A 139,544-nucleotide genomic window follows, 5' to 3' on the forward strand; every position below is an offset into this window, starting at 1 on the left:
GGGTGGGAGGGGCAGAGGCCGTGGGACAGGAAACACCGTCCACAGAGGCCCCTGGGGAGGAGTGGTCAGGAAAAAGGCTGAGAAACACAGCGGGTCCTCGAATGGCATGGTTTCCTGCCACCTTTCGCTGCGGCGCTGATGAGGGGCTGTAGGGGCTTAACGCTCATCTCCGGCCAGGAGCCCTGCGGGAAGACTGGTTTCACTGTCCACGGTTCTGCTGCAGACGGAAGGACCCACAGACGGGGAGGGGGAGCCACTGAGCCAGGTTAGGGACACGCAGACATGCTCACCATCTCTCCCAACAAGAGGCCACAGCGTATGGCAGATGCACAGCCCCCAACAGCCTAAGGCGTATTTCAAAATGGCCACGGGAGTTACTTCTGGTGGAGTCACAGGTTTACTCCCCCCCCCTCCCCCCGCCCCCGTCTCTGGGTCACTCACTCCTGCTCCGGTCTCTATTAGCTCCTCCCCCGCTGGGCCAGCCGCCTGACGTCAGCCTCGTGGGAAACCCCGACCCACACACGCATGTTTTATGCCCTAAAACACTCTCCTGAACACTCTCATGTATGCAGTTTAAAGCTTTCCCAACGAGCCCATCAGGTACCACGCTCACACGAACGAGCCCCACTCTGCTTTGTCATTTCGTCTAACACTTTATTGACGAGTCGGCGACACGTGACCCTTATCTTACCAACATCCCAACAGCCCAACAGGACAGACACCGGCCCGAGTGCCTTCGGGCGCAGCACCCGAGTCACAGCAACGTCAGGGACAGCCGGGGCGGCCGCCGGCTTCGGGGCCGCGGGACGGGGGCCTGGACGCGCCAGGAGCACACGCGGCGGGGCCGGGGCAGGGGCTCAGCGCTCTGGGCGGAGGGAGGAGACGGAACGCGCAGCGAGCACCCGGACAACGAACACATTTCAGACGGAAAAAGGTGGAGAGGAAACACCATGTCACGGAAACCAGGACGGTGGGCACAGCTGCTCTGCAGGAGCTGCCGGGGAAAGCCTAAAACGCGCGTCCGAACCGGGTGAGGCGGCACAGAAAGCCCGGTGGTGAAGGCCAATCGTTTTCCCACGAAGCTGTCGCCGATCCCGGCGATGACGGCCGTTTCCAGAAGTCACCCCTGTCCCTGGACGTAATATTCGTAATTTGCTTTCAAAACGAAGGCGAAGTAGGGACTGGCCTTCAGGCCCCCGAGCTGCTCGGCCTGCAGCAGGTCATCCACGTCGGGCAGGTACTCGCTGAGCTGAATGCCTGCGACACAAACAGAGTCCGTTTTTATTGTCGTGAAACTCCCATGAATCAGGTGATGGGTGATGCCAACACCTGCGCTGCTATTGCAATGGTGCTGCCGCGGGCGCTGCTGGGTCACAGGCCTGCAGGTCTCGCCGAAGCGCTTTCCCCGAGTGGGCAAAGAGCCGTCTATCTGGGTCTCAATGAGACCGGACGTCTTTCCTTTTCTCCACAGCGTAAGCCCCTCCTCCCAGGTGGAAGGTGTGTTTCTCTAAAGTAACCATCACCTGGAAAGGATTATATATCCTCCGACTTGGAAATAACGTGGTAGAAATACTTTCCTGAAGGCTAGCTACAGGATCCCCAAATGTATTCCAGTTTAAATCTAAAATCAGGTGTGTGTGGGGGGATCATTTCTTCACCAGCCCCTGGAGAGCCGGAAGCCAGGAGCCGACTGAACGGACTGTGTACAGTGAGGCCTGGGGAGTTACAAGAGAGTACGTACAAATGTTCTCATTTGATGAAGAAAACTGGAGAAAAATACCTAAACTAATGTTTTATAACATGTTAATTACCATAAGCTTCTCAAAGTGCTTAGCACAATTTTTTGTACCTGTTATACAATAAAAATCTAGATTAATAAATGCTATCAGGCTAAATACAAATTATTTACATACATTCATCACCATTAAACTTTCAATAAAACCGTTTTCTCTATAATATAGTATCACACTTGTAAAAGCTATCACAGCACTTTCCAGTTTCCAATCTGAAAAACTCCAGGAAGTGATGTGTTCGATCTTATCGCTTTTCAATGTCACAGCCCACATCTGCTCCCACTCCCCGTCCGGCACGGAGACTGCGGGCAGCGACCAGGACCCACGTGGATGGAGGCCTCACCGGACACAGGCTTCCTTCATTTAAACAAGTCGCTTAGTTCTGAACGTGCTACTGTTTAACCTTAAACCGCCCGGCATCTGACACCCCGGCAAACCCCCATTGTCCTAAAGCTTCTAAAACTGAGGAGCGATGCTTCATGTCCGACATTCACAAGCCACTCACCATCTTTCAAAAGTTTCTGTAGGATTTTCACGAATATGCTGTCTTTCGATACTTCAATTGGATCGTCTTTACCATCTGAGCTGGACCAGCTGGAAAAGAGAATCAGGACGAAAGGGAAATGAAGTCGGCGTCTGGCTGCTACTGGGGTTTGTTCTGATGGTGGGGCGCGGGTGGAGCGAACGGGGAGTTCTGCGATCCTCCTTCAATGACGGAAACGAAGGGCTTTAAATGCTGATGATACGGAGACTCTCTGTATTAGGTATAAGGTGCCACACTCAGGTAGCCGTTCGCCAAACACAGCCATGACGTGTTTGATGTCAATACCAAGCCGTGAGGCCTCGCTCCCGGGAAGCTCTGTGCGGACGTAACAAACCTGGAGAGGACCCCCGAGCATGAGCTCTGGGCGCACAGGCCAGTCACCGTTCACATGGACGTTCAGGTTTCATAAAAGGGCTGCTAGGGAACCGGTGCCCGGTATGGAAGTCTGCTTTATCTGGTGGAGGTTGTCCACCATGAAGGTCCAACACAGGAGCACCGCTAGGTAATGAGCAATCAATGGATTTACCCAACGCAATCAACAAAAAGCCAGGAACTGGGCCAAATGACAGGGTGTTTAGTGACGATCAGGCAGGAGAGTGAAGCAGGCAGAGCGAGATGCTTCAGAGGCCGACCTCCAAGGCCAAATGGGACAACAACTCTCACTCTATGGGAGGGTCAGAGGGAGAAACGCTTCACTAAAAATAGTTCTGCTGCCGTTCTCGCCACCACAGGAAGAAGGGGCGCTGGGGCAGCACCAAGTCCTGCTCCTTTAAAAACTCTCTTCCTGGAAGCATCCATCCCATAGCCGGTTACTCTGAGTCTGTCTCTGCCACCACCTACTCCACCATCCCGGGGTCAAAAGTGCCCTGTGCCAGGCGGAGAGGGATGCGCAACCAGGTCTCCATCACCCAGAGGGCGCTGAGCCTCCAACTGTAATAACCGCTCATTAAAAAAAAAAAAAAAAAAAAAAATAGCCTCAAGCCGTTTTGGAGAACTGGCCATGCTTCTGTGAAAATAAGGAGCATGTATTTTCATGTAAACTGACAGTCTAAATTTTAAAGTAAAATTGTACCAGTGTTTCAAATTCTTAAGCTATGCCTTAATTATTTAATGACAAAGTTAAGATGACTAATTGCAACCATTACAATTTTCATAATAGTGTATATACAATCAGGCTACAACAGTACTTGATGTGATATAATATCCCTAAAGAGACTTTTCCAAAAGCGCATCTCAGATTCTCGCCACGAGAACTTACTTATCTCTCTGAAGAGCTTTGCAAAGGATTTCCAGTTTCAGGTCGTTTATATTTATTTCTTCTTCCTTCACAGCAAAACAACAAAAAACCCTCATTAAGTCCCGATTTGAAAAAACACATGCTTAAGTTTGAGTTGTGTCAACTCCTAATTCTGCGTAAGTATTACTTTACTTTAATTCATCATTTAAAAATATTTCCCTTTCTTTAAAACATTAACACTGCACAGGGGAGTAAGCCAATTAATAATTTGTAAATTGGTTTCTGATTCTCCTCGGATAATCTGATTTTATCAGACACAGTGAGAGGGTTAAGATTTTAAACAAGGTGATGTAAAAACCAAAACATTGTTTTTTATTCTTTTTCAAAAGTTTATTTTTTTCTTTAAATGCATTGAGGTGACTTTGGTTAATACGATCACATAGGTTTCAAGTGCACTTTCTAAGTGGTCTGTGCACTGCACCATGTGCCCCCCATTCCATCACATTTCCCGTCACCATGTATGACCCCTTCACCCTTCACTGCCCCCTTCCCCTCGGGTAACCACCAAACTGTGTTCTGTTTATGACGTTTTGTTGGGTTTTTACATTTGTTGCTTTCGGATGTATGTCCCACACTTGAGGGAAACCCTAAGGTTTTGACTTTTCCTGACTCACTCCGCGTAGCAGGAGAGTCTGTCTCAGACCCGCCACGTTCCTCCCAGCGGCTGTTTTCAGCCCACCAGCTGCTCAAGGGCAAGGCCAATGAACGACCCATCCCACAGCGCTTTCATCATCATCTCTTCTGTGTCCAAGGCTGAGAACAGGGTGACTACTCCCCAGAACAAATGAATAAAGCAACATACACCAGGGAACTAATCACGGCTTAATAAATGAGAGAGGAAAATTCCTTCAGACTCTGAGAAGCAGCACTGTTATCTGTGCACAGAAAAGGCATCTGGGAGTGAGAAGCATCAGGAAAGGACACCACCCTCCCTCTGAAGAGCGGCACGTACGGAGAGCGAGGGGAGCGGAGCCGCCTTGCCACATCCTCATGGCGGGCTGGAGAGGCCGTGTTTAACGTATTCGGTTCTACAGAAAGCCCGGTAGAACCCTGACATGCCTGTGGTCATCTCGCGTGACCTCACCCACCTCGTCGATATATTCCAGCAGGTCCAGGGCCTTCTTGAAATCATACTCGTTAGCTCTTCCGTTCTCCTCGCAGACGTAGAGCTACGGCAGGTAAAGATAAAGGACCAGTTTAAGTAAAGATATAAGGAGACTAGAGACGTTCTTGGGGAAGGCATTGTCTCTCAAGTAAGTTATGTTATTTTTATGGTAAAGAACAGTGTCACTTAGCAAATTATACTCCATCTCTCTCACGGCAAACTGTCTTTTAAAATGTGCGTATGGTCAGTCAGTCATTCACTGGAGTAACCTGGTGTGTATATTTGTAAAATGCCAGGAAATGTACATTCTTAGGTTCAAAGTAGGTTCTGGCGATGCTCAGAGCGGGGCACGCTGCAGAGGGACAGCGAGAGGGTGGCGCTACGGGCTGTTCCATCCAGGCCCGCGGACCACTTTCCTTAGAGAAGAGCCTGGAAGTATCTCATGGCACAGATGTGTCCGGAACGGAAGGGGTCACACACAAGGAACTGCTGGTCACCAGCATCCTCAGGGACAGATGGGCCGCAGGGAGCAGGGGCTGGCCCATGGCTGTCTGCTCCCTGGCTTCCTGCTCCCAGGCAGCTCCCAACAACCGATTCCAGGGGGAAGTCACCAGGAAACAGGAAGTGGAAAGCTGACTACTCTTAGAAACTGCGCTACACGCCGAGAGACTGAGGTTTGGGGACTGCGAAATGGCGCAAGGGTTCGAGAAGCACGTACGCTGATGAGCTGTGGCGCGGTCAGCACCGGCATGGCGCTGAGGCTCAGCTGCTTCTCCGCCAGCAGCGGCTCGGGCAGCGTCTCCTGGTGCAGCAGGAAGCGCTCCTGCTCGGCCATTTCTAGAATCAGAGCGAGATGGTGAGGAGGGGCCAGCTCTTACTTCTGCTCCGTCCTGAAGCAGATCTGAATTTCAAAGGAAAAAGGGCGCTCTCTGAAGATCGCCTCATCCTACTCAGCTCCTCCTCGATTCCTGATTACGTTAAAACGTATTCATGGTTTGATCCAAGTCACACGGATTATCTCAGCAACCAGAACCAGTTAACCGGGGGGGATGCTCCAATTTCCCCGTGTCCCTGAAATGTCCGCCGTAACTGTTTCGATTATCTGGGAGCTGATTCAGGAGCCAGCCAATCTCACGCTGGCCCTGGCCGGGTGGCTCTGTTGGTTGAAGCAAACCATCCACCAAAAGGTTTTGGGCTCAGTCCCCGGGCTGGGCACATACCGGAGGCAGCCGATCAATGTTTCTCTCTCTTTCCCTTCCTCTCTCTCTAAAAATCAAAATCAATGATGATAAAAAGCATCTCACACTGCATTTGGTCTCATGGCTCTGAGGCTCCTGTAAGGCAGCGTCCTGTCTTTGTCGTTGTCATTCATGCTGCTGACCGTACTGTGAAATGCCCCATCGAGACGTATCTAACAGTTCCCTCCTTGTTCAAATTCTCTTTTACCTTCAATTTTCTCTTGCAGTACATCTTCTGAAAAATCTGAAGCTAATGCAGCCAATTTACTCAAGCCAAGAAGGGTTTTTTTCTTTGCAAAGTAACGAGTTTCCATATTTGCCAAACCCAGAAGTGTTGCATGAGCCTACAAAAAACAAAATATGAAACTTGGTCACTAATTTAAATAGACATAAACGTTAAGTACAGCTCAAACTTTCCCCCCTAAGCTACATCAATGAAAAATCAAGTCAATATTAGCAAACCTAAAAACTGATAAGGACCATACATACGAAAAAGTAATTTCACAATAAAACATCAACCACCCACACTAATTATTGGGAAAAGAAACACATAAAATGCATTTGCTCTGTAAGAAGTAATGGCAACACTATCATAGATCAAAAGCATTCAAATTATGTGAGAGAAAGAGAGATACACATTTTAAATGATTTGTAAGTAGGATTTTAATTACAAAAAGACTGCAATAAAACTAAGTAAAGTTCCCTAAATCTGCTCCATATAACTGCGTCCTTCTTACCTTTTCTAATTCTTGGCTATTAATCTCGTGGAGCCAGCTGAGGTGCTCATGTGCTTGCAGGAAATCTGCCAACTGTCCGTGCTGGGCAACGGGCTGAGAGAGCAGCTTGCCCCTTTTCCCTTTCTCCAGGTACCAGCGGAAGAGAAAGTCTGAAAAATTCTACAAACAACAAAGCCAAGAACCCAGTAATGTTTAGTAACCATTTTAAAACATATGTTTCTGATAATAAAATATTAAATTTCTCCCTAAGGTCTGAGACTCCCGAATAGAAATCTTATTTTAACTCGAATTTCCTGTATGATAGGTCCTCAAAAAGAACCTCATTGAATCACCACATCGGACAAATGAGGACATTCAGACTCAGAAAAATCTTCTTCCTCAAACAGAATCATCTACTGGCTGCCTCCTGCACGCCCCCTACTGGGGATCAAGCCCGCAACCTGGGCGTGTGCCCTGACCTGGAATTGAACCGTGACCTCCTGGTCCATAGGTTGATCCTCAATCACTGAGCCACACCGGCCGGGCAATGGGAATTTTTCTGAAAACAGGAAGCATGATTTCCAGCAAGGTGAACAAGGCCTGAGGTGTGTGGGAATGTGGGCTCTCTCAAAGCATCATCCCATGCTTCCCCCAATTTCCATTCAAAGTTTTAAAGCTCCACCAATATTAATACACCTAAGGAAACCTTTCAGGAATACTTCTATGTAAAGAACAGTCTACCCGTTTACAGAGAAACGCAATACATACATTAGTATCCAAGCTAACCACGAAAAGATGGTGTCATGTTCCAAACCCCAGGTGAGACAGGAAATGGTGAAACCTTCACACAGCAGCCACTGCCCAGTCCCAGCGTGTTACCTGGTCAGCAAACTGGGTCATGTAGCGCTGGAGTCTGGTCTGGTTGTCCGTCTGCTCACACATTTGCACTAAGATATCAAAGTCACAGTATTTCTCTGCTAACGAAGCAGCCCACGCGTGCTGGCCTAGAGTGACTGCGGAAGGAAGACCAGATGGAAACAAAGCTTGTTAGTGAAAACTTAAGATGTAACCCTGATCCGTATTACATCCTAAAAACAACGAATGGGACAGAAACCTTTCCAAACTGACATTTGGTTTCGGAATCTATATAAAATCATTAAAGAGCCCAGCCAGAGCGGCTCAGTGGCTGAGTGTTGACCTATGAACCAGGAGGTCATGGTTCAATTCCTGGCAGGGCACATGCCCGGGTTGCGGGCTCTATCCCCAACCTGGGGCGTGCAGGAGGCAGCCAATCAATGATTCTCTCTCATCCCTGCTGTTTCTCTCTCTCTCTCTCCCTTCCTCCCTGAAATCAGTAAAAATATATTTAAAAAATAAATAAGTAAAATAAAATCATTAAAGATGCCAATTCAGTCCCTGGCTACCTCAATGGGTGCCATTCCCTTTCTTCACGTACGAGGAAAACAGCGGCTCCCCCCCCGTCCTCATGAAACAGGGCTGAGTAAAGGACACAGAAGGCTGCCCCTCTTTCCCACCGTCGGATTGATGCTCTTACACTGAGTACACGGCATATGACCGGACGCCTGCATCTGCTCTGCGAATCCCAAGGCCCACAGCCCGAGCTGACGACCAGGCACTTACGCAGCGGAGACAAGAGGTCTGACCTCTTCTGTACGTATTCAGTCTCCAGGTTGTTAAATCTTTCCTGATCCCTGGATCTGTCCAGAGACTTGAGCTGACAAGTATAACCATCGAGGAAGCAGTCGATCAGTGCGATCAGCTGCTCGGTGAGAATGTTCCGGAGGTTGCTGTCTGCCTGCGGATAAACCCTTTTCAGGATGATCTCATGTTGGTGCATTATTGCTGTTCGCACGCCGGCAGGGCCGCTGGTTGCTGTGAAATCACACAAAATAAGATGGTAAGTGAGGGCTGCACAGTGCCTCGGGGAGAGACCACCTGCCTGAGCATCCTAGTGCTTCCCACCGCTGGGCAAGAACGGACAGGAGCTCAGCACCCCTCTCGCTGTCCGGCTCAAACCCATCTTCTCTATGAAGACTTCCTCAGCAAAGCCAGGTCAGCATGGCCCTCCCTCCATCCATCCCTCCCTCCCTTCCTTCTAAATTCGTTTCATGCTACTCCACGTACTTTCTTCTATTGAGTCAACATAGAACAGGTCAGTTCCTCCAGGGCCAGGCCCCGCCTCTATGAGTACTTATGTGCATTAAACCCTAGTAGATGCTACTCTGCATTTCACTGCCAACCCTGCACCGGGGGAATTACTCAGCTTCCGAAGTGACGGCTCATTAGAACACATTTTGAGGAACTGCTAGGAGACCCGTAACCTTGGGCGCAGTGCTCGCAAGCTCACCCGTCCACGGAATATATTCAGGCTCCTTTTCCAGTGGTTCTTCTCTGCTGTACAAGGAGTTTCTGTTTTGCCGATAATGACTAGCAGCTTGCAGCATGTCCTGGAGAAAAATGAAATGCGTTACCATATGCAGAAAGCGACGAGTCCTAGTATTTCTCGAGGGAATTCGAAACATCAAAATCTACTTATATGAAAAAATCCTCAATACAAGCCTGGAGGATAACTTTTTGGTTCTTTTTGCATTTGAAATCAAACTCCATAATCTAACTCCAATTTTTGAAAACTATGGTAACCAAAGTAAAAAAACCATTATAAAGTACATGGACTAAAATTAAATGCAAGTTTTAATCAATAAGTAGTGAGCTTCTGAGTAGCTAAAAAACAGACTTATTTAGACAGTTACATGAATAATACATTTGCAATGATATATATATCCTTTTCCAAAGAGAGGTTTATCCCACTAAATAGAACCCAGGATTACGGAAACTTAACATGCACATGCAAATATCAAAACAGCTGTTAACTGATTGATGAAATGACTGATAATTTTCTAACTTTCCAGAATTAACAAGTGGCAAAGCTCTTATAAATGACTAGTGATACAGAATAGGAAAAAACCATTTTCTCCTCTATCCACATCTGGGCTTTGAGTTGCTGAAAACTTCATCATATTTTGGTACCTTGAGAATATTGTTCACACTGATCACCACCTCAGCCCATTCAACTGATTCCAAAGACATCTCGTTTAAGACTTGCTCCTCGTGTTCCAGCAAACACTCACAGATCGTATCTACCTGCGACACCTGCGGGAGGAGAGAGACGTCAGCCATGGGCCACAATCACAGCCACCTAGAATCCACTCAACGGGCTACGCCTTCAGCTCATTAGTCAGAAAAGAACAAGTAACGGTGAAAATAATTGTGTAAATGAAGAAAAGTTCAAATCCCCTAACTTTGAAAAATTAGAGTGCCCAAATAATTGAGTCTTATAGGTAAGCGAATTCTGGACTGTTATCAGGTAGATTTTAAACTTAAATAGCAAATATAGGCAGCCCTTCATAGCTATCTGCAGGATCCAAAATATCTGGGGGGAAATGGGACATTGTCACTGACTTGCACTATGTATTAGGCATACCAGGGCTGCATCTGCACTGAGCATGTGCAGACGTTGTTTTTTGTCATTTGAAGTGGATTAACCGGTGCGGGGCGTGCAGGAGGCAGCCAATGAATGATTCTCTGTCATCACTGATGGTTCTCTCTCTCTCTCCCTCTCCTCTCTGAAATCAATAAAAATGTATTTTAAAATGTGGATTAAAACATTTAGCAAGGATAGGGAGGGCTTCTTAGTTCAGCGAGCACCGGAAAGCCATCCATCAGTGGTACTTTTTGAATAATTTACCCAGAAAGTAGGAAGTCCAACTTAAAATTTCAACGAGCTCTTTGTCCCCCATCGCCCCCCTGCGTGGGCACCATCCGTGTGCAAGCAGCCCAGCTCGATGCAGCCACGAAGGGAAGCGCTCGCGCGTCTCACCTCCCTGAAGAAGACGTCTGCGGGGGTCAGGCTGGCTGGGACGTCGCAGTCCCGCTTGTGCAGAGCGAGCAGGATGGCCGTGTTCACGAGCTCAGGCAGCCGCGAGTGGTGGTTCTTGAGGACGATGGCGGCCGACAGCTTCTCCGCGTGCTCACAGAGCAGCCGCCGCGTCGCCATGGGCACCCCTCTCACTGGGGAAGTGCGCAGGCGCCCAAACAGGCCCACCTTGCAGAGAGAGAGACACACGTTCTTGGAACGCATTTACAGGAACACAAAGAATGCAGTCACATTCCCACCCAAGCACGGGGGGTGCAGAGCCACCGCCTTAGCGCTCCCCACAAAGTCCCGCCGCTGCCTCTCCTGGCTACTTCCAACACCCATGCACGCGCACGCACACGCACACACACATGCACACACACACACGCACAGCTAGCACCTGGAAGAAATACAGACATTCCAGTTCTAAGCTTAGGGTTACTCCTGAGTTTCTGTCCACTGTTGTCTCTAGATAGCTTATTTCTCAAATGATTGCTTCTGGTTATCAAAATGATAAAGTCGTTCTTTCCTATCTGCATCCATGAACTCCCCTGGATTCCATACTCCGTGGGCTATTTACTTAGCAGTTTCCATCTTCAACAACCGATTTCCAGAACCCCAAAGCCAGTGAGTGTGTGCGTGTGGGGGGCAGTGGGGGTACAAGCGGGAGGGTCTTTAATCCTTTGCGCTCCAACTTCTGGTTTGCCTGGTGCCCATTTCTGGGATGTTACTAGGGTCTAGAGTTTTTCTAACTTCCTATTTGCTAAATCATTACAATAACCTGAACTACCAAAAGCCAAGAGACAGACATAAACACTAAACGTCTTCCGCATTTTAAGCGTAACCCGCATCATGAATAAACGACCTGGTTCTATACATTTTTATATGCTGTGAACAGGGAGCTACCGCACTGAACAGCAGAGAGAATGTTCTGGCCCCCACAGGAAGGCCTAGCAGGCATCAGGGACTAGAATCTTTTTAACACGAAGGCTTCCTGATTTGGGAAAAAACAAGCAAAAATGAGACTAGCTTCACTCATTGGGACATAGGCGTGGGAGCCACTATGATGGCAAAACTGGGTTGTTTTGTGTAACAATTCTAATAGCAAAAATGTTTTTTAATTTTACTTTAGGCTCCATATAAATGGCACTATCCCTTTAAAAAGCACTGTAAATGAGAATCTGACTCTCAGGGCACTTCGAAATTAAAAATCCTCAGCTAAAACTCTTGTTGTTACCGCCTTATTCCTCTCCACTGTCTTTCTAATAATACAACATCAACTCAGGGAAATGTAAGCTTGACGTGAAAGCACAGGGGAAATCTGAATGAAAGGCAGGCTATCCTAGGAAAAGCTGAAACAACACTTCTGCGGGAACACACGATTTTTGTGCTTTTTATCTTATTTTCAATGCAACTTTTATACTTGGAGTAATAGGTCTACACACAGCCCTGGACTGATTTACTTTTAAGTTGGAAAAAAGAGAGAGAAAATGCAAAACCCAAAGGGACACCTCCCCGCTGCCCTGGGGGAGTCGACGGCGGGACGGCAGAGCAGTGTCCGGGCCCTGCTCCCAGCGGCGGACGCTCACCTGGTGAACGAAGTCCATGAGGAAAGCGTGGGCCTTCATCTTGTCCTCCAGCTGGTGCAGGATGATCAGCGATGTGTTGCTAAACCCAGGAGCTTCTGTTGAAACACAGCAACGAAACTTAAAACACAGAACATACCGGCTTTATCGTAATTACTGAGATGAGAATAAAAAGTTAAGAAAAATCCATACAAAAGGAAAAAACCAACTTTTCAATGCCATTATTTATAATACTAGAGGCCCAGTGCATGAATTTGTGCATGGGTGGGGGCCCCGCCCCCATTGGGGGGGGGTGTGTTGGAGGCAGGGCGGGGTGAGGAGAGGGGCCTCCGGCAGTTGGCCGGCCAGCCACACCCCCTGGTTGAACTCCCAGTCAAGGGGCCATTTTGCATTTTCGCTTTTTATTACACAGGATTACCCAAGAGTTTAGAAAACTTAGGGAAAAATTTTGGAGTTTGCTACCACTCACACTGTATTTAAAACATAGAAGATGTTACTACTAGTTTAATCATTTGTTTTGTATCAGTCTAAGCTGGCCAGCTCAGAAGAAACTGTGAAGGAAAGAAGGTGAACACTTAAGTTTTCTTCCTAAGTCTCTGGAGGCTTGGCAAGCTTGCTAAGCAGGAACTTAGGGAGAGAAAGGGGTGTCTGAGACAGTCCCTAGGTACTGGGAACCCTAAGTGCCCAGGCTGTGGTGGAGGTGTCAGAGGGACAGCCCCGCGGCAGGCAGACACGTGGTGTGCACACTCCACATGCTGGGATATGCTCACTGCAGCGCTTAGGGAAATGTACAGCTTCTACAGCCACGCACAGCGATTACGCCCAAATCATCACTTACTCTGGATGCTAGCAAGTGCCATCTGCTGCCTATGACACCAGTTTCCTTTCAGAAATAAAATGTCGAGCAGATAAGTAGGGCTCAACAGTCTGTGGCTAAACAAGCAGATCTGCCCCATCGTCCCCTGTTTCTATTCTATCATGTGGATCTGTTTGGAGCCCTTCTCACAATCGACTACAAGGAAAGTCACGACCTTTCATTAAACTGTTTCATTAACTACACTTAAACAACAGAGCCAGATGTTCCTCCCAGAACAGACCATCCCACATGCTAACTCCAGGAAGTGCTCACCCTCAGGGACGGACTCGGCCCAGCGCGGGTCCGAGGCGGGGTAGTCGTCCACCAGGTCCATGCTGATCTGGGCCACAGCTCTGTCCAGTTCACTGTCGGAGTCCAGATCCGCGTGGGAGGAAAACAGCTCATCGACCATCATCTGAGCGTGACCCAAATCTTTTCTAAAATGGAATCGGGAAACCAAAGCATGAAAGGAGGCAGAGCATGTTCAATAGCCACCGCGAGAAAGTTAATTGTGAAGTTAAAGTCCCATATTCTAGCCCAAAGGTAATGACTCAGAATGACATTCAGTTAAATGCATTCAGGAATTCAGCGAGTATACGCTGAATGCTTAGAATATGCCAGGCGCTGGAGACAGAATGACAGGACGTTGAAGAACAGCCCACGACTTGTCATGAGGAATCAGCCGATTAGACAGAAAGCTACGCATACACGATGACTGGGGAAGAGCAGTGGGGACCAGCACCACCGGAGGGGCGGGGCAGACCTGCTTTTCAGGAAGTGGAGAGGGTGTTACATCCCCCCCCCCACCCCCCGCGTAGCTGGGACCCTCCCGTGACGACCACATTCAGAGTAACAGTTGTGAAAGTGTCAAGTTCAAAAAGCATTTTCTCCCAACCCGCTCGGTCATCAAATAAGGAGCATGTCAGTAAACTGTGTCCTCAGACTTAAAATGAGCCATAATTTAAAACCCGGTTATACCTGCAGTACTGCAGAAAAGCGGCTTTTAGCAATCTGGTTTTATCCTCCTGGGCTATGGTCTCATTCTTTGCAGAGGTCTCAAAAACCATACTCTGTAAAATAACAAACGATAGTTTAGAAGTGAAGGTATCAGAATATTCTTTTTTTAAAAATATATTTTTGTTGACATCCAAGAGGAAGAGATAGAAACATTAATGATGAGAGAAAATAGCTGATGGGCTGCCTCCTGCACGCCCCACACTGGGGAATCGAGCCTGCAACCCGGGCCTGTGCCCAGACCGGGAATTGAACCGTCACCTCCTGGTTCATAGGTTGATGCTCAACCACCGAGCCATGCCGACCCGGCAGAATATTCCTAATTACTGGACTAAAAACTGGGCCCACCTATGACAGCAATCACAGGTACACCATACTCTCTATACCAGTGGTTGGCAAACCGAAACTCGCGAGCCACATGCGGCTCTTAGGCCCCTTGAGTGTGGCTCTTCCACAAAATACCATGTGCGAGCGCGCACGTACAGTGCGATTGAAACTTCGTGGCGCATGCACAGAAGTCGGTATTTTGTGGAAGAGCCACACTCAAGGCGCCAAAGAGCCGCATGTGGCTCGCGAGCCGCAGTTTGCCAAGCCAAAGTTTGCCTACCACTGCTCTATACCAATGATTTCTATAATAATAAAAGCATAACATGCTAATTAGATTAGACAGCCGAACAACCTTCCAGGCGTCCTTCCAGAAGACTTTCTGGATGAAGCCGTGGCTGCGAGGGCCGAGCCCCTTGCACGAATTTTGTGCTTCGGGCCTCTAGTCCTCATTAATAGGAAGTCAACAGATGTCTAAAATCGGTGAATTAGGAGAGAGCAATATATGGTTATTACTTAGAAACATAGAAAAATACCAGAAGAAACAGCAAAAAGGACTTAAAAGTGGCTGCTCTGGCAGAGAGGACCAAGGGGATGAGAGAGATAAAAGAACGAATGTTTTCATCATAATGCTTTTAAAACTACCTGACTTTTAAAAACATTTGTGGAAACAGCCAGATCAAAATGTAAAAGCAATATAGAACCACATACCTCATTGCTGGGCCCAGCGACTGAAGATGCTAAAGATTCTTCAAGGTCCTCTGCTAATACGGACACGTTTTCCCTGGAAGTAACAGACACCAGGCCACTGTTTCTAGAAAAAAGGATCGGGACACCACCACAGGAACCGGCTCCTAAAATACTGTCCCCTGGAAGACAGCAAACACACCATCAGTCACACGAACAGATGCTTCCTAAAATCGCCCCCCTCGGCAGAAACTCAGCTGACGCACGAGGACTCGCCCTTGGCCTTGACAGTATCGCTCCTGCTGGGAACGCAGTTCTTTAGCCCAGGCCCAAGGTCAAGAACCTGTTGCTGTCTGAAGTAGCAGCCTGTGCCCTCAGCTTCGGGACAATTAACACTAGCCTCGCAAGACAGCAGCAGGCAGAGGGAGCAAAACAATCAAATGACTCGTCCTGCAAAATTCAAAGTATCAGCTTTTGAACTCGGATGGGGTCCTTTTGCTCTCTTCCTCCTGACTCACTGAGGAAGCGAGTTGGGGGAGGTCTAAGCTTGCTCAGGGCCTTCCTTAATGCCATCTTACCCACCCACCCAGTCAAGTCTCGTGCTGGGGCCAGAAAATCGAGGTTTCATCCGTTGCCTCACTGGGATTCCGCCCTCTGCCCAACCCCTTTAGATAAATATCCTGATTTAACCATCTGCTTGGCTTTCTTTCACCCCCCAGATGGCTAATTCCCCCTCCCCCGCACCCCCTCCCCCATGAGTCTTCTCATCCAGGGGTCTGGATACACTTACTTAAAGAACAACTCAGAATGAGTCGCTCTCACTAACTAGGGATAAGCAATTGCCTCTGAGCTTCAGTTCTTTCCTTCTTGGCCTCTTCTGGAGAAAATGTTACTATTTTTTTTGTTCATAAACATGACAGCCTGGGATTTCTACCCCCTTTCGGTTTTTCAGTAGGGCTGTGACTTCAGCTACCATAGGTGTGTGGTACTGAAGGTCTCAGCAACCCTGGAGGTATCGAGCTTGCAGAAACACTTATGGAAGAAGAGTAAAGACACAAGAACGACTAACGGGTTCCCCGATCTCGCTAATTGCTCTGTACCTTGGGTGTTGAAGACGATCTTCTCCTGGGGAGGAGAGAACTTGCCGGTGCCGGTGGAGCACACGAAGACGGCGCTCTCGCTGTACAGGTAGGTGGTCTGGTTGCAGAAGTCAGGGACCATCAACCGACACATGGCCGACTCTTCAGACTGAAAATTAAATTCAAAATCACATTTCCTGAGAACTGACACATGAAAGCTTGTCTGTATGATTTCCTAATTCCCAGTTTGGTACAACAGATTATGGCTTATTGAAATAAAAGAACAAATTAGATTTCCTTACAGTATTCAGTTTAACAAGTCATATTAAGAAAAAGGATTCAGCAGAATTAGTACTATAGGAGGTTAAATGAAATGAACTTACAGTTGTTAAGGCTTTCCCTCATGAACATCATAGTTACTAAACAATATGTCCAATTGCTATTAAGAAGCTTAACACTGGAGATCTCTTCACCCTTTTAATAATTTACGTGAGCTTTGAGTGCATGCCTACAAATATAACCCTACTTGGAGCGAAAGGGAGTTTTTCTGTAATGTACAGGGCTCAAAACCAAACCCAATGTCTACCCAGTTTCTTCCTTATTGTTCACTTGGTGGTTCACCATCAATATTCTTTCTACTCGACAATATAGACATGAGGATCTCTTCACAGAGCTAGGTGAGCAGCAGCAAACTGCTTGCTGTCGGCTGCTTCGACTCCATTTCTCTTTAGCTGAGCCTGAGCACAGGAACAAGTCTGAGATGGCAAGTAAAATGCAATATCTGAAACGGAGCTATTTTAAAATACACCCCCCCCCCCAATAAATAAAATAAAATATACCCAAGCCCTGCAGATGAATCTCTCAAGAATTTGACCCCGAAATGGTTAGGGGAAGAAAACTCAGCATGCGGTCATCACTCTGGGATTTAACTTAGATAAGATCTTACCTGAAAAGGTGGGTTATACTGAGTGACCTCTACTGTGACTGCATCTGACATCTGGTAGCCATTGTCCTCCACTGTCACCAGGGAGTAATAGACGAGACAGGGGCTGTCTGCGGGGTGCCACGCGGCTGCCAGCACCAGGAGCCCGTCACTGGTCAGGGCAAAAGGGAAAGCGACAGACTCTTTGGCAAACAGCCTGGCAGCTCCTCACATGGTTAAACATGCACTTCCCATGCGGCCTCGCAAGCCCACTCCCAGATATGCACCCAGGAGCACACACCGGTGGCTCACATGGAAACCTGTGTGCAAATGTTCACTTGACATCTTCATTTTAAAAATCTTCATGTTTAAAAAAAACATGGGACTATTTTAGGTGATAAATATGATAGAAAAATAATCACAATTTAAAAAAATTTATATATATATTTATTGATTTCAGAGAGGAAGGGAGGGGAGAGAGAGATAGAAACGTCAATGATGAGAGAGAATCATTGATCGGCTGCCTCCTGCACGCCCCCCACCGGGGATCGAGCCCGCAACCCAGGCATGTGCCCTGACTGGAATCGAACCCAGGACCCCTTAGTCAGCAGGCAAGATTAGCATTAGAGACCTAGCAAGACTGCCATTATTTTAATCACACACATCAACCTCCTCCCCAGACAACTACCTAGATTCTTTATGACAGAGTAACTGCTTACCAGTTTTGCTTTAAATCCAAATACCGAACGTTGACCCCCTCTTTAATAACTTCGTAGTTGCTTTCAGATCCCTGGGTGAAGACATCAACAAGGTAAGCTCCGTGCATACGGGATCATCGGTCACTTCTGCATCCCCAGCACCGGCTCACGTGCCTCAGCCACAGTGGCTCAGTGACTGAGTGACGCAGGCGTTTTAAACATTATTAAGTCAATCAGGGAGTTACAGTATTTCTAGGTCAGTGGTTCTCAACCTTCTGGCCCTTTAAATACAGTTCCTCATGTTGTGACCCAACCATAAAATTATTTTCGTTGCTACTTCATCACTGTCATGTTGCTACTGTTGTGAATCGTCATGTAAATATCTGATATGCAGGATGGTCTTAGGCGACCCCTGTGAAAGGGTCGTTCGACCGCCAAAGGGGTCGCGACCCACAGGTTGAGAACCGCTGTTCTAGTGATTCAACACTTGATTTGCTTATCCGATGGCTAAAAACTGTGTTTTTACATTAAAGTATGTTCTGACGAATAAAGCACTAAAGGAACAAGCATACTCATGTCACCACAAATGTGAGTGAGAGGCGCGGACCGCTGCTTACCCAAATGGCATCGGTGATGTTTTCCTTCAGGGCCCTGTTGAGGTCCCAGCTGTGCACCTGCTTTTCTGACGACTCATCTAACTCCCACTTACTGATGTTTGCGCTGGTCAGGCTGTAAAAGCTGGACCTGTTGCTGTCCCAGAGGACACTGGAGAGCTGTATGGCGAAGAGACAAAAGTCAAGTTTCCCGATTCGGTACTAATGTTAATACACTCTTTTTCTGAAATTCAAATGTCGTCTCTTTTATGATACTTGATTCGTATTCCCAGCAGAATTCTTCATTTAGGACCCAAAGGAAGGAGTGATGCTGAAACAGACCCGAGAGCAAGGCAGGTTTCCACAGGCAGAGACATGAAGGCAGAGGCCCACGCGGGGAAACAGACGGGTCCTCAGAGGACCGGCCGTCCTGTGAGCGGCATGTAGGTTATAACCAGAAAAGAGGCGAGATGAGGCCCAACGAGAAGTCAGGGACGCACAGCAGAGTCTGGAATGTAAGTCTGCAAACACACTCAGCAAGGGAGCTCTCATCAATGGCTTTGGACCACAGAGCTGTTAGACAAAACTGAATCAGGAGGCACGTGTGTAGATGGTTACACGTATGTTATTTTGCCTTTTAAGCATCTGCTTGCTTATGAAGTATACATGTGTTTTACAGTTGGATATACATGAGTGTTTTTTTGTTCATTTTTGCTGCAAAAAGCTTGTTCCCAATTGGTCCAATGCGTGGGAGAGGGCTCCAGGGTGGTTAAAAGGATGCCTAGTGGTTTCAGGGAGAGAGAGGCTCAGGCACAAGCCAGACCCCAGGGGATGCAGAGGGGCCCCTCAAAGGCCTCTGGGCTCCACGGGCTCCCAGTCGTGCTTGAGGGGGAGACTTCTGAAGAGGTACTCGCCCAGCCCGGGGGCCGGCAGCCAGTGGGGGGAGGCAGGTGTCACCCATCTTCCTGAGGAGTTTCCTCTCCTCTGGGAAGTCAGAGAGGTCCGTGCGGGTAGGACCCAGGGCCTGAAGATCCAACAGGGACTGGTCTGGCTCCTCTCCAAGGCCATGGCGGCTGCCATGGCGTCCTGAATCTCACCCCCTCCCTGTGGGCAAGGCTCTGGCGCGTCCTGGAGGAGAACGCAGCCACCGTGCTGGGTGTGCGTCTTTAAGAGCCGCTGGGCACCCTCAGGCTTCTCCTTAGCCAGCTCGCGGAAGAAGGGGCCCACGCCCTCCAGAGCCACGTCATCGAGGTGGAGACGGAAGCCCAGAGAGGCAGGTGGAGGCGGCCTGCAGATGCAGGCTGACCAGGCGGCTGAGGGCAGTCTCCACTCGGTGCAGTAATTCTTATGAATCTGGGAGCTCATGTTGTTCCCATAACTCGCAATAAGGAGTCAAGGACAAAAAAACCACGGAGTTCATCCTTGGCTGGTGTGGCTCAGAGGCTGAGCGTCGACCCATGAACCAGACCACGGTTCGATTCCCGGTCAGGGCACATGCCTGGATTGTGGGCTTGATCCCTGCGTGTGACATGCAGGAGGCAGCCAATCAATGATTCTCTCATCATTGATGTTTCTATCTCTCTCTCCCTCTCCCTTCCTCTCCGAAATCGATAAAAATATATTTAAAAAACAAAAACAAGCTTATAAAAACAAGTTATTGATCAACGTACTATGAGATCACTGCTAGGCGATAAAATTCCCAGGAGAGAAGAAACCTTCCGGCCAATCCCGGAGAGCACGCCGTGGCCCTGGGGCAGGGCCCGCTGATGGATCTTCCCCAGGTTCTCAGGCGTCAGGCGGGTCAGCTGGCTCCCCGACGCGGCCAAAATAAAACTTCCTCCCTGGGAACAAATACTGTGCAATTAGTTCCGTGAAGCGCCTGACACCGAGATAAAGAAAATTAACACAGAATGCTTCAATACAAGGAAAATCACCTATCCCTTCACAAGAAATCTCCGAGGATAAAAAGGAACTGCTAGTAAAATAACTCACGTATGAATCCTTTCACTTAACACTATTAATTCTACATGGAAAAACTGTTGTTGCAGTTTTGTTTCTTAAACTGTTCAGATCACAGACCCTTCCATCCTTCTCCTCTCTCTTTTATCGCTCCCTGGCCTGCATGGCCCGCTTAAAACCCAGAATATTTAGTCATTCCAATCCCCCTTCGAAGCCACGTGACAGCTTTCCAATACAGACAGAAGGATATCCATTGTATACGATACCTGCACCGCCGCTAGGAAATTGTAAGTCTTATCACCTCCCGAATCTACGCAAGTCTCTGTGTAGGCGTCTTCGCGAGCAAGACTTGGCCAATAGCGAACGGATCCTTCTCTGGTGGCAGCCATGACAGCAACAGACTGAAAACAAGATCCCCACACTCAGCAGCCGCGGGAAAAGGAGGACACAAGGACTGGGAGTCTGATGAAACGGTTATTAAAACACCAGGGCAATCTACTATCTGATTAGGAAATATCAGAAATAAAAACTCCTTTTTATATTGAAAAAAATCATCATACAGTAAAATTGACTTTCTCCTTCGGTTGCACAATTGCATGAAATTTAACATACCCCTTATTTGAAAAAAATGGTTTCAAGAAGCATTCAAGTCACCTACCTGAGTAGAATGCGCTTCACCCGAGGTAGCTGAGTAAGAGAGAGCCACCAGGTCCGCACTCTGCTGGAAGTCACTGGGTGGCAGCTGAAGTTCTTTGCAAACAGATAACTGCAGAACAAAGCCCAACAGAAGACCTTTCACAGCAAGTCCACCTTTTTGAATATGCATCTGACTTCACCATTTTCTTTCTCTGCATATTTTGCATTTTATTTCATTGCTGGAAACAGCACTCTACAAATATTCTTTCTTCTCAGAATTTTTGATCAGGCTTCCAGTAGTTTTAAAACAAAGTTTCTTAAGAGATATAAAATCAGGAAAACTTAAGAACTAGACCGCACTCTTGCCGAAACCGGTTTGGCTCAGTGGATAGAGCGTCGGCTTGCGGACTGAAAGGTCCCAGGTTCGATTCCGGTCAAGGGCATGTACCTGGGTTGCGGGCACATCCCCAGTGGGAGATGTGCAGAAGGCAGCTGATCGATGTTTCTCTCTCATCGATGTTTCTAACTCTCTATCTCTCTCCCTTCCTCTCTGTAAAAAATCAATAAAATATATTTAAAAAAAAAAAAAAAAAAAAAAAGAACTAGACCGCACTCTGAATATCAACCAATCCAATCTCTTCCCGGACCGGAAAGAGTATTCTGGTTCAGAGAGAAGTACATGCTCAGTGTTTCATATCACTATGCACATGCAAATCCACTCATGCTTGAATAGCTTCAGACTCTCCTCCCAGCAATTCTAAGAATTTAGGTTAAAAATTAAGAGCCAATTGGTTCCCTCTCCTCTATCTCCTTTCAACTCTCCCAAGAGCCATTACCTTGGAAATGGGGGACAGAGTAATCTTCCAGATAATGAGCTTCTCTCTGCAGACCAGACAAGCCCATCCACCTTCATCTATGCGAACAGTCAGCTGATCATCATCTAAACAAAAATATGAGGGGAAAGAAAATGAGGTACATAGTGCATCTTAGTGTCTGAAAAAGAGCAACTGTTAACATTTCCTTACACCAAAATCTTCACCACACTCTTCACCACAAAAGTTACCGCTCATTAAAGAGATTAATTTACAACAAAAAATACTCTTGTATATCATGCAGGAGTTATCAATATCCAAAACAAGAGATCCATTTTACTCTGATAACCACTTTTAGAAATATACCTGAAGACAAAAAGTATATGTTGGGCCTAGGTTTAACATTTCTTAATTTTTGTTTGTTAATAAACAGATATCTTACTTTCTGTAATACTATTGTAGTCAAGATGTGCAAGTTCAAGTTGATGAGAAATATTCCGTCTTCTAGAACGAAGTACTTACTTTAAACTTTTCTGTCCTTCACAGTATGAATACATTTTACATCATGATGCATTCGTAAACAATGTAAATAAAATAAACCAAAACTTACTTAACATTATATGAGATGCAGTCTGATATTCTAGATTCTACTTTATTTCATTTTTTAAAAAATGCTGGTTATGAAACACTAAACTGATCTCAGTCACCACCTATAGTTTGAAAAACAACATTCCAGAAAATCACAAAGATCTAGAATTAAATTCTTTAAAAGAAAAAAAAAAAATATATATATATATATATTTGAGAGGAAGGGAGTGGGAGAGAGAGATAGAAATATCAATGATGAGAATCACTGATCAGTTGCCTCCTGCACGCCCCACACTGGGGATCGAACCCACAACTGGGAACTGAACCATGACCTCCTGGTTCACAGGTCGATGCTCAATCAGTGAGCCACACCGGCCGGGCCTCAATTAACATTTGAAATTCGACTGAGTGTTGCATTTGCAGTACTTACAACCATTAAAGATTTGACTGCTGGAACGAAATTCTGCTTCTAAATTTACTATACTTCTCAGTTACAGTGAAAAAGCAAACAGGCTGCCCCTGTCCGCCCCTTTAGCTGGAGGGCTGGCAGAGAAAGCACCCATTTCAAGCTCCAGGCTAGAGCGAGGCTTCCTGTGAACGGCAACGAGAGGCGAACGGAAGCTGACACCCACCTTCAGCCAACGTCAGGACTTCCATGACTTTCACCGGGAGAGACGATCCGAAGGTCTTCACGTCGTAGTTCATGGTCTCGGTTATGGAGTGATGCGGGAACATGCGTGTGGGTGTTCCCCTACACAAGAGAGACCACATTCCTTCACCATAACTTACACTGCCCGTCACCCTGATGTTTACGTGTCTACTTCCACAATAAAGAGAAGAGCTTTGATGAACAGGAAATACAACTCTGGCTCATGTATTCAGTGTCACTAAATGTATTTTTCATTAAAGACTGACGGGATTTAGGAGACCTGGGCCTTACACTTTTATACTCTAGTTTTTGGATGCATGTGCCATTCACCTAAACTCTTTATAACTCTGCCTCCTTAGCTTTGAATACTCTCCCTGAAAAAGCAATGGAAAAAATATCCACGGAGGACTAACAACAAAAAAGAAGTTAAATGGGTCACACGTAGCTGCTGCTACCTGCCAATCAATACGGCCGATACCGCCGGAGAAATGTTATTTTCTTCTCACCTTCGTTTTAACATTCAGAAAAATAATGGAGAGTCGCCAGCTTAAAAGTTATTCTCTCTCTTATCATATGAAGATTACGCGAGGAGACTCAAATACGGAGTGGCCCAGAGCTCTGTTGCCCAACAGGGTAGTACAACAAAGATGTTTCTTTAAAGGATCATCCAACGGTCCTGGCCGGTGTGGCTCAGTGGATAGAGCGTCGGGCTGCGGCTGAAGGATCCCGGGTTTGATTCCCGGTCAAGGGCACAGGCCCCGGGGTGGGCTCGACCCCCAGTGTAGGTGCGTGCAGGAGGCAGCCGATCAGTGATTCTCTCTCCTCATGGACGCTTCTCTCCCTTCCTCTCTGAAATCAATAAAAATACATCTTTTTTTAAAAAGGATCATCAAACTGTTCAGAAACATGCTGCCTCCTCCTAAAGCCCTAGATTAATCCCGAAAGGGGGCGTGGTGCGGCCCGGTGCGCCAGCTCTCACCTGGGGGCAAAGCTGTTCTCACCTCCCTGCCTATGGGAAGCCTCCCCCATTAATTTAGCTGCAGGGGCACGTGTGTCGCTAAAAGCCCTTGACAATCCCGATGGGCGGTGAGCACGTCAGGTGCCACACAGTGACGGGGGGGGCCTCGCTCCCACCAGCATTGTCCATCCGGATCCGCGTTTCGTACAGACGCCTCCGGGCCGGAGGGGGGGGGGCGCGGGCTCAGCGCAGGTGCCACCGTCCCCGTCTCTTCCCCGAGGCCAGAGCTCCCACCAGGTCACAGGGCTGGGAGGGAGGGCGGTCGCCGGCGGTGCGAACGCACCCTCCCTCCCTCCCGCCACACGGAGCTAACCCCACGGAGAGCGCGACAGCGGGGGCCGGTCCATGACGGCGCCGCTCCGCCACCTGCCCGGGCAGCGGGCGCCCGCCTCCCCGACCCTCCCGACCCCGGAGGCCCTGGGGCCGCGGCCCGACCAGCCCCCCAAGGCCCGGAGGCCCCAGGCGGGGGCGACCGCTTACCGCGAGCTCAGCGAGCTGTGCCGGCCGACCGGGGAGAAGAGCGCGGGGGAGCCGGCCCCGGACCCCAGGGACAGGCCCTTCCTGGCCGCCGCCCGCGGCGTGGAGCCCGCCCCGACCCCGCCCGGCGGGCCCCTCCGGGCGCCCGGCCCCGGGGTCCGCGGAGACGAGACGGCCGAGAACATGACGGAAAGGAAAAGCTACAGAGCGCGCGTGGGTGCCGGCCGAGGGGCGGCTGAGCTGCGCGCGCGGAGCTTGAACAGCGGGGCGGGGAGGGCGCGGGATGATGACGTCAAGCGCCGCGCCGCGGGCTGTGGTCGGGGCTGGGAAGGAGGACGCTGGATGATGACGTCAAACTCCGCGCCCCGCCCGCTGGGGGAGTGCGCGGGATGATGACGTTAAGCGCAGCGGGGAGGGGGACTGGAAAGGTGAAAGGATTAGCCAAAGGGCAGGTATGCATGACCTATAGACACACACAACATAGGCTGATGGTCACAGGGAAGGGAGGGGGCTTGGCAGAGGTAGGCCAAGGGGTGGGGGTGGGGAAATGGGAACATCCGTAAGGGTGACAACAAAATAAAAAAGGTAAACCTATAGGCTATGGGAAATCTTCATATATCAATATTCACTCTAAATATACATGGGCTGCCCTGGCTGGTGTGGCTCAGTGGATAGAGCGTGGGCCTGCAGACTGAAGGGTCCCGGGTTCCATTCCAGTCAAGGGCACGTGCCTGGGTTGCAGGCTCGATCCCCAGTAGGGGGCGTGGAGGAGGCAGCCAATCAATGATTCTCATCATTGATGTTTCTATCTCCTTCCTCCCTATCTAAAATCAATTAAAAACATATATAAACATATATAAATGGATTGAACTCATCAATTAAAAGGCACAGAGGAGTAATGGGATGGATCAGCAAACAAAACACAATGATACACTGCCTTCAGGAGACACATCTTAGCTGCAAAGACAGACTCAAAGGGGTGGAAAATGGCAGAGAAAAACAGGTATAACTATATCAGACGAAATAGATTTCAAGGTATAAAAGGTAACAAGAGACACAGATGGATATTTCATAGTGATAAAGGGGACAATACATCATGAAGACACAACACTTATTAATATATATGCACCCCACCAGAGAGCACCAAAATACATAAAGCAATCACTAACAGAACTAAAGGGAGAAACTGACAAAAATAAATTTATAGTAGGGAACCTGAATACCTCATTGACAGTGATGGACAGATCATCCAAATAGAAAATCAATAAGGAAATATTAGCCTTAAATGATGCATTAGACCAAATGGACATAATCGATATTTACCAAGTGTTTCATCCCAGAACAGAAGGGAAGATATACATTCTTCTCTAGTGCACATGGAACATTCTCAACACACAAAAGTAGGCTCGCATACCTAAGAAGATTGAGATCATACCAAGGATATTTTCCAACCACATTGCTTTGAAATGGAAAAATCAACTACAAAAAGAAAGCGGAAAAGAACGACAAATATGTGGAGATTAAACAACACGGTGCTAAACAAAGACTGGGTGAAAGAAGAAATAGAAGATCGAAAGGTAACAGGAGTAAATGAGAACGAAAACATGACATCAAGATTTGAGAGAGGCAGCAAAAGCGGTACTAAAAAGGAAGTTTACAGCATTACAGACTTACCTCAAGAACAAGAGAAATCTCAACTAAACAACCTAACATTTCACCCTGAGTAACTAGAAAAAGAACAAAGTCGGGTAGAAGGAAGGAAATAATAAAAATCAGAGCAGAATTAAACAAAATAGAGAGAAAATACAATCGAAAAATGAATGCAACCAAGAGCTGGTTCTTTGAAAATAGTAACATCAAGCTCTGGCCAGTGTGCTCAGTGGTTAGAGTGCCGGGCCACACACCAGAGGTGTTGCAGGTTCCATCGCCGATCAAGGGCACATACTTGGTCGCAGGGTATTGTAGACGTCCACACTTGAAACTTACCTGGTATATAATGCTGTTAATCAGTCATCCCAATAAATCGAATAAAAATGGCAAAAACAGAAAAGAAGGGACAGACACAGATAAAGTTCACTATAAATTTTAATCCACGATATAAATGTAATCTAAAGACACACTGAACATCTTGTATTAGAAAATGACACATAATGATCAAGTTTGGTTTTGTAAGTCCTTCTGTGGCACAGACTTCCCTCGCACCCAGCTCTGTAGCTGCTGAACCACACGGTCCGTCACGGCACACTGTGCGGAGACGACAAGTGAAGTCTGTTCAAATGATGGTCACAGGTGTACTGTTTACCAATCCAAAACACACAGTCCACTTATTCGTGAATGAATTCCCTGATGTAGAATGAATTATATGTCTCCCTGCTTATCATGAAATAGTGGATTCTTCTTCCAGTCTAACCAGGGAATTAACAATTACTTGGTACAGGAGGAAACTTCCATTTTACTTATCTCAACATAGTTACTTCTTGGGTCTGGCGTCACCAATGCAGAAAAAAAGCACTTTTTCTGGAGGCAAGAGCAAGTGATCAGCACTGACACGAAATTTGGCAAATCTGGTGGTTGTCAGCACTGCTTTAGGAATTCTGAGGTGTTCAGGTGGATGAAACTATAGTTACAAGTACAAGAAAGGGAGTTATTAATGTCCTCTTTTCAGAAGACTGACAAGTTCTTAAGGTTTCTTGATATTCTGTAGAATAGCAAGAACATCTAAGCTTTCTTCAAATGTTTTCAGGTTGAAAATTAGTTACATTATTCAGATTTTAGCCTCATTAAATGACACTTCAAATGTATTTAAGTAACTGAGAAAAGGCCGTCAAATTTGGGTTAGGGCTTATACATGTTTAAAATACAATTTTCAGAACATGCGTTAGACAACATCATGTAAAATTCATTTTTACATCTTTCTTGATAATGCCTGGCAGCCCACGCCTCACTTTCCAGGGGGCTCACAGAGAGAAATATGTGAGTAGCGAAAATAGAAGTTTTCCTGGGCAAAGATGGGGCTGCCTCTTCCCCTTTTCAAACTCATCAGGCTCTCCTGTGCCCAAAATGTTAAAGGCCACACACACCCACACACAGCCTCGTCCCAGGGGGACGCAGCCTCCTGAGCTCTCACGCCTCTGAAGACGCAGGGGATGGAGAATGTGAACGTTCCCTCCTTGCCAGGAGACAGTCACTACCTCTGTATGTATGACACGCAGGCTCACTTCATGAGCATGAGGATAAAATAAACGGCTAGGTTTTCATCTTCTATGACAGTGGTTGGCAAACTGCGGCCCCTTGAGTGTGGCTCTTCCACAAAATACCACGTGTGGGCGCGCACGTACAGTGCGATTGAAACTTCGTGGCCACACTCAAGGGGCCAAAGGGCCGCACGTGGCTCGCGAGCCGCAGTTTGCCGACCACTGTTCTATGACACAACCCGGTACCATTCGACCCAAAGAGGGCAGAATACTATCAAGAGAATTACACAGTGATTGGCAAACTGGCCTAAAATAATTAGGCCTTTTAATTTATAATTCCCTTTTAAAGTTGTCATTTGACAATAACTTCCATCTCGAACAGCAGGTAAAAAAAATGAGGTGCCATGCTGTATGAAAATATTCCAAGATAAAATAAAGTATAAAACCTGAAAATAACTTCAGTGCTATAGACATTTAGAAAGTTATAATTATTAAAACTCTGACTGTAAAGGTTTTGAGAACAGGTTCATCTCAAAACAATAGTTTATATACTTTGGGAAAAATAGGCCTATTTCAAATAACTCGAAGTATCATTTACAGATTCCATACCCTCTCTAAGGAATTTCCCCCCTAGAGTGCTGTTTTGTTTTAAAGTCTCTTGGATTCACTTTGTCAGCAATTGCTTCTTTATGCTGACACGAAGCTTTGTTTGTTCATTAATTTTCTGTATATCCCGTCTGGTTTGGCAAGCAGCTCATCATGGTTTCCACATTCGATAATTTTTCCTCGGTCGAGAACAGCCACCATATTAGCATTCTTGATGGTGGACAGACGATGGGCAATAATCAGTACCGTCCTTCCTTCCATTAGTCGGTCCAGAGCTTCCTGCACCAGATACTCATTTTCAGCATCCAACGCACTTGAGTGGGAAACCAGCGAGAAAGCAAAGAGTCAGTGCAGGCAGACTGAGGCCCAGCGGTTCTCAACCTGTGGGTCGCGACCCCTTTGGGGGTCAAATGACCCTTTCACAGGGGTCGCCTAAGACCATCGGAAAACACATCTATAATTACATATTGTTTTTGTGATGAATCACTATGCTTTAATGATGTTCCATTTGTAACAATGAAATTGTGGGTCACCACAACATGAGGAACTGTATGAAAGGGTCGCGGCATTAGGAAGGTTGAGAACCACTGAATTCTAGATGGTAACTTCTTGGGTCTACTTTACATGTTTGATAGGATAACAGTGCTGTTAACCAGGAAGCGGGCCCTCTACATTTCCGCAAAACTTGTCACATAAGTAGAAGCTGATGGGAGTGATGGGGGACTCAGCATACTCATGTAGATCCAGGACTCACCTGGAGCTACCACCCTCCCTCCAGGCTCAGCCTGCCCCTGCCTCCCGACTGTCACTCACTCAGACAGACTCGGTCACTTTAAAGTAGGGAAAGGGCCCTGGCAGCGGCAACGCTGCGAAGTACAGGAAGGTGAGTCTTTGGAAAAGGAAGCCTTCGCTTTATATAACCACATGTAGCACTGAGATAGCCTCACCTGGTGGCTTCATCCAGGAGGAGAATTCTGGGATTCTAAAGAAGGAAAAACATGAAAAAGAAAACACTGTTATTAGAAAAACACCAACTCCCAGGAATGCAAATAAATGAAGTGCTGTACATGATACAACATGACGGACATTGAAAACCTTCTGCTCAGTAAGTCAGACGCGAAACGCTACATGTCGTGTGACTCTACAGGGAGTGTCCAGAGTAGGCCCATCCCTAGCGACAGAGCAGGTCCGTGGTCCCTGGGGGCTGGGGTCCCTGGGGCCACAAGGCCGGGGGTGTGGGTGACTGCGACAACGGACGGCATCTCTTTCAGGGGTGATGACAAGGTCCTAACATTGCTTCTGGGATGGATACACAACACTAAATACACTAAAACCCACGGAATTATCACTTCTCATGGGTGAGTTGTATAGTGTGTGAATTATATCACAACAAAACTGCTGCAAAGAGAACCACAGGCTCGCAGGTGACTGTGATGAGCACAGAAGGGGGGTTGGAGGCGACTGGAGACCATATCACAGTGGCCCCGGGACTGGATGCTGCTCTAAGGGCACCTTTTCCTGCTGCCAATCAACCGCAGCGCGAGGCGGCTCTGAAGTGAGCCTCCACGCTCTGCCTGCTGTTCCGCTGGGAGCAGCACGGAAGACGAAAACGTGAGGGGAGCTGATGCACTAACACACTCCATCCAGCGTGGCCCGGGGTTGATCACAAGAAAGGAAAACGTGTCCACGCAAACCTCTGCCCCATCGCTCTCAGCAGCGCTGTCCACAAGGGCCCTAAACCGGAAACAGCCCCGAGGTCTCAGTGGTGAACGGATACACAGCCCATGGGCCAGCCCCACGGAGGGTACCACTCAGCCACAGAGAGGAAGAGAGTTCTGACAGAGGCGACAACATGAGGAAACGCGAAGACGTGAGCTAGTGAGAGAGGCTAACGACCATCTCTTGTCCGATTCCATCGAGCTGAGATGACCAGAGAGGCCAGTCTAGACAGCGAGCAGATGAGCTGCGCCTGAGGCGGAGGCTGGGCATGGGGAAAGGCGACACATGGTACAAGGGTTTATCTGAGGGGGACAGAAATGCTCTAACATAAAAAAGAAATATTTGTTTTGATTGTGTGATGGCTGAGTAACTGTAAATTTACTGTAAGTCACTGCAAGTACGTTGAAAATGGAAGTTCCTGGGGTGTAAGTTATGCTTCAATAAAGCAGTTTTTTAAATCACTTATCCATCGGAGGAGAGTCGTTAAATAGCAGAGGAAAGACTATCCCTTCCTAAAACATCCCATGTCTGACTTCCAGCTAAAATGCGTTCCCTTTCCTCTTGGAAGTCTTGGACAAGTATTTCAAGTCTGTATTACTCAGCTTGACAGCTGATTACGGATTCTACCAGCAAGCAGACTGGTCCTGTTTCAGATTCTGATAGGATCACTGTTTCATTCGTTACACTGCATGCTTCTCCCTCTGTCAATCCCAGCACAGGACTGGCCTCCTCAAATCCCCAAAATACTGTTAAGTCTGGACAGGGAATGCCTCACTCATCTCTCACCAGAACTGTCAATCATGTGTCTTCCCTCCCCTCCAAGGGAAAAGGGAAGAACAGGGAGAAGGAAAACAGTAAATCACAAGGTACAAGGTCTCTAATGAAAAACAAAACGACCGCGCGGGGCCGCAGGCTCACCTTCAGCAGGGCCCGGGCGATGGCGATCCGCTGCTTCTGCCCACCTGGCAACGACAAGGGTGTTTTAATGCAAAGCCTGAACACCAATTCCTGCTAAGAAGCCATGTGGCAACTGGAAGGTAGCTCCCCCCAGGCAGCCCTCGCTAAGACAGACGGCAGGACAGAACCCTGTTTTAAAATATGCTCCTCCTCATTAACCTCAGGATTCACAGTAACAAATATTGTGCTAGCTACCATTCACGGAGGCGTTCCAATGCACCAGGCATTTTTTCTTTTCTTTTCTTTTTTAATCCTCACCCGAGGGTATTTTTTCCATTGATTTCCCCCCCGTTTCCTCTCTGGGCCGGGGAAGAGGAGCATAACGTGAGGAAGGAAGGGTCAGGGGTGACTCTCTGAGGTAGATGCTCTCCGCTCCCGTCCTCTGCATGTTCTGCTCAGGAACCTGGGGCTCCCTGGGCTCCTGGTTTCCCTGTGGCCCTTCCCTGCAGGTGCAGACTCCGCTCTGCCACTTCCCAGCTTGGAGAGCTTCTCTTGTGCCCCAGTGAAAAGGGAACAGTGATAGGATCTGCTTCACAGGGTTTTTTAAGATTAAATGAGATAATATGTGTAATGCGTTTAGAAAATGCCTGGCACAGCCCTAGCCGGTTTGGCTCAGTGGATAGAGCGTCGGCCTGCAGACTGAAGGGTCCCGGGTTTGATTCCAGTCAAGGGCACGTCCCTCGGTTGCAGGCTTCTGGCCCTGGTTGGGGGCATGTGGGAGGCAACCAATCGATGTATCTCTCTCACATCAGTGTTTCTCTTTCTCTCCCTCTCCTTTCCACTCTCTTTTAAAATGTGTGGTTTGTGTGCACATATGAAACTGGAGGTAACAGAATAAACCACTCGAATCCCCCATTTTTAGCCCTGGCTGGTTTGGCTCAGTGGATAGAGCATCGGCCTGTGGACTGAAGGGTCCCAGGTTCGATTCTGGTCAAGGGCACATGCCCAGGTTGCAGGCTCGATCCCCAGGGTGGGGTGTGCAGGAGGCAGTGATCAGTGACTCTCTCTCCTCATTGATGTTTCTCTCTGTCCCTCCCCCTTCCTCTCTGACATCAATAGAAATACATTTAAAAACAGAACAGGCACCTGAGAGAAGAACCCCCTTTTCTCCGACCATAGTGCTGAACCCCTGCGGGAAGCTGCGGATGAAAGCAGTTGCGTTGGCAACTTCCGCCACCTTCTCCACCTGCTCAGGAGTCACCGCAGAAGGGTCCTCTGCCCCGTAAGCAATGTTCTCAGCAATTGAGCAAGAGAACAAAATTGGTTCCTGCAAATTGGAAATAAAACATGTTGACCTCAAAGTTCAAAACAGACTTCACACGCCTAGTGAACACCGTGGGCTCACTCAGCGCAGCACTGACATTGAGAGACTATTAAACTGCCCCCAAAGAGCACATGCTGCTTTCCTGGCCCCACCTCCTCATTGCTCATGAATCGCCCAGCAGGACTGATCTCCTCATCTGTAGCTCCCACCCACTGCAGGGAGCGAGATCCATGGCAGACGCCTGCACGGCGCTCGGCACACAGTAGGCACTTCATAAATGCAAGCTCCCTCTTCTTGGGAGTCGTGAGGCCCTGGGAGACCACAAGCCCATCTGCATTTTCCGGCGGCCTGCCTTCCACCGAGGACATTGCTTTTTGAAATATACACAAACCAGCTCTAGCTGGTTCGGCTCAGTGGATAGAGCATCGTCCTGCGGACTGAAGGGTTCCGGGTTTGATTCCAGTCGAGGGCACGTGCCCGGTTGCAGGATCAGTTCCCAGTGTGAGGCGTGCAGGAGGCAGCTGATCAATGATTCCCTCTCATCATGGATGTTTCTATCTCTCTCTCCCTCTCCCTTCCTCTCTGAAATCAATGAAAATATATTTTAAAAATAAATAAAAAAGAAATGTAAAAAGTCAGTGCTTCAGTGGGTTAAAGTGCGTGAGGTCCTGAGAAGCAGCACTGTTTACAAGCTGACGCAACCTGCCACGTGGGACCAGTTCAGCGCATCTGGAAAACCGCCATCCTCTTCACGGAGACTCAAGACCAAGCAAAAAGCGAGCGACAAATGCAGCTTTAAAAGAAAAACACAATAAAAATACCCCCTTTCTCTTACCTGACTCACTGTCCCGATCTTGGATCTCAGCCAGACGGGGTTCAGCTGGCGGATGTCACGACCGTCCAGACTGATGGTCCCTGCAGAGGGAGGAAAGCCACTGGTCAGGGCCACCCATGTGCGTAAACAAGGTCGGGCGGGGAGGCTCCAGGCCCCGTTTTTGAAAGGTTGAAAGTCTCACAAAAGGGAAGACTGAGGGACGCCACCTCGGGACGATCTTAAATTAAACGGGGACGCCCTTGGGCCTTTTTAAAGTCTCTCGAACATTCTGAAGTCGAAATAAATTCTCCCCCCAGCTCTTTGCACATGGAGCCCTCGTGCAGGGCACAGGCGTGAGACGGGTGAGAACAGCCCCGCCCTCCGAGGTGAGGACCCACCAGCTCACCTGAAAGGGGGTCGTACAGCCTCAGCAGGAGGGAAACCACCGTGGATTTGCCGGACCCACTGGGGCCCACCAGCGCCGTGACGGACCCCGAGGGGATGGAGAGGCTGAAGTCCTGGAAGATGGGCACCTCGGGGCGAGCCGGGTAGGTGAAGTACACGTTCTTGAACTCCAGCGCACCCTGGAAGCTCTTCTCGTTCAAGGTCAGCCCCTCTGAAACGGAAGACGGAGCGTCATCACTCAGTGCGGAGGGAGTCCCAGGTGAACGCAGCTCCCACCTGTGTGACTAACACGCCGCCCTCAGTGGCCCTGGGGGTGCTCCCCGGGCAAGTCAGGAAGAGGCCTCTGTCTACCCTTAGCTGCTCCGCACGCCCCCCAGCCAAGGCAGTGCCCAGGCCCTGTGCCCCGAGAGGTGGAAGGTACCGTCCCAGCTCCCCTGCAGGTCACTGCGCTCACAGCCAACCACCTGCCCGAGCGACCACGGCCTGGAGGGGGCTCGCGCCGCCCTGAGCCAGCCCCTGTCGCTCCCTTGCTCCCGGGTTCGTCTGATCTGCTCTCAGTCCGTGTTCTGAGAGAATGACGACACATCCCAGCCACGGAGCAGAGGGGGCAGGGTCCGTGCTGCCCGGTGCCCCCTGGGCTACCTCCCCGCCCCGGTCCTGGAGGGCACTGGGCAATACTGGGCATTCGCCAGCAAGGCCCCCGGAGGGCTTGGGGATGGTCACAGCTCACGGCCACTTCTCCTGAGCCCTGAGGACTGGCCTCCAGGGAAGCAGCTGGCCAAGACCCTCAGGACCAGCATTCCTCACGCCATCCCCTAAAACCAATACACGCGGGGGCTTTTACACGTATGATGCCTCTTCCTTTCCTCCTGCCCCCCTACATGCATCACAACCACCAAGGAGAACAGATCGGGGGACGGGCAGGGCCCTGGCCCCTGGCACAGGGTCCCTGCGGGGAGGTGAGCGGTGGGCGGCACACCCTGTGGTCAGCCCCGTGCTTCCAGGGATGTCCCGGGGCCCCCCGCCCCGCTGCTGACCTCCCCCCTCATGCCCCTCCTGCAGGCAGGGCAGGGAGCCCACCTGTGACCCCCACAAGAAAGGGCAAAGGCGCTGTAGACCCACCGTCGAAAGGCAGCCCCGGCTTCCTCTCCAGCAGCTCCCAGAGGCGGCCCCCGGCGCCCAGTCCTTTCATCAGCTCCGAGTAGAAGGAGCTCAGACCTGAGGGGAGACGCTACATCCGTCACTGGTGCCGGCCACAGCCGTCGGCTGCTCCCATCCCGCTGGGCAAAGTGACAGGCGCTTTTAACGTAAAACCTGCTGCTTTCAAAGAAGGGAACCCATGGGCAGGAGCCCCTCCGTCTCGTACCCTCGTTCTCCTTCAGCATCTCCTCCTCCGACTTCCCTGATTTCTAATAAGGATTTAGTGGTTGGTCAGGGAATTTACAAACACATACGGCCGCACTAATCAACCACTGAGTTCAAAGCACAGTGCTACAGAGGAAATTCTGCCGAGCCAGAAACACAGCAATATAAATAAAACATAATGCTTAGCCTATACTTGAAGGGAAATAACGTACCCCAATATTCATACCTATAAAAACCAAACCTCCCTTTTCGGCTTTCAAAATTCAACTTTTACTAGGCTACAGGCTGAACAGGAACCTGGCAATGTTAAATACCCCAGCAATCTCTTCTTAAAGTGACCTCTGTCCCACCCAGTAGGTTGTTTTTCGTCTTATTGGTGGTTTCCCTCGCTGTGCAGAAAGTTTTTAATTTTTTTTTTTTTATATTTTATTGATTTTTTACAGAGAGGAAGGGAGAGGGATAGAGTTAGAAACATCGATGAGAGAGAAACATCGATCAGCTGCCTCCTGCACATCTCCCACTGGGGATATGCCCGCAACCCAGGTACATGCCCTTGACCGGAATCGAACCTGGGACCTCTCAGTCCGCAGGCCGACGCTCTATCCACTGAGCCAAACCGGTTTCGGCAGCAGAAAGTTTTTAATTTGAGGTAGTCCCATTTGTTTCTTTTTTCTTTTGTTTCCTTTGCTCAGAAAGACATATCCAAAAAAATATTGCTAAGACTGATGTCAAAGGGAGTTTACTGCCTATGTTTTCTTCTAGGAGTTTCCTGGTTTAGGTCTTCTGTGTACCAGTATTTAGGTCTTTCATATATTTTGAGCTTATTTCTGTACATCATGTAAGAGAGTAGTCCAGTTTCCTATTTTTTCCTGCATATATACATCTATCCAGCTTTCCCAACACCATTTACTGATGAGACTCATTTCCCTCTTACTGTAGATGAGCTGACCATCTGACTGTGGGTTTAGTTCTGGGCTTTCTGACTTGAATAAACATTTTTTCAGGGAAGGCGCACAGATGGCCAACAGACATGAGAAGATGCTCAGCCTCACTCGTTATCAGGGAAATGCAAGTCAAAACCACAGTGATATCCCGTCACACCTGTCAGGATGGCTACTGTCCAAAGTCAACCAGTAGTAAGTACTGGATAGGATGTGAAGAGGTGGGGACTTGCGTGCGCTGGCGGTGGGGTTGTGAAGTGGGGCAGCCACTATGGAAAGCAGTTTGGGGGTCCTCAGAAGATGAAACATGGTCGAGTGGGAATAAGATTCTAGGACAAAGCTTTTTCAGGTGCAGCTACTTGCTGAGAGATGGACCAATGGGAGAGTGAAGTTTTACTTTCAGAAACTAGAACCCGATTTTCCACGCGTAACTCCCCACGCCTGGTTAGATCATATACCTCCGATGCTCAATCCAACCCAGAAAGCGTACATGAGGAAGGAAGAGAGCTCGCCCACGGTCATGTGGGCGCTGCCCATCAGCAGCCCGCCTTTGTACAGCACGGAGAGCACGATCAGGTTCCCAGAGAGCCCGGTCTGTCGAGTGAAGGAAACGCAGACGTCAGGTGGGAGGCAGAGACCCACACGGCAGACAGCAAGACCACGGCCGGTAACCCCTTCCTCATTTAACTGTCACAGCAAGGCTTCTCCAAACTATTATTTTCCTCTGACTTTCAAATGAAGACGTACTTTAAAAACACTGCGATACCCGAAGAAATAATCTCATCTACACGGAAACCTATCAGCTGAGTCATCCCTCAGGTTCCTATTCTACTCTATCTGCTCAGTTTGCAAAAGAAAAAAAATAACATGAAGGATTCCTTCCCTAACTGGAGGCAGTGAGCACATAACTGACATGTGTGTTTACACAGGCTAACATGACGCATGGGCACGGACGGGCCAGGAGACTGGAGTCCGAGATCTCTGATCCACCTTGACTGGTTGGATGTGGGGTCTCGGGTGGGCGCTGCCTCCTCGGGCCTGTTCCTTACCTGCTGAGTCCGGCCATTACGCCTCACCCGTGAAGTTCTGTCCAGACTGGACATGTTACGAATCTGCCTTCATGGTGAGCTTCTAGGTCAGGGTCCTGTCTAGTTCATTATGATCAGTCTGGGGCCCTTCCTTCTCGAAGTGCACTGAGGTTATGCTTTTGGAAACATCGAAAGACGCGGGGAACCTGTTCAAACAGACTGCTGGCCCCACCGCGGCCTTTCCGGTTCAACTGGTCTGGAAGGGGCGGGCAGTCTGCCGTCTCAGCAGCACCCACGTGACGCTGAGAACCAGTGCCTGACCCCATGGTGTCTGGTCTCCCCTGCCCACTGCCTTTTCCTTCCTTACATTTATTGGTTTCCTCCTCTCTCACAAAAACACGCTAAGGAGGACAATTCCTAGTCCTGAGGTAGAACAGACTCACTCTCTATGGCCAGAGTCACAGAATAGCACTCTCTCCCAATGACAACACCCGCCTTCTTCCCTTTCCGCAGCGATGCACTTACTGCTCCAAAGAAGCCTGCCCGAGCGATCGCCTCTTTCCTTGCTAACTGCATCACGAAGTCCACTTTGCTGGTGTATTTCTCGATTTCAGTCATTTCTTTCCCGAAAGCTCGAACAGTTCTGATGTTTCCGATGCGTTCCTCGGCTAGCTGGGAGAACAAAGACATTTTGGGGGGTGGGGGGCAAGGTCACATGCCAAGAGTTCTGGAGGCACAACTGAAAACCGGCTCTCATTTTTAAGACACGAGCAATGGAAGTTCCAGGGATACGTGACTAAGTCAAAAACAGGCTGCAAAGGAGAGAGTCCCGAACAATCTTATTTTTGGAAACATCGATCTATGCAGATGCACAGCTTATACAGAGGTAGATGGAAAGATAAACCGGAGGGTATACAGCCAGATACAGAAATATGTCTTCATGCAGAGAAAAAGACTTACAAAAATGACAGGCTCCAAGATATTAATAATGTTAATTGAGAGGCAGGCTGATGCATATTATTTTTTCCCTTTATATTTTCAAATAGAAACATGGATGGTTTTTGTAATATGAAAATGTAAGAATTATTTTTAATTTTTTAAGAAGACAATACTGGACAGCATTGCAAAGCTACCTTTATTAATTAACGGAGAACAGAGTGGCACCCAGAAAGTGTTTGGAAAATATGGTTAGCTTTTTTGTCCTACAAGAAACAGTGATGGGAAGAAGGGAGAAGTCCAGGTAATGTTCTGTTAAGCTGGATCTATTCTGACATGCGGGTAGTGATCTAGTCTAGAAGGCAGAGTATTTTAGTTCTAATGTTAAGGAAAAGTAAGCAGTTTTTGCCAAGTCTGAGCACATTTCCTAGGGTCCACCCACGGGTGGCTCTGAGCTCACTCAGGGGGACTGTGCCAAGGAAGGCCTGTACCTGCGTGGCTTGTGCCAGGGAGTCCTGAGTGAGTTTGGTCAGTTTCCGTAGGTATCGTCCATAAATCACCGCAAGGATGGATATTGGAGGCACCACACTCAAAACGAAAGTGGCCAGATGAGGCGAGACAAAAAACTGTCAGAAACAAAGCCAGAAGGTATTTGTTACAGGGAGTAGCAGCAACTTCTCACGACCTATTGTAGGTGTGGGTGTGTATGTGTGTGTGTGTTTCAATGAAGAGACAGGCTGTACTGGTGGAACTTTTCATAAAACCCACGAATACTGAGCATGCCACACAGGAGTCACGTGACCAAGAGCCGCTGCAGACAGGGCGGGAGCCTTTGACCCCCGCCGCTCTGGACCATGGGGTTCATCGACAGAGAAGGGGAGCAGGGCGGGGGTGAGGGACCACAGCAGGAATTCTGGGCCCAGGTCTGGACCGCCTCGAGGCCACTGAGCAACCTGAGCCACGGGTCCCACTGAAACGACCAAGACGGCAAAGAGACCGAACACACCCGCGTCCTGCGACGGGCAGACGGAAGGGACTTGGCGGGAGACATAACCGACAAGGGCAGGAAGAGTTACAGCGTTTCCCTGGCTCAGTGGACAGAAGCACGTGGATCTGAACTCAGCATGAGGAGCGATTCCTGACAGCTGGACCTGCTCAAAGAAGAAACAGCCGACTTCCAGAAGTGGCCTGGTGGGGTTTCCTGTCAACCCTGCAATTTGGTGGCCGTATCTTAAACGGTACTAGCACCCCTTCAACAAATAATTAAGATCTGCCAAATCTCATTTGCTCAGAAAATAGCATAATCAGAACAAGGCTCTTCTAAAGTGCTGAGAAAAAGGAGCAGACTGCAGTGTAAAGTAATGGACAGAACCAATCATTCGTTTATTCATTCATTCACTTAGGACAGTGGTCGGCAAACTCATTAGTCAACAGAGCCAAATATCCACAGCACTTCTTCAAAACAGACTCGCCCAGGCCGAAAACCGACTTCTGCGCACGGGCCACGAAGTGTCAATTGCACTGTACGTGCGCCCGCACGTGGTATTTTGTGGAAGAGCCACACTCAAGGGGCCAAAGAGCTGCATGTGGCTCGCGAGCCAGTTTGCCGACCACGGACTTAGGACAACACAAAGGCGTGGGAGTGGTGAGGGGCCCCGGGCAGGGGTGGCACTGCCTGTGGTGGCGGGTGTGCCTCCCTGTCTTCTCTCGGACCCACTGCTCAGCACCGGAAGGTTCCTTCCCCCTGCTGCCTGCGAGCATCCTCAGAAAGCCCAGGCCACAACGCCACCTTTCCTAAAGCAGCGGTCCTGCCTCAATAGGACTGCGTCCTGGGACACGTGGTGCCAGAGGCCATGCGGGAAGCAGCAGCGTCTGTCCCCACGGCCTGCGGGCGGCGCTCTGGCCAGTGGCTACAGAGGGAAGGGAGCAGCTCACCCGAGCTCCTCCCGGACACGAGAAGCCTGGCGCAGGCCCAGCCCTGCCCAGAAGGTGCCGACGCAAGCGGGCGACGTACCATCATGCCGATCCCGACGGAGGCCTGGGCCCCGGCCCGGAGCCCGTCCGAGAGGTTTTCGGTCAGCGAGCGGCCCAGGAGCGCCGTGTCCGAGGAGAGGCGGTTGATCAGCTCGCCCGTGCGGGTCTTGTCGAAGAAAGCCACCTCCTGCCTCAGGACGGAGGAGAACAAGGAAGCTCGCAGCCGGTTCACGATGCGCTGCCCTGGGAAAGCCAACGGGGCGGGTCAGCGCGGGCCGAGGTCATCCCTCTCCGCCTGCGGCCTCGGAGGCGCGGCTGCTGCCCTGTGGGTCCCTGGGACATCCCCGGGGCCCTGGCAGCTGGGCAGGAAGCTGCCAGGAATGAGCATTACTCTCCCTTAGCCCCTGCAGCCTGGAGGCGGAGGAGAGGCTACGGGGATCGCAAACATAACGTGACTGAGATGCTTACGACTTATTTACAAAGACGTTTCACTACAGTGACTGTTCGAGAGCTAATGGCGTCCTTCCTCGGCAACCCTTTCTGTATTGAACTTCCAAATGGCAACAACTGGTTAATTATCTACCGAGTATTTATTTTATTAACTCAATGGCCAGCAACCGACGTGGAGCCGGGCGTCCGGGGCGCTGTCATGGCTGTGGCGGGCACGTGCCCGTGAGCCACCTGGCCTGACACAGACACACTGTCCAGGCATCACCCGGCTCCCCCTGGAGGGAGGCCCCGCTCCAGCTTCCCGCATGACAGCCGTGCTCTCAAACCTCCCGGAACACAGACGGCTGCTCCCTCCCAGCTCAATCCAAGTCCCGTAAGAGGGCTGAGGAGAGGGCACCGAGCTACCACAATCCACAGCTCCAGCGTCGGGCAGTGTCCCTACTGAATGTTTGTTTTTTAAAAAAATATATTTGTATTACCCTGACTGGTTTGGCTCAGTGGATAGAGCGTCGGCCTGCAGACTGAAAGGTCCCGGGTTCGATTCCAGTCAAGGGCATGTACCTTGGTTGCAGGCACATCTCCAGTGGGGGGTGTGCAGGAGGCAGCTGATTGATGTTTCTCTCTCATCGGTGTTTCTAACTCTCTCTCTCCCTCTCCCTTCCTCTCTGTAAAAAATCAATAAAATATATTTTAAAAAATATATTTGTATTGATTTCAGAGAGGGAGAGGGAGAGAGAGAGAACAAAACATCAATGATGAGAGAGAATCACTGATCGGCTGCCTCCTGCAGGCCCCCCACTGGGGATCAAGGCCACAACCCGGGCCTGTGCCCTGACCGGGAATCGAACTGGGACCTCCTGGTTCACAGGTTGACGCTCAACCACTGAGCCACGCGGCCAGGCCCCCTGCTGAATGTGATGCAGAGGAGAGGAAAAGCCGGGGGCCCGCAGCACACGACACCCCCGGGGCTCCCCGCCGTGGTCCCCGGGAGGAGGGCGCTGACCTGAGGTTTGCATGAGGTAGACACGGACGGCGTTGGCCGCAGCTCCGCACAGGAACACGCCGCTGAGCGTCAGGCAGAGGCGGGTCAGGCTGCCGCTGTAGTCCCCGGTGGGGTTGGTGTAAATGATGTCGATGATCCTCCCCAGGAAGAAGGGCGCCGACATGGTAATGACACTGGACACGGCCAGGAACCCGACGGCGGCTGGAAGACACGGGCCGCTCTCAGCTCGTGGGGGCCTTGGGCGAGGGGCCGGCGCTGGGCCGGTCGTCCCTTCCGCTCCCTGACCCGACTACACGGAGAACCGATGGGTCCCAGGGCAGAGCAAGTAGGGCGACCGCAGGGAGGGACTGACCATGCCCTGCACCCGATAAAAACTGTCCGCATCACCCTGACCTGACCACGTCTCCCCCGTCCCCGGCCCCTCCTTCCTGTCTCTTGATCTGGGCGTTCGTCTCAGATGGTATTTTCTCCTACATTCACTACTCATCACTCCTCCTTGGTATCTAACCGTATCTTAGCTTCTAGACCAAATTGTGCAGGTAAAGCCCTGGATGATGTCTAGAATGTCAACAGCACTCGCCATCCGCGTGGGAAGGCAGTAGCAGGCATCCACCGCACATGGGGCATGTCCTTTCTCAACAGCACAGCTTTTGGTGATAAAGCATGCGGCCGGGCGGGGAAGGAAGTGAAGACACGCGGAGCTGGGAGACGAGCAGGAAGCAGGGAGTGTGGGAAACTGGTCAGGTTCAGAGAGGACTCGGCAGAACGAAGACTGAGCCCTGGCAGGTCTGATGCAAGGCCCGACCGTGAGCGTGTGCCAGGGAGCGGGGCGCCTGCGCCATAGTGACAGCAGGGAGGCCTGTCTTGGACCCCAGCGCTCACTGGCCTGCAGGCATGTCCGGGGGGCCTGCCCGTGTCATTTAAAATGTTCCCCTCACATTGAAAAGAGTATGCTCCCTTTATGGCAGGGCCAATGGGGGGAAAGGGGACATCTGGAATACTTTCAACAATAAAGATTTAAAAAAAAAAAAGAGTAAAAGGAACAGGTAAAATTAATTTTAGCAATACATTTTATTTGGCCCAAATTATCCAAAAATAGGAATCAATATGGAATCAAGATAAAAAGTAACGAGATTTTACTTTTCTTCATACTAAGTCCTTTCCAAATCTGGTGTGTATTCTACCCTTAAAGCTATGCACCGAATGTTTGTGTTCTCTTTGAAATATGGCATTTCCCCAGCGGACAGACACGCCTGGCTTCCAGGAGTGGTCCCCGCGCTAGGGTACAGCCTCAGTGTCCTGGCCAGCACCTCTGCCCGGCCTGGGCCCCGGGGAACGGCCGCTGAGCACTGCCCGCCCTCTCCTCGCTCACGGCACCCACAGGCCTAGCCTCTGTTTATTTTGGTCACTTCTTGGTCTGTCTTCGTAAAATCTAACTACAGATTCAGCAAGAGCTCCTGGCGGCATCGGGTTCCAAGAATGGTCCTAATCTAAAGCCACACACACAAGACCTTATCGAGAATTTAAGTGAGAGGCCCTCCCAGGCCTCCCCCCCCACCCCCCCTCACCAGAGGCCCCAAATGCACATGTGGGGGGTGGAGGGTGGGGGGATGTACCTTCCACAGTGAGACTAGGAGCCGGCCTGGGAAGTGTGGGAAGAGCCGCCTCTGCACACAGCGGCCCATCACACCAAGGGCCTCCCGCCTGGCAGCCCCGTTATAATCTCCCAGGAGCCCAAGGGGCCCACGGCTCATCGAAGGCCCAACTCTAGGCCCCCGTTCACTGCCCGGCTCACTGGGACGGCAAGAGGCCTCGCAGGCTCTCCTATCGTCCAGGTGCAGCCGAGCGCTCTGACCAATGACTCCTATCCTGTCAGCCGCGGGCTCCTGGTGAGCCCTGCAGCGAAGGCCAAGTGATAAGATGAAGGGTTATCAGTGGGAAAAGCCTGGAGAGCCACTGTGCGGGCCACAGCTGGAGAGAGATAGCTGCATGTCCCGACACCCGGGGCGATGCGGGGCGGGGGGCAGAGGGCTGGCATGGAAGTCATGCAAACACGTCTCCACGCACATCTGCAACATGTCAGACAGCAGGTCCTGCTTAAGGTCCTGGTACACATGACTTAAGATCGAAGGGTTCTGCTCAGGCAGTTCAGGGGGCATTTTCCGAAATTGCTGCAAAAGGTTGAAAATACTGTTATTCGAGTGGGTAGCTGAATTTTTGAAAAAGGTGTTTTGTTTTTTTTTATATTTATTTTTCTAAAAATTAACACATTAACAGTGGAATTCCTTCTCTTCAACTCAGCTTTCTTTGGTCTCTTGATTGAGAAACAGGCAGGCACACACACACACACACACACACACACACACAACTGCTCTTTATCTCCAGCACTTGACAGCCATGTGGCAACCTCTGGGACTGTCCTTATGAAGATAAGTTACAAACTGATGGTGACCCCTCACTTCCTCTGAACCCCACGAATGCCGACGCCCAGACTGGCTTCAATATATCCTATCGAATGAGTTCTGAGGAAGCCAGATGTCTTAATGAGGGGTTTTCGTCAGATTCCCTCATCAGATACCATATGGATTCATTACCTGTTTAAAAATATTTTTTAAAATTAGTGTGCAACCCAATTTATTTCCTCAAATTCTATGTTCACAGTCGTTCCATGTGGCGTATCCACATAGCTCCCTTCTTTAGATAAAAGGAGGTACAGCTCCTGCCGTGGTTAGGGCTGTCTTAACATACCAGCAGGACACGTGGGAACACGGTAAGAGGGTACAGGGACGATGGGCATGAGAGGGGCAGGGCTGGGCTACCCAGTGGGCTGAGCACGTGTGGGCACCAGAAAACCTTTCTGACATTGAATACCTCAAACAAAACAACACTGGGTTCCCGTACACTTGCTCCAAGTTCATGGAGAAAGGGGGCGGCTCCCTGTAGGGCTCAGGGTCTCTACATTTCAACCTCAACCTGGGCCTGGTCCCACCGCCACTTACACCTTCACCTAAGACGCTCTGCGCCCTGCTCTGGGCCCCACGCTGCGAACTGGAGGGGGACAGAGGAGGGGGACGGCCGCTCGCCCAAGCAGCTCAGTCCACGAGAGCTCCTCGCTTCAAAATTTTCCCTTTTTAAAATATTTTTATTGATTTCAGAGAGGAAGGGAGAGGGAGAGAGAGAAACATCAGTGATGAGAGAGAATCATGGACCGGCTGCCTCCTGCACGCCCCTCACTGGAGATCAAGCCCACAACCCGGGCACGTGCCCTGACCGGGAATTGAACCCTGACCTCCTGTTCCTAGGTCAATGCTCAACCACTGAGCCACACTGGCCGGGCGCAAGGATCTTTATTTCCATCAAAATCTACATACAACCAAGTGATGAACTAGTCCTCTTTGCACCTGGGTGATGCCAAGAATGCCCCTAAGATTTGACAGCCCCCACGGGACTGCCCAGCACCAACACCCCCCCGCCCCCGAAGTCACCAGCCACTGTTCGGAGGGCCCTTGCTAAGGCAATGGTTTTGCAGCAGAGAATGTGGGGTGCTCACCGGTTTCAAGTGTTTCCCCGAGAGCCTCACAGCCTGTTTCCAAGCCCTCGTCACAGATCCACTTGTATCTCTAGTCACGTGATCATGTGCTTATTTCACTCATGGGAAGCCCCAGCAGGAACAGAAACCACGTTTCCTTCTGCTCACCAAGGGGACCCACAACGAAAGAAATGAAGATTTTGCCCAACCAGCGTGGCTCAGTGGTTGAGCATCGGCCTGTGAATCAGGAGGTCACGGTCGATTCCTGGTGTCTGGTTTGCGGGCTCGAATCCCAGTGTGGGGCGTGCAGGAGGCAGCCGGTCAATAATTCTCTCATCATTAATGTTGCGATCTCTCTCTCCCTCTCCCTTCCTCTCTGAAATCAATTTTTTTTTTTTAAAAAAGGAAAGAAAAGAAAGGAAGATTTAGAGAAACCTAAAAAACGAGCATTTAAAGCTTTCTCTAATGGCTAAAAAAATCCGCCTTGTTTATCTGGATTTTGTTTTCTAAAAACGTTCATTCTCTTCATAAAAATTACTTTTGATTAAGTTGGGTTGTGATCTATCGTTTCTCAAAACTTCTGGAGTTTATTGATTTATCTTTGATTTTGTTGCTAATCCTCACCTGAGGATATTGTCCCATTAACTTAGAGAGAGAGAGAGAGAGAGAGAGAGAGAGAGAGAGAGAGAGATCAATTGGCTGCCTTTGCCCAAGTCACAACCAGAGCTGGGGGATGGAGCCTGCAACCCAGGTACCTGCCATTGACCAGAATCGAACCCCGGACCCTTCCGTCCCCAGGCCCATGCTCCTTCCGCTGAGCCACACTGGCCAGGGCAAAACTCCTAGACTTTATACATCAGTAACCGGGCCAGGGCCGACTGCTCTGAAAATAGCAAAGCAACTTCCTACCCATCACCCCAGGGGCAAAGGCAGGGGGACAGATGGGGAAAACGGTCTAGATTGTTCCGCTTCACGTGGCAAAACTGACTGCTCGGTAACCCTGCCTAAATAGAGCAAATCATGTTTTAAAAAATCAGTGCAAGTGCATAATACAAACAGACATGCTTTTGGCTCGAGGTCTAATTTCTAAAAATAAGAGATGGGGGCGGGGGGAGGGAAGAGAGAGAATAAAAACCGGGCTGATTCTGCGAATGCTGGCAGCGCCAAGGAGCAGCCGACCCGACTTTCTAGGGAGACACCACGCCGCGCGCCTCGGAGAACGTGGGTCCAGCGAACCAAACAGACGTAAAGCGAATCGCCCAGCAGGTGCCCAGCCAACCCGACAGCCACTGTGGGCGGAGCGCCCGGTCCAGCGCTTCTGGGTCCAAAACCCCCAGGAGGAGGTCACCCTGCCCTCCTCGCCGCGCTGCAAGCGGCCGGGGGTCCCGATCGGCGGCCGGGACCGCGCGCTGGGCAGGGGGCGGGAAGGGATGGGGTGGGGGGGACCCCTACCTGCCAGCCTCCGGCGCTCGGGGTACGCCAGCCCCAGCAGCTTCTGGGCCTCGGAGCGCCCGGCCGCCACGGGGCGCAGCCGCGAGTCCTCCCTCGGAGCCGCCGCGGCCGCAGGCACCGCCGGTCCGCGCCGCCAGGCCTCGCCCCCCGCGCGGGCGCCGCCAGCTGGGCCGCCGGAGAGCAGGGCGCGCGGGAGGCGGGGGTACCCGGGGGGCCGCGCCCGCAGCCCCAGAAGCCGCGCCAGACCCGCGCCGCCGCCGGGATCCCCGCCCGGGCAGCCGCTCGCCCAGCAGCGCGCGGCCCCCGCACCCCGCAGGGCGCCCGGGCCCGCGCCCCAAAGCCACGGTGGCCCCAGGCCGGTCGGCAGCGGCCGGGACACGGGGGCGCGGGCGGCGGGGGTCCACGCGCAGGCGAGCGGGCCCCGCCTCACCAGCAGGCTCAGCGGCCAGGCGAGCGGCCCGCGCATGGCGCCGCGTCCGAGCCGAGTGTCTGCGCCCGCCCGCCCGGCCCCGCGCGCACGGCGCCGGAGGACCCTCCCGGCCCGGCCGAGCGGAGGGCGTGCACTCGGCCCCGCCCGCTGTCACCCGCCGTCACCCGCGGCATCGGGCCGGCGCCCCAGGCGCCCGCCCCGGGCCGCGCCCCTCGGCCGCACCCCGCCCTCCAGGAAGCCCGCCCTGACCCCGGCGCCCTCCTTGCAGCGCCCCCCATCGGGCAGCCGAGCGCCCGCCCGCCGCCCGCGCGGTCTGGCAGGGACCCGGCCCCGGAAGTGGTGAGCACCGCCACGCCTGCGCACTGGCGCGCAGGGAGCTTTTTCACGCTTTTCCGTTCACTCCCGTCAGAACCCAGAGTGGCGCGAGCCTTTTCTCACGCCGGCGGACTGGGCGGGGCGGGGCGGAGCGCGCAGGCGCGATCGCAGGACGCCCGGCGCGAGGAGGCGGCTGCAGGACCGCGAGCGGGGCTGAGCCTGCGGCGTGTGCGGGTCCTCGGGGGACCCAGCGGGGTCGGGTCCTGCCACCCGCATCCCCGGGCGGAGGCGCAGGAGCACTGCTGGAGGGAACCTCGCTGCGGGGCGGCTCGGTTCCGAAAGGCGGTGTGGATGGAGGAGGTGGTTGGCGGAGAGTGGTATTTGGATGCACTTGGCAAAGGCGCAGAGATCAGTTTATAACGTGCAAACGCACACGTGGTCCAGGCCCTCTGGCCGCTCAGAATGGAGACCTAGCCGGGCGCCATGCGTTTTAACACACGCGCCAGGAAAGCTGGAGGAGAGGGTCTTGGAAAGCCCCGAGGACACACGGAGACCTCGTGGTGGGGGCATCTGTAAGCCGAGGGATGGCCGCGGGGCCAGCTGGTTCTTATGTCAGGGTCGTGGTTGAGGCCTGCGGATAGCGGTCCTAGTAATGCGAATTACTATTCCCACTTGAAAATAAGGATAACATCTCACTACCCTTTTAGAAATTAGGATAAAATGGCCCGGCCGGTGTGGCTCAGTGGGTTGAGCGTCGACCTGTGAACCTGGAGGTCACGGTTCCATTCCCGGTCGGGGCACATGCCCGAGTTGGGGGTCGATCCCCAGTGTGAGGCGTGCAGGAAGCAGCCGATCAATGATTCTCTCGCACCATGGATGTTTCTCTCTCTGCCTCTCCCTTCCTCTCTGAAGTCAATAAAAACATATTAAAAAATATTGCTTGGCCACTGAGAAGGGCACGAAATGCTCGAAGGTGTGTTTGGGGAAGGAAGAAGCAAAGCACGGAGATATGAATGGATTAATAGTAAAAAAAAAAAAAAATAAAAGTACGACAGCAAAGCAAGGGAAGGTTGGGTGTTAATTCTGAGACAACAAGCAGAACCTCAGATCCTGCCCCCGGGAAGGACAGAGAGGGCCCTTGGTGGAGGTGTGGTTGCCCCACGCAGCAAAATCTGGCCCCCAGTGAATAGACGCTTCATGGGTTTAGTGGCCAGCAGGTGTCAAGTTCAAAAGGGACTTCTTTTGATGGGAACTCGAGAGCAGCTGGGATTACCTCCAGGACAGTTCCACCTGTGGGTTCTTGTCCCCTGCAAGGGCGACAAGGGAGGTCGTAAGGACAGCAGCCCCGGGAGCAAACCTGTGGCCTGGCCAATAGAGTGAACGGACACATTTCCCAAACAAGCAACTGAAAGCCAGGTTGAAGTACAGACTAGGTTTTTAATCCATATACTTAAATACCAGTCAGGGCAACAGCAAAATGAGAAGCCTACGTACTCAAAAAAATGCCCCCTTTTTTATTTTTATACAACCAAGACATTTTTTAATACACGCATGAAACCAATGAAAAGCTAGCCGTCGTCTCCTTAGAAGCTAGACCTTGAATTGAAAAACTTTTCACCGTTTCCCGTTTTCTCTGTTCAGGACTTTCCTTTATCGTAATTCTTTCTTTCTTCCGGCCAGTCTACGGCTAAACTTAAAATTTACAATCGGATTTACTGAGCCTGTCAGTGTAAGATTATTTCAGCTGTGCCCCGCCCACACCATATACACATCACAGATTCATCATTGTGGTTCAAAATAACTGAATATTCTAAAGTTTCTTTATTCCAAAAAAATAAATTATATAGCTTTTTTTTTTTTAGGCTTTAGGTTATTTTCAATACAAAATGGTAGCATCACCCGTCCTTGTCCACACCATAGGACTGCTCTGAAGAGGAAATAAGACAGCAGGGAGCCACCTAAAGGGGGTGCCCGCGTCCTCTGTACACTCTTGTGGACACACAGACACACACACCCACCCACCTCATAACAGTTCCAAGATTTGGGGGAAAGTTGTGAGGGGCGTTCTAGAAGGTTTGATGACCCCACATCATTAAAATGAGCACACACAAGAAAAAGGAAAAATAGGCCAAACATGCAAATCATTAAGAGCTTCCATTGAAATCACAAAAGTATATATACATGATCGGCAAGGTGAAGACTGACCAACCTATACATTTCTGCATTTAATCAAAGAAGTTCTGCATTAAAAAACAAACAAACAAACAAAAGCTTCCAGATCAGTGATATTTCCACTTCTGAGAATGATTCGGTCCAATCGGAGAATTTCATTATTTCTAGCAATACGCCGTACAATCCAGCGGAGGGGTTCACTCCGTACAGATGAGCACACGCCTGCATATTCTAGGCTTTTCCCTGCAGGCCCCGTGGAAGGTCATAACTGTCTTAAGTTGCCAAAGGATCCTTCTTGCAATGTCTCAAATATATATTTTTATCTATAAGAAACATGTCCTATTAGCACCTTAGGCTCAAGTAAAAAAAAAAAAGTTTTTTGGCACAGAATTCTAGAGTCTCCCTAGACACCCTCCTGGGAATTCTCGTGTCCTTGCCAGAAAATGACACGTGGGAAGCACACTGTAGAAATTCTGGCGTCATTGACATCTCTGAACGAGTCCTTTACCTGGAAATGGTTCAATAAATAGTTCGAGTTCATTAACACCCCCTAGCGATTTTGTAATGGGGTCTTTTGAGGAGGAGAACTGGAAGTAGAATCTCACCAAATAACTCTGGGTGGCAACGCAGACGTTTTCTCCGGTCAGCATGGCAGTCTGGGATGTCCGAACGGTATGAAATGCGATCGGTGAGCCGCGGGAATGTCGAGGAAGCGTGATTCCAAGCGAGCTGAGCAGCGCGCAGAGGTGCACCTTCGAGGGGCTGGTCCGGCCCGGAGTCCAGGCCACACCCGCCTCTCCTCACAGCTTAAATGAGATGCCCACACTTTGTTTTTGGGAAACTAAATACATTTTAATAGAAAACAAAATACAAAATAACTCTTTTCAGGGGGAAAAAAAACAAAAAACCAGAAAGATTGAATCCTCTGCCCACAAATCAGACCTGGCGCTGTCCTCGGGGTTTTCGGGTGCGTGCATGGTGCTTACAGTGTGTTTCACGAGGCGTGCATCGAGCTGCCGCTGCAATGCAGGAGGCAGGAGCAGTGACCTCAAGGAGCCAAAGGCCGGAAAAGCCACCCCTCTGACCGTACGCTGGCGGGGGAAGCCAACGCTTTCTCATTCTGCCTCCGGACTGATCACCTCACATTATTTTCATTTCTTCCCGACATTTCGGGGGCCCGGGGTGGGGGGAATGGGGGGGGGCGGAGGCTTGTTCACAGAAGTGAGCCACGAGGTCTCGCTTTCCCACCATCACTGCCCGAGCCCCAGGCTTCCTCCACTGGATGCACCCACTTCTAGGAACACGTCGGGGGGAAGGGGGAAGGGGGCGACCCACCCGTCGCCCAGAAATCCTCCCTTTCCCACCAGACACTGCGCTCCCGGAGCCCCCGGGTTCCCTGAACCTCAAAATGCCAAGCATCAGAGCTGGGAGCAGGACCTGAAGGTGGCGAGCAGAGAGACGCCTCTGCCAGTGCTAGGTGCCCCCTTCTCCATCATCATCATCATCATCATTACTATAATTATAATAACAATAAAAATCCTGGATGCTCCTCGCCCCCACCCCTGCATTCCCGCCAGCCAGCGGCTGTGACCTGCGACCCTCCTGGGACCAAAGTGGGTCCCCCAGCGGGTCAGCAGCAGCATTGTGGTTCCACAAAGGGGAGGAGGGGGGAGAATGAGACAGACAGGAGGCGCTCTCGCGAGGACACGGGGGCCTCTTTGGAAGAACGTGCCCCCCCACCTCCAGAGCATCCCAATTCTTGATCTCGCGTCCGCTCATCACCACCATGACCTGTCCGTACCCCCTCCCCGCCCCCGCGTCCTGGACACTGGGGGGGGGGGGCCGAGGAAGGGGTGCCCGCATGGGACACGGGGAGAGACGGGGAGAGGCGGGGAGTCTTTCACAGTCAGTCAGTGATTCGATCGTCAGATGCAGCCCGGAGCCCTCGCTCCACGGCCACCCAGTCCGTCACCACGAGGGTGTAAAAAAAAAAAAAAAAAAAAAAAAAATCAATGTTCCTGATTTTCTTGCGTGATTCCCGTCACCAGGAGGAGGTTGCAGGCCATGAACTGCACGCTCAGGACGTTGCTCATCTGCCCCGTGTACACGCCCACCAGCTCGCCCGAGGAGCCGTCGGCGGCCGCGCTGCAGAAGCTGTTGCGGATGTCCCAGATGCGCACGGAGTTGTCCATGGACGCCGAGGCCACCAGGCTGCTGTCCGGGCTGAAGGCGAGGCTGGTGATGTTGTCCGTGTGGCCGCGCAGCTCCTTGTAGAGGCTCCCGGAGGCCAGGTCCCAGAGCTTCAGCCGCTGGTCCTCGCCCGCCGACGCCAGGTACTTCCCGTTGGGGGAGAAGGCGAGGGACAGCACGGGGCCGCGGTGGCCCGTGAACAGCCTCACCGAGTTCCCCTGCTGGGCGCTCCACAGCCGCACCGTCTTGTCGGTGGAGCCCGTGGCCAGGTAGTTGGAGTTGGGGTGGAACCGGACGCAGTCCACGTCCGCCAGGTGGCCCGCGTAGATCCGCACCGGGTACGTCCGATCGAAGGACCACAGCCGCGCGGTGCGGTCGTGGGACCCGCTGGCGAAGTACAGGCTGTAGGGGCTGATGTCCAGGTCCCACACGGGGTAGGCGTGGCCCTGGTACAGCACCGCGTTGGTGAAGGTCCCCAGGTCCCAGTAGCGGATGGACATGTCCTCGGAGCAGGACAGCAGCCCCGAGCCGTCGGCGAGGAAGCGCGTGCTGTACACGGGCCCGCAGTGGCCCCGCAGCGTCTTCATCTCGGCCTCCTCCTCCTCCTCCTGGGCACGCCGGGCGGGGCCGCAAAGGGGACACAAGAAGAGATGTTTAGTGGTCCGTGTGGGAAACACCATCTCGGGGCAGCAGGTGGGGGTGGGGGGGCAGGCGGAAAGGGGGGGCGCTGCTTGGGAAATAGCACCTACCCGGGACATGACAGGGGTCTCGCTCTTAAGGGCGACCCCAGGAGATCGGCCCATAACCGCGTGACCGAGTAAAAAGTCCCCGACAGCTCACACCCCTCTTTCCTTCCATGCGTTTTGCAGCCAAGGATTTAGCCCAGCCAAAGCTACAGCAGCCCTAACCGGTTTGGCTCAGTGGATAGAGCGTCGGCCTGCGGACTGAAAGGTCCCAGGTTCGATTCCGGTCAAGGGCATGTCCCTGGGTTGCGGGCACATCCCCAGTAGGGAGTGTGCAGGATGCCGGAGTCCATTCATTGTCTTCACTAGCTGAGTTTAGACAGAGACCCCCAAAAGCTAGTAGCCCTTGAAAGTCCTAGCAAAGGTCAGGGCTGTGCACCACCCAGTTAATCTAGGAACCACCCAGTTAATTTAGGTAATAATGGCTGAAGCATCCCCACCTCAGTTCCCTTAATTCCTTAGATACTTATGTAGATCCTTGTTGATTATTGTTAATCAGATACTCCCGGAAATCTATTGATGAGCTAATCAGATACTTTGTCTATTCCTGGAAATTGTTTGCTGATCTGTGTGTCATTGGAACCTCCTTACCCTAAGGGCTACTCCAGATCGATAAAAGCTTGGTGAGGCCTGAGCATCAGGGGAAGTCCTTCGGGACTTGCCGCCTGGTCCCCCAATATTGCAAAATTATCTCCTGTCTTTTTCTCTCATTTGCTGTGCGGCTCCTCTTTCAGATACCGAACGCTACTCCACGCAGAACGTGGAGGGAGTCTTACTCGACAGCAGGAGGCAGCTGAATTGATGTTTCTAATTCTCTATCCCCCTCCCTTCCTCTTTGTAAAAAATCTATAAAGTATATTAAAAAAAAAAAAAAAAGCTACAGCAACGTGAGGCTGTTTATGGAGCGATGTCTGTGGGTCTCACTCTTGGGTCGAGGCTAAGGGATTTCCAAAGCCGACTGACAGGGCAGCCTATGGCGACTTTCCTAGTGGATGCTGAGAGCCGCTGTCCGAAAGGATTTACCTCTCAGTGTATGCTCAGCCTTCAGTGCTTTCACTCCAGGGGCAGGTCAGGTCTGGCTGCTTTAGGAGCCACGCGGCTCCGTGTCTAGCCCACTGAGACCAATCCCGACACGTCCTAGCGCCCACGCCTGCACAGACCTGGTCTCAGTTTCATGATTTAAAACATCTATGATAATAAAAGCGTAATATGCTAATTGGACCGGATGGCCGAACAGCGGAACGACCATCCGGACAAAGCCAGGGCTGCGAGGGCCTAGCCCAGTGATGGCGAACCTTTCGAGCTCGGCGTGTCAGCGTTTTGGAAAACCCTAACTTAACTCTGGTGCCGTGTCACATATAGAAATTTTTTGATCTTTGCAACCATAGTAAAACAAAGACTTATGTTTTTGATATTTATTTTATCTATTTAAATGCCATTTAACAAAGAAAAATCAACCAAAAAAATGAGTTCGCGTGTCACCTCTGACAGGCGTGTCATAGGTTCGCCATCACTGGCCTAGCCCCTTGCAAGAATTTCATGTATCAGACCTCTAGTATATATATATATATATATATATATATATATATATATATATATATATATTATTGATTTCAGAGAAGAAGGGAGAGGGGGAGAAAGACAGAAACATCCATGATGAGAGAGAATCATGGACCGGCCGCCTCCTGCACGCCCCACACTGGGGATCGAGCCCGCAACCCGGGCCTGTGCCCTGACCGGGAATCGAACCCTGACCTCCTGGTTCACAGCTTGACGCTCAACCACTGAGCCACGCCGGCCGGGCTCAGTGCATGATGAATACAGAACCACTGTAGCCGTGTAGCCAAAACTAACCCTGGGCCCATCAGAACAGTAAGCCAGACAGGCACGATCACCAGTAAATGGCACGCACACCCTGTGACCAGGCACGCACTGCTGGTGTCCACGAGGGAAGAGAGATGCGGCTTTAGAACCGTGGCTTTCCGGAGGGTCGCAAACATTTCCCCGAAGGAGGAACCTAAGGCCTGGAGACTCTACAGCCCAGTGACCCTGTGATTCTCGGACAGACTTCCTGTGTGGGGGACAGCCGGGAAGACAGCCGCCCTGGTCCCCGGGGGGAAGCTCCGCCCCACCCCCAGCATCTCCCCCACCAGGACACTGTCTGTGTCCAAAACCTTCACTCGCTCACAGGCAGGCTCCTTAAAGCTACAGCCGCCTCGACCCCGGATTCATCAATCACGGTGGGTTTTCATGAAACCCTACCAGAATGAAGGGCAGCGAGATGAAGATTCTATCACCCATTGCCGTGGTGGGTGTATAAATAAATGTATATGTGAGCTTTAGGTTCTCGCCTAGGAAAAGGGCATCCTTTTAACTTCTACTTGAAAAAACCATTAAACTGAAATGAAGCAAAGGCTCCAATGTGTACAGCGTTGAGGGAAAATACACATGCGTGTCCACCCATGTTCAAAATGGCCGTGGCAGGCACCGGGGACTAAAAACACGTTAGCATTTGGGAGCTTACGGTTCCACTGTGACCACGAATATTAGTGCTTTCCATTCCAAAGAGGTTACAACAACACTTCAACATTTCAAGAATGACTCATTGCTCTACTCCAGAAGTTTATATGAGAACTTAACTATGGGAGTGCCTGGCCGAGCGTTGACCTGTGAACCAGGAGGTCGCGGTTCAATTCCCAACCAGGGCGCATGCCCAGGTTGTGGGCTCGATCCCCAGTGTGGGGCGTGCAGGAGGCAGCTTATCCATGATTCCCTCTCATCATGGATGTTTCTCTCTCCCTCTCCCTTCCTCTCTGCAATCAATAAAAATCTATATTAAAAAACACACAATAATATTCATCTCTTCCGAGGTTAGGCATGTGCAGGACTCAAAGGCTGCAGGTTACACGGCATGAGTTTGCTATCGGATGAGGGTTATAAGTCAAAAAGTCCCTGCTCTGTAAGATCAGTCACGTCTGGAAAGAATATTCTAGGCCAGTGGTCGGCAAACTCATTAGTCCACAGAGCCAAATACCAACAGTACGACGACTGAAATTGCTTTTGAGAGCCAAATTTTTTGAACTTAAACTATATCGGTAGGTACATTGTTATTCACTTAATTAGGGTCCTCCTAAGGCTTAGGAAGAGCCACACTCAAGGGGCCAGAGAGCCGCATGTGGCTGGCGAGCCGCAGTTTGCCGACCCCTGTTCTAAGCAGACAAGCGAGGCAGGTGCGGGGAAGGGAGCAGGACCCCCTACCTGCTCTTCCAGGATGTCACAGGCCAGGCGGATGCGGGACACGTCCACCTGGTGGGGCTCGGCTTTCAACTTCTTGGACCGGAGGCTCCAGAGTTTGATGCAGGAGTTGTCGAAGCCGGCGGCCAGCAGCTTGCCGTCGGGGGAGATCTCGGCGGCGTTCAGCAGCTGCTCCGTGTGGTAGAAGGCATAGACGCAGATGGTGGTGAGGGAGGGCGGGCCCTCCTTGACCCGCCGGATGCTCTCCTGCAGGACGTCCAGGGCGGCCTCGTTCTGCAGGATCGGGCCCCCGGGCACGTCGGCGGGCTCCAGGCCGCCGCCCTCGCCCCGCGAGGAGGAGCCGCCACCGCCGCCGCCGCCGCCGCCACCGCCGGCGTAGAGCTGGTAGTCGGTCCTCTTGGCGGGCTGCACGTCCAGGTGGATGTGCAGGGTGAGGACCCGGCACAGTGCGGCGTTGTTGTCGCTCTGGAGGTAGCGGATCAGGTAGTGGTAGCTGTCCTCCGGCAGGCGGACCACGTACTTGCTGTCCAGGAAGGCGCGGAGCTTGAGGTTGGACAGGATGTCCTGCAGGGTCTGCGTGGCCTGCAGCTGCTCGACCACGTCCCTCTGGCTGGCGTTGTGCAGGAACAGGCCGTGGAAGCGGCTGTAGAAGCTCTCGGCGGTGCTCTTGGGGCTGTTCTGGACCAGGTGGAGGTGGAGGTAGACGAAGAGGGGGTACAGGAGAGGCATCACTTCCTGGCTGTGCTGGGAATCGGAATCTACAACGAGAAGAGGGGCGCGCTGGACAGTCAGCATCATCGCAGAGCGCGGGGGGCCCTCCCGGGGAGCCCCCCGCCCCCCCCCCCGCCCCGCCCCACCACATGGTGTCAGGACCCTGGTTTCTGAGGCTGGTGACTGAAATATGAGCCCAACAAAGCCCGGCCGGTGTGGCTCAGTGGTTGAGCGTCGACCTATGAACCAGGAGGTCAGGGTTCGATTCCCGGTCAAGGGCACAGGCCCGGGTTGCGGGCTCGATCCCCAGTGTGAGGCGTGCAGGAGGCAGCCGATCCATGGTTCTCTCTCACCGTGGATGTTTCTATCTCTCCCTCTCCCTTCCTTTCTGAAATCAATAAAATAAATAAGTAAATATATATATATATAGATATAAACAATACCACAAAAATACACCCAGAGCCCTCGCCCTTGCCAACTTTAACCTTGTCCTTCAACTCTCTCAGAAATTCCAAAGACCATAAGTCTGAGGCAAGTGGTAAACTACCTTTTATTGTTTTAATATTTCTTTTTATTTTAATTTAAATATATTTTATTAATTTATTACAGAGAGTTAGAAACATCGATGAGAGAGAAACATCGATCAGCTGCCTCCTGCACACTCCCTACTGGGGATGTGCCTGCAACCAAGGTACATGCCCTTGACCGGAATCGAACCCGGGACCCTTCAGTCCGCAGGCCGACGCTCTGTCCACTGAGCCAGACCGGTCAGGGCGGTAAACTACGGTTGATTCTCTAGCCCAGCGCCGTGCCTGCAATGTAACAGGCTCCGAGGAAAATCCCCACGCCGCGTTCTTCATCCGACGAGGCTCCGGGCGCCGGGTACTCACCGGTGAGGAAGGTCCGCAGCCGCCCGAACTGCACCTCATACTGCTGGGGCTCCGCCTGGCACGGGGCGGCCGACACGACGTTGGCACAGCCAGACTCTGTTTGGACTAAGGCGGAGAAGACACACAGATGGGGACGGAAAAAGAATTATTCTTCTTCTTTTACAAACATAATCTCTATTGATTTCAGAGAGGGGGGAGGGAGAGGGAGAGAAATAGAAACATCCATGATGAGAGAGAGTCGCTGATGGGCTGCCTCCTGCACACCTCCGACGGGGATCACCAAGCCCGCAGCCCGGGCCTGTGCCCTGACCGGGAATCGAACCCGCGACCTCCTGGTTCTTGGGCCAATACTCAACTGCTGAGGCACGTCGGCCGGGCTGGAATCATTTTGCTGATGCCCCTGGTTTTTCTCTGGCTCTCCTACTGCGTCCAGGGCAGATTCCTGAACTGATCTTTCATCTCCCCTCCGCCCCCCATATCCCACTGGTCTTTCTGCTCTGTTTTCTGGGGGTGTCCTCAACTTCACATTTTTACTACATATTTAAATGTATAATTTTCTGTGGGTCCTGAGAATGTCCCTTCCTTTTAAAACCAGCATTCTCTCCTTGTTTCAAGGCTGTCAATGGTGACATTTTAAAAAAATATATTTTTATTGACTTCAGAGAGGAGGGGGAGGGGAGAGATAGAAACATCAATGAGGAGAGAGAATCATGGATCGGCTGCCCCCTACTGGGGATGGCGTCCGCAATCCGGGCATGTGCCCTGACTGGGAATGGAACTGTGACCTCCTGGTTCGTAGGTCGATGCTCAAACCACTGAGCCATGCCGGCCGGGCAATGGTGGTATTTTAAAAAAACATATATGTTCATGGGCTTCAGAGCGGAAGGGACCTTGCCATGCGTCCCCCTCTCCAGCTCGCCCGCCCGCAGCGGCCCGCACCCACCTGTGAGGTTGGCTGCCATCTCCTCGGGGGTCTGGGACAGGCGCAGGCCTTGCTTCAGGGGACCGTCGGTGTCCACGTACTGCCGGCGTTTGAGGTAGCAGGACACGGCCATCTGAATCTGCTCGGTGCGCACCCGTTTCATGACCTGGGGGGGGGGGGGGGACCAGAACACGGGACGGTCAGGGATCTGGGGGCGCATCCCATCCAGACGGGGCGCCTCCCTCACGGAAAGTCAACGGTAGGAAGGACCGGCCCCGCCAGCAGCTAAGAAGCCACACGCATCCCTCGAGGACCAGCCGGTGCCCACGTCTGTCTCTGTCGTCCCCGGTGGTGATGGTACCACGGCCACTGTCAGTGGTGGAACCCCGCAGATCACCCCGACTCAACTGGACGCCCAGATTTCCACCGCGCCCCACCCTCCCCCCACCCCAAGCTTTTCCTTAGAGACGCATTCAACGCGCACACAAGACCAGCGGGATCCCGGGCCCTTCAGGTCTCCTGCCGGCTCCCCAGGCCGAGAAGCAGGCGGGAGGCGGCACCCAGGCCAAGGCCTGGGAAATTCAGGATCGGGCTGAAGAGGTGCAGGGAAAGGGAGGGGCTCCTCATGGACAGGGAATGCTATGCTCTCTCTCTCTCTTAAATATATTTTTTATTGATTTCAGAGAGGAAGGGAGAGGGAGAGAGAGATAGAAACGTCAATGATGAGAGAGAGTCATAGATCAGCTGCCTCCCGTGCCTTCTCTACTGGGGATCGAGTCTCAGAAAGCTTTGTTTAAATGGAGGGGCACTGGGTCTGATCTGGCTGCGATTCAGCGATGCCACAAAACAATTGCCCCACCGGGTTATTAGAAGTCTTCCGCTGTGTTGACAACTTAGACGATTCTGCTTTTAATCCTCGCCCGAGGATATGTTCTCATTGGTTTTTAGGGAGGGAGAGAGAAACGTCAATGCTCAAGGGAAACACCGATTGGTGGGGCCAGGGATGGGACCTGCAACGCAGGTACCTGTCCTCAACCGGGAACGGAGCGAGTAACCCTGCAGTAGGAGGGCCGTGCCGGCCGGGGCTTCGGTTATTTTTTAAGAAAGGTTCTTTAATTGCGAACGGGAGGATTCCGCTACTTGGAGAGTGGGGATCCCTGCCCCGCGTTCACCTGTCCGTCAGTGAAGACAGATCATCGTTGAGCTGCGGTTACTGGTAAGCGTTACTGTATCAGTTTGACGGTTCCAGTAACCCGGGTCCCTAACCTGGCTACGCTTAGGCATCGTGTGTGTGTGTGTGCGTGTGTGTGTGTGTGTGTGTGTGTGTGCAAATATTTTCAGCCCCGAGACCCTGATTCAATGTTATATTTAGAAAAATAAAATAAAATAAATAAAGGCATAGAGAGACGGCGACAGTACGGTCCCTCCCCAGTTTGGCCCAAAGTCAGGGCTCCCCCAGCCCCACCCTCGCCCCCCGGCTAAAGCTCCTTTTAATCTAACTTCAAGAATCTTCGTCTCTAAACTCTCCCAAAGCAGCCCGATTCCTCGTATTTTAGCCGAGGCTAACTAAAACTTTTCCAGATTTTTCACTGCCAATCTCTTGTTGCCATGGGAGCGTATCTTGTCTCAATGTGTCTCCCTTTTTGTTCCCAGCAAGAGGGGAGGAAGGGATGCTATCTCTACAGAAAAACCCACGAGTGAGCGCGTGAAAGACAGGAAAACGGAGACAAGAGAACAGGCCCTGCAGTGCCACCGTGTCCTCGAGGGGCAACGATCTGTGTGCAGGTCTGAGGAGGAGGAGGAGGAGGAGGAGGAGGAGGAGGAGGAGGAGGAGGGAGAAAGATAGGAAAGTCGCAGGGGCGTCACCAGCAAGGGGTGAAAACGAACAACAGGAAAAACTGGCCGCATTTGGGGTCGCTGGGAACGGCTTTGTAAATTCGCATTTTAACCAATCTGCCGGTTAGCTGCCCCAAACGGCAGCTTCTATGGACCCAAACCATCAGTTACAACATGGCACCTTCCCCGAGGGTGGGAACAGGGATGCCAAGGGCAGGAATGCGGGTTTTAACTCTCTTTTACAGCCACACTCAACTAAAGCACAGAGACATGCCCGGCCGGTGTGGCTCAGTGGTTGAGCGTCGACCTAGGAACCAGGAGGTCACGGTTGGATTCCCGGTCAGGGCACAGGCCCGGGTTGTGGGCTCGATCCCCAGTGGGGGGCGTGCAGGAGGCAGCCGCTCAGTGATTCTCTCTCATCATGTATGTTTCCATCTCTCTCTCCCTCTCCACTCCTCTCTCTAAAAATCAGTAAAAACATGTTAAAAAAATCCTCAAAAATAAAAATCTGCAGAGAAGTCAGTTCCCCTCCCCCAACTGTTTTCCATAGCAATAATATCCATAAATGGACACATTAAAAAAACAACAACAAAACACAAAAAAACAACTCCTTAAAATAGACCTGTCTTTGGAGAGACTCAGACATGAGACGCATATTGCAATTTCAAGTTTTACCTGCTTAGCTTTTGTAAATGATAAAAATCTTTAAAATTTAAATTGAGTTTGGATATAGTATCTTTGTTAAAATTTGAGAATTTCCCATAATTTTCAACTTACATAAAATATCTAAACTTTTCCAGGTAAAAATAGGCGATCACAGACCTTTATTCCGAATGCCACCTTATTAGTATTTCTGGAATTTAAAACGAGGATTCTCACACAACGCCTGTCTCTTTCTCATGTATCAGTAGTGCCCGCTGTTTAACGAATCCTCCAACAAAGTTGCTATATCAAACCAGGACATGATTATTTTCCTGCTTCATAGTAACAACTGTTCAGGAGAAACCACAGCCACGTTCACTACATTTAACCACAGACAGAAGTGGGGGGCTGCAAAGACTCATGGGAACCAGGCACCCTTAGACGATGGTAGCCACTCTGAACCATCAAGTTCCATTTTCCAGAGCACATCGCCTCTGCATCCACCCAACCAGCCATGACAGAGCATTTCTGGGACCCTCAGAGGGTGCCCTCCATGGAACCTCTACCCAGGCCAGGTGGGCATAACGCTTCTCATTCCTCACGCACTGCATCCGCTGATGGTGTAAATACCCCAAACTGGCTTCGACTGAGCTTGTTTTAGCCCAAACAGCGTCTGGTTGTCGGGAATAGGGTAACTGAGGGACTGCCCTGTAACAGGAGAGATTTGAACCACGTGGTACCGCCCTCTCCGGAGGGCCATCTGCCTTATAATCAGGCGGATACCGCATATCCGTGAAGTTAATTTTGCAGAGGGAAGACCTCAGGGTTCCCTCGTGCCTCCTCTAAGCGCTCTTTCAGCTTCCACACGCGGATTAAAATGTCTGTGTCTGGCCCGGCCGGCGTGGCTCAGCGGCTGAGCGTCGACCTGCGAACCAGGAGGTCACGGTTGGGTTCCTGGTCAGGGCACAGGCCCGGGTTGTGGGCTCCATCCCCAGTAGGGGGCGTGCAGGAGGCAGCCCATCCATGATTCTCTCTCACCATGGATGTTTTTCTCTCTCTCTCTCTGTCTCTCTCTCTCTCCCCTCTCTTCCTCTCCAAAGTCAATAAAAATATATTTAAAAAGAAACAAATAAACGTCTATCTCGGTTAAGCCACAGGCACACAGGACGCTGCCAGGACAAGCGGATGGGCCGTCTCTACCTTCAATCCAACCCCACCCGCCCGCAGGCCCTGTTAATCCAAAGAGCTAATCTGACGGCCTCTGTGCTCATCTTAAAAACGTCCCACTGCTTCCGCCCGCGTGGAGGATGAAAAGCCCTCCGTCTCCACCGTGTCATTTCAAGGTTACTCCGACCCGCCTGTGTGTGTGGGGGGGTAACACCCACCTTCTCACTTCAGGGGCTTTCCTCAGGCTCCTCCATTCGCCGGAGCCACCCACACTGGCCCTCCAACCTGGTCAGGCTACGTCCTACCTAAGCGTCCCAGCTCAGCTCAGCTGCTCCATCTTTTCCTTCCAAAAGCTTCCTTGAGCCCGGCTGGCGTGGCTCCGTGGTTGAGCATGGACCTATGAACCAGGAGGTCACGGTTCGATTCCCAGTCAGGGCACATGCCCGGGGTTGCAGGCAGGAGGCAGCCAATCAATGATTCTCTGTCATCATTACTATGACAGAGTAATAGTAATTCTCTCTCTCTCCCTCTCCCTTCTGAAATCAATAAAAAAATTTTTTTAAAAAACCAACCACATACAACCGCCTCCGCCCAAATACACACACAGTCCCTGAGCAGTGAAGTGAGACCTTCACCCACCATCAGAGGCAGGAGCACACGCAGACCTGACGTTCAGAGGCAGGAGCCACAGAGCCGTGCCAACAGACGCCCATCGGACTCGTCGCTGATCACAGAGAAAAACGCTTTGGTTTTTCTAGTTTAACAGTGACTTTCCAGGCGGGAAGGATGGGGGACCTCATAAGACAAAACCAGAGTTAGTTTGCTTCACGGTTCACACAGCGAACTCAGGCCGACAGGGCACCTGGAAGGCCTTTCGACAGAAAGGGAGTGATGACAGCTAACAGTTAATATTCACAGCACGCTGCCCACCCGTGGGGTCCTTTCGCCTACCTCAGCGGTTCTCAACCTGTGGGTCGCGACCCCTTTGGGGTGGCCTAAGACCATCGGAAAAACATATATAATTACATATTGTTTTTGTGATTCATCGCTATGCTTTCATGATGTTCAATTTGTAACCATGAAAACACATCCTGCATATCAGATATTTACATGGCGATTCATAACAGTAGCAACATGACAGTTATGAAATAGCCATGAAAATAATTTTATGGTTGGGGGTCACCACAGCATGAGGAGCTGTATTAAAGGGTCGCGGCATCAGGAAGGTTGAGAACCACTGGCCTACCCTATTCCTTCCTAGGTCCCCGTGCAAGCCCTACCTCAGTGGCTCCATTTTGCAGAAGAGAAAACAAGGCACGCGGAGGTCACACACGGTTCCAGGTTTCAACCTCAGGCCGGTGTAGTTAGTCCCCGAGCCCCCACCCCCCACGCGAAGTTTCTCCGAGTGTAAAGGTGTGGCACACACTCCCCTTCCTACTCTCCTTTGCAAGATTTTTACGCAGAGCCGGACCCAGGCTGGGGAATGCGGCCGCCGTCCTCACCTCCCCAATCCCTCCACCCCCGCCACCCCCCCCCCCAACTCAGGTATAGGACACACTTGTATCACCTCCTCCGGTTCCTCCCAACACAGCACCCAAATGCTGCTCCCGAGCGGGAGCGACCATCCCCAGGTGCCACCCTGCAAGGTCAGAGGTGAGCTCAGGGGCAGGCGAGCCCGCGACCCACCTTTCGGTGCTAGAAGCCCACGCGCCCGCCGCGAGATGCGCACGATGCAGACACTTTGGCACGTGCCGGGCTCCACTTCCGCCAAGTCTAACCGGACAGGACACCCCTGTCCTGACCATCCACTCGCTCCGGACCCCACGCCTTACCTGGCGATCGCGAGTCCCGCCTAAGCGCCCCCGTCTCCCCCCGCTGTCAGGCGCAAAAGCCCCCGCAAAGGCCACCTGGCAGGTCGGTCTCCCTCCCGATCTCCCCTGTCACCGGCGCAAGTCGGTTTCACATCCTCCGCCCACCATCACCATGTGCGAAGTTGACTCTTGAGTTCGCCCCAAAGACATTTCCTTTTTCCTTCCACGAGAAGGAGACCTGGACCCGGTGCCCTCTCCCCCCCCCCAAACCCCCCAACGCCTGGCGGGTCGTCCCAGCCGATCGTCCGGCCCCGGCAGGACCCAGCCCGCGCGGGAAACGCACCGCCCAGCCAGGTGTCGCCGCCGATTGCAGGCCACGCCGCCCGCGGCCGCCCGGGACTCGCAGGCCCAGGGCGGAGGCGCGGCTGCCGCGCCCGCGCAGCGCCGGCCCCGCCCGCCCCGCCCCCACCGCCGCCGCCCGCGCGCCCCCGGCCCCGCCGCCCGCGCGCCCCCCACCCCCGCCGGGCCCCGCCGCCCGCGCGCGCGCCCGGCCCGCGCCCCCCCTCCCCGGCCTCCCCGCCCGCGCGCCCCGCACGCACTGAGCATCCCAGGCGGCTCCGGCTCCCCCCGCCGCCGCCGCCTCCGGGATCGGGCCGCTGCCGCCTCCGTCGTCCCTGCTGCAGGGTCTCGCTCCGCCGGGCGGCTCAGCCGGGCCCCCGCGCCCCGCGCCCCGCCGCCCCCGCCGCGGCTCTGGGCGGCCGCCCCATGACTGACGGACGCGGAGCGCGCCGCGGGCTGGGCCGCTCGGGCCGCCGACGCGCAACCGTCTCCGCCAATGGGCGCGGCGCCTCGGCGCTCCGCTGGCGATGCCTGGCGTGCGCGCCCCGCCCCGCGCCCCGCCCCGCCCCGCGCCGCCGTCGGTCGGAAGCAGCGGGGCCGGGCCCACGTGGTGCAGCAGCCCCGGAGCCCCGACGGCCGCCCCGCGCTCCGCCCCCGCCCGCAGTCCCTGTCCCGGCCGGGCCTGGAGGGGACCCTCACCCGGGGGCCGTCCTCCATCCTCGCCGGCCGCGCGGGGCCCCAGGTGAGCCCTCACCCGGGAACCGTCCTCCATCCTCGCCGGCCTCCCGGGGTCCCAGGTGAGCCCTCACCCGGGGACCGTCCTCCATCCTCGCCGGCCGCCCGGGGCCCCAGGTGAGCCCTCACCCGGGGACCGCGGATCGTGGACCGGTTGGCCCCTACCCAGGACCAGCCCGGGGGTGAGCGCCCGCGTCCGCGGTCCCTACCCAGAGTGGACCCCGAGGCGAGCTGGTTACCTTGGGGGCGACCCTCCGCCCCGGGCCCGGCCCCTCCCGGCGGGATGCCGAGGGCAACCGCGCGTGAGCAGCTTTTGCGTGAGAAATCTCGGGGACCCCTTCCTAGGTCCGCTGCAGGGTCCCCGAGCGGAGCGTGGGTAGATCCCGGAGGGTCCCTGCGCGTCTTTGTAGCCGATTCTGCAAATCCTTGGAAGTTACCTTGTAGCCGCGGCGGTAGCTACAAACACACCGAACTTGGAAGTTAAGTAACTAGTTGTCGGGCTTCGGACATTTTGGCAAAACGGGAAGATGACAGCGCTGGGCCGGGCCTGTCCCGTGTAGCGGAGTGAAGGATCCCGCGCTCCATGTCGGTGCCCCTCACCGGCGTTCGCTCTTTCCGTGTTGAGAGTGAGTTCCCCGAAGACAGGTCTGGAGGATTCCCGGGCCCATAGATTTAAAAAGTGCAAGTGATCCAACCGGAAATTCTTTCGCTTTGACAGTTTTATATTAGAATCATGGACTGCGATTTTTATTTTTTTGGTGTTTCCGTTGCCCTGTTTTGTTTTTTTATTTACCATAATTTCGGTATTAAGGATCGTGAACATTTTTCTCTTTTGAAGTAATGACGTGTGTTTTCATCTAATGAAAATGGCTTAACCAGAGATATTTCTCCCCCCTTTTTTTTTTAACTATGACTCTTAGGAAAAACTCAAAGCTACCCTTCCATTGTATAGAATTCTAGGTGGTTGGTATGTTTTCCCTTCCTTCTTTGTTGATGATTTTTTTGTGTTCTCTGTTTGCACTCTTAATTGGGTAGCTGTATTTTGTAGTCTTTTTGGAAAGCAGCAGGTCTTTGTGAATTTACACATTAACAAAGTTATAGTGGGGAGTTGCTGTTGCAGCCGAAATAACAGTACTCCCTTTGGGTTTATACTAAATTTTTTTTTCACTTGGAGGGATATTGTTTCTCTAAATACTGCTTGTTTAGCTCTTTGAACGACTTAATGGAACGCTTTTCTGATACATAATACATAGTATGTTTTAGGAAATTTGTAGAGAAACTTAAACTTTTTCAACCCCAAACCGTGTGTGAATGGATCTTCTTCCATTGGGTTTTGCCCAGTTGAATTCATGCATACTCACCTTTGAGGATGCGATGTTTGATCACAGTAGGAATAGTCGTGCCTATGTGTGTAACCTATCTTCTGCCTGCTTTTCTCTGTATTCCCCCCCAGAAAATTCTTGTGCTCCAGCAACTTATTGTATAGATTTATGCCCAACAATTCTGTTGATGTGTTGTTTTTTAAAAAATATATTTTATTGATTTTTTTTTTACAGAGAGGAAGGGAGAGGGATAGAGAGTTAGAAACATCGATGAGAGAGAAACATCGATCAGCTGCCTCCTGCACCCTCCCTACCGGGGATGTGCCCGCAACCAAGGTACATGCCCTTGACCGGAATCGAACCTGGGACCCTTCAGTCCGCAGGCCGACGCTCTACCCACTGAGCCAGACCGGCTAGGGCCTGTTGATGTGTTTTAATCCATTAAAGAAATTATATATATATATATATGTATATATACACATATATATATATATATACATACTCACACACACATATGTATTACGTAGACAATAGGATTCGTCATGTTCACTTTCTGGTGCCTGTAGAGTTTGACCTTAATCTAACTTTTCCGATCGCGTTCTGTCGTAGGTGAAGTGCGGCAATGGCTGCTGTTTACTCTGGCATTTCCCTTAAGCTTAAAAGCAAGAGAACATCCTGGGAAGATAAGCTAAAGCTAGCGCACTTTGCTTGGATCTCTCACCAGTGCATTCTTCCAAAAAAAGAGCAAGTAAGTTTAACGCGAGACTTACATTCTTATAACCTACTACAGTCACCGGTTAGGTAGACTGCATGTTGACATTTAGTGAAAAAAAGTTAGAAGATCCGAGAAGCTGGGGAGGGAAACATGGTTGGAAGTTAAAGTGATGTCTGAAGGAAAAGTCATCGGTCGGGCATTTCATGAACAAACGCTTTCTGTGGCAAAACTTCCGTCAGCACCTCTTATGCTTGGAAACATCTCCTATTCCAAATTAAGCACGTGCATCGGTGAACAGATGGGGAGTGAGGTGCCAGACTCATGGTAGCTCCATTTGTTCGTAAATCCAAAGCCACGTTTCACGTGCAACTGCTTGTTGGAGCTTCGTTGAATGTCTTTGGAATTTGATGAGCTGAAGGTTGCCTGAGAAATCGGGGGCGGGGGGAGCTTTAGTATGGCCCGGCCCCTGTGACTCAGTGGTTGAGTGTTGACCTATGAACCAGGAGGTCATGGTTTGATTCCTGGGCGGGGCACATGCCCGGGTTGCAGGCTCCATGCACGCCCACATTGGGGATCGAACCCGCAACCCGCGCATGTTCCCTGACCGGGAATTGAACCATGACCATTGAGCCACGCCGGCCAGGCCAAACCCTTGTCTTTGAACTCTGCATTTTTGCTTCGTTTTGTGGCCTTTCTGAGCAATCATGCTTCTAACTTGAGAAATTTAGCATAACTGTATAGAGAAGTGAGAAGAAACTGCTAGAATTTCACTTGAACTTTTTATTGACCTCAGATGAAGACCAACTTGTTTTTATTCTGTAAGAATAACCATTTTACGATGTGAAAGCATCTATGTAATAGGCCATTACCAAAGGTGGGTCTTAGAGGCGAGGGTTCCCCCTGGCAGTTGGATTTGGTTGTCCCTGGGATGCCTCCGTAAATGCCCAGTGTTTATATTTTCCGGCAAATAACTTCACTCCTTTTCAGAGTCTGTTTCTTCCACGTTTAGGTATTACTTGACTGGGCCAGCCAATCATTAGTCTCATTTTATAAGAAGAAACTTGAACTGAAGGAGGACATTGTTGAAAGGCTCTGGGTCTACGTAGATAACATTCTGCATAGCAAAAAGCTGCAGCACCTCCTCAAGAATGGAAAGACCGTCACCCTCCAGGTCTCCCTGGTCAAGGTAGGAGTGTCTTGTGTTGTGCTGTGTGTGTGTGACGTGCATCTCTCTCGACTTCCTGTCAGCGCGGGAGGCTTCTTCTTGGTGTTAGGGTCAATTATATCAGTTTGCAGGAAATGTCAAGGTAGGGGAGAAAGAAAGAAAATCCTATATAATAAAAAGCTAATAGGCAAATTGTCCACTCCACCTGGAGTTTGACCAGGGAGCAGGGCCGGTCGGCCAACCACCTGTGGCCCATCCTCCCCAGCCGGCCCCAGCCCCAATCAGCCCCCCCTAAAACAATTAGGGGCAGGGACGGCTTGCCAACCTCCGCGGATCGGCCCGATTGGGGCAAGCGGGCCGGACCCCACAGTGCACGAATTCGTGCACCGGGCCTCTAGTTAAAGTTATAATAATGACCGTTGTTCATCGAACAAGTATCGTTTGCTCTACGCTGGGCTGAGTACTTTGTTGTTTAATATTCAGGAAAAGTTTAGAACTATTTCATGAGGTGGCTGTTGATTATCTTTTTAACTGGAAGAGATAGCCAGCCGATAATGTTACTTTGTGACACACACACCCACACACACCCCCCTTCCTGTCGGCCTGAAGGGGAGATCAGAGGCCAAAATCTGGTTTGGAATTTCCTCAGATTCCTGACTCAGAGTGATTTTGAAGTCTCAGATCAGAATTATGAGCTTCATTGTCAAAACGGGAGTATTTGCAAAGACGCTGGGCATAGCTGGTGACCATGGAAAGCACTGATAAGGAGCGCTTTGTGTGTGCCAGGCTCAGAGAGGTTAAGTAACTTGCTGAAAGCCACACAGCGAGGCAGTGGCCCAGGCCTGCCTGACTGCCAGGCTGGTGCTGTTCACCCCACACTGCCTCGCCCACGTGCATGCAGGAAGAGGGAGAAGAGCAGGGGAGGCTGCCAGCGGGAGGATTAACAGGTTGAACTGCCTGAAGCCGCATAGGCTCTAGTGGTTCTTGAAAGTATGTTCTAAATCGTGTGTCACCTTTTTAAAATTTTTTATTTTATTTATTTTTTAAAATATCTTGTATTGATTTCAGAGAGGAAGGGAGAGAGAGAGAGAGAGAGAGAGAGAGAGAGAGAGAGAGAGAGAGAAACATTAATGATGAGAATCATTGATCGGCTGCCTCCTGCCCACCCCACACTGGGGATGGAGCCTGCAACCCGGGCATGTGCCCCAACCGGGAATTGAACTGTGACCTCCTGGTTCATAGGGCAATGCTCAACCATTGAGCCATACAGGCCAAGTTCTGGCATCCCTTTTTTTCTTATTATTTAAATCAAGATGAGGTAAGGAGTCAGTGGCTTGATTCTGTTGCATTTTGGGCGTGTGTATGTGTGGGTTTAGGGGCAGTCCTGAGCTTTCTTCCTTTCTCTCCTAACGCCCAGGTCATCAACGAGAGAATCACCGAGTTCTCCCTGTCGGGATCCCAGAGGCACGTGGGTGCCGTGCTCAGCTGCTGCCAGGGCGTCCTGTCCACGCCGGCCCTCGCGGTCATCTACGCGGCCCGGCAGGAGCTGCTGGTGGCCCTGCTGAGCCAGCTGTGCTGGGCGGCCTGCCGGCAGCCGGACGCCTCCGCGGCGCCGGCCCTGCTGTTCGAGGTCACTCACCTGGCCCTGGGCCATTACCTCTCCGTCCAGCAGCAGCAGGTCAACCCCAGGCGGGCCTTCGGGGAGGTGACCGGCCACCTGCTCCAGCCCTGCCTGGTCCTCAGGCACCTGCTCTCGGGGGGCACGTGGGCGCAGGCCGGCCCGGGCCAGCTGCGGCCGGCCCTGAGCCGGGACCTCCGGAGCCAGCTGGAGGCCGTGCTGCGCGGCGGAGCCTTCCAGCCCGAGCTGCTCCCGTCCTACAAAGAGGAGCTCTTGGACCAGCCGCCGGAGGACGCCAAGATGGGCGCCATGAAGAACCTGCTGGCTCCCACGGCCACGGTGATCGCCCGGCTGGCGGACGCCGGCTACTGCGAGCCGCCCCTCCACGCCGCCGTCGTGGCCAGCTCGGTGGCCCTGCTGTACAAGCTCTTCCTCGACTCGTACCTCAAGGAGGGGACCCAGCTCCTGTGCTTCCAGGCGCTGCCCCGGCTGTTCGGCTGCCTGAGGGTGGCGCGCCTGCAGGAGGGGCCGGGGCCAGCCCTGTCCACGTCCGATTGGACCACGGAGCTCCTGGTCGTGGAGCAGCTGCTGGCCTCCGTGGCCAACAACAACATCTACAACATCGCGGCCGACAAGATCCGCCACGGGGAGGTCCAGTTCCGCTTCTACCGCCGCCTGGCCGAGCTGCTGGTCGGCCACCCGCAGGCCTCCGTGCCGGCCTGGTTCCGCTGCCTGCGGGCGCTGCTGTCGCTGAACCATCTGATCCTGGAGCCCGACCTGGACGACCTGCTGGCCTCGGCGTGGATCGACGCCGACGTGACCGAGCTCCGGACCAGAAAGGCCCAGGAGGCCCTGGTGCACACGCTCTTCCAGACGTACGTCAAGCTCCGGCAGGTGCCGCGGCTGTTGGAGGAGGTGCTGGGGGTGATCTGCCGGCCGGCCGCCGAGGCGCTGAGGCCGCCGGTGCTGGCCGCGGGCCCCTCCTCGGCCCTCCGCGAGGGCCTCCTGGACCTGCCCCCGAGTCAGATCCTGGACACGTGGGCCCTGGTGCTGGACAAGTTCGGGGCCGCCGTCCTGCCCTGCCTGCGGGACGACGTGGACATGGCCCTGAAGGCGCTGTCCCTGAGCGCGCTGCTGCACTGCGTCATGGCCCACACGCGGTGCCCGGACGGCGGCACGCCCCTGCCCGTGGTCCGGCGGACGCGGGCCGCCATGGAGCGGATGCTCCGGGAGCTCGTGCAGCCCCTGCTGGGCCTCCTGCTGGCGCCCCCGGGCCCGGGGCCGGAGCTGTGGCTGCAGAAGGTCGGCGATGCCGCGCTGCTGCTCGCGCACACCTGGGCCCAGGTGGACGCCACGTTCGGCCTGAACTGCAGCCAGTACCGCGCCGCGTCGTCGGGGGCCCTCACGGCCGAGGCCCCGGAGAGCTCAGGCCTCCCTCCGCTGCTCCCGGGCGTGGAAGCACGCAGCTGGAGGAAGATCGAAAAGGCCGCGGCCCGATTCGACTCCATCGGCAGGTACTGCCTGGAGCAGCTCCGCCTGCAGAGGATGAAGAGGACGTTAGTGCAGACGGGTTCGCAGTCCGAGGAGGCCCTCCAGGCCCTGAGGGCCGATGCCGCCTACATCCTGGGTTCCGGCCGGGAGGGCTTGGCCCGGGGGACGGCGGCTCCCTGGGATGGGCAGGTGGGGACGGTGAGCGCGGACACGTACCCCGTCGCACACTGGCACCTGGTGGTGTCCAACCTCACCATCTTGGTACCCTACCTCGGGCCGGGCGACGTGCAGTACCTGGCCGGCGTCCTGCTGAGGACGTTGCCCGTGAACGGGGCCCAGGACGGCCCCGCCGACGAGGAGCCGCGGGTCACGCTGGGCAAGATCTCCGAGGCCGTGGTCCGCAGCCCCCTCTTCCCAGAGCTGCCGTCTCTGTACGCCGCCTTCCTGACCCGCCTCGCCGAGGGCTGCGCCGGCGTCCTGCGCGCGGGTGCCCGGGGCGACCCGGGGCCTCTCCGCCAGCAGCTGCCCTGGCTCTTTGAGGAGGACCCCGTGGACGCGGCTCCTTGGGAAACCAGATTGGCCAAAGTGGGACCCGAAGGGACAGAACCCAGAGGGGAAGTTGCCCAGAACTTGCTCTCCTTGGTCCAGGGCGGCTTCCCCATCCGCCTGGAGGAGGAGCCGCTGGGGCGCCTCCTGGGGCTGCTGGAGGTCGTGTCCGCCCTGCAGCTGGACAGCCTGGCGCCCCCCCACCACGCGCACTACTTCCTCCTGCTGCTGTCCACTGCCCTCGCCGTGCCGGGGGGCTCTTGCTCCCCGTCCCTGGCCCTGACGTTTCTGACCACCTGCTACCGGCTCCTCGGCCGCCTGCAGCGAGGGAAGAGCGGCCGTTCCGTGCTCAAGGTCATGTACGCCAGCGACCTCTGGGAGATCGCCCTGACCTCGCTGTTCGGGGCCTGCCGCGGGCTGCGCGTGGACGGGGACGCCGCGCCCTGGCGGGAGTTCCTCCGGGCGGCGGAGACCTTCCTGGAGCAGCTCCTGCAGGTGCTGGTGCAGGTGAAGCACAGCCTGGTGCTCAACTTCGGGAAGATCCTCGCCTTCCTCTCGGGGTGCAGCGCGTACACGGAGGCGGCCGCGGGCAGACGGCGGGAACAGCCCCGCCCGCTGGGCCGACAGCTCCTGCTGGCGTCGCTGGCCGCCCTGTGCCGCGTCCTGGGGCCCGTGGTCCGCGAGCGGAGGCCGCAGCCGGACGCCCCCGAGGCGCTGCCGGGGCTGCTGCGGCAGGCGGTGCTGCGGACGGGCGCGGTGCTCCAGCCCTGGGCGGCCCGCGGCGCCCCGCCCGCTGCCCTCCTCGCCGCGGTCAGCGCGCTCCTGGAGGCGGACCTGGGCCAGCACCCCAGGCCCGAGATGTCCCCAGCGCCGGACGGAACGCGGCTCTCGCACCCGGACCTCTACCGGGGCGTGTACTCGCAGCTGCTGGCGGAGCTGCCCGCCCTGGCCGCCGATGCCCCGGCCTTCCAGGCGGCCGTGAGCTTCTTGGCGCTCTTCTTCTCGGCCCCAGAGCTCCACCCCGCGGGGGAGTCTGTCTTCACTGCCGTGTTTCAGTCTGTGAGAAGGGTTCTCGCAGGTAAGGGGGCTCCCCTCGGGCTGATTCTGTGGCCTGGGGCGGCCCGGGGGCCAGTGGGATGGCGGGCCAGCCTGGCGTGGGGTCGACACTCCGCAGGGCATTTCCCTGGGGAGGGGATTGAGGGTCAGAGAGGCCCCGAGGCTGGGATCTCACAGCTTGTGGGAAGCTGGGACCAGACCTCCCAGCCTTCAGTCCCTCCGCCCTCAGTGCCGGACGCAGCAAGTCAACACCGGGTTGCGGGAAGGTGCCCCGGCCACGCGCAGCGGCCCCACGGCTGAAACGGGGCCGGGCAGACAAGCTGGGGTCAGAGGGTGAGGGGCCCTGGATGTCCTCGCTTGGGGCTCTGTTAGGAGCCCGTGGGCCAGGGGGCATTGAGTGAGAGACTCCCCCAGGCAGTCCCCGGAGGTGGGGGGGTTCTCTTATCCCTTCCACGTGGCCGTCTGCTTAAAAGTACCCGCCCGCCCCCGTGACCCTGCTGGTCTTAAAAAAGAATTCAAGGGAAATAGGGAAAAACGGGCCTGCCCGGTGTGCTCAGTGGGTAGAATATCAGCCTGCAGACTGAAGGGTCCCGGGTTCGATCCCGGTCCAGGGCACGAACCTCGGTTGCCGGCTCCATCCCCAGCCCCAGTCGGGGCGCCTAGGGGAGACAACCAATCGATGTGCCTCTCTCACGTCGATGTTTCCCTCTCTGTCTCTTCCCCTGCCTTCCACTGTCTGTAAACATCAATGGAAAAATATCCCCAGGTGACGATTAACAAAACAAAACAAAAAAAAAGATGGTAGGAAAAATGGTAAAGTAACAGTCGCCTGTCCGCGTGGTCCAGAGGTCAGCCCTGCTGAGCATCGCGTGCGAGAGGCATCTGGCTGGGAATGCCGGGCCCCCGAGCGTGGCGTGTGCCCACGCCCCCAAGCGTGGCCTTCCCTGGGGGCACACTGTCTGTCAGCTCACGGCCACACTGATGTCTGTCCCCTTCCTCTGTCCATCTCGTCTTCCACGCAGACCCCTCCGTTCCGGCTCCGGCGGTTCAGGCCATCGAGCCTCACCTGGGAGCCCTGCTCGCCCACCTGCTGGCGGCCGGGACGGCCCAGGACTTCCGGGCGATGCTGCAGTGGGTGCTGCGGGGGCTGGACCTCAGGAACGCGTGGAGCGCAGACCAGCCGGTGGGTGCCCCCCCCCTCGCCCGGCAGGCGCGTGAATGTGGGCGGGGAGCTCAGACGGGGAAGCTGAAGGTGCCGGGTCCCCCCTAACACCAAACGCAAACCAGTGGGGACTCTAGGCGGAGAGGGGGTTCATGGAGGCAGCTCTGCTCCGAAGGCCCTGGATTCCAGGCCGGGGTTTCTCGTTCTAAGCCTGACTCCGATGAGGACCGGTACAGGGATGGGGCTCTGACTTGGGTGGGAGGGGAGGAGGAGGGTCACTGAGGGTAGCGTGGGGCAGAGAGAGGACGCGCATCTCCTGAGCCCGAGCCCGAGGCCCGGGCTGGACCAGGGCCGCTTCTCTGTCGCCCGGCACTGCCCACCTCTCGATGTTTTTCCTGTGTGTGTCTGCAGCATTTTCGGTTCCTAGTTTTATTTTATTTATTTTTTTTTACATATATGTATATTTATTGATTTCAAAGAGGAAGGGGGAGAGAGAAAAACACCAATGAGGAGGGAGAACCATGGATCGGCCGCCTCCTGCACGCCCCCTACTAGGGATGGAGCCCGCAACCCGGGAATCGATCCGTGACCTCCTGGTTCATAGGTCGATGCTCAACCGCTGAGCCACGCCGGCCGGGCAGGCCCTGGCTTTGAGAGGGCCTCTGCGTGTAGATGGCTGTGCCCGTGTGCGGCCGTGCAGGTCCCCATCCTGACACTTACACGTGTCGGTTTCGGGAGACGCTGTTGACACGACCTCCGCTGTGCCCCAGGTCCGCTCGCCGTATCCATTCCATCCTCCTTTGGTGACAGGAAGCGCATCGCCCCGGGACTTCTCCCGGCCAGGTCCCGCCCAGGCCCGGCCCGTGGATTGGGCGCCGGGGGCCGCTTGGTCCCAGGGTGGGCCTCTCGGAGTGGGCGGTCTCTGCTACGTTCCTCCTCTTCCTCCGCAGGCCATTTTGTCGGCTGTTACGTTGATCAAGTTGCTGCTGAGCTGCCCAGTCAGCGAGGAGCAGGCGCGTCTGTTCTGGCGGGCGAGCCCCCAGATCATCACGGCTCTGACGGTGAGTGTGGGCCCCCCCACATCCGTCCCCTCCCCCACCGTCACCCCTCTTCCCGCCCAGACCAAGGGCGGAGCGTCCTCATCACTTCCACCTGCCCACTGACCCCATCGACGCTGTTGGGAGTTGGGACACCCTGACTTACGCCACCTCCGTTCTTACCTCTGCCTGCTTCAGGCTTTGTTGTTGCTGCTTGTAGAATCACCTACCTTTTCTTCCCTCTATTCCACTGGTTCTCAACCTTCCTGATGCCGTGACCCTTTAATACAGTTCCTCATGTTGTGGCGACCCCCAACCATGAAATTATTTGCGTTGCTGCTTCATCAGTCATGTTGCTACTGTTATGAATCGTCATGTAAATATCTGATATGCAGGATGGATTTTCATTGTTACAAATTGAACATCATGAAAGCATAGTGGTGAATCACAAAAACAATATGTAATTATAGATGTGTTTTCTGATGGTCTTAGGCGACCCCTGTAAAGGGGTCGCGACCCACAGGTTGAGAACCGCTGCTCTATTCCCTCTCGTCCCCTAGCTGCAAAACCGCGAGGCGTGTCAGGAGCAGCCCGCGGCCTTGGCGGTGGTCGAGCCCATCCTGGACGTCCTGGCCGCCCTGCTGCGCCGCGGGGAGGAGGCCATCCGCAACCCGCACCACGTCAGCCTGGCCTTCAGCATCCTGCTGGCCGTGCCCCTGGACCGCCTGAGGCCGCCGGAGTTCGGGCGCGTCTTCCCGCGGGTGCACAGCGTGCTCTTCACCATCCTGCAGTGTCACCCCAAGGTGAGGGCCCGGGACCAGCAGCCTTGCCTTTTTTCTTTTTCTTTTTTTAATGTGTTTTTATTGATTTCAGCCAGGAAGGGAGAGAGAAAGAGATAGACGCATCCGTGATGAGAGAGAATCACGGATCGGCTGCCTCCCGCACGCCCCGCGCTGGGGACGGAGCCCGCAACCCGGGCCTGTGCCCCGACCGGGAATCGAACCGTGACCTCCCGGTTCACAGGGCGACGATGAGCCCCTTTTATGAGAGAGAAGTGGAAATGAGCGATGACGTTCCTGTCTTTCTTCGGCCCGTGTTTATTCCAGGTGATGCTGAAAGCCGTCCCCTCCTTCCTGAACTGCTTCCACCGGCTGGTGTTTGCGGTGATGCATGAAGGCCGGCAGAAGGATAAAGGTACTTTAGCTACCCCGGGGCTTCCTCTCTCTCTCAAAATCAACAAGCTGTTCTTTAAAAAAAGAAAAAGGAAGAAAGCTGGGAAGACACTAGTCGTGGGGTCGCATGTATCTGTCTGTAAGAGCAAAACCCCGCACGATTTCTGAAACTTTGTAAGGAGGCAATGACGCGACTGAGCCCCTCTTATCTTTAAAAGTCACATGTCAAGCAGCACCTTAAAAAAATTTCCCGTTTTCCCCGTTTTAAGCCTTCCTGGTGGAGATCCGTCTCCTTTTAAAATACAGCAGCCATCCCCGACTTCAGCCTGAAAGTCCTGATTATCCTCGGAGCCTCGGGAAACAGCCACGGGCTCCTGGTATTCTAACGGTCCTTCCCTTCGTTACGGAGCGAAACGTTTGGACATACGTGTCCCCGTCCCCGCCCCCCTACCCCCTGTCCTGTCTGCAGAATGAGCTGATTAGAGAGTGGGAGGGAGGGGCGCTGTGAGATGAGGAGGGGGGAGCGCACACGCGGGGGCTGACGGGTTCGGACGCGCTTTGCCGTGCAGGCGGCGCGGAGGACCTGGCCGGGGTGCTGGCGTGCGCCCGCCTGGTGGAGAGGATGTACAGCCACATCGCCGCCCGGGCCGAGGACTTCACCGTGTTCTCCCCCTTCATGGTGGCCCAGTACGTGACGGAGGTGCAGAAGGTAAGCCGGCTCCCCGCCTTTTATTGATTTCAGGGGGGTGGGGGGGGGACTTCAATGATGAGAGAGAATCATGGATCGGCTGCCTCCTGCCTGCCCCCTAGTGGGGATCGAGCCCACACCCCGGGGGCATGTGCCCTTGACTGGAATTGAACCCGAGACCCCGCGGTCCCCAGGCCGATGCTCTAGCCACCGAGCCACACCAGCTAGGGCCAGAGTCCAAATGTCACTGCCCCTGTAAACACGCAGGCCTCGTGTGTGTGTTAGCTTGAAGGTGCCCCCTGTGACGCTTCATTCCAGGCTTTTGTGCTTTGGGTTGGCCTCTGTTTCCCCAAACAATAAACTTTCGAGATGGGCATGTGCAGCTGTGTCAGCTGTGTGCACAACCGTGTTTTACAAGGAGCGTCTTTCTCAAGTTGGAGGCAGACGGAATTCCTCGCCGGGCCTGCCTTCGCTCACGGGGTGTGTCCTTTCCCAGGTCACCTTGTACCCGGCCGTGAAGGGCCACCTGCAGGAGGGCATCTACCTCATCCTGGACCTCTGCATCGAGCCCGACGTGCAGTTCCTGCGCGCCTCACTGCCGCCGGGAGTGCGGGACGTCTTCAAGGAGCTGCACAACGACTACGTCAAGTACCACCGGGCGAAGCACGAGGGCGAGAGGCGGTACGCCGTCTAAGGACACACGGGGAGAGGCGGTGCGCCGTCTAAGGACACGCGGGGAGAGGCGGTGCGCCGTCTAAGGACACGCGGGGAGAGGCGGTGCGCCGTCTAAGGACACGCGGGGAGAGGCGGTAGCAGGAAGACCTGGCGAATGAAAGGCTTCGCTGTCCAGTGGGAAATACGTGGATTATTTAATATGTGCATTGTATTTGACAGCCATGTTTTTCACACATGTAAGTACTGCAATAGTGTCCCGAAAACACGCCTTAGAACGAGGCGGACTCAGTGAACAATTGTCCAGCCTCTTGTGGCCATTCCAGGTGTGGTTCTTGCCTCCTGCACATCCACCAAGAACTGTGTAGAACTTGTAATTAAAGTCCTATTAAAATATCTCTGCCTCTGCCCTAGCTGGTTTGGCTCAGTGGATAGAGCGTCCGCCTGGGGACTGAAGGGTCCCGGGTTCGATTCCGGTCAAGGGCATGTGCCTTGGTTGCGGGCACATCCCCAGTGGTGGATGTGCAGGAGGCAGCTGATCGATGTTTCTCTCTCGTCAATGTTTCTACCTCTCTACCCCTCTCCCTTCCTTTCTGTGAAAAATCAATTAAATATATTTAACAAAAAATATCTCTGCCTCACCGGCCAGCGTGGCTCAGTGGACGAGCGTCGACCTATGAACCAGGAGGTCAGGGTTTGATGCCGGGTCAGGAAAATGGGCTTCTGGGCTTGATCCCCAGTGAGGGGGCGTGCAGGAGGCAGCCGATCCATGATTCTCTCTCATCATTGATGTTTCTATCTCTCTCCCTCTCCCTTCCTCTCTGAAATCAATAAAAATGTATTTGTGCTTTTTTTCTTCATTTTATTCTTAATCTATTTGTTTTTTAATTTAAATTCTCTGTTGTTCAAAGTACTACATAAAGTCTCCTTTCCCCCCCATCGACCTCTCCCCGGCCGCTCCCACCCCCCAGCATGTGCCCTCACCCCCAGTTGTCTATGTCCGTTGGTTTTGCTGTGGGGATGGTGCATTGGAGCAGCAGGCGACCTTTTCAAGGACACAGGTGTCTGACAGCTAGAATCCAGGTCGTCTCTTTCGTTTTGCCCTCGGGTCCCGTGCTCAGATGGGAGGGCCACTGCTCTCAGACGCCTCCTGAGATCCTGCTGGTGTTTCCTCTGCTGGGAGTTCAGGAAGGCGGGAGTCTGGCCGGGGACCCCTCTCCCCAGCTTTTGGAATGTCCCTGGGGCACAGACAAGCACAGAGCAGTCCCCCAGGTGCCCTGATGGTGGCACTGCAGGGCCGCGCTCAGGGCCCAGGGCTGCTTTGAACAGGGAGCTCAGATCAGATGCCTTTACCTGCACCCCAGGAGGAAGGGAAGGAAGAACGAGGGTGCGCACCCCACGTCCTCCCCGCCGTGTGCCCGCCCGCACCCAAGCAGGGCCGGCCCAGCTTCCTCACTGCCATCGCTGTTGGAACTCCAAGCCTCCTTCCTCAGGAAAGAATAGTTTTCAACTCTTATTTTTCAAAAGTATTTTTTTAATTGATTTCAGAGATGGAGAGAGAGAGATGGAAACATCCATGATGAGAGAGAATCATGGATCGGCTGCCTCCTGCGTGCCCCACATTGGGGATCGAGCCGGCAACCCGGGACCCTTCCGTCCGCAGGCCAACGCCCTATCCACTGAGCCATACCAGCTAGGGCTCAACTCTATTTTGTTCATTCACGGGGGAGAGGAGACATTTACCTTAGCGGTTGTGGTGCTGCAAAGAGAAAAGGCGCGATGAGAAAGCAGCGCGTCCCTTTTGGCCACAGCGCTCGAGCCAGGAGCCTTGTTTGCAAAGAGCTGTTGATACAATGACAAGCCTCTAGCATCCATCAGCGGGATGGAGGGGAGCCGGCCGTCGGCCGAGCTGGGTAGGGGCCTCTCCATTTCCCTACAACGCTTCGGGCCTTCTCATTTCACAACCACTTGGCCTGCCAAGTGCGCGCCACGGTCATCTCCATCGGCTGCAAGGAGTGTCAGCGCCTGCGGGTCCCTCGCTGGCACCTCTCCAGACAGCTGCTCCTCGCGCTCCGGGCTGGGATACGCTTCCCAGCAAAGGGCGCGTCTCCGCAGGAGCAGATGTTGGCATCCCCGGGCACAGGCGCCCTCTCCAATCGGCATGTGCGCTGTCAGTCGGGGAACCGCACAGCATGGCAAGCGAGAGACGTAATCATGGGAGTGAGGGATGGGGGAGAGGCGGGCTCGTGAATGAACGCCTCCAGGAGGGAAACTGAGTCTCTCGGCTCGCAGGAGCTTCTCTGAACGCACGTAGGGCTCGCCGATTTCCACGCCAGCCCCACCGTCGCTCGCATCTGAGAAGACGGCCGTGAACGCGCCTCAGTGAGCCCACCTGGCCGAATCCCAGGGCCAGGTGCACACAGGACAGCACCTGGTTCGTCCAGTCCCTCTGGAATGGATTCGAGTGTGCACGCACACACATGCACACACACAGGCGCACGCACACACACCCCAACTGGACCTAGAAAGTGACCAGTCATCCCTCCGTGGAAAGGTGTGGGAGGAAGTTCCTGTGTCTCGCGAAAGCAGGGTGGGGGACATCAGGCCTGCGGGTCCGGTTGTGTAAGGCCCTGCCAAGGCCTTAGAATTGGTGAGCTAATGAAACGGTTGCCCAGAGGTAGCAGGCTAATTTTTTTAAAATGTATTTTTATTGATTTCAGAGAGGCGGGGAGAAGGAGGGAGGGAGAGAAACATCCATGATGAGAGAGAATCATGGATCGGCTGCCTCCTGCACGCCCCACACTGGGGATCGAGCTCACAACCCGGGCCTGTGCCCTGACTGGGAATCGAACAGTGACCTCCTGGTTCGTAGGTGGACAGTCAACCACTGAGCCACACCGGCCGGGCCACACACACATTGTATAGAAAGGTATCATTGTGGTCAGCAAACACACAAGAAGGGAACCAATAATAATAATAATAATAATAATAATAATAATAATAATAATAATAAAAAACAGGCCCGAGCAGACAGCCAGCAACCTTGGCCACTGGGCGCCTCACTCACCCATCTTCTCTACTAACCTATGGCGCTGGCTTAAGCAAGTCCATTAACTTCTGTGTGTTCCTCTCACTCCCTGAGCTTCTAAGTGGAAAAGAACATCACTGACCCAGCTCAGAAAGGCGTGGGGAGCTCGACCCACATGGTCACAGGACCCTCCCTGGTCCTTAGTGCTGTGTGAGGGCCAGGTGCTAGAGGGGTGGTATTTCCATGAGAAACGGAGGACTGTGTGTGAGTGGAGGGAGGACTGTGCGTGAGGGAGGACTGTGCATGAGGGAGGACTGTGCATGAGCGGAGGGAGGACTATGCGTGAGCGGAGGGAGGACTGTGCGTGAGGGAGGACTGTGCGTGAGTGGAGGGAGGACTGTGCGTGAGGGAGGACTGTGCGTGAGTGGAGGGGGGACTGTGCGTGAGGGAGGACTGTGCGTGAGTGGAGGGGGGACTGTGCGTGAGGGAGGACTGTGCGTGAGTGGAGGGAGGACTGTGCGTGAGGGAGGACTGTGCGTGAGTGGAGGGGGGACTGTGCGTGAGGGAGGACTGTGCGTGAGTGGAGGGGGGACTGTGCGTGAGGGAGGACTGTGCGTGAGTGGAGGGGGGACTGTGCGTGAGGGAGGACTGTGCGTGAGTGGAGGGAGGACTGTGCGTGAGGGAGGACTGTGCGTGAGGGAGGACTGTGCGTGAGTGGAGGGAGGACTGTGCGTGAGCGATCTCCGCACCCTGCCTCCCCCTGGCCTCCCTGGAGTCTGCCCAGTGGGGGGTGAGGCTTCTGCAATGTGTAAAATGCAAATGTCCTGAGCCTCAAATGTTCTCCACAAAGAGCAGTGGTTTGGGGGGACCTGAAGGCACCCAGCAGGGGGTGTTTGCTGGTGAAATGTCACAGAACAGAGATGGCATTTGGGTGTGAAACCGAATGGAACTTCCAAAGCCGTGGGGGTGGCGGTGAGTGGGGAGAAGGGACTAACATTTAGCCAGTGCCGCGTGCCGGGAGCACTTCCCTCCCAGTGGGAGCGAGACAGGCACGTAGGACTGTGAAGGCAGGCGGACGTGCGTGGGAGTCACACAGAGGGACCTACTCAGGCCTGACACAGTTCACTTGACCTTCAACCAAGAAGCTGACTGAAGGCCGAGACCGCTGCTTTGAACACGGTGCCCGACCGACACCCCAAATCATGATTCTTGGAGAAGCCACACCTGTGGCGATGGCCTTACCCCCAGATTCCCAGCTTAGAATCCTTTCAAGTCGCGAGGAGTCTTAAAGGGACATGGAGGCCACAGAACGAAGCGTTTCCAGGTTTTTAACTGTTTCCCTCACTCTACAGGTGCCTCACGTGCATGTAATCTGACGGTCATTTTTATTTATTTACGAAATATTTTTATTGGTTTCAGAGAGGAAGGGAGAGGGAGAGGGAGAGAGGAACAGCCATGATGAGAGAGAATCATTGATCGGCCGCCTCCTACATGCCTCCCCCTGGTGATTGAGCCTGCAACCCCAGCATGTGCCCTTGACGGGAATGGAGCCATGACCTCCTGGTTCATAGGTGGACGCTCAAGCCCTGAGCCACGCCGGCCGGGCCTTCATCCTTTGCATTTTTAACAGGTGCCCTGGGGTGATTCGGATGCAGGTGTCTCGGGACCATTCTCGGAGGAACACCCACGGAGGATCCCAGTGGGGATATCCTCGTGCCGTGGACTGGCGAACAGACTAAGAAGAGGAGACAAGGGCCAGTGAGAAAGCAGCTGGCCTGCAGGCCTGGGAGAAACCAGAGGGGCGAGGAGGGTGTGCGCAGGAGGCGAGAGGTCCTGGGTACAAGGGTTGCTCCCCCTTGGCAGGCAGCCTCAAACCGCGTAGGGAAGGTGCGCCCCAGGATCGGGGGCTGCAGGCCTCTACCAGGGACAGGTGCAGGCATGGGAGCGAGAGGCGCCCGGAAGGGAGGCAGCTAGGGTCACCGCCGAAGGGAACCCCGCTTTGGTGGCCAGCACTACAGCAGCTACAAACGCTGGTGAGATGGACCCTCTGCCTCTGCCGTGATCTGGCCTTTTTATTTTTTTATTTCAAATATATTTGTACTGATTTCAGAGTGGGAGGAGGGGAGAGAGAGAGAGAGAGAGAGAGAGAAACATCAAGGATGAGAGGGAATCATCAATGCACAGCCCACACTGGGGATGGAGCCCACAACCCGGGCATGTGCCCCGACCAGGAATCGAACCGTGACCTCATGGTTCATAGGTCCACGCTCAACCACTGAGCCACACCGGCTGGCCTGACCTGGCCTTTTTCATGGCGCTCTCCTCTCCCTCTCGGGGAGCTCTCTGGGAACACGGTTTTCCCTGTGGAGATCCGTGCCGGGTTGCTCATTGGCCAAAGTGCCTCAGCGCTGACTGAAGAGCTCAGTGGGAGCAGAGAAAGCGGGGTTGATCTCTTCTTTGGGGTTCCTCAAAGCCCCATCTCAGCAAGAATTCAAGAATTCAGGCCCAGAAGCCTCTATGAAGTTCCCCTTTGATGTCAGGAGTCGAATCTTCCTACCTTCTGTCCACACCCACCAACCGCCAGCAGTGCTTGGAGCAACGAGAGAGGTCTTTGAGCTGCAGATAAAGGGACCATATAGGGGGTGTCCTTGGGGACAAAGACACATCAGCTGACAGACAGGCCCATGCCAGGCCCCCGCGGAGCAGGCTGTGCACGGGGACCTGGGAGCCAGGACACTGGACTTTCATGTTAAATAGCGACGCTAAGGGAGATGAGGACAGAGGGAACATGTCTTCCTGGCCTATTTTATGTTCTTCGGCGATCGGAGACATCTCACAGTGTCGCAAGGTGACTCTTTGCAGAGGGGACAGGCATTGAGGAAAGAAAATGTCAGGGAGGAACCCACCTCCTGTGTGAGGAGTTAGAGATTACAGTGTTGCCAGGCCGGCATGGCTCAGGGGTTGAGCGTCGACCTATGAACCAGGAGGTCACGGTTCGATTCCTGGTCAAGCGCACATGCCCGGGTTTCGGGCTTGATCCCCAGTGTGGGGCGTGCAGGAGGCAGCCGATGCATGATTCTCTCTCATCATGGATGCTTCCATCTCTCTCTCTCCCTCTCCCTTCCTCTCTGAAATCAATAACAATATATTAAAAAAAAAAACAATTTAGACCTCTTTGAACATACCTCATTTTGTATATTTAACTTTGCAGTAATGTGAATGTTACGGAGAATTCTATAGCAAAGCTACATGAATTTAACAAGCAATCACCGGACATTGAGAACCAATGAACCTGTCCCTAGGTGGGACATGGTTCTGAAAAGGAGCTTAAAACACGATCATTGGACTGTATGTTTCTCGTGGGAGATGTAACCTGGGGTTATAAACCCACCGGAACCAAAGCATCTATCTGAACAAGAGAACCCCCACACCATGAGCCTGTGACCGGTCATCGTATTGTCGGTGATAGCATTGATGTTGTTGTTTGGAGACTTTTGTGCGTGTTATCCTAGGAAAAGTGGTTATGCCGGTGGTGTTGAGAATGGAGATGGTTGGGTGGCATGGTTGGAAGGAAATACAAGTGTCAAATTGGTGAGGTCATGTAAAAACCCAGTTGTCCTGAATTCGAACGGGAAATACCAATATGAACTCATGATGTATCGTATCCCCCACAAAACATAACCTATGTCTTAGCTCCATCCACCAAAATGCCTAGGAGACAGTGACTCCCCCCAACCCCCCCGCCGGTAGCCAAAGCAACCCCTCAACCTAGATTTTATTCTCCAAGTGCCACTCGCCACTGAAAGGAACCAGGACTCTTTAAAGAAATGGCTGCTCCCAGGCCCGGGGCATCAGTAAGCCTGGAACGCTGGTCCTCCCAGCAAGAAAGGAAGCCATTCAATGCTACCAGAACGGCGTCGGAGGGACCGAAGAGCCAACCTGAAGAAGTCCTCATGGACCCAAATGAGACCATTTCAGCATCAATAAGAAGAGTGACTGCGGCCCTGGCTGGGGTGGCTTGGTGGTTGGGGTTTGATCCCTGCCCTTAGGGCACATGCGGGAGGCAACCAATCGATGTGTCTCTATCACATCTATGTTTCTCTCTCTCTCTCTCTCTCTCTCTCCCCCTTTCCCTTCCACTCTCTATCAAAATCAATGGAAAAACATCCCCGGATGAGGATTAACAACAACAACAAAAAGGTGCTTGTATAGCTAGGCATGACGTTTCTGTTCTGTAAGTTGCTACATGTCATCTGGGCTCATGGGAAGTTCATGAAACTGCCTTTGTACCAACTCCTTGGAGCGCCTGCTTCCTTGGGCCCCTACCACATGCCGTCCACGTCCTCTCCCGGCTTCGGGCAGCGAGGGGAGAGCCCGCGGGCTCCCCTGGAGACCATCCTGCCCAACCGTGACAGACGGCGGCGCACCGATCAAACCGAAAGCTACTGAATAATACAAACTCATGAAAAGAAAATGCGCTCAGAGAAACGGCCCGCCCATAGGAGTCCGCGCCATCATGGCCTCCCGGAGGCCTTTCTGATTGATGGGGGCCGCTCCATGGAGATTCCTCTTCGTTTCCTGTTACGCGTGATTTATTTCTCACCCTTGGGATATGCGGTGGGAAGGCCTTTATTGCGCAAGTGAGGGAAGAGGAGACAGCCCCCTCCGACGCCCTGCCCATGCCAATGCCGCGTCTTGAATTGCCCTTGGATGTGTACGTCCTCGCTCTGAAATGAAAAAGAAAAAAGAAATTAAAAAAAGAAAACTCATTTCCCATTCCACCCATCGCCACTCCCACTCTTACCAGTTTTGTCTGTACTATTTCACACATTTCTCTGCACAGACATATGTAGAATATAACTAAGATTCGTCTTTTTTAAATATATATTTTATTGATTTTTTATAGAGAGGCAGGGAGAGGGACAGAGAGCTAGAAACACCGACGAGTGAGAAACATCGATCAGCCACCTCCTGCACACCCCCCACTGGGGATGTGTCCACAGCCAAGGTACATGCCCTTGACCGGAATCGAACCCGGGACCCTTCAGCCTGCAGGCCGATGCTCTATCCACTGAGCCAAACCAGTTAGGGCTGGGTTTTCTTTTTTTAAATTGGTTTCAGAGAGGAAGGGAGAGGGAGAGAGAGAGAGAGAAACATCAAGGATGAGAGAGAGAACCATGGATCGGCTGCCTCCTGCACGCCCCCCACTGGGGATCAAGCCCGCAACCTGGGTATGTGCCCTAACCAGGTCGACGCTCAACCACTGAACCACACTGGCCGGGCTAAATACATACTCTCTTTACTCTGATGAAATGATGCCATGCTGCTTTACTACTTCCTTTATTCATTTCACAAGACATCATGAAAAGATCTGAGAAGAGAGACGCCCTAACGGTCCGCAGACACGGAGGTCTTGCGGACATGGCCACACCCCACCCAGACAGATCTGTGCTTTGCAGGGGCCGTCCCTGTGGATCCGATGGGGGCTGGGCCTGGGTCATGCGGGCTTGGCCCTGGCTATGGATCTGATTTTGTGTTTGTGGGGGTAGGTAGTGGGTTTCTCTGCAGGGAAAGGAATTCACAAACGCAAATTGTTATGCTTGTCCTTCCTCCTCCACTCCTGACTCTCTGACCTTGGGCAGGTCCTGGCATATCTGTGCTCCCAGTTCTCCATCTGAAAAGTGGAGATAAAGGAGGCTGCTCGCCCAGGCCCGGACGTGAAAATGAGAGGGAACCGATCCGTGTGAGCACAATCTAACTGTTGTTATTAGATTCCATCGGGATTAATATCAGTTACGCACAATTATGAGTTCCCTGGACACAGATCATGCTCATTATACCTTGGATTAGAGGCCCGATGCACAGAATTCATGCAAGGGGCTCGGCCCTCGCAGCCCTGCCTTCATCTGAAGGTCGTCCGGAAGGACGTCCGGAAGGTCGTTCGGCTGTTCAGTCTAATTAGCATATCACGCCTTTATTATTAGAGATGATTCTAGGTGCGCTATTGATACTTGGAAATATTGATACGGCTAAACAGCACAGTTAAGACACGGAATGCAGCCCTGGGCCGCATGGCTCAGTTGGTTGGGTGCGGTCCTGCCCATGGAAGGGTTGCTGGTTCGATTAAGGAGAGAGACTGGCGAGGGCGGGGGAGAAGGGGGTGGTAAGGAAATCTGATCCTCGTAGGGAAGGGACCGCCTCACCGTAAGCAGGCCACCCTTCTGTCCTTGCTGACTCTAGCTCTGGTCACGCGTGGACCTGCAACTTCCTTCCAACCTAAAGGCTCCATCCATTTCCCTGAATATCGCCTCCTGATACTCCCTGGTCAGGCTACAGGCGTTCCACGTGCCCAGGACGGCGCAGTCCGTGCTCGGGTCGGGATGTGTCTGGTGGGACAGGTTGGGAGGGAGGCAGACGGGGAGGCATCTGGATGGACAAGGTGACAGCGAGGACCAACCAGGTGGCTTGGCTTGGAAGGCAGGAGAGGGTGTGGAAGGAGCAAATGGAGACCCTGAGGAGCTCAGCCATCCAAGCCACGGACAGATGTCGCTGCCGGGCCCTGGCTGGTGTGGCTTAGTGGGTTGGGCGTCCTCTAGGCGCAGGTTGCAGCCGCGATCCCTGGTGGGGGGCATGCAGGAGGCAGGCGATGGATGTTTCTCTCTCACATCGATGTTTCTCTCTCTCTCCCTCTCTCTCCCCTGCTCTTAAAATAAAAAAGACATCTGCGGGATGCGGGTTGAGCTCAGATTTTCTGGCCTGGGGTCCTATCTATGTCCTTCCGTCCCCTCTCCCTCTGCTCTTTATGTTTATGAAGAATTCTCCCTGGAACAGGTCAGTGGGGTAAGAAGACAGACGAGGAAGAGAAATGGCCCCAGAGTAGGCGTGTAGGAGGGAGGAGCTGGTCATCGGCAGGAAGGCTCAGTGGGCAGGGCTGCATGGGGCTCACTGCTGAGCGTGCCCAGGGCGCCCATCCAACGTGGACTCCCCAATCTCACAGGGACAGAGTTGTTCCTGGCCCCGGGAAGGGGTGGAGCCTGTTTCCATGGAGACCATGGTGGCATCTCCTCCGGTTCCGATGGAAGGGAAGGGCGTCAACATGTGACCCTTCGTTATCTTTGAGAACGTGTAGTGCTTTGTTGGTTTTTCACCAGCCAGTCACTCAGCCGACCAGCAGCGAGCATGGCCACGAGAAGGCCACGTGCTCGGAAAGATGAGGAGGATTCTGCAGCTTCATTCCCTCCCCGTTTTCCCCGAAAGTTCCTGCGTGATCGGCGTCCTCCCCGGCCGCATTCCTGGGGAGGGGGTTGGAAGGGCTGGCTGCTGGCGATGGCCCCGCTCTGAGATATTTATGCAGGTGAAGTGAGAAGGAGCACCCACAGGGTGGGCCTCTTAGCGGCTGGATGGAGTGGCCGGGAGTGGTTGGAAAGGATGGAAATTCCTGCTCTTGTGGGGTCTCTGGGCTTTAAGTCTCATCTGAGTTCTCCCACCGCAGCCTGCGCGGCGGGGGGGGGGGGGGGGGGGGGGCACAGGTGCCTGAGGCGACCATAGCGCTCTCTGCCTCCCCTTACAGCTACAGGGATACCGGAAGTTTGTGTGCCTGTGATCCTAACTGCCTTTTTTTTTTTCCTTTGCTAATTTTTAACAAATATATTCTTATTGATTTCAGAGAGGAAGAGAGAGGGAGAGAGAGATAGAAACATCAATGAGGAGAGAGAATCATGGGTCGGCTGCCTCCTGCACGCCCCACTGGGGATCGAGCCCGCAACCCGGGACACGTGCCCTTGACCGGGAATCGAAGCGTGACCTCCTGGTTCATAGGTGGACGCTCAAACCACTGCTTTTCAAACGCCCGCTGTCCCTCAGATTCATCAGTCTGTTCCATGCTTCTGTGTCTCTGGATCTATTTTGTGCACCAGCGTGTTTTGTTCACGCGATTCCACGTGGGAGTGAGATCCCGTGGTATTTGTCTTCCTCTGACTTAGAGTGAGGGGCGTCCCCCACACACCTGAGGGCGGCGTGGGAGGCTGTACCCCCGCTGCACAGCCTGCATCATCCAGGCCCCCGCACAGGTGACACGGAAGGACGCGGAGGCAGGCAGGTGGCGGGCTGAGGAGAAAAAGCCAGAGGCGGCCGGTGGGCGGGAGAACATCCTTGGATTCTTCCAGCCGCTGCCTCTTTTGCAAACAGGAGACCCAGTGCCGGCTCCACGGAAAGGCCTGGGGGGCAGAGCAGCCATTGGGGCCCCCCCCCGCCGGGCTGGAGTCTCATTCCATCCCTGGAGCCCAGAGGAGCCCGAGCCCCGGATGGGAGAGAAGGGGCCAGCCTTCCATCAGGTGCCGGAGCCTCGGAGACCACGCCGGGCACCCATCTCTTTGCGGTTCATTTTCAACACACTGTGTTCACCGCCAGGGCTGCTGCCCTCCCAGCCCCAAGCCCTCGTTGCCACGGCAACAGTCTCTCCCTCTGGCACTTGCAGTGGATTTCCTGAAAGGGCCTCTGTTCTGGGCTCGGTCAGTCCATCTGCTGCTTCTCCTGCCCACCCAGCCTCTGCCACCGCCCCTCCCGCTGGCCCCACTTCCAGCGGGGACTCCAGCTCCTCTGTCACCTGTACATGGGCCACCCAGCCTCCCTGCTCTCTCATCACCTGTACATGGGCCACCCAGCCTCCCTGCTCTCTCATCACCTGTACATGGGCCACCCAGCCTCCATGGTCTCTCATCACCTATAGGTGGGCCACCCAGCCTCCCTGCTCTCTCATCACCTATAGGTGGGCCACCCAGCCTCCCTGCTCTCTCATCACCTGTACATGGGCCACCCAGCCTCCCTGCTCTCTCATCACCTGTACATGGGCCACCCAGCCTCCTGCTCTCTCATCACCTGTACATGGATTACCCAGCCTCCTGCTCTCTCATCACCTGTACATGGGCCACCCAGCCTCCCTGCTCTCTCATCACCTGTACATGGGCCACCCAGCCTCCCTGTTCTCTCATCACCTGTACATGGGCCACCCAGCCTCCCTGCTCTCTCATCACCTGTACATGGGCCACCCAGCCTCCCTGCTCTCTCATCACCTGTACATGGGCCACCCAGCCTCCCTGCTCTCTCATCACCTGTACATGGGCCACCCAACCTCCCTGCTCTCTCATCACCTGTACATGGGCCACCCAGCCTCCCTGGCCAAAAGTCTGACTGGATAGAATTAAGACATGAAAAAGTAGCCCGGCCGGTGTGGCTCAGTGGCTGAGGGTCGACCTGTGAACCAGGAGGTCACGGTTCGATTCCCGGTCTGGCCACACGCCCGGGTTGTGGTCTCCATCCCCAGCAGAGGACCTGCAGGAGGCAGCCGATCCATGACTCTCTCTCATCATTGATGTTTCTATCTCCCTCTCCCTCTCCCCTCCCTTCCTCTCTGAAGTCAATAAAAAAATGGAAAAATCGCCTTGGGTGAGGATTAAAAAAAAATGGTGGCTTTGAGCTGTGAGCCGTGACAGCGAACTGGGCAAGAGACACAGTTCTGCTCGTAGGAATTTGTCATCCAGGACCTGGACAGAAGCCATGTCATTTAAATAGTTTCTGTATTCTTATGTTGCGTGTATTTCTGTGGCTGAGGGGACAGGCCGTGGGGAAATGTGTGGCATATGGCCATCCAAGTAGAGACCACAGCACAGAACCAGAAGCAGGTCGCGTCTGAGTGACGGCGCAAGAAGAAAACCGGACCATTTAAATTCTTATCCAGACACATCCGTCGTTTCAGCCGCTCGAGAGCAACTTGCTCTTAGAGTGACAGATTCGCTGCAGGTCTCATCTGAATATAAAGTCCCCTCCATCCCTGACGCTTGGCGTGTGAGTCGCGGAAAGGGCGTTTTGATGCCTACACCGCGTCTCTCCTGTTCCCTGTTCAAATGGCAAAACAAACTTGGTTCTGGGGTCTCAGCCATGCGTTCACATTGGGGCGTCCCTCTGTCCAAAGAATAGGTCCAGGAGGAATTTCTTACAGCTGAGAAACCACAAGCAGATCTCTCTTCCTACGGCTGTGTGCTCTGAAGTCCCAGGCTCCTCCTACTCCGGCCTTGTCTACACCTGGCCCGGCGCCTCTGTCTCTGTGCGGTCCACTCAGCCGTCCACCTTCAAGTCCAAGGCAAACAGGCTACCCCCACTTTCACTTCATTGGCCCCATTTTTCTTGCGGGTCAGATTCAGGCCTCGGGTAGCATTTCTGGTCACTACTACGTCCTCAATTTCCAGAGACGCAAAACCATAAGCCAGACTAGCCAAGGGATTTCAAATTTCCTACTTTGATGAAGCTTATGATGTTTAGAGGTATTACCATTTTGGGACAGAATTTAAAGAGAGAGAGATGAATGGAAAAGAAATAAAAATAAGAAAGGAAACTCCGTTTTGGCTACGAAGACTCTGATATGATGGTAGGAGCTAAAGATGCGAGACTGGAAATGAGGTACAGAGAGAGCAAGAGAGAAGACACGCCTGGGAGTCATGGTGACAGACTTTCAACGCGTGTCTGCACGGGAGCACGGGAATGTGTGGAGTAGCATGCAGGAGTCATGGAGGCGACAAGGAAAGAGACGAGATGGGCTAGGACAGTGGTCGGCAAACTCATGAGTCAACAGAGCCAAATACCAACAGTACAACAATTGAAATTTCTTTTGAGAGCCAAATTTTTTAAACTGAAACTCTATAGGTAGGTACATTGTTATTAACTTAATTAGGGTAATCCTAAGGCTTAGGAAGAGCCACACTCAAGGGGCCAAAGAGCCGCCTGTGGCTCGCGAGCCGCAGTTTGCCGACCACGGGGTTAGGGGGAACGCCAGGCCGAGAGCCCAGCGCGGGGAGGACCAGGCCGAGTCCCATCTGACTCCCCATGTCGCCGGAGGAAGGAGAGGGAGGGAGGACAGTACGCCTCATGGGAAGTCCCCCCCAAGCCAATTCCTTAAACACAAAGCAAGACAACAGATACACGACTAAAGCCGGAGGGAAGCCTGGCCCTTATGTCTAGTCCCCGTGACATCCTGGAAACGTACCTGCACCTCTCACAGCCCAAAATTCCTTCTGAGAGGTGATGTGTGCATGGGCGAGAGTTATATTTTATTCACTTTTGCTGGTGTTCCGAGTAATGTATGTAAAACCCAATCCAGGTCCGTTCCCAGGGGGTGGGGGCGGGGATAAGAAATACCACTGCTGCCCTAGCTGGTGTGGTTCAGTGGATAGAGCTTCAGCCTGCGGACTGAAGGGTCCCGGGTTCGATTCTGGTCAGGGGCACATGGGTTGCAGGCTCGATCCCCAGTAGGGGGCGTGCAGGAGACAGCCAATCAATGATTCTCATCTATGTTTCTCTCTCTCTCTCTCTGAAATCAATAAAAATATATATTTTTAAAAAAGAAAAGAAATACCACCGCCGACAATAGCAACCACTACAGCCAAAGTGACCCCGCGGCTCAGCCGCGACTCGCCGCCCTAAGGAGAATGCAGAAGAGGAAAAGCCGGAGGAGAAAAACGCAATCGATTGGAGTTTAACCTTCGGTTCAATACGTTTTGTCTTGTGGTCGGGCCTGAAAGGGCTGAGGCGGCTCAATTTGGAAAGTCGCGTTGATGACTTATCAAAAGCACTTATATCTGGGAGATGCCTGGGAGGAGAGCGTACTCGAGAGTAGTTCCTGTGCTGCTTAGCATTTATATGACCCCGGCGTCCTTCATCCTCCGTCCTTCCCCCGCCTGCAACCAGGGCGACGCCGGATGAGAGAGAATGTGAATCGTGTAACCGTTAGCCTCTGGACTTCTCGATCCGCAGTCCAGACATAGGAATATACATCTTGGACAGCTTGTGTAGATTCTAATGTGACATGAAGTCTCCTTGGCCAGCTGTTAAGTTTTACTACCTATGAAAGGCATGCATTAAAATGGCCTTATCTGGGGATTTTAAAAAAGTAACTTTATACTGTTTTATATCTCATTGCAAAGCAGTCCACATCTGCCACGGGAAATTTAGGAAGCACAGGTAAGTTTTTTTTAAAAATGTTATTGTGATGAGTCCCTTAACAGATCTGTTTTCCTAAACAGGTAAGTTTTTTTTAAAATATATATTTTTATTGACTTCAGAGAGGAAGGGAGAGGAAGAAACAGAAACATCCATGATGAGAGAGAGTCGTGGATCGGCTGCCTCCCGCACGCCCCACACTGGGGATCGAGCCCGCAACCCGGGCTTGTGCCCTGACGGGAACGGAACCCTGACCTCTAGGTTCATAGGTCAACACCCAACCACTGAGCCACACCGGCCGGGCCAGGTTGCCTTTGATTTCAACCCTGCTGTTCCCACCTGGCTTGACTGATAGCCCAACATTCCCTCCCGAAGCCCCGAGAAGCCGGACCCTTGCCCTGAGAAGCCGGGACCCTTGCCCTCGGAGCAGAGCCACGGCAGCATCTGATGGTTGGGGGGTGGGGTGGGGGCGGCACTAATTCCCCTGTGACTGAGCACACGGAGCTCATCCCCACCCTTGCAATGCCCTCGCCGGCTCCAACACTGATGGATGGACTTCATGAACGGCGCGGCCCTCGCTAGCTGTCGGCCTGGGTAATAATGACCGTGGTAATAAGGGCATCCATTCTCCCGGCGGCTCCCCTCTGGCAGCCAGCGGGGGGGCCGAGAAAACAGACCGGACCAAGGAACGGGTGTGGAAGTAAGTACTCTGCAAGCTGTAAATCAGCACGGACGTCCATGGCGGGCGACTGTCGCGAAGGGTGTTCTCTGTCCTCCCCTGTTTAGCTCTCCGCCTGGCTTGGGGGAAATGCATTTCTATTCCGCACCAGCGCGAACGGCCTGAAAGCTTTTCAGACGTCACAGCCCTCACCCAGCAGCTGGCCGGGTAGCTAATGAGGGCGAGGTGGAGTGCCCGAGGGGCCCTCAGTGTCATTGCTTGTTGAGTGAATAAATGGAGAGCAGAAGGTGCTTCCTGAGAGATGGAGGGCCCGACAGTCCCCGCCCAGGCCAGGCTGGTCCCGTCCAGGCAAACCCTGGCTGAGCGGAGAGGGCCAGGCCTCTCTGTTCAAACCCTGAGCTGGGGGGCGGGGGGGGGGGAGGTATGGGTGTGTGTGGCTCAACTGATTAGGCAAAAAGCACTTGTGCTCCAACAAACTAGCCAATACCGAAGCTGGTGTGGAATTCTAATGTAGATTTTAAAAGAGAACAAGAAGGAAACTTCCCAGCCATTGTTGCTTGTTTGTAGCAGAACCCACATCGGGGGGGCGGGGGGGGGGTTCTGATGGGCTAGCTCAGTGGTTCTCAACCCTGGCTGCCCATGAGAGTCACCTGGGAATCTTTTAAAAGTCCTGATTTCTGGGCCTCCTCCGCCGGAAATTCTGTTTCTTTGTGATGGGGCGGGGCCGCAACATGAGTAACAGAGAAACAGAATTTCCGGAGGACGAGGCCCAGAAATCAGGATTTTAAAAAGATTCCCGGGTGATTCAAAGGTGCAGCCAAGGCTGAGAACCACTGGCCTAGAACGAAGTTTCTCAGAGAACCGATTTCCATTCAGCTTTTCGAAATCTCATCCAGATATTTGGCTTTAATGATATATTGTTACTGATTTCAGAGAGGGAGAGAGAGAAGCATGGGTCGGCTGCCTCCTGCGCGCCCCACATGGGGATGGAGCCCACAACCCAGGGAATATGCCCTGACGGGGAATCGAACCCTGACCTCCTGGTTCATAGGTCGACGCTCTAGCACTGAGCCACACCAGAGTTTGTTTGTTTTTTAATCCAACAAACTTTATTGGGGAATTGGGGTGTCATGAAAAGTCGCCCAGCCTGTGCGGTTCTGCTCTGCCCTTTCTCTGCGTCTCCCCCACATTGAGGGATGCTTACAGCAGCTCCCCCCTTGGCTCTCAGGGCCCGGGGGAAGGGGGAGCCGGGGGGGGGGGGCCCTCCCCCAACCTTCACCTGCTTCAAGGACCTATCCAAGTAGCTGTCCTTGAGAAGCCAGTCACCTTAGGGGCCACTCTGGCGCCTGCTGGTTACTAGTCCTGCACGCGTTTCACATCCGAGGGAAGAGAATTCCCTACCCCACAGCCTTCCTTCGCCTTCCGCGCTACCTCCGGGCGGAGAGCATTACAGATGAGTCCTATTTCTCTCCTCTCGCGTTTCCTCGGTGAACGTCTTTTATCAAATGTGTCCGATGCACGTCTGTTAAATTTTAATAAGGAAAAGACGGCGAAATGGGCTGTGAGCAAGGCTATTGGGGCTGGAGGGAAAGGCTTGCGTTTGGGGGAGGGGGGGCGACGGGGGGGGGGGAGAGGCAGGGAGATTAGGGAGGAGACAAGGGAACAAAGAGAGGGGAGAGAGCCAGGCTCCTCTTAAGGGGGTGTCATTTGGCTCCACCGTGCTCCCGCATTAGGAGGTTGAGTAACAATTATGTGATAATGATAACAATGTTGGTTTCTCCTGCACGCGCTGGCCCTGGCCGTTCCTCCTCCTCCAGCTATTGTGCTGTTCCTCACGTCGGGCTCCTACAAAAGAGGCAACGGCATAGACGCATCCCTAATTTCAGCTCTATTTCACACTTGGCTCCGGGACCAGGCGGCCTTCCAAATTGCCTGCTTGCATTAAAATAAGAATTGTATCTCCGCCGCCCCCCACCCCGCAAACCATTCAATGTTGTAAGTGGTTTTAAAAAAAGGACCAATCTGTTGGGACCAAAAGGAGCAACCTGTGTTCCCAAGGACACCGAGCTCCCGTCCTCCTCTGCCCCTCCTCCCCCCACGGGCTCTTCTTGTCCTTGCAACGCAGCCGCTGGTCCCCGAGACGTGTATGTTTTGGAACCATAGGCAGCAGCTGAGGCAGCCCTGGAGGAAGCTGGAGCCTGGAAGCCAAGAAGAGCTGAAGGCCCAGTCCACACCCAGGAATCAGCAGAGATCTCACACGAGGATGATGGGGCTCATGGTAATTTCACCCAGCACCCACCCACCCATTCACCCACCCATCCACCCACCCATCCATCCACCCATCCATCCACCCATCCATCCACCCATCCACCCACCCATTCACCCACCCATCCACCCACCCATCCATCCACCCATCCATCCACCCATCCACCCACCCATCCACCCACCCATCCATCCTTCCATCCATCCACCCATCCATCCACCCATTCACCCACCCACCCACTCACCCACCCATCCATCCATCCACCCACCCATCCACCCACCCATCCATCCATCCATCCATCCATCCACCCATCCATCCACCCATTCACCCACCCACCCACTCACCCACCCATCCATCCATCCACCCAGCCACCCACCCACCCATCCATCCATCCATCCATCCATCCATCCATCCACCCACCCACCCATCCATCCATCCACCCATCCATCCATCCACCCATCCACCCACCCATCCACCCACCCACCCATCCATCCATCCATCCACCCATCCACCCATCCACCCATCCACCCACCCATCCATCCATCCACCCACCCATCCATCCATCCATCCACCCACCCATCCACCCATTCACCCACCCACCCACCCACTCACCCACCCATTCACCCACCCATCCATCCACCCATCCACCCATCCACCCACCCACCCATCCACCCACCCACCCACCCATCCACCCATCCATCCACCCACCCATCCACCCACCCACCCACCCATCCATCCATCCACCCACCCATCCTCTCTTCCCTGGGTCTCTGCCTGGGCTCCTGGAGCCAGAGACCAGGTCTTTCCTGATCCCAGGGAGCTGCCGGAGAGGGTGTGAACAGGAAGAAAGGAAAGCCACCCAGGGACGCTGTCCCTGGTCCTGATTCATGGGACCATCTGTTCATAAAAAGAGCCATTTATATTCATCTCCATCCAACACGGAGTTTATTTTTTATTTATCTCTTTAATTTTAATTCGCTTTTATGTTTTTTAATCACAGCATGCGTTTGATACCTTTTTGTATTAGTTTCAGGTGTACAGCGTAGAGAAAACCCCCTGATACTTCTAGTACCCGCCTGGCACCACGCACAGTCATTACGATATTATTGACTTCATTTCCTATGCTGTGCTTTACCGCCCCCAAACCACAACGAGGCATCACCTCACACCCGTCCGGATGGCGATCATCAACAAATCACCAAACAACAAGTGCTGGCGAGGATGTGGAGAAAAGGGAGCGCTATCGCACGGCTGGTGGGAATGCGAATTGGTGCAGCCACCGTGGAAAACAGTGTGGAGGGTCCTCGGAAAATTAAAAATGGAACTGCCTTATGACCCAGCGATCCCACTTCTAGGTGTTTATCCTAAGAAAATGAGAACACTTAATTCCAGAGAATATATGCACCCCCTATGCTCACTGCAGCAGTATTTGCAATAGCCAAGATACAGAAGCAACCCAATGCCCACCACGAGAGAGAGAGAAGTGGTGCCCATTTTCAATGGGCGATTACTTGGCCATAAAAAAGAAGGAAAGCTGGCCATGTGTAGCCACGCAACTAGACCTAGAGGGCATTGTGCTAAGTGAAATAAGTCCGACAGAGAAAGGCAAATACCATGTGATCTCACTCACATGGGGAATCCACAGAGCAGCACAGATGAACAAACGAAACAGAAGCCGACTCACGGACACAGAGGACAGGCTGCCGGCTGCCAGAGGGGAGATGGTGGAAGAGGCGGAGGGACTGAGAAGTCCAGGTGGGTGGTCAATTCCTTTCCAACCCAAGCAGCGAAAGGCCGTGGACAGATAGTCACGTCCCGTGTCCCCCTGCCTCCTCAGACCCAGTTCTCAGCGCCTCGCTCTAAAGCATCTGCTTCTGGCTAGTGGCCAGGCGCTCACTCACGTGGATTTCCCGAAACAAAGGCAGCATCAACCCATTTTAATTAAAAATATATTTAAAAAAATATTCACTCTGCAGCTCCCAGCAAAGGGCCGGCGGGTGGCCAGGGCCCAGCAGACATCCCTTCCCTCTCCTGCCCTCCCGGGCTGAGCAGGTCCTGGCTGTGTCCTCCCCAACCAGAGAAGCAGCCGCCCTGTCTCCAGCGAGGCAGGACCGGGGACCGCAGAGTGTGGCCCCAGGGAGGCGTGATGCAGGAGGCTGGCCGCAGCGTCCTGGAGTGCCACGGTGCCATCAGTCAGCTTCAGCTATAAATAGCCGCAGGGGTGACCTTGGAGGGCTCGGCTCTGGGGACTCTGGGCAGCAAAGGACACTGGGCTGCCTGGGCGGTTTATTTATATCCTAGGTCCTAGGCAGACAGAGAATTTACGTTCTTGGAAATAAAGATCGTGCGTATTTGTACGTATCTTTCCAGGTATTTGCCTGTAAATGAAATTTATATCCTCCTTCTGGGGGGTGCAATACCCCCAGCTGAGTCTACATCCGTATATATGTATTTTATTGATCTCAGAAAGGAAGGGAGAGGGAGAGAGAGGTAGAAATATCAATGATGAGAATTATTGACTGGCTGCCTCCTGCACGTCCCCTATCGGGGATCGAGCGCACAACCGGGGCATGTGCCCTGACCAGGAATCGAACCGTGACGAGATTTCCTTAGCGTGGAATTCCGGCATCCGTATCAGCGAGCCTGCCAGGAGACCTTCTCCCAGGGATGCTCACCCCCTCCAGGGTTTGCACGGAAATTAGATTTTGGGAGAACAAAGTGGCAGAGGCTGCAGGAGGCGGGATGGGACCCCTCTTGGTTACTTGTCTGCCCAGGAATTAATTTCTTCCCCAGGGCAAAAGGAAAGAAGGGGTTGTGTTCATTCGTTTATCGCCTGCCTGTTGCCGAGTTTGCTTTTGATGGCTCCCTAGCAGGAGACCGGACCCAGAAGGGAGATTTAATATCATCCCTATAGCTGGCATCCGAGTGCCACGGACCACGCCGCCCTGAGTGATCACCACCCAACAACACGAGTGGGCGGAGGGGCTGTCCCAGCAAGTCCTGGTGGCCAGAGCCCCGCTGGCCGAGTCCCGAGGGACACCCTGCCCGGCCTCACTCCCCACCAGGGACTTGAGGAAAAGATTTTGGCCTCCAGCTAACGCTGGGTGCCCCTCACTCCAGTCTCCCATTTTCCACCCAAGGCACAAGTCATCAGTGCCTAGAAAAACCATGTCAAGCCCTGGCCGGTTTGGCTTAGTGGATAGAGGGTCGGCCTGCGGACGGAAGGGTCCCAGGTTCGATTCCCGGTCAGGGCACGTGCCCTGATTGCGGGCTCCATCCCCAGTGTGGGGCGTGCAGGAGGCAGCCGATCCATGAGTCTCTCTCATCATTGAGGTTTCTATCTCTCCCTCTCCCTGCCTCTCTGAAATCAATAAAAATATATTTTAAAAAAAATACAGGAAAAACAACAACACAGTTCAAGGCCAAGCACAGGAAGCACACACTGCCCTCTGCGGCCAAGCTGATGGATCTGTGACGCCCTCGGGGACTCAGAAATACCAAGCGAAGAAATCTCACCCAGCGCCTCGTTTTGAAAAACCGTTTGTTATTTTTCACTCAGACACAGGCATTACGGCTCGGTGGAATTCAGAAAATTATATTGAGCCCGCATTTAGATTCAATTGGAATCAATTTAATGAAATGTGGATACGTTGCTAGGCTTGCCGAGGGAATTGCACAAGATTTCCAACAGAAGGAAAGGCATTCGATGGGTTTTCTATGCCCCGCGGGTCGTACCCGCCTCCTCTGCAGGTACCAGGGTTACTTTCTCCAGCTCTGGTGGAGGACCAAGCACAGCATCCCGGGAGAGCATGGCTGGGGATGCGGGAGCTTGTCCGCCCGCCAGTCGGTTCTTTCTCCAGCCGGTACCCGGGAAGCCAGGCGCCTGGCCAGCCCGGGGAGACTCAGCGGCAAACAGTCCACATGCTCTCTCCCTGCGCTCAGAGTCCAGTGGGAGAAGCGGATGTGAACTGAGATGACACAGATGAGAAGCTGTAACGCTGTGGTGGGCCGTGCAGGGAGGTTTGGGGGTTGCCAGTCTGGTGGAGCGTTGACCTAGGAACCAGGAGTTCACGGTTCGATTCCCGGTCAGGGCACATGCCCCGGGTTGCGGGCTCGATCCCCAGGGTGGGGCATGCAGCAGGCAGCCAATTCATGATTCTCTCTCATCATGGATGTTTCTCTCTCTCTCCCTCTCCCGTCCTCTCTGAAATCAATACAAAACATATTTAAAAACAACAAAAACAGACAAAAAGCCTCTGATGGACGAAGCGCAGGTCACCTCACCCGTGCCCCTGACTTGCTTGTCTTGTTTAGTTCTTTTCCGTCCCTCTGAAGTCCTTTCATTAAATAACGAATTAAAAAACAGCCACCCCTAACCGCTTTCTTCATTGTCGTAGCTTCTGTCTTCATTCAGAAAAATGCTGAGCACGCCGAAAGCTGGGCACGTGCTTGCTTTTGCAATTCAGTGGCGCTGGCTGTCTTTTCTTTCTTTTTTTTTTTTTACAGGATGGTGCAATCCTTTATTTTATTTATTTTTTTAACAGCTCAAGAAAAACGATTTTAAACATAATAACGTTACATGCAGTGAACACCAATTATTCAAGAAAAGCGATCTTAAACATAATAATATTCCATGCAATAAACATTAATATTTCAAGGAAAAAAGGGACTTTAAGTATAAAAATATCACCAAACACTGTACCAACATAGTATGGTATCGTGTGAGTTGTAGGAAATGTTACAAATCTGCAAATTACAGGGTTACTTCTATTATATTCGAAAATATATTTTTTCCTCTGGCTCTGTTTTTCCTCATCAGTGTTATGTTGTTTATTATACTCCACAAACGAGTGAGATCGTGTGACATGTATGTTTCTCCGACTGGCTTATTTCGCCCCGCATCACGCTCTCCAGGCCCATCCATGCCGTTGCGAATAGTAAGAATTCCTCCCTTTTCCCGGCAGCGTCGTATTCCACGGTGTAGATGTCACGCTGGCTGCCTTTCCCATGACCCTCGAGTGGCCGAGTGCCAACCACAGAGATGTCAGGACCTGGGTTTGATCGCAAACACCGGTCCGCAGCCCGGACCGAAGGGTACAGGGTCTGACCTGCCGGCCCCAGGTGAGGGGCCCTAGAAGGACTGGGATCTCCGGGCCTGGGACGAGGACATCTGGGTCATGTGCTCGAGACCCTTCGATCCTCGGACGCTCGGGGACCCTCTGGGCTTGGGGAAGGGACCCACTCCCCCTCCTAAAGGGCAGCCCCCTCCCCTTGTCCCCGGGACCCAGGCCGTGCAGGGGTCCAGCCGGGCAGGCGCTTTGCAAAATGACCCCTGTCCTTCCCAAGGTTTCCTCCCCCAGCTTCCCGGCCTCGCTTCTTTTTTTTCTTTTTTAATTATATTTTTATTGATTTCAGAGAGGAAGGGAGAGGGATAGAAAGATAGAAACATCGCCCTGACCGGTTTGGTTCACTGGATAGAGCGTCGCCTTGGGGACTGAAGAAAGATAGAAACATCAATGAGGAGAGAGAATCATTGATCGGCTGCCTCCTGCTTGCACCCTACTAGGGATCCATGTGCCCTTGACTGGAATCGAACCTGGGACCCTTCGGTCCACAGGCTGACGCTCTAGCCACTGAGCCAAACCAGCCAGGGCCCGGCCTTGCTTCTTAAAGGAACAGAGTTCCGGAACTGTGTTAGGCTTTGCAGGCCGCGCAGTCTCTGTCCTAAGTACTCCCCTCTTCTGCTGCGTCCCCCATAGCAGCTCAGATGACATATATACATACACGGAGCGCGGCCGGATTCCAGCAAGACTTTTTTTTTGCAAAAAAGAAATACACGGGCAGCGTGGTTTACCGATGGCCCCGTGGTTGGCCGCCTCCTGTTCCAGGGCCACGGAACCTCGCTCACGTGCGCCAGCATCACCCGGGAGGCACATCTGGAAATGAGTCCTGAGCTACTGGCCTGGGAGTGAAACAGAAGGCTGATGAAGGGGAGGGGGGGATTTATGGAGACATGGCATTCTCCCAGGCCTCGGTGTTAGCGTCCTGGCAAGGACCCTGGAGCCAGTCCTACTCTGCCTGCAGCTGGGGAGCCCTGCTGGTCTCGCGTAAATGAGATGTCCGCGCCAGAACGCCTTGGCAGCGAGCGGGAGGAGGACCGGCGAGGGAGGCATCCAGGCAGACTTCCTGTGTAAGTCAGACCTGTCCCCGGGAGAGCGCAGAGGGCACGCTCCTCGCTAGTAAACGAAGAGCGAGGCAGGGAGGCCACCAGCCCCATTAGACGCTCCCTGCGATGGTCCCTCGAGGCTGCAGTGGGTCTGGGCTCCTGAGTGCCGGGGATGACAGGCTTCCAGAAAAGCATCAGCAGCAGCAGCACTCCACCATCAACAGCAAGGTGGACAGCCCGGCCGGCGTGGCTCCGTGGATTGAGCGTCGACCTAGGAACCAGGAGGTCAGGGTTCGATTCCCACTCAGGGCACAGGCCCGGGTGGCGGGCTCCACCCCCAGTGTGTGGGGCGTGCAGGAGGCAGCCAACCCATGGTTCTCTCTCATCAGTGATGTTTCTGTCTCTCTCTCTTCCTCTCCCTTCCTCTCTCTGAAATCAATAAAAACATATATATATTTTTTTAAAAAGCAAAGTGGACAGATCATCGTCACAGCAGGAAAATTGCAAGGGCAGCCTGGACATTTTTCTAACGAACTGTTGTGAAGACGTGTGAGGGATTGGCCTTGGCGAGTGTGAGAGATGAGCATCCCCCAGACACCGGCCAGAGGAAGACCGGTGGGAGATGCTAAGGGTTTTCAGGTGGGTGAGGAAGTGGGCGGAAACGCAAGCCAGGCGGCCGGCCGAGTTCTCGCGTGGGCAGCGAGGACCCAGCGGAGAGCGGGTGGGGCTTGCCCTGGGCCAGGTTGAAACGAGCTTCTACCAGGAGATGCTGGGAGGTGCTGACCGGCCAGGTGAGTAACGGCCGAGGCCCAGGCCACATGGGTGTGGGGAGCCCGCTTGCGAGTAGCTTTGTTGGGCATGGGCCCTGACCGGGAATTGAACCGGCAACCTTTCGATCCACAGGACGTCACTGAGTCAGTGGAGCCACCCCAGCCAGGGCCGCACTTCTTAGCGTTTAAAACGCTTTCCCGCTGTGACTTGGCAATGGCCGGGAACGTGAGGCGGGCGGGCAGCGCGGGCGGTAGACAGCTCAGAGGAGCTCTCCGAGGTCCCTGGCGAGAATCCGTCACCAGGGACTGAAAGCACAGCACGTCCTGTTCCAAACTGCTCTCCTGTCATCCAAACCCTTTCCGAGGAAAGCATGGCAGCTTCTTCGCCGACCTGTGATTTAGAAACTCCATCTCCAGGATCAGAGTCTGTTAGATACAAGCTGTCCTTGACTTTCACGTGGCCCGAGAGACAACAGGCTCACCTACCTGTCTTAAGCCATAGCCCCCCCGCCCCCCCCCCCCCAGCCCCACATAAGCAAGTAGAGAGCCACACACTGTTTTGACAAGCTTTCACTGTCTGCCGGACACTAACCTGAGATCATTCTGTTCTTTAACATATTCGCTGAGTCCTCCGAGCAGCCCTGTCATACATGTTTTTTTTTAAATATACATATATTTTTATTGATTTCAGAGAGGAAGGGAGAGGGAGAAAGAGAGAGGAACATCAATGAGGAGAGAGAATCCTGGATCGGCTGCCTCCTGCACGCCCCACACTGGGGATCCAGCCCGCAACCCGGGCACGTGCCCTGACCGGGAATCGAACCCTGACCTCCTGGTTCCTACACAGGCCGATGCTCAACCACTGAGCCACACCAGCCGGGCGCTTCACTTTATTTTTTTTTTTTTCATATATTCATGCGCCATTCTGCTGTTGATAGGGAAAAAATAAGCCCAGAATCCGCACAGCAGCGCAGTTCATTAAAACAATTTCAAAAATCACTTAAGCAATTAGCCAACGAGAGGTCTTTTGAGCTAATGGTGTGCCGGAACGATGTCAGCGTTGGCAGCGCCTTGATTAAGTTAATTAATCAGGAGTTAACTGCGGTAGCGGCCAGCCCTGGCTTGGCTGATGGCTGCCGGCGTGGGAAATCGCTGACGGTTCGCTGGGAGAGTCAGAGCTGATGTTCATCGTGGTCAGAGGCCCACCCTGCCCATTAGAATGAGGGGCTCCGGGAACTGGCCACAGGATCCACGTGTTAGAGCCGAGGAACCAGTGACAGTAGCGGGGAGGATGGGGCAGACAGGCAGGGCCCTGGGGCAGGAATGGTGGGAAAGGAGATTATAGGCGGAGGGAGGTCTGAATCTGCAGGAGCCAGAAAGAAAATAGCAGAGCCTGGCCTGCGTGGCTCAGTGGAGAGAGCGTCAGCCTGCAGACCAAAGGGTCCTGGGTTCGATTCCAATTAAGGGCACGTACCTCAGTTGCAGGCTTCTCCCCAGCCTGGGTCCCGGTCAGGGCACAGGCAGGAGGCAACCAATCCATGTGTTTCTCTCCCATTGATGTTTCTCTCTATCTCTCTCCCTCCCTTCCACTCTCTCTTTTAAAAAAATCAATGGCCCTGACCAGTTAGGCTCAGTGGATAGAGCGTCAGCCGGCGGACTGAAGGGTCCCAGGTTCGATTCCAGTCAAGGGCATGTACCTTGGTTGTGGGCACATCCCCAATAGGAGGTGTGCAGGGAGGCAGCTGATCGATGTTTCTCTCTCATCGATGTTTCTAACTCTCTATCCCTCTCCCTTCTTCTCTGTAAAAAAATCAATAAAATATATTTTTAAAAAATCAATGGAAGAATGTCCTCAGGCGAAAAAAAAAAACTAGAAAAAAATTAAGGCAAAATACCGGCAAATGGCAAGGAGACAGAGAGGGCGTCCCCGGCCACTCCATCAGAGGTAAATATGTACATTGTCACAGACTGTGCTCTGAGGTCCTTCAGGGTCCCTTCATCTCGTGCTTTATTTGGCTTTCGTGGAATTTCCGCTGCTCACGCTCTAAATGATGCGAGTGGGGAGTCCCCTAGATTAGATTTCATTAGCTGCGTGCGTTGGCCCTGATAAGAAAAATAAAGAGAAGAAGAACTCCGTTAGCCACGGTGATCAATGAAGACTCTATTGACAGGGCCGGGCTCCCCAAGGTGTTCTGGATGGAGCATAATAAAAACCACACGCTACGGATCCCCAAATAGCAATTTAACAAGGCATCCCTCATCCATCGGGGAAGATAGATGGAACGCCGCGGGGGTGGGCGGGACCATTTCCAAATACGGGCTAACATGGTTGTAGCTAAGCAATTCTTCCCCCTGCGTGTGTGTGTGTTTTGTGTTGTGTATTGTGTATTTTTTTTTTAATTTTTTATTGATTTATAAGAAGAAGGGAGATTCCTGGTCAGGGCACATGCCCGGGTTGTGGGCTCGATCCCCAGTGGGAGGCGTGCAGGAGGCAGCCGAGCAATGATTCTCTCCCGTCACTGATGTTCCTATCTCTCTCTCCCCCTCTCCCTTCCTCTCTCTGAAATCAATAAAAGTATAAAAACTCGAAAGGCCCAGTGCACAGAATTTGTGCACAGATAGGGTCTCTAGCGGCTGCCGGCCGGGGGCACCTCCTCCTGCCACCGGCCCCTGCCCCCTGGTCGAACTCCCGGTCCAACTCCCAGTCGAGGGGACAATTTGCATATTAGGCTTTTATTACGTAGGATAATCAACAAGAGAAGGCACTCTTACCCTAAAAAAACAACCGCCTGCTATCGCCCGTCCTGATGCCTTCACGGCGACACTTGTGTTATTTTTTCCGTCTTCTGCCTTTCCGTGAGATTTCTTTTGAGTTGGTTCGCCTCTTCGGGGACACACTGTTGCAGGGTATGAATAATTGAACACAACCAATTTGGGCGATAAATTATGGATTACAGATGCGGAGTTATTTGGCAGCCGTTGCTCTGTGGGTTGTAGCCAGGCACTGGAATATTAAAAAGGTGTGTCTTAAAAAATATGTGTTTTCAGCGATCGTATGTTGCTTCTTGAAAAGAAATGCAAAAACCGGAAGAGCCCAGAACAGCAGCGAAGGCCGTGTGGAATCTCTCCGGAGTCAGGTGGCTGGCCTGACCCTCCCCACCCCCCCGTCCCCCCCCCACACCACCCGCCTTGATTGGGGGCAGGAGGGAGGAGATGGGGGCAGGAGGACAGAGGTGGGCCCTGGAGAGGAATCCGTGGATTGTGCAGCCATCCTGGGAGCCTGGGGGGGCAGAACTCAGTACACAAGGAGGCGTGGGCACCTGGGTTGTGCGGCCGTCAGAACGAGGGGGCCGGAGGGGGGCAGCCAGGCCTGTCTCCGTGTGAGGCCTCGGATTTCGTCCTGATTGTAAATTGACGAGGAGTCGCTGCCTCTTGGCTCTATGGATTGTGTCCGTGGAGGAGCAGAAGCTTTTGGTTTTGATTTAGGCCAATTTATTATTTTCACTTCTGTCGCTTGTGTTTTCGGTATCACATCCAAGAAATCGATGCCAAGTCTCTCGAGGTGTTTTTGACGATAACGTGTGTGGGAAATGTCCTTGTAAATTATGAAGTAGCATCAAAACATGAACAGTTATATAAGGACTCAAGTGCCCAACATGCAGCCAAGCCCTATAGGAGTGCTTTAAAAATTACCCAAAAAATTGTTCATCAAGATAGAAATTAAAAATACGTACAATCTGCCCTAGCCAGTCTGGCTCAGGGTATAGAGTGTTGGCCTCTGGACTGAAGGGTCCCGGGTTCGATTCCGGTCAAGGGATGTACCTCGGTTGCAGGCTCTTCCCCGGCCCTGGCCCTGGCCGGGGCTCATGCAGGAGGCAACCAATCGATGTGTTTCTCTCACATCGATATTTCTCTCTGTCTCTCCCTCTCTCTTCCACTCTCTCTAAAAATCAATGGGAAAATACTCTCGGGTGAGGATTAACAAAACACACACCAGCTTGGCCAGCGTGGCTCCGTGATTGAGCATCGACCTATGAACCAGGAGGTCACGGTTCAATTCCTGGTCGGGGCCCATGCCCAGGTTGCAGGCTCGATCCCCAGTGTGGGGCGTGCAGGAGGCAGCTGATCCATGATTCTCTCTCATCATGGATGTTTCTCTCTCTCTCCCTCTCCCTTCCTCTCTGAAATCAATAAAAATATATTTAAAAACAAAACAAATAAACAAAAAATCACACACCAAAAACATATAATTTGGGGGTGAAGGGGGCCTAATATATGGTGACAGAAGAAGATTTGACTTTGGGCAGGGGGCACGCAGTGCAATAGACAGACCTTGCTTGTATCCTAGAAAGCTGCACCTGAAACCTGCATGATCCTATTAACCAGTGTCACCCCAGTAAATGTAATTCAAAAAAAAACAAAAAAGGGAAAAAATTACATATCATTTCTCTTCTTCCCGAGACCTTAACTAGACAATAGAAGAATGAAAAAACCGTATTGAGGTATAATTTAAATATAATCGAGTGCGCTCGTTTTATGAAGTTTAATAAGTTTTCAGAAGTTTGTACATTGTTGTAGCCGCCGCCGCAGTGAAAATATTGAATATTCCCGTCACTCAGAAAGTTCCCTTCTGACTCTTGACAGGCAGCCCACGGAGGGCTGTTCCCATGGAAACCGCTGCTCTGCCTCCATCACTCCGCCCTCGTCTTGCATTTCTTGAGAATGTCATGGCAGGAGCGATACCTGTGCCTTTTCTTTCCGGCTGTACTGAGGCATCACCGACAGGCACGGAACTTCGCATAGTTAAAGCTACAATCGGGTGAGTTTTGACATCTGAATAGACTCATGCAGCCGTCACCGCCATTTAAGGCATCGACGTACCCATCACTCGTCGAGTGTCCCGAGGCCAGTTTTTTTTAAAAAAATATATATTTGTATTGGCCCTGGCTGGTGTGGGTCAGTGGATAGGGCATCGGCCTTTGGACTGAAGGGTCCCGGGTTCCATGCTGGCCAAGGGCACGTGCCCAGGTTGCAGGCTTGGTCCCCAGTAGGGGGCATGCAGGAGGCGGCCAGTCAATAATTCTCTCTCATCATTGATGTTTCTATCTCTCCCTTCCTCTCTGAAATCAATAAAAATATATAATATATAATATATAATATATAATTTTTATTGATTTCAGAGAAGAAGGGAGAGCAAGAGCGATAGAAACATCAGTGATGAGAGGGAATCATTGATCGCCCTCCTTGCTGGGGCGGGGAAGGGAGCATCCCCCTAGCAGCAGTAGCCACCGACCAGGCAGCAGGTCTCCCCATGCCAGGCTGCGGAGGGGATGTGGGAGTGACCAGGTATCGGAGGGGAGGTGGGTGCCCCTGGGGCTGGAGAGAAAACCAGGACCACCCAGCCCCTGGGCTGGGCGCGGCCTGCCCGGGCCTTTCCGCCCTCCCGTCTCGCCCCGGCTCTGGCTGAAGCTCTCATCTGCTGGGCACCCCACTTCTGAGTTCCCTGGGCCCTCACTTCTGAGTCCCCTGTTGCTGCAAAAGCAATTCTGGGGGGCCCAGGGCAGCAGCAGGAGACCGGGGAATCCTCCTCCTTCCTGCAGAAAACAGATGGGAGAATAATAGCAGTCAGGATCCTCTTCATCCCTCTCACAATAGAGACAAGGTTTCTAACAGCCCACCACTCTGAGGCTTGAAGGAACAGCCTTCCAAGTTTTGCAAAAGATAATTTAATATAAATCAGTGTCAGGGCCCGGCCGGCGTGGCTCAGTGGTTAAGCCGCGACCTAGGAACCAGGAGGTCACGGTTCCATTCCCGGTCAGGGCACAGGCCCGGGTTGCAGGCTCAATCCCCAGTAGGGGGTGTGCAGGAGGCAGCCGATCAATGAAAGATTCTCTCCCATCATTGATGGTTCTATCTCTCTCCCTCTCCCTTCCTTTCAGAAATAATATATATATATATATATATTTTTTTTTAAAAAAGGAGTAGTAGCTGCTCATATGTTAATTGGAATGTGTTGAATGTATATATTTGTGGAAAATTGACATCTACCAATGAATCCATAAACATGATTTATGTATGTATACATGTCTTCCTTAAATTCTTTAAGCTTGCTAATGATTGGAGAGGCCTTCCACAACTTTTTTTTAGTGTCATTCTTAAGGATTTGGTTTCTTAAATGATATTGTAGATGATACTAGCTTTACATTTCTTTTCTTCCTCCTTGCTACCGGCATAAAGAAATACAGTTGACTTTTTATTAGCATCTTATCCCGAGACCTTGCTAAACTCACTTATTAATTCTGGTAGTTCATTTGTAGGTTCTTTCGGATTTTCTCTGAACACGGTCATTTCATCAGCACATAACGACAGTTTAATTTCCTTCCGTCTATTGTGTTCCTTTCGCTTCTTTTTCTCTCTTTACTTTGCCGGCCAGGAACGCTGATAAATGGTCGATTAGAATGAGAGTAGCAAGCACCGTTGTCTCATGTCTCATTTCCAAGAAGGAGGTTTTAACGTTTTACCGTTAAATATGACAACATTTTAGTTTTTCTGTGTGTGTGTGTGTGTGTGTGTGTGTGTGTGATGAGTTGTTTTGAGTAGAGAAAAGCATTTGCTTCTCCCCTAGCTGACTGAGAGGGGATTTTAAACATTGTAAGCATGTGCTAGGTATGCCCATCACACACTAATTGCGTGATGAGCTGTCCCCTTTGTAGTTATGTATAGGTATGTATCGCCATGTAACACGTGGCCCCCACCGTTTGGCACCTTAAACAAGACACCACGTATGATCTCACATACCTCCTGAGGGTTTGGACTCTGAGTGGCCGGGCTGGGCCCTCTGGGCTCTGGGTTTCCCACGAGGTCAACATCAAGCTGGTGGCCAGGGCTCCCGTCACCTCAGGACTCAGCTAGGGAAGGAAATAAGAGAGATCAAAGCAGAAATAAAGGGCACAGAGTCTAAAAAAAAAAAAAAAAAAAAAAAAAACCAATACAGAAGATCAATAAAAGCAAGGACCTGGTTATTTGCAAAGATAAACAAGATTGATGAACCTTTAGCCAGACCCTTTGTGTCTCTCATCAAGAAACAAAGAGAGAGGACCCCAGTAAATAAAATCAGAAATAAAAGAGGCGAAGTGACCACTGGCCCCACAGAAGTACAAAGGATCGGGGGGCGGGGGGGGGGGGAATACCATGAACAAATATATTCCGACAAGCTGGACAACCTGGACAAGATGGACATATTCCCAGAAAAATACCATCTTCCAAAACTCAACCAGGAAGAGTCGGAAAACCTGAATAGGCCGATAGCTACGGAGGAAATAGAAGCAGTCATCAGAAAGCTCCCAGCAAACGAAGGCCTGGTCCGGACGGCTTCACGGGGGAGTTTCACCAAACATTCAAACTGATCCCGGTCCTCCTCAAACTATTCCAAAGCATCCGAGAGGAAAGAACACTTCCAAGCTCTTTTTATGAGGCCAGCATCACCCTAATCCCAAACCAGAAAAAGACACTACAAAGACAGAGAATTACAGGCCAGTATCTCTGATATCATAGATGCTAAAATGCTCAACAAAATATTAGCAAATCGGACCCAGCACTATATTAAAGAGATCAGACACCATGACCAAGTGGGATTTATTGCAGGGGTGCAAGGCTGGTGCAATATTCGCAAATCAATAAGTGTGATGCATCACAGAAACAGACTGGAAGGCTTCTCCATGGACCATTTTCCAACAAAACTGCCCTTGACCGGGAAAGGGTCTGCACGGAGCATCTCAGAGCCCAGAGGCGAAGGCACATCGAGAACAACGAGAACCCTAAGACTCTGAACTTGTCCTCCGCGGCGAGCAGGAGCACACGGGTGTCCGTACAGCTAAGGTAGCGCTCAGGTGCGATGGACCAGCCCAAAGGGATCATGCGGCCGCCGGGTGAGGTTGCGAGTGCACCAACCTTCCCGCAGGAGGCCCGACCTGGGCCCACCTGCCGGGCGGCCCTCCCAGGGGACCAAGGACAAGTCACACTGGGTGGACAGGATCTCGCTCCGTCTCACGCTCTTAACCAGACCGATCGGCACCTGGTGGAGAACTTAGGGACGGTGCCCTGGAACACCGCGTGTCAGCTGTTACCCGGCCATGGGAACCGCGAGGTCATCACTGCCCAGTGAGGTCACACACGGAACCTGGGACTTGAGGCTCTCGCGGTTGGGTGGAGAGCAGGCTGCCGCCCCCGCCCCCGCCACCATGTCCTAGTTGAGTAGCTACTCCCTGGGGGGCACGCCTATGGGTGGCCCAGCTCCAGGGACCATAGGGAGGCAAGAGAAAGTCCATTCTGAGATGAGCATGAGTATAATATATTTTCCTGTTGTTTTTTGTTGTTGTTGTTGTGGTTGGTTGGTTGATTGTTTTGTTTTTGTTAATCCTCATCTGAGGATATTTTTCCATTGATCGTTAGAGAGAGTGGAAGGGAGGGGGAGAGACACATCGACTGGTTGCCTCCCACATGCTCCAACCAGGGCCAGGGAACATACTCTTGACTAGAATTGAGCCCAGGACCCTTCAGTCTGCAGGCCTATCCACTGCTCTCTCCACTGCGCCAAACTGACTAGGGCAGAATCGTATTTTTTAAAAAATTTTCAAGCTTGTTGACACACCAAGTTTGTCACCTATTAAATTCTCATTCGAAATGAAAATCTATTTCTGGATCATTTGTTTCTGTCTAACAGGTCCATCTGCTTATTTCTACGCCAATAGAACATTGATTTGAGTACAATAACGTTTAATTATGCACAGATAGTTGGAATAGCAAGGCCTCGTGTTTTTCTTCCAATTTCTCTCGCTTACTCTCAGCTATTTATTCTTCCAAATAAACTTTAAGATAATTTTGTCCAATTTTCACGGTGAAGAAAATTGTCAACAATTCAATTGAAATTCCATTAACTTTATACAACGATTTCGGGGGAATTAATTCTCTGACCTTAAGTCTTCCCATCCATAAAAGACATATCTTTTCCTGTATTTGGAAGTCATTTGATATCTTTCATGTACATTTATAAGGTTTTTACATAGATACCATGCTTTCGGTATCTATATAAAGACGGTTCTGTTTTGCCTGTTTTTGAGTGAATGGCACTACATGGATGTGTTCTGCATCCTCATTTTTTAAAAAAATATATTTTTACTGATTTCAGAGAGGAGGGGAGAGGGAGAGAGAGAAACATCCATGATGAGAGAGAATCATGGATCGGCTGCCTCCTGCACACCCCACACTGGGGATCGAGCCTGCAACCCAGGCATGTGCCCTGACCGGGGATCGAACCGTGACCTCCTGGTTCATAGGTTGATGCTCAACCACCAAGCCGTGCCAGCCAGGCCTACACTACATCATTTTTTTTTAAATATATTTTATTGATTTTTTACAGAGAGGAAGGGAGAGAGATAGAGAGTTAGAAACATCGATGAGAGAGAAACATCGATCAGCTGCCTCCAGCACATCTCCCACTGGGGACATGCCCGCAACCCAGGTACATGCCCTTGACCGGAATCGAACCTGGGACCTTTCAGTCCGCAGGCCGACGCTCTATCCACTGAGCCAAACCGGTTTCGGCCACTACATCATTTTTAATGCTGCATCTTAATGCGCTCTATTTTATTTGATGCATATTAATGCTATTAAGAATGTTTTGCTGTGATTCGCAATGCTGCAAGGACATCCTTATCCGCTGTTCTGATTGTACCAGGCCGTTGCCATTTGCTCCTCATGGTCTAGGACAGTGGTTCTCAACCTTGGCTGCACATTAGAATCACCTGGGAATTTTTTAAAAATCTTTTTGTTACTGATGTTGTGGCCCCACCCCATCACAAAGAAACAGAATTTCCGGAGGAGGAGGCCCAGAAATCAGGATTTTAAAAAGATTCCCAGGTGATTCTAAGTGCAGCCAAGGTTGAGAACCACTGCTCTAGGCCAGTGGTCGGCAAACTCATTAGTCCACAGAGCCAAATATCAACAGTACGACGATTGAAATTCCTTTTGACAGCCAAATTTTTTAAACTTAAACTATACAGGTAGGTACATCATTATTAACTTAATTAGGGTACTCCTAAGGCTTAGGAAGAGCCACACTCAAGGGGCCAAAGAGCCGCATGTGGCTCGTGAGCGGCAGTTTGCTGACCATCTAGGCGGAAGAGGGAGTGGAGAAAAGTAACTTACTTGAAATTCTACCTACCGCAGACGGTAAGAGTTCATTACAGGCCGTGTCGATGTGTATAATTGGATTGTCTGTACCTGTAATTAACTTTGTCATATCACCAAAGGTCAATTCAATTAAACCGGCTGGTGTGTTTTTTCGCAGTCAGGCATGGCTCCCGGTCCACGCGACTGTTTCCGTGGCGTCACCAGAATCCTGGAGGATGAGTCAGAGTTGACATCGAATTTGTGTCAGATCAGGAGTGTTCTCAGGCAGACGCGAGGGGTGGCCGTGCTCACAGGGGGCTGGTGTGATGCACTGACACCCCAGGGTGAGCTGGGCGGGCTTGGGCCCGAGACCCCAAAGCATCTAGTCAGCATTCGTTCCTGATCCGGGTCTTTCTTTTCTTTGTTTAAAAATATATTTGTATGGATTTCAGAGAGGAAGGGAGAGGGAGAGAGAAACATCCATGACCAGAGAGAATCATGGATCTGCTGCCGCCGGCACGCCCCACCCTGAGGATCCAGCCAGCAACCCAGGCATGTGCTCTGACCGTGACCTCCTGGTTCATAGGTCCGCGCTCAGCCACTCACTGAGCCAGGCCGGCTGGGCCGTGTCTTCCTCTTCTTCCTCACTGTTCTTCGGTCTGTGTTGGCCATGGCTCCTCCCTGCCGGTGAGGCCCCCCTCACTCTGCGGGGCTTCCCTGGAAAGCCCAGGGGGTTGCTCAGGAATTGCTCACCTGCTCCTGCACCTGCTCCTGCACCTGCACTTGCACCTGCTCCTGCTCCTGCTCCTGAACCTGCACCTGCTCCTGCACCTGCTCCTGTTCCTGCTCCTGCACCTGCACCTGCTCCTGCACCTGCTCCTGTTCCTGCTCCTGCACCTACACCTGCTCCTGCACCTGCTCCTGCTCCTGCTCCTGCTCCTGCACCTGCACCTGCACCTGCACCTGCTCCTGCACCTGCTCCTGCTCCTACACCTGCTCCTGCACCTGCTCCTGTTCCTGCTCCTGCACCTACACCTGCTCCTGCACCTGCTCCTGCTCCTGCTCCTGCTCCTGCACCTGCACCTGCACCTGCACCTGCTCCTGCACCTGCTCCTGCTCCTGCACCTGCACCTGCACCTGCTCCTGCACCTGCTCCTGCACCTGCTCCTGCTCCTGCTCCTGCACCTGCTCCTGCACCTGCACCTGCTCCTGCTCCTGCACCTGCTCCTGCACCCGCACCTGCTCCTGCACCTGCTCCTGCACCTGCTCCTGTTCCTGCTCCTGCACCTGCTCCTGCTCCTACACCTGCTCCTGCACCTGCTCCTGCACCTACACCTGCTCCTGCACCTGCTCCTGCTCCTACACCTGCTCCTGCACCTGCACCTGCACCAGCACCTGCTCCTGCACCTGCTCCTGCTCCTACACCTGCTCCTGCACCTGCACCTGCACCTGCTCCTGCACCTGCACCTGCACCTGCTCCTGCACCTGCTCCTGTTCCTGCTCCTGCACCTGCTCCTGCTCCTACACCTGCTCCTGCACCTGCACCTGCACCAGCACCTGCTCCTGCACCTGCTCCTGCTCCTACACCTGCACCCGCACCTGCACCTGCACCTGCTCCTGCACCTGCACCTGCACCTGCTCCTGCACCTGCTCCTGCACCTGCTCCTGCACCTACACCTGCTCCTGCACCTGCTCCTGCACCTGCACCTGCTCCTGCACCTGCTCCTGCTCCTGCTCCTGCTCCTGCACCTACACCTGCTCCTGCTCCTGCACCTACACCTGCTCCTGCACCTGCTCCTGCACCTACACCTGCTCCTGCACCTGCTCCTGCACCTGCTCCTGCACCTACACCTGCTCCTGCACCTGCACCTGCTCCTGCACCTGCTCCTGCTCCTGCACCTGCTCCTGCTCCTGCTCCTGCACCTGCACCTCACCCGCACCTGCACCTGCTCCTGCTCCTGCACCTGCTCTTGCACCTGCTCCTGCACCTGCTCTTGCACCTGCTCCTGCACCTACACCTGCACCTGCTCCTGCACCTGCTCCTGCACCTACACCTGCACCTGCTCCTGCACCTGCTCCTGCACCTACACCTGCTCCTGCACCTGCACCCGCACCTACACCCGCTCCTGCACCTGCTCCTGCACCTGCTCCTGCACCTACACCTGCTCCTGCACCTGCACCTGCTCCTGCTCCTGCACCTGCTCCTGCTCCTGCACCTGCTCCTGCTCCTGCTCCTGCACCTGCACCTCACCCGCACCTGCACCTGCTCCTGCTCCTGCACCTGCTCTTGCACCTGCTCCTGCACCTGCTCTTGCACCTGCTCCTGCACCTACACCTGCACCTGCTCCTGCACCTGCTCCTGCACCTACACCTGCACCTGCTCCTGCACCTGCTCCTGCACCTACACCTGCTCCTGCACCTGCACCCGCACCTACACCTGCTCCTGCACCTGCACCCGCACCTACACCTGCTCCTGCACCTGCTCCTGCACCTGCACCCGCACCTGCTCCTGCACCTGCTCCTGCACCTGCTTCTGCTCCTGCACCTGCTCCTGCACAGAAGGGGCGTTGGACCCTCTCTCTCAGCCTGGTGGGCTGTCTGGTGCAGGTGGAGCCTGAGGCCGGCGTTACCTGTGTGGGGTTCACGCAGAGGGTCCGGCCCTGGAGGGGGTGGGGTGCGGGTGCCTGTGCCTGTGGCTTTCTCCTCCCCTTGCCCCGAGGAGGCAACACCCGACTCCCCCTTCGTGTCCAGCTGCACGCGATCCACTGGGTCTCCTGTGGCTGGACACCTGCTGGCCCCAAGCGCCCCTGCCCAGCTGGGGCCGATCCCAGGGCCGCTCACGCCACAGAAGGGGTGTTGGACCATCTCTCTCAGCCTGGGCGACAGTGACGTCCCCCAATAGAGCCCTGGCTTTGGCACCAGGAACCTCCCCCACCCAAACCGACTCCAAGTAAACACAGCATCTAAATTGAAGCCAAGCCCGGCCGGCGCGGCTCAGGGGTTGAGGGTCGACCTATGAACCAGGAGGTCACGGTTCGATTCCCGGTCAGGGCACAGGCCTGGGTTGAGGGCTGGATCCTCAGTGTGGGGCGTGCAGGAGGCAGCCGATCCATGATTCTCTCTAATCATGGATGCTTCTCTCTCTCCCTCTCCCTCTCTGAAGTCCATAAAAAAGAATTTTTTTTTAAAGAAAAGATATGCAAAAAATGATTGACAGAGACGGCCAAACACTGCTGACAGTAGCCACCTGGAGAGAGAGGCGCGGGGTTGAAGCGGGGCTGTCAGGACTCGGGGTGAAGGGCGCTGAGCTGGGGCAAGGCTGCCTGCATTCTGCTCCCAGCCCCGCCCCTGGCTCTCTGCGGGAGCCGGAGAAACTAATCTGTCTGTGCCTTAATCCCTTAATCCTTTCCTTTTTAAACCTTAATCTTTCTGGGCCGCACCTCTTCCTCTGTAACCAGGTCTCCCTCCACAGCTGTGGGGAGGGAGGAGTGGATGCCTCCCTGTGCAGGGGTAGAGTCCGGCCCAGCACAGAGTGAATGCCACAGAAGCGTTTGTTTTCATGACCTGTTCAAAAATAAGTGAGTGAGCCCGGCCAGCGTGGCTCAGTGGTTGAGCTCCGACGTGGGAACCAGGCGGTCAGGGTTCGATTCCCGGTCAGGGCACAGGCCCGGGTTGCGGGCTCCATCCCCAGTGGGGGGCGTGCAGGAGGCAGCCAATCCATGATTCTCTCTCATTGATGTTTCGCTCTCTCTCTCCCTCTCCCTTCCTCTTTGAAGTTGAGAAAAATATATTTTTAAAAAAATGAATGAATGAATGAAATGCTGAGGGCGGAGGGAGGGGTGCCACATAGCTACACCCCGCAGCTCCTGTGGGGAACTTCTGCCGATGCACCAGAAAGAGGCAGTGACTCCCCTACGTCACCCTGGGACACGGGGCCGTGGTGGGCCAGGCCAGGCCTCTCGGTGTTGGATCTGGTGGCCGGTCGCACCCCCTGAGTGGCAGGAGGGGACAGAGAGTCAGTGTCGCTTCCCAGGGCTTACTTGGGGGTTTAGTAGCTGCCGTAACAACTTTTAAGAGCGGACGCATCAACCCGGCGTCTCTTTTCTGCTTCCCCCCCCCCCCCCATACACTTCCCTGGAATGATCCAGGCCTTGCGAGGTGGGCCGGACTCTCCCTCTTTTTAAAATATATTTTCATTGATTTCAGAGAGGCAGGGAGAGAGAGAGAGAGAGAAACATCCATGATGAGAGAGAATCATGGATCGGCTGCCTCCTGCACGCCCCACGCTGGGGATGGAGCCCGCAACCCGGGCCTGTGCCCCGACTGGGAATCGAACCCTGACCGCCTGGTTTGTAGGTGGATGCTCAGCCACTGAACCACACCGGCCGGCCTCACTGTCTCTTGCTGCCGCCGTGAAGTGGGAGCACGCGCCCGAGCAGCGTGGCCGGCGGCGTCAGCGTCACGGGTGGCGAAAGGCTCTGCAGCTCCAGGACACGGCTTCTGAGAAACGCAGGGACCTTCTGAGAAGCGCTGATGACCGGCTGCCCAGCCCAGGCCGGCCGCGGGCCTTTCAGGGGAAAATGCAGATATTCCCACGGTCCATCCGGAGGGAAGCGAGGGCCGGAGGGAGGGAGCGTGTCCTGGACCGGTCACTTGGAGGCGCCTTGGCCGTTCTCCCTCCGCACGACTCCTGCCAACGGGAAAACAGGAAGTGATGCGCGAACATGCTCTCCTCTCTCTCTCTCTCTCTCTCTCCCCTGATTTCTTATTTTTCCTTCGAAAGGTCAAGCCTCTCAGCCGAGCTGTCTCAAGAAGCACCTGCCTCTGCTCAGAAGCTGAAATGTCATTGCCGAGAGCGAGGCCCCCGCGCCCGGGACCAGCCTGGCCCGGAGGCCCCCACGGAGCGAGCCAGGGTTCCGTCTTCGCAGGAGCCAGCCTGCCACCCAGTTCGCCTGCGTCCCACTCCCCCACGTGCTGTCTCTTGACGACACATCTGATCCCAGCCCTGGGTTGAAGGATTCATTTGCAGTGGACGTGGGAGAAAGCGAGGCAAGCCCTGGCCTGTTTGGCTCAGTGGATAGAGTGTCAGCCTGCGGACTGAAGGGTCCCAAGTTCGATTCTGGTCAAGGGCACGTACCCCGGTTGCAGGTTCCCAGCCCTGGTCAGTAGGCAACCAATCGATGTGTCTCTCTCACATCATTGTTTCTCTCTGCCTCTCCCTCTCCTTTCCACTCTCTCTAAAACTATCAAGGGAAAAATATCCCCGGGTGAGGATTAACAGCAACACACACACACACACACACACACACACACACACATGCGCACACACACACACAGAGTACAGATTGTCTCTAAGTCAGCTAACCCTGGTCCGGCCTCTGCACAGGTTAGGAGACACGCCTACTGCGCCCACACTGGGAGGTCAGCTGCCCCTGCAAAGCTCCATGGAGACAAGAGTTCACAGGTCTTACACACTCACACACACACTCACACACTCATACACACACACACACACACTCACACACTCATACACACACACACTCACACACACACACACTCATACACACACACACACTCACACACACTCACACACACACACACTCATACACACACACACACACACTCACATACACACACACTCTCACACACACATAACCCGACAGCCAAGGGGTCCGGGCTGCCTGCCATGACTTGAGCCAATTCAGCAGAGACGGGGTCCTAGATGAGCGTTGATTCCAGTCCTGCCGCAGTGTGGAGAGCAGCAGGGCACCCACAAACATCTCCTCTGCCCCCCGCCCCCCATCAGCCAGCTGCCAATATTGGGGAGAAGGACAGGGTGACGTGGGGAGGTGGGAGTGACAGGCATGGGACAGGACACACGGGAGAATCGTTAGAGGTTACAGGTCACAGGTCCTGCGGGCTGGGAGGGGGTCGCAGAGGGCGGGCGCCGCCAGGCACCCTGGGACCAGGTCACAGGCCGTAGGGGCTGTGGGTTGTACGTAGAGGCCGGGTGCCTCCGGGACTAGGTTGTGTCGGCCGCGAGGCTGTCAGTCTTTCCATGACGGTGGGCAGCTCTCGGGACAGGGGGACGGACCGCATTCTGATGGGAGCGCCCATGTCCCGGGGCGTACAGCTCCCAGCCAGGGTAGGGCGCGCTTCCTCTATCAGCACAGACCCATCCGGGATAACAGAGCAGCATGAATATTTCTTATCATGGCCGGGTCCCCACTGTTCTATGTCTGCCCCTGACAGTTTCGCCGGGAAATTTTCTTGCTTAGATGACAGGTGATTAAGGAAAGAATTCAAACCCACACCGGCTTTGGGGAAGCCGGGGGCCCTCCTGGCCTGAGGGGCCCGTCCCCAGGTTCCAGCGCTGGCTGCCCTGGAAGCCCGGAGCCAGCAGGAGTCACACCTGCCTCCCAGGGTCAGGCTAATCCCCTACCCCGCCTCCTCCTGCCTCCCCAGGGGACATGGCAGCACTGAGCTGGGGGGTCTCCCAAGAGCGGGGAGGAGAGATCAGAAATGAGGCTACCGGACCCAGAGCGGCTGTGTTCGTCTATGTATAACATTTTCACTTTATTTTCGTTTCTTCGCCTCATTTTGTCCCATAACAGAAGTACAGGCTCACGGCAAAAAGTCACATCAGTTACAAGGCCGTCGAATGACAAGTGAACAGAAGACACCTCTCGCCCGGACCTCGAGGCACGCTCCCTAGAAGTAACTTCATTGTAGTTTCTCCCGTTCCTCAGGAATCTAAGCAGGGATGAGCGCAAATACCTGTTTCTACCCGTTTTGCTTTCACCCCAAATGAATCCCAACCCGAGATACTGCTTTTCTGTTTACTAAAATAGCAGCTCGCAGAAAGTGTCCTACAGCACGGACAGATCTAGCTCATTCTCCACAGTTGGATAATAACCCACCGCGTGGTTGTACCACGGCGTGCGTGACTGTCTCCTATTGGTGGACACTCAGGCTGTTTCCGGATCTTTCTACTATGAACAAGGCTGCAAGGCCCCGCCTCATACAGACATGTGTCGCTCACTTCTTCAAACATACCTGTAGGCTAAAGTCCTCGAAATTGTTTCATGAAACCTGCATCTATTTAAGCAACTTTTAAAATATATATATTTTTTTATTTCATGGAGGAAGGGAGAGGGAGAAAGAGATAGCAACATCAATGATGAGAGAGAATCATGGATCAGCTGCCTCTGGCACGCCCACCACTGGGGATCAGCCCGCAACCTGGACATGTGCCCTGACCGGGCATCGAACCGTGACCTCCTGTTTTGCATAGGTCAACACTCAAGCCCGGAGCCACACCGGCCTGGCAGTTTAAAACCTTGACATTCATTTCAGATTTTGACGGGCGATGGATTGCCAAGTTGCTCTCCAAGCGCATCAGGTCAGTTCTCGTTCCCACCAACAGGGGGCAGCAGTGAGCGCTTCCCGGCCCCTGGCACTCAGACCCAGCCCGTGCTTCCATCATTGCCACTTTGCTGTGCAAACACAATGACATCTTGTTGCTGCGGAGCTCTGGACCATTTGTGCTTTTTGAACAGAGCTGCCTTTGTCTCGATGTCCAGGGGGTGTTCTCACTTTCCCTGTTGACTTAGAGGCTGCCTGTGCGCTGGCCGGGTGTGAATGGGTCCATCACCCGTGTGAGCGTCCCTTCGGCTCCCTTCTGCCAGGTTCCCCCTGACCTTGCTTCTCGTCTGCACAGCCTGAGAAGTGGAAAAAATCCCCATCCTGGATTCCATCCCAGGAATCCTGACCCGTGTGTCTGCCTGGGACCCCAATACCCAAGTTATTATTTTAAAGATTTTTTTATTATTATTGATTTCAGAGAAGAAGGGAGAGGGGGAGAGAGCAAGAGAAACATCAGGGATGAGAGAGCATCATGGACCGGCTGCCTTCTGTACGCCCCACACTGGGGATCGAGCCCACAACCCCGGGCCTGTGCCCTGACCGGGAATCAAACCGTGACCTCCTGGTTTATAAGTCGATGTTCACCCACTGGCCACGCCTGCCGGGCGGGACTCTGTCTTCTTGGTTTCATGTCATCGTCATCTGGTTTTACAGTCCTCTCGTGTGGGTGTGAGTCGCAAGCATTGATTTCCTTCAGCTGCTTGTAACAGAGCGTGTTTTCCCACGGGGACCCTGTGGGGGTGCGAGTGATCTGCCCGCGTGGTCTCTCATTGAGTCCATGGGCGGATGTCAGGCCCAAGGTGCCACGGGTGCAGGGCAGCAGTGCCCGCCTCTCCCCACCTGGACAGGGAGAACTGTGCCCAGAAGTGGCCAGGAAGTCCGGGGAGACGACCCCCGCCCTGGAGCGCTGTCCGCCGACATTGTTTATAAATGAGACAAATTGGGCTTTGACAAGCCGGGGGCCTCTGCTATTGCACCATCACTCAGCCTCCCCGTCCAAGTCATGCCGGGCAAGCGCAGCCCGTTTCACACCGAGGAACAGGGAGAAAATAGATCAAATCGAAGCCCGTCGCTAAAACTGATTTGTAGACGGTAAAACCCACTTCTGAACAGCTCTGGCATCAAAACAAACGTAGGCCTGGCCACAGCCTACGAAATCTGTTTCTTTCTTTCCCTCCAAAGGATTTGATTTACAATCACGGCTTCCCAAACCCTCCCAAATGCTGAGTTCTAACAGCACCACCCCTGGCCAGGCCCTCTCCGCGCCCTGGGTCCCAGGCCAATCAGATTGTTCCGTTTGCCCTAAACTGGAAAGTGCCCGACGTTGGGTTAGGCTTAGGATTAGGGTTTTATTTCTTGTTTTGTTTTATTTTATTAATGTATTTTATTGATTTTAGAGAGAGGAAGGGAGAGGGATAGAGAGTTAGAAACGTCGATGAGAAACATCACTCACGCCCCCTCCTGGGGATCGAACCCACAGCCAAGGTGCATGCCCCTGAGCAGAATCGAACCCAGGACCCTTCAGACCCTCGGGCCGACGCTCTATCCACTGAGCCAAACCAGTTAGGGCTTTATTTTTTATTTTAATCCTCACCCAAGGACATGCTTAGAGGGAGAGAAAGGTCACGGTTTGATTCCCGGTCAGGGCACATGCCCGGTTTCGGGCTCGATCCCCAGTGTGGGGCGTGCAGGAGGCAGCCGATCCATGATTCTCTCTCATCATGGATGTTTCTCTCTCTCTCTCCCTCTCCCTTCCTCTCTCTGAAATCAATAAAAATCTATTTTTTTTTAAATGGGAGAGATTCCTATATAATAAAAGCCTAATATGCAAATTGTTCCCTTGACCGGGAGTTCGACCAGGGGGCAGGGCCGACCAACCAGCCACGGCCCCTCCCCCGGGGCCAGCCCCTCTCCGGCCTGCAGCAGCAGCAGGTGGCCAGGGGCCCCGCAGGCAGCCGCTAGGGACCCTGTCCATGCACAAATTTCGTGCACTGGGCCTCTAGTAAATAAATCCATAAAAATAAAAAATGGGAGGAGCTGCGGCTGCTTCTCACTGCTGGCTTTCTATTTCCATAAAAGCCCAGCATCACGGCAGGAAGACCATTAAATTATTAAAGTCTGTGCTTACGATGCCGAGGAGAAGTGTTTTACAGACTCCGCTGTGACTATTAAGTCTGTGTGGCCGTGGACTGTGATTCTCTCTTCTTAAATTCACGGCGACACCTCCCCTGGCTCATGCAGGGTGGCAGGCACATTGCTGGAGGGGGGGCCCTTTCCTGGCTTCCAAACCGCCCTGGACCGAAAGCAGAGTGAACGGCAAGGGGAGGCTGTGATGTCTGGGAAGTGGTCCCCGTGGGCGGGTTGCCCCTCCGTTGGCCTTGGGCTGTGTGCTTAGGGCTCAGCCTAAGAAGGGATGCAGTTGTCATGGTGATTTCCAGGGTTGCACCGTGGGGAGGGGCGGGAGGCTGGCCGGGGATTTCAAGGGAAGTGGATCCTATAACAAAGGTGGACATCTCACCCGTGTCTGTGACGGTCAGGCTCAGAGGTGAGATTGGAGGGCAGTGATCACAACCTTTCGTTAGAACCGAAGAAGCCCATCATTTGGCTTTTACTATAATCACTTCCTTCGTACACATCTCTTCCAGGTGTGTGGCACATCTCGGGTTTAAATGAAAGCAAATTTAACTACATTTCTTTTTTAAAATATATATATACTTTTATTGATTTCAGAGAGGAAGGGAGAGGGCGAGGGAGATAGAAGCACCGATGATGAGAGAGAATCATCGATCGGCTGCCTCCCGCACGCTCCCCTACTGGGGATGGAGCCCGCAACTTGGGCATGTGCCCTGACCGGAATTGAACCCGGGACCCTTCAGTCCACAGGCCGACGCTCTATCCACTGGGCCACACCAGCCAGGGCCAGAGGATTTAGAGTCGGGGGGGGGGGGGGCTTCCCAGACTCATTGGACCCCAGAGCATCGCAGGATGCTTTGCGTGCAGTTCGGTTCCCTGGCTGGCGTCCTCATACCTGCCTTCACAAGGCTGTTCTCGAAATATGCTAATCGTTGCCTTTGAACCAAAGGCCTGCTCATTTCAAAATGATAGGTTTCCTCTCCCCACCCTTTTACTGAGCGCTCTTTGATTAAAGGCGTCCTTAAAAACAAGTCCTCCCTCCGTTCTCACTCCCTCCCCTCCGCAACCCAGGGAAGTAGGGAAAGGAGAAGTTGTGTGTTTGTTTGTTTGTTCGTTTTTTATTTATTTATATTTTTATTGATGTCAGAGAGGCAGGGAGAGGGAAAGAGAGGTAGAAACATCCATGATGAGAGAGAATCATGGATCGGCTGCCTCCTGCACGCCCCCCAACTGGGGATGGAGCCTGCAACCTGGGCAAGTGCCCTGGCCGGGAATCGAACCGTGACCGCCTGGTTCATAGGTTGATGCTCAACCACTGAGCCACGCCAGCCAGGCAAAAGGAGCAGTGATTAGCGATGAGCCACTGCTTCTATATCACACAGTCCCCTTCCAGGTCTCCCGCGATCCTGCCCCACGTCACCTGTCACCTCATCCGTCACAGGCAGGGAGGGCATGGCCTCTTGGCATGAAGACGCTCCCTGGTGGCAGATCTCTAGCGATAGAAGAGGGGGCAGAAGCCGTGGCAACGGGATGGACAGGAAAGATGGAGGCCTTGGAAATCAGCACCCAGCACCTACCTGGGGGGAAAAAAAGAGTTGAGATGTTCATGTTTTCAAAGTGCAATCCCCTCGAGCCCTCTTCAGTTTGGCCCAATGGATAGTCAGCCACAGCCTGGGGAATGAAGGGACCCGGGTTCGATTCCGGTCAAGGGCATGTACCTCGGTTGCAGCGTCCATCCCGGCCCTGGTTGGGGTGAGTGTGGGAGGCAACCAGTTGATGTGTCTCTCTCACATCGATGTTTCTCTCTCTCTCTCTCTGGTTCTCCCCCTCCTTTCTACTCTCTCTAGAAATCAATGGGAAAATATCCTCAGCTGGGCATTAACAACAAAGTGCGATTCTCCCAGAGCAGAATCCCTGATGGGCCAGGCTCAGCCCGGAGGAGGCAGAGTGAGGGCCTTTGAGGGGCTAGCACAGTAGCCACGCTCTGCAGCGTCCGTGTTGTTGGGACAAGGCCGCCTGCAACCAGAGTTGGCCGGGGAAGGACTCTGAGGTTTGCGATGGGGCCCTGACCTCTTCTGGGCTCCCAGGCCCGCGGAGGGTGCCCTGGGCCCCGCCCGCTCCCTCACATAGACGGCTTCCGAGAGCGTGACCGACTCAGCCAGGGTGGCCACGGCCTTGGCTGATGTTAGCTCTGAAAGTTTCACCTACTCTCAGTGTCTGGCCAACCCGGACAGCAAAGCCTCAGGAGAGCACAGCTGATTGGTGGAACCCATGCCACTCAGCAGGAAAGGGGCGGGGCCTCTACATGGCCAGGGTGGAAGTCACCACGTGGCCCACAGTCCAGGCGTAGGCAGGCTGTTGCAAGGACTTGGAGCCACCAAGCAGAACACAGGTGCAGCACGCCCCCGTCGCCAGCCTGGCCGGTCCAGGGGCCATCTCCTTAGCCACTTCCATTGGGTTTGCAGCCGGAGCTTCCCACCTGGTCTGGGGGCCGTGGCTGCTTTCCTTGGAGACCCCGGGGCTGAACTGGAACTGTTATTCACAAGGGGATGGGGTGACCCGGGTAAGGCTTTCCCCAGGATCCTTCCCATAGGATGGCAGGTCTAACACATTTCACTCTGGGGTGGCGGGGACAATGGAATGAAAGATAGGTGAATAGCCCGGCCGGTGTGGCTCAGTGGTTGAGCATCGATCTATGAACCAGGAGGTCAGGGTTCGATTCCAGGTCAGGGCACATGCCTGGGTTGCAGGCTCCATCCTCAGTGTGGGGCGTGCAGGAGGCAGCCGATCCATGATTCTCTCTCATCATGGATGTTTCTCTCTCTCTCTCTCTCTCTCTCTCTCTCTCTCTCTCTCTCCCTCTCTGAAACCAATAAAAAAATAAATATTTTTAAAGAAAAACAGTTGAGTAGATAGAAAGTTACAAATTCACTCTATTAAATGAAAAAATGGATTTCATTTTTTTAACCATTGACTTGTGTCACCTTGTGTGCGTGTGGTATTTTGACTCCGGTGCCAAGGTCCAGACCCCAAAGCAAAAACCCCAGAAGACCCTGAACACACACCTGTGTGAACTAACGAACGAGGGAGCGAGAGCCGTGGGCCAGGGAGTTTCACTCGCCATTTATACAACTAACCGCCACGGCATTCGGCCTGCGGGGCAGTCTGTCAATGTCACTTCCAGCTGCTGCCGAGATACCTGTGACGTGTCCCCAGCGGGTCTGGGCAGGCGGCCAGCCCGCACTGCCGCCGTGCCCCGTGGGAAGCCCTCTTCCGGGGCTGATCTGCTAGGAGTCCCGCACCCCTGCTCGCCACCACCGACAGCCACAGCTGTGGAGTCAGCCACGGGGAAGTTCACACACCTGCCCTCAGGGGCACACGGCCTGACGGGCATGTTCACTCTGCTCTTTGCACCATCCTCCCCGTCCGCCCCCACCCCCCGCAGTTTCCGGGGAGCCTAGGTGAGCCCCAGTGAGTCATGGGTGGCCTGGAGAGGTAGGCAGGACAAGTAGGAGGACATCCAATGTAGAGATGAGTAAACCAAGATTTCTAGACAGTAACCCACCCAGGGCAAGTGAAGAACTGGACAAGCACGGTTCTACCCCCTACCCCCCTCCCCCTTTTTAAAATTTTTCTCTTTTGTTGTTGTTGTGTTAATCCTCACCCGAGGATATTTTTTTTCCATTGATTTTTTAGAAAGAGTGGAAAGGAGGGGAAGAGACAGAGAGAGAAACATCGATGCGCGAGAGACATTGATTGTTTGCCTCCTGCATGCGCTCCCCGGACCAGGGCCAGCGATGGAGCCCATAACCAAGGTATGTGCCCCTGACCGGAATCGAACCCCGGACCCTGCACTCTGTGGGCTGACGCTCTATCCACCAAGCCAAAACGGCTAGAGCTAGAATGAAAGCATTTTTCTACGTAACTACGACAGCATTCTCACAGCTCACGATTAATAATGATTTCGAAGTAGAATCTAATATCCTTGCGTTTATTCTTCCATGGGCGACATTTGCCTGTTGAGACTGACTTTGCCTTTTCCAACATTCAGGTCTGGTCCTCGTTCCCTGCAAACCCACCAGGTTCAAGACCTATCGTCCCAGAAGACAACTGTGTCCCCTGCTCCTGGGCCGGTCAGGGGTTCCTCAGGCCCCAAGGACGGGCTGTCTCAAGACAGACGGCTCCCAGCAGGGGCAGGGGGGGCGTTATTTTGACACACTGAGGGGCCCACGTAGCTGATAGAGTTTCTAAGCTCCCACAGCCATACCAGATAGTAAAATCAATCTCCCTCCCTCTCTCCCCTCCCTCTCTCCCTCTCTCCCTCCCCCCACCCCATGAGTTTCTAGCCTCCTTTAGGAACTGCGCTGCAGAAGGGAAACACTATCCATGAGTCAGCGCTGCTTTTGGCAATCCCTCTTCCGTGGGCCTTGGGTGGGACGCAGGAAGTTGCAAAGCTCCCCGGGATCACAGCCTGGCCGGGGGCGGGGCATGGAAACCCCCCTTGCGTGGCTGCCCCCACCTTCTGTCTGTGCGCTTGTGGGTTCTGTGAGCTGACTCCAACTACCTGGGGATGTGAGTGGAGTATCAACTATACATAAACGCCAGGCCTCGGCAGAGCGTCCCTGCTCACGCACTTGAACCCATCTGGGGACCCTGTCGCTGAAGCGGGGTGCAGAGGGGGAGAGGCTGTGGACGGGGAGAGAGATGAGCCGGGCCAGCCCTTGGCACTGTCCCTTGCTAGTTGCATGGAGGGTTTTATCTTATTTTATTCAACATTGCTTTTTAATTATTTTTATTTATTTATTCGTTATTGTTGAAAGTATGACAGACGTCCCCTTTTCCATCCCATGGACCGCCTCCAGCCCGCCCCCCGCCCAGCCTCCCCCGCCTTCCCTCTGAGGTTCCATAGTCTGTTCATGCTTCCCTGTCTCTGGGTCTATTTTCGTCCACCTGCTTATCTTGTTCATTAGATGCCATATGTGCGTGCGATCATGGGATGCGTGTCTCTCTCTGACTGACTTGAATCCCTCAGCATGATGCCCTCCAGGTCCCTCCCACATGGATGCTTTTAGGTAACTTTGAGCCTGAACTCTCCAGGCCTCAGGGCGTCCTTCAAGGTGAGCAGAGTGGTACCCACCTCGTGAATTTTGAGCTATGGCACCCAGAAGGGCCCGTGGCAACTCACTGTGGACGGAACCATCATACTTCACTGTGCCCCCTCCCATTAAAGCCAGCCTGCACTCTTTAATATCTTCTTTATAAAAGATATATATTTTTTTATTGATTTCAGAGAGGAAGAGAGAGGGAGAGGGAGACAGAGATGGAATCACCAATGATGAGAGAGATTCATGGATCGGCTGCCTCCTGCATGCCCCGTACTGGGGATCGAGCCCGCAACCTGGGCATGTGCCCTTGACCAGAATCAAACCTGGGACCCTTCAGTCCGTAGGCCGACGCTCTATCCACTGAGCCAAACCGGCCGGGGCTTTACTATCTTCTTGTTACCATAGCAGCTCTATGAATGTGCTTCCATTATTTAGGGAGGAGGAATGAGGGGGGAAGAGTTCTGATGATCCAATCCCAGTGTGAAATATTTTGATCCTATTTAAGCCGTTATAATTGTGTTTTTCTTCTTTCTCCTAATTGGGTATTTTTACCGCCATTAAACGATTGCGGGAGAAGGAAAATTGGACAATTAGATGAGCAGAAAGGTTTGGTTGTACAGAGATCCAATGTATCGTCACATTGGGCAGGGCTCCGGACACCTCTGACGCCAGTAACCAGGACAGCGCCCCGGCTGGGCAGCGATGCCTACGCTCTACTCACGCTGCCAAGTGTGTGTGGCTGTTGGTGCTGTGCTGTGTAGTCGAGACAAAGCCCTGAGGGTCCTGTCCCGAAAACATGACATCCAGGCCCTGGCCGGGCAGCTCAGCTGATTGGAGCATCACCCCGTACACCAATAGGTTTCAGGTTCGATTCCCGGTCAGGGCACATGCCTCAGCTGTGGTTGGATCTCCAGTCAGGGCAACTGATCAATGTTTCTCTCTCACATCTCTCTCTCTCTCTCTCTCTCTCTCTCTCTCTCTCTCTCAAATCAATAAAAATATTTTTCCCCCCAAAAAGAAAATCTAATAGTTTAAGTCATAGTACTAAGGTTATTCTAGACCAATTTCCCAATGTGTGTGGAAGGTACATTAAATATGTAACTTAAATTTTCTCTTATTTCTGGATTATTTTATGGGATGATAGCTTTTTTTCAGTTTTATCGAGATGTAACTGACATACAGCTCTATGTAAGTTTAAAGTGTACAGCATAATGCCTTGACTAACATATATTGTGAAATGATTACCAAAATAGGTTTAGTTAATATCTGTATATTTAAAAATATTTTTTTTTTTTTTTAGCCCTAGCCTGTTTGACTCAGAGGATAGAGCGTCGGCCAGCAGGCTGAACAGTCCCTGGTTTGATTCTGGTCAAGGGCACATGCCCGGGTTGTGGGTTCGATTCCCAGTAGGGGGCGTGCAGGAGGCAGCCAATCAATGGTTCTCTCTCATCATTGGTGTTTCTCTCTCTCTCTCTCTCCCTCTCCTTTTCTCTCTGAAATCAATACAAATATATTTAAAATGTCCTTGGTCTTTAAAAACACACACACCCTCCTTTTATTATAAAAAAGAAATGTGGTGAATTTCCCGTTTTCTTTTTACAATAGCTTTGCATGCCACGGATGTGATGTTTTTGTTACTCGGCATTCGGACACCGGGTTCGTGGTTCAGGCGTGTTCTATCCGTGTGGGGAGGTGCAGTTTTGCATAGCTAACAGTGCCTGGGAGTCACCGTCTCTCATTTCCGCGGGACCTGTAATTTTTCCTTCTTCCTTGCTTCTCTCCCTTCACTGCCAGGCCCTCCGCCGGGCATGGCCCTTTCTCGATTTCTCTGACTTTTCCAGGCGCCAGGCTTCCTCAAGGCTGCCACCTCCTGCCCCACCACCTTTCAAACCTCTTCTCTTTCTTAAGTCAAATACTGCCTTCAGTTTTTAGCTCTTGGCGTCGGACTTTCCCTTTATAGAGGGATTTAAGCCTGGGCTCCACTTAAGCCCTTGGCAACCGTGCAGGGGGGTTGTGTGTGTGTGTGTGTGGGGGGGGGAAGCTCTGTTGGAATTTGATGTCTTTTCTTCCTTCTACTTAACAAGGAATTTGGAGTTCAGTTCCCGGCATTCGCTCTCGGAGTAGTGAGCGCGGAAGGCCTGCTCGCTGGTGCCTGTGTTTTGTTGAGGATGCGAGCAGGCGCAGGTGCAGGCAGCTGTCATTATTCTCTCCAGCGGGGAGAGGGGAGCTCCCAAATCACTTTTGAAATATCAAGTGCTAAGTAACATTTATTTCGTGTCTAGGAGCCGCTGGAAACTGCGCCGAGAAGGGCGATCATCGAGGTTATATAGATTCCGTTAGGAGACCGGATCTGTCTTCTTGCATCTTTAAAGATGTTGCGTGTGCAAACGCTTGCTTCTTTTAAGAAAGCAACCGATGAAAAAGATTTAAAGACGCGGGGATATATTGTTTCCCTTCTTCGCATTTCATGTTTACTAAATGTTTCACACACACAGGCAACAACCCCGAATGCAACAATCCTGCGCTGAAGCGCTGGGTTCGCTCCTGGAAAAGGCTCCCTTGGAGATGGCTCACCTCCAGGCCCTCACCTCGGGCCCAAGTCAATAAATAAAACGGATCCCTGGGGATCAGGGACATTTTTGCTGCAAGATCAGTAAGAAAACTGCAACCAGCAGCAGCCAAGTCGGGCGCAGGAGGGGGTTGTGGCAAAAGACTCAGGTCGGTGGGCCCACGCGAGCCTGGTAAGGGCCTGAGACGGTGTCCGGCTCAGCGGCTGAGCGTGGACCAGGAGGTGGTGGAGACTCCCGGTCAGGGCACAGGCCCGGGTTGCGGGCTCGATCCCCAGTGCGGGGCGTGCAGGAGGCAGCCGATCCATAGTTCTCTCTCATCATGGATGTTTCTGTCTCTCTCTCCCTCTCCCTTCCGCTCTGAAATCAATAAAAAGGAACAGGAAAAAAAGAAGAAAAAAAGGGACTGGAGGTGACAACGTCCGCAGAGCAGCGCCAGGCCGCAGGGACCAGGTGTCCCCGGGCCTGTGCACGTGCGCCGGGGTGCGCGCTCCCCGCCGGGGTCCTGGCAGCCACCTGTCACTCACGGGGGGCGGGGGCGCGCGGAGGGCGCGGAGGAGGCGGGCGGCCGGCGTGCGGGGCCTGGAGCCGGTTCCTCCCTCCTCCTCCCGCCTCCCCCCGCCCCGGGCCGCCGCCGCCGCCCGCCGATTGGTCGCCCTTTGCTCCCTGACCCCGCCCCCTCCGAGGGCCTCGGCGGCCGCCGCTTCCAGCTCGCGCGCCGCCGCCGCCGCCGCCCGAGCCGGGAGCGCGCGCCTGGGGGGCGGGGAGGAGCCGCGCTGCGCCCGCCCCTTCCTCTCCCTCCGCCCGCGCCCGCGCCGCCGCCCGCCCGCCGCCTCCCGCCCGCCGGCCCAGGCTGCACTGGCGAGCACGGCGCCGCGGCCGGCGGCCGAGAGGCGAGGATGCGGCGGCGCTCGCGGGTGCTGCTGTGCTTCGCGCTGCTGTGGGTGCTGGGCATCGCCTACTACATGTACTCCGGGGGCGGCACCGCGCTGGCCGCGGGCGCGGGCGGCGCCGGCAGGAAGGTGAGTGGGCGCCCGCCGCGGCCCGGCCCCCGCGCCGCGATCCCCGCCACCCCCGCGCCCGGCCCTCCCGCCCTCGAGGCAGCCCGCGTCCCGGCTCTGACGTGGCCGCCGGGCACCGAGCGGGGGGCTCCCCGCGCCTCCCGCTCCTCTCCGTCCGGATCTGGGCTCGGGCCCCCCGCCTCGGGCCTCCCGGAGTCCCTGGGGCAGCGGGGGCGGCGGGCGCATCGGCCCCTCCGCGCTCGCCGGGCTCGGAAGAGGCCACCCGGCGCTGCCCCGCTGGCCCGGGGCCGCGGGCGCGTTTCTCGTCGCCCCCCGCTCCGCTCCTAGACGCCCCCACCCCCTTCGTAGACGCCCCCTCCGCTGCACACAATTTCAGTGGCGTCCTGCCCCGCCGCCGAAGCCCCATCCCCTGCGCGGGGAAGTTTGGGGGTGCGGGTGTTGGGAGGCACAAAAGGGGGTGGGGAGGCGGGGAGGAGGCGGCCGCCTCTCCAGCGAGCGTGTCGTCTTCAGTCGGAGAGAGGAGTCCAAGTTTCTTTCCAGCCCTTTGGTACCAGCGCTGCGGATCCTCCCCCTTCCCCGCGGCGCCCCGCGTGGGGAGGGGGGCGCACGTCTGGACTCTGCCCCTCTCCCAGCCCGTTCCTCCGGGGGCGGGGGACGCAGCCAGCCCGGGGGGCGGAGAAAACGGACTCCCCCTGAGCGAGGCCGGCCACGGCCATGTCCCGACCTTCCCCTCCCGGCCCCCGCGTTACCCTGCGCCCGGCCGGGCCCGGCCCCCCTGCGCGCTGTGCGCCACCCCCACAGCCCGGTGACGCGGGGATGGTCCCTGTGTTTTGCACAGGCCCCGAGGGCCGAGTGAGGGGGCCGTGGGGACCGTGGACGGCGCTCCAGACAGCCGGGCGTTTGGGGGGGACACTGAGCCCCAGAGAAGCCCGGACGGCGCGGTTCTGGGGCCGCGCGCCCGCTGGGCCAGGAGGGGCCTGGGCGCTTGTGCACATGGTGCCGGCGGTCGGTGCCAGCAGTCCAGCAGTCGGTGCCGGTTGGTGGTTGATGGGTCTGAAAGCAGCGTTATCTTTTCCGAAATACTGCAGCCCCCACTCCCGTGACGTGTAGTGTCGCCGCAAACCCTGGAAATTCTGAGTGAATGGAGGTGGACCGCGGGTTGGGCTGGAACCAGGGGATGGTGCACAGGAACCAGCGGAGCGCGCATAACTGTGGACGAACCGACTTCAGCCTGAAAGTCTAACCGGTAAAGGTCAGCGCTGAGTTGGCTGCGTCAGAGGTTTCCTTCCTTCCTTCCTTCCTTCCTTCCTTCCTTCCTTCCTTCCTTCCTTCCTTCCTTCCTTCCTTCCTCCCTTCCTTCCGGTATGACATGGAGGTAGGTGCCTTCTTTGATTCTTGGTAAATTTCCTGGGTTTGCTTTCTCTAAGGAGGCAGCGATGAACATTGTTTTTCCATGTGCGGAATTGGCCTGGCTTGGTTCTGAGCCAATAGTGTGTGTACCCTTAGCCCTGTTGCTCTCTCTCTCTCTCTCTCTCTCTCTCTCTCTCTCTCTCATTCTCCGGTTGTGTGTGTACACGGAACCCCCACTATTCCTGGGCGGTAAAGGGCCGGGGACCCCAGGAGAAGGGTGCAGCTGCTGTCAGAGTGAACACCGTGGGCGTATTGCACTGGGGTGATTGTAAACCTGTGTCCCCGGCATCTGTGCCTCTCGCGCTGGTGGCACCTGGCGGGCGGTCTGCCTTCCAGACAAGAGAAAACCAGACACATCAGCCCGCCCGGTACTTCTCTTTCCTCTGTTTGCCTCGATCGTGAGCACATGTGATTCGAAAGGGCCGCCGTGTGACGTTGGCATTTGCAGAGGCCGGACCCCCTGGCAAGGGGTGGGCTTCTGCTGGTGGACTGGGTTGATCTCTGAAGAGTGATCCTGAGTTAAAAAAAAAAAATCCAAGAGCCCTAGCTGGTGTGGCTCAATGGATAGAGCCTCAGCCTGCAGACTGAAGGGTCCCAGGTTCGATTCCGGTCAAGGGCACACGTACCTCGGTTGCAAGCTCTATTCCCGGCCCCGGTCGGGGCGTGTGCAGGAGGCAGCCAATGAGTGGGTCTCTCTCACATGGATGTTTCTCTCTCTCTGGCTCTCCCCCTCCCATCCTTCCAACTATCTCTAAGAAAAAAAGAGAAAAAAAATGGATCCTTAGTTTAAAAATAATCCAAGAACTTCTGATAGACGGGCAGTCGGAAGGTACAAAGAGCATGGAGAAAAAACACGTGGGAATGGTCGGCTGTACTAGTACATGCATTGGTGACCGGGGATTCTAATCTTCCCGTCAGCCAGCCGTAAAGTTTAATCCTGGCCCTGGAATGGGCCGGCGATGGGCGGGTTGAGGACGAGGTGTGCAGAGGCTGTAGTAGCTTTTGAAGTGGCAGCAGGAGGACTCGTGAACGTAGGGTAGGGACGCCGCTGTGAGAGTGGGAGTCCCCAGGCTTCTGGACTTCACAGAACCCCGCCGCCCCAAACTTAATAACTGAGAGTATGGAACTGTGCAGGCTTCCTGCCTTCTGAATTGTTTCCATGGATTTAGAGACCAGCAAGTCTCTTCGGATTTAGTTCATCTTCACGATACGAGGACGTACGTAGTATTTTTAGCTTGGTAAGTACGGGCATGAAGAGAGAGCGTGGCGTGCACGCACAGGCAGGATTTAAATCCGAGCCGCAGTGTTTTGGGTGTAAGTGGGCTTATATTTCTTCTCTTCTTTCCTGCGATTCGAGTCAAGGCTCTCATTCCATATTTAGCGGATTTCTCTGCGCCCTGATTTTTTTAAAAAGAATATGTATTTTTATTGATTTCAGAGAGGAAGGGAGAGAGAGAGAGAGAGAGAGAGAGAGAGAGAGAGAGAGACAGACGTACATCAGTGATGAGAGAGGATCATGGATCGGCTTCCTCCTGCACACCCCCACACTGGGGATCGAGCCCGCAACCCGGGCGTGTGCCCTGACCGGGAACCGAACCATCACCTCCTGGTTCATAGGTCAGCGCTCAACCACTGAGCCACGCTGGCCGGGCCGCCCTGACATTTTTAACAGGGCTCCGGGCTACAGTATTAGGCTTTGGGGGGGGGGGGGTGGATTGTCTGTCTAGCATTTCTGCTGCTTCAGCAGCACCGTGTCCTGCCTGGGAAATAACTCACTCCAGGACCGTACTTCATGTAGCGAAACCCAGGAAGCCAGCTCCCCTCAGACGGCAGGTTTCATAAACTAAACAGGAACCGGTGTGTGAACGCCAAGCCGGGCTTTGCTGCACTGCCCAGGCCTCCAGGCTGAGGTTCAGGGTGTGTGCAGCCTGTCCGTCCGTCCGTCCGTGTATGCATCACGTCGTTTAACACGACACTGCAGCGTTTGCGTATGTGTGTCAGTTTAACCGGCGGAATTTCAATCCCAGCTACAGTGTTTCGGGTGTGAGAGGACACATTTCTTCTCTTCTCCCCCCCGCCCCCCCCCCCCCGGGGGCAGAGGACTAGATGCCACGCCCCACGCGTAGTTTGCTTCTTCCCTGTAAATTGATGATTTGCACGTCAAGGGTGCCTTTCCTCCGAGCGTCTGAAACGCTTTCACGTTTTAATCACGTGACGTTCCCCTGGGTTTTGGCGTGTTGGCCGTGGATGGAGCCGCAGGCAGGCAGGCAGGCAGGCAGCCGAGAGGAAGGGATTTCGGGGGAAGTGAACCTGCCCCCGGGGGAAAGCCTGGCTGCTTAGGGAGGAAGGGGGTTTGCTAGCCGGTGAGGAAAGAGGGTGTCAGGCCTAGGACCCCTGGTCTGTGACCCCCAAGGACGTGGGAGGGAGGGAAAGCCACAGCGGGAGCCGGTGTGACAGCCCTTCCCCTGGGGTCCCAGGTGGAGGATTCTGGGCAAGACCTTGTAGGAGGCATCGGGGAGTCAAGGGCCCTCTTTTTGTAAAAAAATATATTTTTATTGATTTCAGAGAGGAAGGGAGAGGGAGAGCGAGAGAGAAACGGCAATGATGAGAGAGAATCATGGATCGGCTGCCTCCTGCACGCCCCCCACTGGGGATCGAGCCCCCAACCCGGGCATGTGCCCTGACAAGGAATCGAATCATGACCTGCTGGTTCATAGGATGATGCTCAACCACTGAGCCACACCAGCCGGCTGAGGTTCCTCTTTTTGTTTGTTTGTTTGTTTAATATATTTTTATTGATTTCAGAGAGGACGGGAGAGGGAGATAGAAACATCAGTGATGAGAATCATTGATCGGTTGCTTCCTGCACGCCCCCCACTGGGGATCAAGCCTGCAGCTCGGGCATGTGCTCTTGACGGGAATCGAACATGGGACCCTTCAATCCACAGGCCGACGCTCTATCCACTGGGCCACACCAGCCGGCGGAGGGCCCCCTTTTTGGACTGGGGAGGGGCCTCACTTGGCTGGAGCAGGCCCTTGAGTGGGAGAACATTGGGGTGTAACTTGGAGAAGGAGTTTGGGACTGAAGTGTAGAGCGCTTCCAATGCCAGGCCGGCTTTTCGGGGTGTCACTCGGTCGGCCTTAGGGAAGCAGTCACGATTTGGAACTGGGCGGTGGGCGGTCAGCGAAGGGGAGCGCACAGACCTGTGTACGGGCCTGGCGGGAGCGCGATGGTCTGCTCCTTCCCGCTCAGGGGCCTTTGCTAACTTCCTGAGCCCCTCCGAGCCTCAGCCTCCTCATCTTCCCGGAGAGGATCATCGTCCGTACCTGGTGGCAGAGCACGAAGTGCCATGAGCCGGCCCTGGCCTGTCACAGGTGCCGAATGAATGGTAGGAGGGGTGGCGGGGGGGAGGGGGTGGTGGAAAAGCCTAAATATTCCTTTGAAAGCGTAGTGGACAGGAACCGTGTGCGGCTTCCCGGTTTCTGGGAAATGTTTGGAGTGTTTCTTTTTCCTTCCCCTCCCTCACCCATTCCTTCTAGACGTGGCCGGGTCCTCTGGTGGGATGTGGTCCGGACGCCGTGCCCGCACCCGCCATAGTGTCACAGCGGGGTTCCCACCCGTGGGCGGCCAGCAGGAGAGCGGGCTGAGGTCACCCCTCTCTGTGGTGGTGGCATGCACAGTCGGTGTGGCTGTGGAGGGTCCCCCCGTGGAGGTCCCCGCCTAGGCGCTGGGCCTGCCCCCTGTCCCTGCAGCCTGGCCCCTCCCGGCCGGCCGGAGATGCTATCAGCGCTCAAGTGAGCCTGGCCTGAGGTTGAGCACGAGACTGCCATGCGCTGTAACGGACGTCAGCAGGTCTGAGCGTGCCTGTGGGTGGGTGCCCAGGGGGGCTCCGTACCCCACCCCGCCACCTCTAATCCGTGTGGGGTTGAAAGAAATTCCATTTGTGGTGACAGTTTGAGGTGGAGGGAGGGAGGGCAGGAGCAAGGGAAGACTTTGTGGAGGGGGGGTTTTGTTTGTAAATTAAAAAAATACGTATAAATATATTTTTGATTTCAGAGAGGAAAGTAGAGGGGGAGAGAAATGGAAACATCAATGATGAGAGAGAATCATGGGTCGGCTGCCTCCTGCACGCCCCACACTGGGGATGGAGCCCGCAACCCGGGCCTGTGCCCTGCCCGGGAATCAAACCGCCATCTCCCGGTTCCTAGATCGATGCTCAACCACTGAGTCACGCCGGCCGGGCTGCCTCAGATCTCTGGGGAGAAGGAAGTCGGTCTGAGAGCCATCGATTTCAAAGCTGTGGGGCCTACCTTCTAGCAAAGCCAGGGGCAGTTGGCTGGGGCAGGGACACGGGCGGGCACAGGAGCTGACTCCAGGTTCTGGCTGAGGTCCTGGGAAGGAGGCGAGTATTCCCAGGAAACAGCTGGCCCGGCAGGATTCCGGGTGAGAAGCCGGCCGGACCCGGCCCGTTCGTCTCGCGGGCTCCTGCCTGTTCGGAAGGTGTGTTGGAAGGGGGTTGCTGCAACATTCCCGCCGGCAGCTGTCTGGCTAGAGCCACTCAGAGGAAAGCAGAGATGAGGTTCCATACATGCTGCTCCCTCTGCACCCCCCAGGGCCCTGCACCCCCGTGCCCTGGTCTTCCCTCGGGATTCCTTCTCCATGAACAGCAACGAAAGAGTCGAAACCGGCTCTGTCCGGTGTGGCCCCGTGGATAGAGCGTCGGTCCATGGACTGAAGGGTCCTGGGTTCGGTTCCGGTCAAGGGCACGTACCTCGGTGGCAGGCTCGATCCCCGGCCCTGGTTGGGGTGCATGCGGGAGGCAACCCATCGATGGGTCCGTCTCACATCAATGCTTCACTCTCTCCGTCTCTTCCCCTCTCTCTAAAAATCAGTGGGAAAATACCCTTGGGGAGGATCAACAATATAGAAGGGGTGGAACCTGCCACCAGGCGGCCTCTGAGACCCTGGATCCTTGGCTCCAGGCTGCCTCATTGAGCGGTTTTCTGGGGGGGACCTCTTGGCACGGCCAGCAAGCCCTCCTGGGCAGGTTCCAGCGAGAGTCATACTGGATGTTGGTCCTCGCGCTCTGGCGACTCTCCTGCCCTCGGAGTGGAACTTGGCCTTGCTCTCTTCGCCGGGGCGAGGATTCTGACCTTTGGCCGTGGGCCTGCCCTGCAGGAGGGGCCCGGGTGTGGAGGGAGCTGGCACTTCCCGTGCCGCCTTTCTCCTCTCGCACCGCGGCCGTGGCAGTGTGCCCGCCTCCTGGTGATCGCCACGCGCCTCGGTTTCCTTTGCCAAACGCAGGAGCCGGTTTTCTCTCCCCGAGGCGGTTGCCTTTGGCTTGTCAGGGGCGGAGTCTCCCCCATCACGTGGGAATCTTGGATCTTGTCTTCTTGTCCACATGGGGTGCTGGGTGTGGTGTGTATTCATCTGTGTACACAGGGCACCCATACTCCCCCACCCCACCTCCCACCGCAGACTGAAGTCTCCCACCAACAGACCGGGGCCTCCCCTTGCAGACCGGGACCTCCCCTTGCAGATGCCTGCCTGGGACCTGTCCCGGCAGGGAGCAAGCTCTCCCTTCCTCTCGCTCTCAAAATAAGGTAGATTCCAGACACAAGGAAATCCGTGATCATTAGTAACAGGAAGTAAAACGAGCGGGTGAGCTGACTGGGGAGGGAGGAGAGTGGGAAGTGGAAAGAGAGAAAAGGGGGTCAGCCTTTTGCAGGTCACAGAGCTAACGCTCAAAATCAAGGTCACCGGGAAAGCCCTGGAGGCAGGAAGGACCAAGGCGATGGGACCGCGGGCGTCCCAGGCCGGCTCCTCACCCAGGGCGGCCACGCCAAGCCCCTGACACGGAGTTACCCCACTTCCCGAGCCCCGATGACCGAGTGCTTCAGTTACGGGCGTCTCCCCACGCGGCCTCTGATTTGCATCAGCCGGCCACGCTCTCAGGGTCACGCTCTCTCAGGGTCACACTCTCAGGGCCACGCTCTCTCAGGGCCACGCTCTCAGGGCCACCCTCTCTCAGGGCGGCGCGGCTGAGACGGACCCTTCATTTGAGGCTGTCCAGAGCGGCATCCTTTCAGGACGTCGGGAGCTCACTCCCTGGGCGCCCCCGGAGCCCAGACCCAACCTCAGCAGCTGCTCCGGCGGCTGCGGGTCTTTCAAGTCACCTTTCCCCGGCCGGCCTCCGTGCAACCTTCCAGCTGTCCGGTCCAGCAGCCCGCTGTTGGCACGGTCCCTAACCCCATAAAGTGTCTAATGGCCCTCGTAAATGCCAGCAGCTCCCGCGCAGGGCGGCTGGAGGCCGACACCCGAGAACCGGGGGGAGAAGTGCCATTTCCCACGCTCCGCCTCCCAGACCTCCCGGATGCGGCTGCAGCAGTGAGGTCACATGTCCGTGTCATTTCCCACGGATACTCCAGGTCACAGATACTCCAGGTCACGGATACTCCAGGTCACGGATGAGCCTCCAGGTCACAGAGCCTCGGCGCTCCCCACACGGCCGAGAGCAACCTCTGCAGAGCTGAGGTGCCAGTGCAGACCCAGACCCTGAAAGGACCCCCCTGGAAAGCTGCTGAGATCTTCTGCTGGGACCTCCCCTAAAATCTCCACCCTAAAGCCTTAGGAGGAGGACCCAGCACCCTCCCCCTCCGCTGAGCCTCTCCCTTCCTCTGCTCCCAGGCAGGCCGCCCCGCCCGCCTTGGCCTTCCTCACTTCTAAGCGCCAAGGGCCCTTCCTTTGACTTTAAACTTGTTTCCTAAGCCCATTCCTTCGACAAATTACTTCTTCCACCTCCGTGATTTTTTAAAAAAATATATATTGTATTAATTTCAGAGAGGAAGGGAGGGGGAGAGAGAGATAGAAACATCAATGATGAGAGAGAATCATGGATTGGTTGCCTCCTGCATGCGCCCCACTGGGGATCAAGCCTGCAACCCCGGCATGTGCTCCTGGCTGGATTCGAACCCAGGACCCTTCAGTCCGCAGGTCGGTGCTCTATCCACTGAGCCAAACCGGCCAGGGCTACCTCTGTGGTTTTATAAATAAACTAGAGGCCTGGTGCACAAATCCGTGCACCGGTGGGGTCTGGCTGGCCTGTCCCGATCAGGGTCAATGGGGGGGGGGGGCTGCTGGAGGTTGGCTGGATGGTCCATCCCCAATCCGGGTGGGGGGAGCAATTGGGGGAGGGGCCAGCCAGGGGGAGGGGCTGCGGGCAGTTGGATGGCCCCACCCCCTGGATGAACACCCAGTTGAGGGGACAATTTGCATATTAGCCTTTTATTATATAGGGTTATATAGGATGTCTTCTTTTTTTTTTTTTTTTTTATTGCTTAAAGTATTACAAAGGGTATTACATATGTATCCATTTTATCCCCCCGCCCTATACAGTCCCCTAGCCTCCCCTATCACCCAGTGTCTTATGTCCATTGTAGGATGTCTTCTTATAGTTGGAGTCTTGGCTCTGAATTCTTCCCTCGCCAGAACCGAAGGACCGAGGTTGCTGAACCCAGGTCCGATCTGACCCCACGGGTCAGACACCTGGTACCGTTCTCGTTACCACCAACAATACCGCCTGTTTTCTGTAAGATACAGTTCCTGCTATTTCCTGCTGTTTCCCACAAATACCCCTGCAGGTCACATTCCTGCCAGCCCTGTCGCTGAGATACCTGAAACACTGTCAAGCCATTGCCAGTCTGTCTTTTGTTTGTCTGTTAATCCTCACCTGCGGATATCTTTCCATTGATTTTTTAGAGAGAGTGGAAGGGAGAGGGAGAGACAGAGAGAAACATCAATGTGAGAGAGACACATGGATTGGTTGCCTCCGGCATGAGCCCAGACCAGGA

General features: G+C 53.7%; 5 protein-coding genes across 16 annotated transcripts in view; 2 read left to right on the plus strand and 3 right to left on the minus strand.

Moving 5' to 3' along the window:
• Nucleotides 1-633: 633 nt before the first annotated feature.
• On the minus strand, nt 634-24,813 carry NUP133 (nucleoporin 133). Of its 3 annotated transcripts, none has more exons than XM_059677402.1 (26): nt 24,529-24,813; nt 23,014-23,132; nt 21,818-21,921; nt 21,004-21,111; nt 20,612-20,746; nt 20,057-20,227; nt 18,411-18,566; nt 17,815-17,885; nt 17,120-17,267; nt 16,195-16,342; nt 15,119-15,276; nt 14,048-14,139; nt 13,343-13,506; nt 12,217-12,311; nt 10,592-10,816; nt 9,742-9,864; nt 9,062-9,161; nt 8,335-8,586; nt 7,573-7,706; nt 6,715-6,873; nt 6,186-6,321; nt 5,458-5,576; nt 4,723-4,803; nt 3,596-3,660; nt 2,299-2,387; nt 634-1,257 (listed from the first exon to the last, which is right to left on the minus strand). In XM_059677402.1, exons 1-26 carry the CDS (start codon nt 24,708-24,710, stop codon nt 1,121-1,123), a joined length of 3,471 nt encoding a protein of 1,156 aa, XP_059533385.1. In that variant the 5' UTR covers nt 24,711-24,813; the 3' UTR covers nt 634-1,120. The 3 variants fall into 3 exon arrangements, with proteins under 3 accessions (XP_059533385.1, XP_059533386.1, XP_059533387.1); XM_059677403.1 differs by having other exon boundaries at nt 3,596-3,656; nt 4,719-4,803; XM_059677404.1 differs by lacking the exon at nt 23,014-23,132 and having other exon boundaries at nt 3,596-3,656; nt 4,719-4,803; nt 24,529-24,652.
• A 1,779-nt stretch (nt 24,814-26,592) lies between these two features.
• ABCB10 (ATP binding cassette subfamily B member 10) lies at nt 26,593-46,858 on the minus strand. Its single transcript, XM_059677698.1, has 13 exons — nt 46,163-46,858; nt 41,182-41,382; nt 39,769-39,971; nt 38,246-38,380; nt 37,344-37,490; nt 36,249-36,384; nt 34,607-34,702; nt 33,486-33,695; nt 33,101-33,180; nt 32,088-32,268; nt 30,963-31,006; nt 29,273-29,307; nt 26,593-28,638 (listed from the first exon to the last, which is right to left on the minus strand). Exons 1-13 carry the CDS (start codon nt 46,626-46,628, stop codon nt 28,407-28,409), a joined length of 2,166 nt encoding a protein of 721 aa, XP_059533681.1. The 5' UTR covers nt 46,629-46,858; the 3' UTR covers nt 26,593-28,406.
• A 1,851-nt stretch (nt 46,859-48,709) lies between these two features.
• On the minus strand, nt 48,710-64,048 carry TAF5L (TATA-box binding protein associated factor 5 like). 3 transcript variants are annotated; one of them, XR_009450261.1, is made up of 5 exons: nt 57,812-57,956; nt 56,869-56,973; nt 55,271-56,025; nt 49,685-51,877; nt 48,710-49,587 (listed from the first exon to the last, which is right to left on the minus strand). XR_009450261.1 is itself a non-coding variant. In XM_059677707.1 (5 exons), the coding sequence occupies exons 2-5, from the start codon at nt 57,951-57,953 to the stop codon at nt 51,089-51,091; spliced, it is 1,791 nt and encodes a 596-aa protein (XP_059533690.1). In that variant the 5' UTR covers nt 57,954-57,956; nt 63,846-64,048; the 3' UTR covers nt 48,710-51,088. The 3 variants fall into 3 exon arrangements, 2 of the variants coding, with proteins under 2 accessions (XP_059533690.1, XP_059533691.1); XM_059677707.1 differs by adding an exon at nt 63,846-64,048 and having other exon boundaries at nt 48,710-51,877; XM_059677708.1 differs by adding an exon at nt 63,590-63,689 and having other exon boundaries at nt 48,710-51,877.
• An 89-nt stretch (nt 64,049-64,137) lies between these two features.
• On the plus strand, nt 64,138-77,836 carry URB2 (URB2 ribosome biogenesis homolog). Of its 7 annotated transcripts, none has more exons than XM_059677703.1 (11): nt 64,139-64,327; nt 64,383-64,502; nt 66,252-66,390; nt 67,367-67,543; nt 68,940-72,255; nt 73,256-73,416; nt 74,346-74,456; nt 74,993-75,235; nt 75,539-75,626; nt 76,174-76,313; nt 76,789-77,836. In XM_059677703.1, the coding sequence occupies exons 3-11, from the start codon at nt 66,265-66,267 to the stop codon at nt 76,984-76,986; spliced, it is 4,560 nt and encodes a 1,519-aa protein (XP_059533686.1). In that variant the 5' UTR covers nt 64,139-64,327; nt 64,383-64,502; nt 66,252-66,264; the 3' UTR covers nt 76,987-77,836. The 7 variants fall into 7 exon arrangements, with proteins under 7 accessions (XP_059533688.1, XP_059533686.1, XP_059533687.1 ...); XM_059677704.1 differs by having other exon boundaries at nt 64,383-64,437; XM_059677699.1 differs by having other exon boundaries at nt 64,139-64,502.
• A 52,228-nt stretch (nt 77,837-130,064) lies between these two features.
• The window catches only part of GALNT2 (polypeptide N-acetylgalactosaminyltransferase 2), a 68,301-nt gene continuing 58,821 nt past the window's right edge, over nt 130,065-139,544 (plus strand). For both annotated transcript variants that reach the window (XR_009450246.1, XM_059677552.1), the window contains exon 1: nt 130,065-130,283. Coding sequence is in view for 1 of the 2 variants with exons in the window: in XM_059677552.1 (XP_059533535.1) it covers nt 130,161-130,283 (123 nt within the window). In the remaining variant the exon portion in view is untranslated. The remainder of the gene's footprint in view (nt 130,284-139,544) is intronic.

This window comes from Myotis daubentonii, chromosome 20 (genome assembly GCF_963259705.1).
Source record: "Myotis daubentonii chromosome 20, mMyoDau2.1, whole genome shotgun sequence".
In the NCBI taxonomy this organism is placed as follows: domain Eukaryota; kingdom Metazoa; phylum Chordata; class Mammalia; order Chiroptera; family Vespertilionidae; genus Myotis; species Myotis daubentonii.

What these genes read in the sequence shown, in the direction of transcription:
- NUP133 (XM_059677402.1), bottom strand. Translation starts at nt 24,710, where the DNA reads ATGTTCTCGGCCGTCTCGTCTCCGCGGACCCCGGGGCCGGGCGCCCGG. An exon ending in TCGCTGGGCCCAGCAATGAG is followed by an intron (nt 14,140 to 15,118) that starts GTATGTGGTTCT and finishes GTTATTTTACAG; the next exon opens with AGTATGGTTTTTGAGACCTC. An exon ending in AAAGCTCTTCAGAGAGATAA is followed by an intron (nt 2,388 to 3,595) that starts GTAAGTTCTCGT and finishes TCTCTTTTCCAG; the next exon opens with CTGGTCCAGCTCAGATGGTA.
- ABCB10 (XM_059677698.1), bottom strand. Translation starts at nt 46,628, where the DNA reads ATGCGCGGGCCGCTCGCCTGGCCGCTGAGCCTGCTGGTGAGGCGGGGC. An exon ending in CCGTCGGGATCGGCATGATG is followed by an intron (nt 38,381 to 39,768) that starts GTACGTCGCCCG and finishes TGTTTCTGACAG; the next exon opens with TTTTTTGTCTCGCCTCATCT. An exon ending in CCCTGGCACAAGCCACGCAG is followed by an intron (nt 37,491 to 38,245) that starts GTACAGGCCTTC and finishes TTGTTCTCCCAG; the next exon opens with CTAGCCGAGGAACGCATCGG.
- TAF5L (XM_059677707.1), bottom strand. Translation starts at nt 57,953, where the DNA reads ATGAAACGGGTGCGCACCGAGCAGATTCAGATGGCCGTGTCCTGCTAC. An exon ending in GATGGCAGCCAACCTCACAG is followed by an intron (nt 56,974 to 57,811) that starts GTGGGTGCGGGC and finishes TCTCCGCCTTAG; the next exon opens with TCCAAACAGAGTCTGGCTGT. An exon ending in GTGACATCCTGGAAGAGCAG is followed by an intron (nt 51,878 to 55,270) that starts GTAGGGGGTCCT and finishes CGGCGTGCCCAG; the next exon opens with GAGGAGGAGGAGGAGGCCGA.
- URB2 (XM_059677699.1), top strand. Translation starts at nt 66,265, where the DNA reads ATGGCTGCTGTTTACTCTGGCATTTCCCTTAAGCTTAAAAGCAAGAGA. An exon ending in TTCTTCCAAAAAAAGAGCAA is followed by an intron (nt 66,391 to 67,366) that starts GTAAGTTTAACG and finishes TTCCACGTTTAG; the next exon opens with GTATTACTTGACTGGGCCAG. An exon ending in TCCAGGTCTCCCTGGTCAAG is followed by an intron (nt 67,544 to 68,939) that starts GTAGGAGTGTCT and finishes CCTAACGCCCAG; the next exon opens with GTCATCAACGAGAGAATCAC.